The sequence below is a fragment of the Chaetodon trifascialis genome, chromosome 6, assembly GCF_039877785.1.
Source record: "Chaetodon trifascialis isolate fChaTrf1 chromosome 6, fChaTrf1.hap1, whole genome shotgun sequence".
NCBI lineage: Eukaryota > Metazoa > Chordata > Actinopteri > Chaetodontiformes > Chaetodontidae > Chaetodon > Chaetodon trifascialis.
This window is the reverse complement of record NC_092061.1, coordinates 3,286,614-3,426,923: the sequence shown is the minus strand read 5'-3', so window position 1 is coordinate 3,426,923 and position 140,310 is coordinate 3,286,614. Positions and strand designations below refer to the sequence as shown.

At 45.4% G+C, this 140,310-nt stretch overlaps 11 protein-coding genes and 1 pseudogene across 12 annotated transcripts; 5 read left to right on the top strand and 7 right to left on the bottom strand.

Annotated features, from left to right (window-relative positions):
- The first annotated feature begins 28,360 nt into the window (after nt 1–28,360).
- On the top strand, nt 28,361–47,840 carry rorb (RAR-related orphan receptor B). 2 transcript variants are annotated; one of them, XM_070963777.1, is made up of 10 exons: nt 28,361–28,681; nt 44,061–44,146; nt 44,243–44,384; nt 44,622–45,053; nt 45,534–45,655; nt 45,848–45,980; nt 46,079–46,186; nt 46,339–46,449; nt 46,693–46,805; nt 47,038–47,840. In XM_070963777.1, the coding sequence occupies exons 1-10, from the start codon at nt 28,675–28,677 to the stop codon at nt 47,200–47,202; spliced, it is 1,419 nt and encodes a 472-aa protein (XP_070819878.1). In that variant the 5' UTR covers nt 28,361–28,674; the 3' UTR covers nt 47,203–47,840. The 2 variants fall into 2 exon arrangements, with proteins under 2 accessions (XP_070819878.1, XP_070819877.1); XM_070963776.1 differs by lacking the exon at nt 28,361–28,681 and adding an exon at nt 43,283–43,483.
- Nucleotides 47,841–51,505: 3,665 nt separating this feature from the next.
- Nucleotides 51,506–67,430, bottom strand: trpm6 (transient receptor potential cation channel, subfamily M, member 6). Its single transcript, XM_070963778.1, has 40 exons — nt 67,384–67,430; nt 67,172–67,251; nt 66,906–66,944; nt 66,050–66,239; nt 65,683–65,896; nt 65,096–65,220; nt 64,844–65,015; nt 64,584–64,758; nt 64,355–64,478; nt 64,196–64,268; nt 64,000–64,100; nt 63,774–63,908; nt 63,179–63,232; nt 62,854–62,988; nt 62,641–62,766; nt 62,146–62,414; nt 61,608–61,836; nt 61,244–61,396; nt 60,972–61,127; nt 60,198–60,326; nt 59,851–60,102; nt 59,583–59,757; nt 58,847–58,961; nt 58,525–58,721; nt 58,280–58,412; nt 56,764–57,202; nt 55,947–56,577; nt 55,670–55,764; nt 55,443–55,533; nt 55,023–55,069; nt 54,835–54,899; nt 54,717–54,742; nt 54,552–54,602; nt 54,310–54,375; nt 53,918–54,216; nt 53,752–53,834; nt 53,469–53,674; nt 53,318–53,369; nt 53,072–53,184; nt 51,506–52,208 (listed from the first exon to the last, which is right to left on the bottom strand). The coding sequence occupies exons 1-40, from the start codon at nt 67,399–67,401 to the stop codon at nt 52,114–52,116; spliced, it is 5,928 nt and encodes a 1,975-aa protein (XP_070819879.1). The 5' UTR covers nt 67,402–67,430; the 3' UTR covers nt 51,506–52,113.
- A 1,863-nt stretch (nt 67,431–69,293) lies between these two features.
- LOC139332869 (uncharacterized) lies at nt 69,294–70,726 on the bottom strand. The gene is made up of 2 exons (XM_070965007.1): nt 70,204–70,726; nt 69,294–69,932 (listed from the first exon to the last, which is right to left on the bottom strand). Exons 1-2 carry the CDS (start codon nt 70,585–70,587, stop codon nt 69,777–69,779), a joined length of 540 nt encoding a protein of 179 aa, XP_070821108.1. The 5' UTR covers nt 70,588–70,726; the 3' UTR covers nt 69,294–69,776.
- Nucleotides 70,727–71,587: 861 nt separating this feature from the next.
- Nucleotides 71,588–76,475, bottom strand: carnmt1 (carnosine N-methyltransferase 1). Its single transcript, XM_070965430.1, has 8 exons — nt 76,328–76,475; nt 75,216–75,411; nt 74,912–75,078; nt 74,573–74,713; nt 74,200–74,378; nt 73,640–73,753; nt 72,620–72,723; nt 71,588–72,521 (listed from the first exon to the last, which is right to left on the bottom strand). The coding sequence occupies exons 1-8, from the start codon at nt 76,462–76,464 to the stop codon at nt 72,327–72,329; spliced, it is 1,233 nt and encodes a 410-aa protein (XP_070821531.1). The 5' UTR covers nt 76,465–76,475; the 3' UTR covers nt 71,588–72,326.
- Nucleotides 76,476–77,332: 857 nt separating this feature from the next.
- LOC139332843 (alpha-1-antitrypsin-like protein CM55-MS) lies at nt 77,333–79,123 on the bottom strand (annotated as a pseudogene).
- Nucleotides 79,124–84,573: 5,450 nt separating this feature from the next.
- On the bottom strand, nt 84,574–86,374 carry LOC139332847 (alpha-1-antitrypsin-like protein CM55-MS). Its single transcript, XM_070964977.1, has 5 exons — nt 85,735–86,374; nt 85,401–85,471; nt 85,116–85,309; nt 84,849–84,996; nt 84,574–84,768 (listed from the first exon to the last, which is right to left on the bottom strand). The coding sequence occupies exons 1-5, from the start codon at nt 86,372–86,374 to the stop codon at nt 84,574–84,576; spliced, it is 1,248 nt and encodes a 415-aa protein (XP_070821078.1).
- A 1,423-nt stretch (nt 86,375–87,797) lies between these two features.
- Nucleotides 87,798–88,891, bottom strand: LOC139332917 (dual specificity protein phosphatase 26-like). The gene is made up of 3 exons (XM_070965096.1): nt 88,713–88,891; nt 88,070–88,281; nt 87,798–87,991 (listed from the first exon to the last, which is right to left on the bottom strand). The coding sequence occupies exons 1-3, from the start codon at nt 88,889–88,891 to the stop codon at nt 87,798–87,800; spliced, it is 585 nt and encodes a 194-aa protein (XP_070821197.1).
- Nucleotides 88,892–89,437: 546 nt separating this feature from the next.
- On the bottom strand, nt 89,438–93,679 carry bag4 (BCL2 associated athanogene 4). The gene is made up of 5 exons (XM_070964848.1): nt 93,407–93,679; nt 92,712–92,831; nt 92,273–92,509; nt 91,905–92,174; nt 89,438–91,400 (listed from the first exon to the last, which is right to left on the bottom strand). Exons 1-5 carry the CDS (start codon nt 93,494–93,496, stop codon nt 90,918–90,920), a joined length of 1,200 nt encoding a protein of 399 aa, XP_070820949.1. The 5' UTR covers nt 93,497–93,679; the 3' UTR covers nt 89,438–90,917.
- A 197-nt stretch (nt 93,680–93,876) lies between these two features.
- lsm1 (LSM1, U6 small nuclear RNA associated) lies at nt 93,877–98,090 on the top strand. The gene is made up of 4 exons (XM_070964849.1): nt 93,877–94,353; nt 94,502–94,570; nt 94,768–94,883; nt 95,994–98,090. Exons 1-4 carry the CDS (start codon nt 94,308–94,310, stop codon nt 96,162–96,164), a joined length of 402 nt encoding a protein of 133 aa, XP_070820950.1. The 5' UTR covers nt 93,877–94,307; the 3' UTR covers nt 96,165–98,090.
- A 651-nt stretch (nt 98,091–98,741) lies between these two features.
- On the top strand, nt 98,742–121,024 carry grk5l (G protein-coupled receptor kinase 5 like). The gene is made up of 16 exons (XM_070964153.1): nt 98,742–99,211; nt 111,056–111,151; nt 111,237–111,349; nt 114,100–114,177; nt 114,551–114,648; nt 114,833–114,925; nt 115,896–115,959; nt 116,040–116,180; nt 116,269–116,459; nt 116,568–116,605; nt 116,698–116,787; nt 116,871–117,079; nt 117,154–117,291; nt 117,468–117,605; nt 118,725–118,856; nt 118,959–121,024. Exons 1-16 carry the CDS (start codon nt 99,160–99,162, stop codon nt 119,040–119,042), a joined length of 1,755 nt encoding a protein of 584 aa, XP_070820254.1. The 5' UTR covers nt 98,742–99,159; the 3' UTR covers nt 119,043–121,024.
- A 3,076-nt stretch (nt 121,025–124,100) lies between these two features.
- Nucleotides 124,101–125,863, top strand: star (steroidogenic acute regulatory protein). The gene is made up of 6 exons (XM_070964592.1): nt 124,101–124,181; nt 124,327–124,457; nt 124,629–124,787; nt 124,892–125,076; nt 125,483–125,576; nt 125,656–125,863. Exons 2-6 carry the CDS (start codon nt 124,368–124,370, stop codon nt 125,773–125,775), a joined length of 648 nt encoding a protein of 215 aa, XP_070820693.1. The 5' UTR covers nt 124,101–124,181; nt 124,327–124,367; the 3' UTR covers nt 125,776–125,863.
- Nucleotides 125,864–128,228: 2,365 nt separating this feature from the next.
- Nucleotides 128,229–138,802, top strand: elmod3 (ELMO/CED-12 domain containing 3). The gene is made up of 13 exons (XM_070964897.1): nt 128,229–128,305; nt 129,502–130,297; nt 131,239–131,310; nt 131,413–131,487; nt 131,578–131,647; nt 131,932–131,994; nt 132,084–132,172; nt 132,806–132,929; nt 133,022–133,144; nt 133,390–133,520; nt 133,793–133,869; nt 133,963–134,090; nt 135,103–138,802. The coding sequence occupies exons 2-13, from the start codon at nt 130,196–130,198 to the stop codon at nt 135,351–135,353; spliced, it is 1,305 nt and encodes a 434-aa protein (XP_070820998.1). The 5' UTR covers nt 128,229–128,305; nt 129,502–130,195; the 3' UTR covers nt 135,354–138,802.
- The last annotated feature ends 1,508 nt before the right edge of the window (nt 138,803–140,310 follow it).

Below are 140,310 nucleotides of genomic sequence, written 5' to 3'. Positions count from 1 at the left end.
GATCCTGGCCACGGAGGTCTTGGGAGAGTTTCATCCTGGGAGCAGCGGCTCTCGGGGGTTAAGGGTGGTGGGAGTGTTGGACGGACGCTGCAGAACAATATTGTCTGCTTCCCGACATTCCTCCTGCTCATCGTCACGCCGACACTGCCGCCGCCGCCCCTAACAGGGCAGCAATCTCAAACTGCGAAACTTCTCATTAGCGTGGCTGCAGTGTGTGTGTGTGCGTGTGTGTGCTCTGCACTGTTAGTTTAAGCATTATGAGAGTACTCAGCTGAGCCATTCTTATGGTAATTCAGGAGTGAGGTATTCATTCGGGTGGGCGGCTCTAATATTTGCTTAGCAGATAAAAAGGGGTCTTTAGTACCAGCTGAAGTTCACTTGTCAAGACTAATCTCATTTAAACAGCCCCTCTGCAGGGCAGGGAGGGCGAGCGGCAGCAGACACGAACTCCACGTTACTCAGCAAGTCAGTGGTAAGGAGCACGGCACTGTGTCCGCTGTGATTGGAGGACCACTCCTCCACAAGGCACAGAAAGTCTTCATCGCCTACATGATGTCGTTCTTTAAAACATGTCAACAAGCACGTTAAAGTAAATCAAAGTTGACTTGTGCTTTGGTTTGGTCCAGTGTTTGACTGTTGTGAGGTTTCTTGGAAATATGTAAAATGATGGCAGCTTTACATGTTGCTCACATGTCTGAATAAGCTCCCGAGACGACAATCTTACAAGGCCTAACCAAGAAAAATTTCAGTTTTCAGCGAGTCTGAACTGAACGCTGTCAGGTGCACACAAAGGCTGCAGCAGCACGAGCTTCAACACACAGAGGGAAACTAAAACGCCTCCAAAGATCACTGAGCCAGCTTCAGGTTGTGGATTCGTCTGATGTCAAATATCTAAAAAATTGTCTTTTTTATCTTTTGTGCAGGCCCAAAGGGGACGCTGACCCCCCAAGAGAAATGACAGCATCAATTGTTTCAGCAAATATAAACAACAGGTTCTGTCCAGTGGATGAAGTCCTCTGGCGTTCGCAGTAATTGTCTCTGTTGAAAGCAAAGCAGGAAGTCCGGAGACGTTACAGAACCACAAACTGGACGTGTGGATGAGGTCGGGGTGGAAGGATGGGCCAACGAATCAGTTAGCTTTCAACACGGGAGAATGGTGATGGCTTCCTGTTTCCTTCCTACAGCCAACGGTGGCAACTGTCACATGACCTCGGCAAGGTCGTTTTGACCCAAACAGTCATCTTTACATTGACTCAGAAAAACATCTGAATGAGAAAAAGCCATTATTTCAACAGACAGACGCTCAGCAGCGGCTCGCGGTCCACGTCCACTCTAACGCGTCAGTCCAGTTAAGCTCCTGCAGTTTGGATACCTCAGCTTGTTGTCCCCCACAGGAGCTGACCTGACATGAGGTCAATGATGTCAGTCTTGACCTGTGGTGACCCCTGTGGGGACCCGTGACCGCTGAGGGTTCAAACAATGGAGGGTCTCCCTGAGGGGTCAGGAAGGAGCGCAGGAGTGACAGCGATGAGTGAAACACTGACTGGCCGCCTCTTCTCTGCGATGGTTGTATTTCTGGTCAAACTGAGGTTGGATGAACGTGATGAAGTGGTGAATGCTGTCAGCTGTCTGTAGATATGAAAGGCCGTGAGCGCAGAGCGGCACACGCTGGCTGCAGGAACGTTACCTGCATTAAAGAAAGTGCTCTGTAGCATGTGATCACATTGCACCTCCCCATGTGATGAATATCTAATTAGACCTTTTTCAATACACGCTTTGAAATCCAATTAGTCCACACAAAAACGGAGCATTGCTCTCCCAAGGTGACAATAGATTAAAATAGATTGGCAATTTCAGCTGATCCTCTAAAAGATGCTTCATCTTTCTTTTTTTTCTCATTACTCTTTCGCTGTCAAATCAAGCTCTGGAACTGCAGGCAGGAAGATCACTATCACCGCCATCAGTCCTGATCACAACCATCTGCGTCTCACTCTGAAAACCATCCCTGCTCTTTAGCCGCACCTTCGAACTCTCAGTCATGTCGCTGTGACGTCAGTTCGGCGGCCTTCGCAGAGATCTGCTCCAGAAGAAACGCCAAGCTGCCCGCATGTGTTAACGCAGGACCGTCGACGGAGCAGAGGACTGAACGAACAGATCATTCCTCTGTGTGAGAAAGACACCGTGGATTTCTTTATTATTATAGGAATTAGAAAAAGCTCAACGGATACAAGCAAGTCAAGACTTTTGGGATGTTTCCTGTTTCAGATGAAGTCAACTGTCATACTTTTCATTATTTTGTAAAGTGAAATTCAGTGCAAATGCCTCCATTTGCGAAATAAGATATAGATATAGATATATTTCCTGGCTCTTTTTGTGAAGTGAAGCACAATGTGTTGTTTTGAAGCATACCAATATAGCTGGTGATAGAATTTAGCCAATTAAATTTTAAGATAAGATAAGATAAGATAACTATCACTCCCCTGCTGCGGAAATTAGGGTGTTAGCGACAGCAGCAAAAGTAGCAGGAATAAAAAATTACAAAATAAAAAACAGTTGTATAGAGTATAAGCACATTCTATATAAAAAGGGGGAAATAAAAAATATTATTGCTAATGGAAAAAGATGAAAATTGATAATTAAGTACAGTGTTTTGCATGTTTGCACAGTAGATAAATATGAACATACGTAACACAGTAGATAAATGTGAGCGTAACAGCACGATGTTGAAACATAAATCACATCGTCACTCAAACAGTTGGTGTGGAGCATTAAACGATGCTTGGGTGGTTTTGGCTCGTGCTCTGAGGCGGGACGTGTGTCCTGGACCGGAGACGAAACGGTCAGGTGTGTTTGTCATTGTGCAGAAGACTGAACTGTTTTACATCCAGACGGTTTAAAGGGTCTTTGAGAGAAACACACCAGAACAACAGTGTGTCGCCAAACGACCTTCTGGGATTTCCAAACACTGGTGGCTTTTTATTTAGCAGAAAAGTGGATGTTCAGCACCACAGACTGCAGCACTACATCACATCTGATGGAACAATCCTCATAAACGATCGGTGATATTGATTATCGTAGTACATGATGTGCAGCAGGTGATCAAACCCTCTGGTCCGGACGGTCAGTCCGCTGCTGCCTTCAAACACGGCGATCAGGTCTCATGCTGCACATCACCTTTGTTAGCCGCTATCAGCGTGTGACTGTGACCTGCTTACGGGGAGCTTGCAGAAGAGTTGCTTTGAGGTTGCATCACTCAGACCTGCAACTGTGTTTGCGTGTCTTCCTCACTTTGAGCTAATGCAACTATCAAAGACGCCGCCGGAGAGACATGCCCGTCCTGCAGCTCGCCGTGCGTGGATTCAATCAAACAATCGAGCGCGCCTTCAATCTTATCTGTCTCTCAGACAGCAAACACATGACGGGGCTTTTACAGGGAAGTCAATTCTTCTCTTCCCGTTACTTCCTCCTCGCCGCCTCGCCTCAAGGAAGCTGCTCGGTGCTTTGGCGGCTGTAAACTGCAGTATCACTGCGATAGAAAGGAGCGATTGTTTTTATCCTCTGAAGGCTTTGTGTCCTGCAGAGATGAGGTGTGTTCTCAGAGAAAGCTGTGTGCCAACGTGTGTGTGTGTGTGTGTGTGTGTGTGTGTGTGTGTGTGTGTGTGTGTGTGTGTGTGTGTGTGTTTTCTCAGCGATGCTTTTGTTGACTGTGTGAAATACACACTTTTTAAAGTTGCCCTTTGAAGTTGTGGATCCTCAGAGAGAGAGAGCGTTTGGAGGTAGTGACAAAGCAAAAAGTACGAGGTGTGTAACAGGACAGGACACACGAACGCACACCCGGACATGTGATCACTGACACACACGCACACACACGCACACACACGCACACACACGCACACACACACACGCACACTCAGCAGGCTGCCAGATTCCCTGCTGAACGAGCCAAGGATGAAACCCAAAGCTAACGTGTGTGTTCTCTCTGACCACAGCTGCTCCGCTCTCACGCTCCCTGAGGTGGGTCCCTCACACACACACACACACACACACACACACACACACACACACACACACACACACACACACACACACAAAGACAAGATAGCGACTGAAGATACAGAAACACACAGAACTGAATAAACACAGCGAGAGGATTTGTTGTCCTCTGCCAGCCTTCACACCGCTCTCACCATCGTGTCGTTCGGAGCCAGGTCACGACCAGAGAGGCATCCGAGATGAACTCCCGGTGAAGCCGCAGAGGAAGGCAGAGAGAGGGAGGGAGAGGTCATGACCACGGCGGCACAGAAATGAACCCTTGACTGCCATCAGGAGACCCAGCGAGAGGGAGAAGCGAGAGAGAGCGAGGTGGCGAGGTGCGGGATGTTATATTGCCAACAAATTAGTTTTGGCTCGTCTTTAGAGATTGGCCGTTTTGATTGGCTCCTCAGGTCTCTTTGGCGCACAGCAATTAGGAGCCACACAACCCCTGCTCTCCACGGAGACAAAAGCTGGAGACGTCGCTCCTGCTCTGCCACGCTGACTGCACCCTGGCTGGCTTCTGGTGAGGAGGAACGTGGAGGAGGAAGGATGGAGCACATGCACTTTCTCAGGTGGAGGAGCAAGAAACGGACGGAGGAACGCAAGGAGATTCCCTGATAGCACAGAGTGGGCCGGAAAGTGTTGAAGTACTTTGGTCCTGTTGGTTAACTGGGGGGATTTTTCACAAGAAAATCATTCATGTGTCCCCGGTAGAGCGTCTCCTCCAGAGCACCTCCAGTATACACTGAGATTATGTCCACAGAAAGGTGGCCACACCTGAAAATCTACACTTAACAAGAGGAAAACACCTGAATCTCATCAGATCAGCAAGAAAACAAACAGCGATTTGATGAGAGCTCATAAAAGCTCCCTTTTAACTCTAGATTAATCAAGTCACTGCTTCATGATGACACACATCATGAATGCACGTTACTGCAAACATGTCTGCTGCGCTGATATACAACTATTCAACACACACAAAACGTCTGGCTGGATTGTGTTTCCATCTCACAGAATGACGAAATGTTGCTCATTAACATATCTGGTACTGAATGTGTCAGCAAAACGTTCTCCGACAGCGTCTTTCATCTGTTTTCCACCAAGATGTCTGATCTGATCTCTGATCTCTGGACACCAGCAGCACTTGGTTAAGCTTGGAGAAAGATCTGGTCTGGTTTCATCTGCAGTGACTTCAAACACAACACGTTCAGGTACATTTCACTGAAACTGACCACAGACGGACTCTCTGCCTCAGCCTCCGGTGCGGTACTTCAATGTGAAGCTTCATTAAGTCAACAAAACGTCGGCTCTGAACGTTATTCTGGCAGCGACTGTGATCGCCACCACAGTGTTACTGTGAATACAATTCAACAGCATATAACACGCGTTTTCTTCTAATTGTCAAGTAAATTTGAAGTGGATATTTGAAGTGTTGCAAAAACTGAAAAAAGAAAGTGAATTAGGGACGTTTCCATCAGCTGATTTGGAGCGAACAAACTCACAGAGTAGAAGAAGAAGAGACTGAGAACCAGAAACAAAATCCAAAATGACCACGTGTTGGAAAGTGGAGGCAGTGTTTCTGACAGCTGTTCCTCTCTGTTAACCAGCGCTTCTGGCTGAAGACAAGGAGGAGGCCTGGTGAGATCCAGCCGTCCTGAAGGACGCTCAGAGCAACACCTCGTGTGTCATTCATGGCCTCTCGTGTCACACGTGTCCTCGCACATTTACCAATGTCACACCAACACGAAGGTGACAAATTCATCAAATGAACACTTAAACTTTCCCGCACTTCTCGTTTGATTCAGAGCGATGACGCTTCGCTTTAATGTGGCCGTGATGTGTCGGATGTGGAGCGCAGAGATTTGCAGGTGAGGTTTTCAGAATAATAAAAATGTTGGTCAGGACGACCACATTTCTGTGGCAGAGAGGGAGTGAAGCCAAACTGCAAATATAGACTGAAAGAGAGGAGGAGGAGGAGGAGGAGGAGGAAGAGGAGGGAGGAGTCAGAGGCAGGAGAGAGTCGAGAAAACACCTTTACTTTAGACTTTAGCCTCCGGGTTTGAGAAGCTGCTGGTGTGAGCTTTGTATTTTCAGTGTGAAACATATGCTGCTCTGTGCTGAAGGTGACTATGGCCTCTGCGTGTGTTTTTGTGTGTGTGCGTGTGTGTGTGCGTGTGTGTGTTGCAACTCTTGCTCATTTCCAGTCAGAGCAGCCGAAGGGCATCACTGTGTGGTCACTGCAGGGTGTCCTCCTGTCCTCCTCTCTTCAGCCACACCATCCTAACCCAATGTGACATATTCACTGTCCTGCTCCCATGGATGTATGTGACTGTGTGTGTGTGTGTGTGTGTGTGTGTGTGCGTGTGCGTGCGTGCGTGCGTGCGTGCTGTATGCGTGTCTTAGGTCTGGATTGTGGATTAATCAGATCTAGGTCTGCAATGATTTGATTAAAGAAGTGCATGTCTGTAAAACAGGCCTGTGTTTGTTTGCTGGGTGTGAATAAGACGCTGAGAAAAGACGAAACTTTGAGTTAATCAACAGAAAATTACTCTGCAGCTGTTTTGATAATCATTAATCATCATTTTCTAATCAAAAAAATGTCAAAATTTATCCAGTTCCAGCTCCTCAAATGTGCAGATTTGCAGCTTTTCTTTGTCTTATGTGACAGTAAAGTGCATATGGACTAAAGTAACGTGACTAAAGAGAAAAGTGAGTTCAACAAAATGAGAATTAATGAAGAATATAATGTGCAGACGAACTGAAAATATTGTTTATAGCTGCAGCCGTACGTCAGAGTCTGTCTCGTCTATGATCAGATGTATTGAACATGCATCCTGATGTTGTTGCTTCAATGCATTTTTCCAGCAGTCTCTTCCTGCACACACAGCGTGTTAAGAGCTTCGTGCTGAGATTCGTTAGTGAAGTTAGTAAAGTCAGAGCTGCAGCTGAATCTTCTCCTGGGAACACGAGTCGAACCGATAATCACCATCCTGGACGTGATTTGATCGTTAGCGTAAGTGATTACTTTATGACTGATGTGTCCCCTCCACATCTGATGGACGTCAAGCCTTTTCAGGCTGCAGGGGAAACAGAAATGTTCAATGTTAACCAGCTACTAAAAAGATTAAAACAAACCTATAAAAGAGGGAGAAGGTCAAACAAACAACTCTGAATCTAAAAACTGTTTTTAAGCAATTTGATGACATAATAAACGGCTTCTGTGGAGTGAGAATTAAACTGAGAAGTTATGAGCCCACAAGGAGAGAGGAGGTCACTCTGACCCTAAACTGTACAGTTTGTCTTTTGAAATGGCCAAAATAGCAAAATGCTGGGACGCGGCAGAGGACAGAGCGGACTGGTGTTAACCATTCAGACCCAGTGAAGCAGCTCACAGCATCAAACCCACGTCATGACTGCAGAGAGCAGAAATCATCAGACGTTCATGTGCAGTCCTCACTGCGGCACTAAAACTGATTCATGTGACGAGGTGTTTTCCCGTCACACAGTAATCTACAGAGCAGCTTAACACACAGGAAAAGGACATTTAGGAAGCACTTACAGTTGTTTTACGTCTAACTCTGATAATATGTCTGATAACACAGTTATAAACGACGTGGAGCCTCCATGGAAAACACGAAGCCTCACAATTCCATTAAACAGCTCACACCTTGTTGAGAAATGAGGCCGTTAATGTGAAAATGATGACGCCTCAGAGAAGAACCCGAATGAGATAAAAGGTCTAAAACTGAGGCCCGATGTGGCAAATATGCCAAAGGAGCGAGAGGAGAACTCCCTCAGCGTGGACGCAGCGTCTTACGGATGTGTAGAATAGATGGCGATCAGGAGGAAGAAGTTTCTCCTCTGAGCGATCCTGTGATGTGACCCAAGAGGTCTGAATGTTTCCCTCTGTTTCCTTCTGGATGTATTCATTTATTTGTTTATTTTTATTGGATTTATGTGTCTCTTCCATCACCATTGGTCAGGTGGTGATCTTCATGCATGTTTTTTAGGGGGGGGCGTTCATTTTTTTATGGAGGATTCACCAGGTGAACACGGGGAGAACATGCAAACTGCACACAGAAAGGCCCCTTTCCCCAAGATCAGGGGCAGCAGGCACTGAAGGCATGGTGGAGGACACGCCCTCAGCGCCCCAGGTGGGAATCGAACCCGGGACCTTCTAGCTGTGAGGCGACAGTGTTGCCACTGTCTCACCGTGCCACAATATATATGTGTGACATGTTTGAAGCCTTTAAAATATTCTAAAAATTAAAATTCAAAGCTTTCATTCACAGTTTTGTAAAGAGAGAGAGACTCTTCCTCTGTGGTTAATGAATGACCTGTGTGCTGCCGACCTGCCAGGTGTCAAGGTCACACACGCACGCACGCACGCACGCACGCACGCACGCACGCACGCACGCACGCACGCACGCATCCTTAACGCCGTCAACTTTATACCACTTTAGCATGAAGTTGAAGAGTTTTTTCAAGGTAAAAATAATCTGAATTAACTTATCAATCTGCGACTTTTTCTCACATTATTCCAGTTTCTTTCCTCCTAACTCCTCTTCCTCTCTGCTTCCCGCCGCCGCTCTCTTCCTCTCCACACACGAGGAAAGTTACAGAGGAAGTTCGCACAACTCTTGTGGCTTGGGTGGCTTTTTAAGTGTTCTTTATTCATGTGTTATTTGTTTATGTGGATTAATTATTCAAAATTTGGTGCATTTTACAAAGGTTCAAGTCTGCAGATAATGATTCCTCTCCATTCTCTCCCAATGGGTTGTGTTTGTAATTTTCTTGAATATAAAAGTTGCATAATTCATGTGTATCGGCGGGCCACATCTATTAATTATGTCAGTCTTTTAGGTGCTCGCGTCTTTACCACGTCTTCTTCCCTTTTATTCTTCCTCCTTCTCTTCCTCTCTCTCTTCTTCACTGAATCACAGCGGCAGTGAAGACGCTCTTCGCTGCGTTTTCCCCTCTGTTCTTCTCTCTTATCACTCAGTTCATGAGGGTCAAATGGACTGTGTCCAAGTTCCAACTAGAAAAAGATGAAAGGAAAGAGCGCAGAAAAGGAAAGTTTGCAGTTTGCAGTGGTGCTGTGATGTAAATGCCCTTATTTAGTAATTTATAGAAGAGGGAATTGAGCACAACTCTGTGGAGATTCATAAACTATTGATGTGTCTAATCTTTCAGATCCTGCCAACATGATGATCATGATCTGTGTTAGCGTGAGATGCTTCAGCCCCCCCACCATCCCTTCTCCTTCCTCCCCCGCCCCCCACCCCCCCACCCACTCTTGTTTCTGTCACTTTCCCCCCTGTTCTCGCTTCGACTCCACTTTCACGCAAAGTATTCAGCACTTTGTTCCTCATCACAGAACGTCTTGATCAGGTCTGCGGCGCCTTAGTGCAGCGCAGCGCTTGTCAAAGCTGGTAACGCTGGGAGCATTTGGCCGGAGTTAATGTGAAAAATTCTTGTGGTTGTGTTCGTCAAAGCTGCTGTGTAAACACGTTTCTCTTTGGCTTTAAAGGCTGATAGATGGCTGATTAAAGGTCAGTCCGTCGGTCCGTCCTCTCCTCGGCCTCCGCTGACTTCTCTCTCACACATCTGGGAAAATGTGGCCGGTAAACAAACCTCCCTTCCTCTTTGTGCAAAAGAAAGGAGGAAATGAAAAGAAAGACAGGCCGCTCCTCTCTGGGTGGAAACGTTTGAAAGGCAGCGATACTGTATGTCACCTCTCCTGAATGAGCTCTCTGACCTCTGACATTCAATTCACCACCTGCGGTCTTCTCTCACCCTACATTCAGCTTAAAGCCACAAACACGATCACACGGATGCTTTTAAACACTCTGACACTTTGCATATGTGAAGTGCGTGTCAACAGTCCACATGCAAGTCTTAAAATCACCTCTAGCCACGAAGCACGGCTCGACTTTCAATTATATTTCATGTTGTACAAAAATGTACAATAACTGAACACATGCCACAAAAAAAACGACTTGTTTTCGACATGTGTGCGTCTCAATAAGCTCCACTCCTCCCATAATAAACTCTCTCCCCTCCATCAGCTGAAATAATGTGCGGTATAATCAGACACTGTTAACAAAAGCAACAGCAGGAATAAGGATAGAAATCTATGCACATCTAAATAATAGAACCATCAGTATACGCCAAATCTCCCAGGCTACAATCTCCCCCCTAAGGGTGCGTGCCTGGGGCTGATTTGTATACAAAACAAATCTAATGTATGCTTTCAACACATATTTAACATATGCCACTCACTGATAAATTATTCAGGAAAAGGGGCTTAAATATTTTATTGTCAATGTTTCGTCTTCCCAGTAAGTAATGAGGAAATGGGAGGACAATGGGTCCAAAGAGGGAAATGAAAATATTTAGTTGACGTTAATTGAATGTAATATTCACGTTAACGTAAAGCGAGTTGACTAAGACTCACTGTGCTCTTCCTCTACATCTAAAGAATCACTCGTTTCACATTGTGACCCCTCTTTGGTTTCTCCCTCGGCCCGATGCTGCAGAAAACCACCACGGCAGTGCGAACACAGACGCACAGCAGAGCACCAACTGTTTCTACTCCACAAACGTACAGTACGCACATCAGCTATCGAACACATCTCCTGTGCACACATGTGGGGGGTCAGTAACCGACATCCTGCCGTTGACTAACGCATGAACTCACCCAGAAGTTCAACCATGAAGGTTAGATGCGTTCAGGAGCTGATTTGTAACACACAGATGATTCATGACGCAGCCATCCAAACTGCTGCTGAACGTACAGTAAGAAGCATTCAGACGCTCACCAATGGGACGCAACCACATGTGCACATTTCTGTGCATATGTACACACACAAAGGCAGATACACACTTATGGAAACACACCTGCCCCCTCGCAGTGAAAACGTTCTGTCAGTCCATCTTTCTTCCAGATGCTAACTGTGTGTGTTTTTAATGCCTTTGTCTTTGCCACAGGCGTGTTTACTCGCACATACACACAATAAAATGCTCACAAATGTCGCAGCGCACTCATGGATGCACACATGCGCCGTCTTTGCCTTCAGCGTCATGCCGCTGACAGGATTAAGGAGAGAACGCCTGACATGACGGCTGTCACAATAACAAGAGGGATCACGGGTAACATGAGTTTCTCTCAAACAAACAAACAAACAAACAAACAGGCGGATTTATGCTAAATAAGAAGTCGAGTAATAGGCGGGCGGATGAGGAGACAAACACTGGGACATTAAAATGAACAGGATTCAACTGATTCATTAGAAAAATCTCATCACAAAAATGTCAAATGACAACAAACATCTGCTTTTTAATGATAATTAAAAAAAAAAGGCAAATTAAAAAAAATATTATAACACCGCAAAACCTCAGGAGGTCAGGGTGGAGGGGTGGGCGCACAAAGGCTCTAATTTTGACACAAATTTCCAACCGACTGTCAATAAAGCGTCTGACCAGAGTTGACTTTTAATGGCATTCCATCAAATCAGCCTATGAGTCAGAAGCCTTTCGAGCTCCTTATTGAAGCTCAGTTAGGTTTAGCTTTCAATGCTCGCAAGTAACCAAAGTTATAAACAACCAAAACTCAAAAATTACAAAATGTCAGCGACGCAATAGTTAACTAACGCAGCCGCAACCTGAAATGAGCTCAGATCGAAAATGTCAATTTAATATATCAGTTATACTGTAAACACTCCAAATCCAGAGCTACTCAAAAATCAAATGAAATGCATAAAGCATAAAAGCTTCGGACTGATGTGACATCAGCGTCGTCGCTCAGGAGCAGAGCGGCCACGCTGCTGATCTCATTAACCTGCAGAAAGACGCTCACGGATGCAGAGTGGTGTTACAAAATGATGCTTTTGTTTCCCTTACAAATGACCTGTGATGAAACACCAGCTGAAGCTTGCTGGCTAAATGCTAAAGATGGGAGATAAAAGTTTGTCGGCATCAGAGCTGCATGTATTAAGGATGTGCTGAAGCATCCCATTTTCATTAAAGTCCCTTCTTGACCATGAAAACAGGCGTCACATAAGGAAGGCCAGGGGACGAGGCTGAAAGCTCAGGAAAAAGGTGATAAGTGACCTTTAAGTTGAGGTTTGTCAAAGTATTTTCATTGGCTAAACCTCCCCAAACCTGCACTGCAGCGACGGCAGATCAGATATAAAGAAAGACGCGTGGACGGAGAGACAACAAAAGGAGTGATAATGACCTTTTCTCCACTGTGACCTCTCCTCCTGCCTTTGTTCTTATCTCCCTCACTCCCTCCATCCCTTCAGAATTTTCTCTTTCACTAAATGCTTGTCAGGTCTCTCAATCCTTCCCTTGCTTTTCTGTCACTCCGTCTCTCTCTCTCTGGGTAAGAATAAGGAGCAGCAGTGCTATTCAGACCGGTAATTACATTTCTGTCCTTTGTTGCAGCCGAGTGTTATTTTCCATTAATGGCTGGACATATTATATAAGAGAGTCTTTATGGGAGTGATAATGGCCGAGGACAGAGGAGATGGCGAGCTGGCAAGTGTATCAGTGTTGCTCTTTTTCACAGAAGGGGCACGGTGGAGCTTTCATTAATCCTTGAAGAGTACACACCTAACCCTGCTGACACTGAGCACACATACAGCAAGACGCAAGACACACACACACGTGGTTACACCCCACACATGCCCAGTTCACACACACATCAGCCCCACTCGCCATTGAGAAAAGCAGAGAAATAGGCCATGGTGATATGCTGATGCAGAGGTTATGCCCACTTTCATGGTATAATTTATTCATCTGTTGTTTGCAAAATGATGTATGAAATATGGATGGTCTGAGTTTGTCTTTAATGTTTCATACGGCCGCGAGTGTGGGAGCAAGAAGGCGAGGAAACGTGGCCTCTGCCGCACACTCAGTTAAACCACGCTGGATGCATGGATGGATGGATGGATGGATGGATGGATGGATGGATGGATGCATGGATGGATGGATGGATGGATGGATGGATGGATGGATGGATGGATGGATGGATGGATGGATGCATGGATGATGAAAGGAGGAGGAGGTTAGTCAAATGTTCATTTTAGCATTAGCATTTTAGCATTGTGCACTTGTGTATGTTTACTGTAAGTGTATTTAGTTAAACTTAGACATACTGTAAAGGCAGTTATTGGAGAACGTACTTGTAGACAGGGGCTGGACAAAATAGTGGAAACAATACAGGACAAAGAATTCAAGTTAAAGAGTAAGTTGGGGCTTTATTGGACTCCAATTTGTGCATAAAAACAGGCAAAGCAGCTTCAGATGTCTGGGTTAGCCAAACTGATTGTATCTTACACTCTTTTTGGAAGCAAATGTCCTCGTTTGCTTCTACAAGCAGTATTTTTTGCTTGCTGAGCTCTGGAGGGTCACACGCACTGTTGGCTGCTCTAAAAAACCCTGCATGCTGGGACAAGGAAGCCCACTCCATGTGGCTAACTGAGGCAGCTGAAGCTGCACTGCTCGAGTGTCTCTGTGCGGTATGTGCATGAAATAAATATTAGGTTTTATTAAAGGAAAAGGCTTGGACGTGTGCTGCTCACGATCCACCACCTGGTCTCTAAGTTCTTACAGAGTCCCGCCCTCACACCCTGCAGGCTGTTATTGGCTGGGGGCCACACACCCACTGTCCGAGAGCACAGCAGAATAAGAAAATGCAGGCAGAGGCAGAAGTCTCTGCAGATACAAGCAGCGCTACACACTCCTAATGTTCATAATTAAAGACTTCAGTATGAGTCTCTGCTTCTGTGGGAGATTCTGGCGTCTATCTCAACAAAACCCAGACTGTTTACTCTCCAGGCTCCAGGATGGTGGAGCGAGCTCCCCGTCATATCTGGACAGCACAAACTCTTCCTTTGCACATCTGTTTATTCCAAGGAAAGGAAGAAAAACTCTTCCTCTATCTTATCTGATGAATTTGATGTGCTTGCTCTCACAGTTTCTGGGCTCTATCCGCGTGGTTGGATGCACTTATTGTAAGCCGCTAAATAAATGTAATGTAAAGTAAAAAGCAAAAGGCCTCATGAAACAGCACGTCGCCATAATTTGACGTATTTCTTCTTGAAACAGGAAGCCACATAACACATGAAATGACATATAATGAAGATAATGACACAACATGGTTCACACGATTACATCCCTTATTCCAGCAGCCTTATTTTATCCGCGCCCAAGTCGGTATATCTCAGCAACAACCAAAACCTCTGCCCATCATAACCATTGTCAGCCCCTCCGTCAGAATAAAGGCAGGATATTAAAAAAAAACATGACACATTTTGCAGTAAGTCAAAAAATAATTCTTCATAAAACAGGATTTTACTAGAAAATACACAACAAATACTTCACTGCGCACACTTTGCATGACGGCACCGAAAAACGAAAAGTGAAATGGTAATTGATGGTGTTTCTGATATTTTGTCCAGTCACAACATGCATTAATGCACACATTTTCCCCCGTGACTGCTGAGTGCATGTTTGCATGCACAGAACATAGTACACCATGTACCGGAGGGATGGATGGATGGATGGAGGGATGGATGGATGGATGGATGGATGGATGGATGGATGGATGGATGGATGGATGGATGGATGGATGGATGGATGGAGGGTGAGTTCAGCATTTTGTTTCAGTGTAATGCACAAGTGTAGATGCATAGACGGCGACGTATAGACGGGTGGAGCGTAGGACTGGATGTGGACTGTATGGGTGAATAGCTGGGATGTATGGTTGGCTTGTAAATTGAAGGCCATTGATTGTCTGCAGCTGTGGTTTTCCCATGAGGCCTGTACATGAGGGATCAATGCGCTTTGGTAAAAGGTAAAACGTAACGCTGCCGCCGCATCCTGTGATGTGGATTACATGCAGATCAGTTCACATGCAACAGCAGCTTGCTTCCTACATGAGGCAGATCACTGGGGGGGGGGGGGGGGGGGTAAAATGATAATAATGCACTCTGCCAGAAGCACCTTTTCACTTTCATTTCATAATAAAACACAATGTATAATTCAAAGAAACTATGAGAAGAGTCTGCAGCCTTGTCCAGGAAGGACAAACGTATATAACAACACAGCCACGAAGCGTCACTTTTACTGCTGGAGCAAAGCATGATGGGAAGTGACAGCGGTGCCTGGGGCAACATGGGTGAAAGAGAGGAGACAGAGATAGAAAAGGGGATGGGAAGCGGAGGACGGGGTGAACTGTACTGTTACATCAGTCTATATAAGGATGCACACGTATAAATCATGCTAGGACAGTAAATGAGGTTAAAAGGACAGAGGACCGGCCTCTGGATCTTCTCCTCCGATCTGCTTTTAGCGAGACGTGATGGCGATAAACATTTAGAAGCAGCATACAGGTGGCCCTGTGGGTTTTCAGGTTAAACAAAATAAAGGTGCTGGTATGTGAATTTGGTGACCTTTGGACAGATCTGCGCTCGCTGTTTCCCCATTTCCAGTGTTTGAGCTAAGCTAAGCTAAGCTAAGCTAAGCTAACCGGCTGCTGCCTCCATGTTTCCCTAACGGACATGAAAGTGGTATCAATCTTGTCTAATTTTACAAAATGTCAAATTATTCTTTTAAATTGGCAGTTTCAGTTCATTTGAATATTGTATGAAAACCGTCTTGTGAGACTTTGCCTGAGATAATTCAAAAATATTCAATTTACACTCATACAAACAAGAAGAGACAGACAGTTGTCACATATGAGAAGATATTTGACACCTGTGCTTGATAAAAGACAGAAACAATGAATTGATCATCAAAACCGCTGCCAACTTACTTTATATCAACTGACGAGCCCATTAATTGTCTTCATGTAAAATCATAGACAGAATAAACAGTGGATGGAGCTTTTGGGTCTGAAGCTTTAAACCTGCATTTCTTCTAATAGGTGACGACTCCACTGATGGCAAAAAGACGTCAAACTGTGTGTAATCTTATGAGAAAACAACCCTACCTGCCACTTAATTTATGTCACCATGATGTTAATTTAGTAAATCATGGTCCCACTCGTGAAGCAGAGGATGCTGCAGGGTGAGGCTTCTGGCTCAAAAAACCAAGATGGCAGCAAGCATAAAGCCAAACTGGAGGCTTGAGATCAGCAGTCCACAGACCAATGGGTGACGTCATGGAGCTGTTTATCATGCAGTTCATGTGTAAAATACTCAGTTTGTAAAGAGTGCACTGAAACATACGCAGCAAGGTCGCAGTGAGGAGACCAGGCTGCACAAACATCACACACGACTCAGACATCACCGACCTCACAACCTCGACTCCCGTTACGCACACGGCGTCACTCCAGCACAAACAGAACAACACGCGTCCCACAGCACACTCTGAAAGTCAAGTTGTTTGTTCTTGTACGAAGAGGGTGTGTGTGATTGATTGCATCGTGCTGAGAAGGATCTAACGCAGCGTCCTTCAGCTCCAGCGTTATTACATGTGCCGGAAAAGGTAACACTGCAGAGTAATCATAACAACAGATCTGCCTCATAATGCCTCGTAATGAGATTTCCAGCCACACGTCCACTGATTTCAGCCTGTCTGCTCCCTCTCAAACAGAAAGACGCCGAAATTGGTTCTGGCACCAAGAGGAGCCGGAAAAGACTCAGAGAGCGAGAAACTGTTGTTGTAAAAACATTTTCTCTGATGTTTTTTAGCATCGAGGTGATGGAGGATCATTGCTGGATGATACAACAGGGCCTGTGCGACACTGAGAAAATGTTTGTGTTTGCAAACCATGTTTAATATACGCATGAAAGGTAAACGCACAGCCGTCCATGCATGCGTGTCTGCCTGTGCATGCGTGCATGTGTTTACATTACGGGACAGAATACGTGTAAATCCACAGCTGAATGATTTCTGAGATCTAAAGACGTGTAATTAGCAAACACAATGAACCAATCGCTGCAGAAAGAGACAGATCTGCATGTGAATTTATGGTACAGGATTCCTTTCGGGGTGTTTGTACACATGTGTCTCCCTGTATTTGTCATGTTAGACGAGAGCTGAAGTTGCCAGCAGGTTTTCTCATTAGCAGAAAAAGAAAGCGTTTCATGCTTTTAACCCACGAGACTCCAAAGATAAAGGGAGAAAGACAGGATGACAGACAGGGGCTGGGAGGGGGATCGCAGAGAAAGAGGCTGTGATTGACTTAATACGTTTTTAAATGAGAGGAAGAAAGGAGGAGTGAGAGCAGAGGGTAAAACTAAGAAACAAAAGTGGCGAGGCCGACGATGGAGGAGGCAGACGGGGCAGACAGCAGACATAACATTATTTATGGGGTGGGAGTACGGTAACATGAAGCTACACCACAGATTGGATTTGTCTTCTAAAAGCCATGTGAAGACTTACTTTTCTCCCACTCTGCAGCTCACACACACACTGAAACACTCATACATGCTGACAAAACACACACACACACACACACACACACACATTAGCACAATAACACACTTCTAGCCCTATTCATCTATCAATATTTCACCACGGCAGAGTGAGGACACCGCTGTTACCAGGCAGACCACGAAACAATGATAATCATCATTAACACAAGAGATAGATAGATAGATAGATAGATAGATAGATAGATAGATAGATAGATAGATAGATAGATAGATAGATAGATAGATAGATAGATAGATAGATAGATAGATAGATAGATAGATAGATAGATAGATAGATAGTAAACTATTAGACAATGTCAGATAAAACCTAGCTAACAACAGCTAGATGGATAGTTAGCAAGCTACTGTATCTACAGGCTAATAGACTGATAGATAGATGGCTAATTATTAGATAGATAGATAGATAGATAGATAGATAGATAGATAGATAGATAGATAGATAGATAGATAGATAGATAGATAGATAGATAGATAGATAGATAGATAGATAGAGTTATGCTAACATGGTTTTAACAGGGTAACAGGGCTTCGAGCACTTGCTCAAACACCATGTACACTAAATGCAGGTCATTGCTAGTTTTGCAACATTTAGAGGCCTGATTATTAGAGGCTCTGCATGCCACATCTAACTAATGTGCACCCACTCCATGCTCCCCTCCTGCACCCATCAGCTCATTGGTCTGGCTGCAGAGACAGAGGGCTGGCAGGCTGGGTGGAGGGACTGAATCAGTATCCAGGGAGAAAGAAGGGGGATCACATCTGGACCACAGACTGAGCGAGAGGAAGAGCAGGAGGAGGAGGACGAGGAGGAGGAGGGGTGGAGCATAGACTCAGTTGAATGAATCATTGCCCTAACGCACACACACACATACACACACAGTCACCCCATCTACCCTTCCCCACAGCATGTTGCACCCTGCAGCACCCACTGCCATACAGCTGCTGACCCCCCTTTTAAAGCACTCCGACACAGACGTAGCTGCAGCGCATTCAGCTCACATAGAAGCTCAGACAGCCACACGCACGCACCATCCAATTTCATTTCCATTTCAGATTTCTGGGCTATAATATCCGTCTAACTCAACAAAGGAGCTTTACAGAACGCCACATTAACACTCCTTTCATCAGCACTGCATTTGCATCTATGCACGCTTGAAAATTTCAGATCAATTTAAAGGGGCGCCCCGTGGTCATGTTTGCCCTGTTGTAAATATCAACTCCCAACTAATGGCATTTACACTGACATTTCTACCACTCTGCGTTTCTTCACAGATGGCGTTAATGTTTTTGGTAATGCCCAGCGTGCTGCAAAGCCTCCTCATAAGAACTTTGCCCCTCAGCTTTTTTCCTCCATGTGTGCGTTTGTGTGTGTTTTGCACGGACACGCATAGACACAGCCAGGCAGTCAATGGAGCTCCAGTGTGGTGCGGTGATTGTGCTGGTCAATGTGCTCCGCTGTGTGACTGCATGCCCCCAAGACTGAGGCTGAGTCTAGACACGAGTCAGCCAAGCCGCCCTGCTGACCTATATCCTACAGTTACACTAAGTGAGAGACATAGAGAAACAGAGGGAGAGGGGAAGAGCAAGGGAATAGAGAGCGGGATGGGGGGGGCGAGAAGGGAGGATGCAGAAAGTGAAAGGCTGCCATAAAGTAAGAGAGCGAATTGAGAGAAGGGGGAACGAGAGACAGAGAGCGAGCGAGCGAACATGCAGGCAGGAAAGAGGGGGATGGAGAAGGGAGAAGAGGGAAAGTGAGGGAGCGATGCGGCTATGGATAATTCAGAACGAGTTAAAAGGGGGAAGGGATAGGAGGAGAGGAGAGATTGGAAGTGGCAGCCACTAAAGCAAAGAGAGACGATGGCTAAGTACAGTATGTAAAGCAGAAGAAACAGAGGAGAGAGCACTGAAAACATCCCAGGAGGAGGACGACAGACACATTAAATTATCACTTTAATATCAGACAACAGCACCGAGAGCAGGCATCAAAACCTGCATCGGGAAGCTGTCATCCATGTTTAATATGTCATTATTTTGAGGTATTTCTGGAATTTATAGAAACAACAATTTTGTTTGGAATTTGTGATTAAATTTTCAGTTCATTTCACTCACTAGTAAGGAGGGCAGTCATCAATTAACCATTTGTGAACTTTTACACTCAGCAGCAGGAGTGTATAACCTACTATTCTATTGTTTAGCAGCCGGTACACTGTGCATAAATCCCCTGATAATAATCGTTTGTTAACAGTGGACATTTGGTAGGCTGTCATGACCCATTAAGTTGAACCAGGTAGACTCTGAATCAGGCACTATTGATACAGTATGTGACACAAACTGTGCTCAGTTCTTAATAACATTCTGTATAATAAAGAATTCATGGTTGTTTTCCTGCTTGAATTTTGTCAGAAAAAGCTAAAGAACAGTAAAGTTTCCATAATAATGCCAAAGCAACAAAAACAAAACTATTTTCTGCAGTGTGAGGGATCAAGAAATGTGCATTAGTGCTGAGTTCAGTGCAGATTCTGACCAGTATTTTTAAGCTTTAGCGTCTCGGCTAGCATCATATTACTGTGAATGCATGATCAGTGATATTGTAAATACAAAACCTGATCATTTCAGGCACAGCGGCCATCGTTTTGTTAAGGTCTGTACACACCCAGACTCACTGAGGCCGCTCAGTAGTAACTTAGTGTTTACCATCTCAACCATAAACCTCAATGGACAAATCATCATCTCTGTCTTTCCAATTTTTCATTCTCTTTTCCCCATTACTCTTCCTCCCATGTATGGGAGAATGAATAGGCCCAGACAGAAGAGGACAAAGACTTAACATGTTTTTCTCTCTTTTCTTCTGCGCATTGAGAGGATGAGCTGGACTGTACTAATAGTCTTTGTGTGTGTGAATGGGACAGAGGGCTTTTTGTGTGTGTGTTCCAGACAGCGGCGCATAAGGCAGGACTTAAGTAGATGTTCGCCAAAGCGTACGTAATACCAGGGAAATATAAACTAATCCCTACACTCTTCTACCCCATACCCCTCCCTCAACATCCATTCTTCTCCTCCTCCTCCTCCTACTCATCATCACCACCATCATCATCATCATCATCATCATCATCATCATCACCATCATCCCACCATGTCAACACACTGAACTGTTAAACTAATATTTCTCTCAAGATTTCTAAATCTGGTGTAATTTTAAGGAAAGGAAGTGTCAAAATCAAAATTCAGACGTGCAATCACACCGTACTGTACTGCACTCTCTCTCTCTCACACACACACACTCACACACACACACACTCCATGGGGGATTGTTGTTGTTTCTTAATCCCGGTGGATTAACAGACTAACAGACTCATTTTACCTCAGCCCAAACAAAGAGAGATGTCAAATCATCCACCCAACGTTAAAGGTGATGATCGCATTAACATGATGAAGCTGCGTGTGTTTGTGTGTGAATGTGCGTCAGTGTGTTTGTGGGGGGTGGGGAGTGATCGGGCACCCACTGCACGCAGAAAAAAAAAAAAAAAAAAGGAAAAGGTTGAAATTCATAACACCTGTTGGGACAGACATGCATAATCTCACTCAGACACACACACTCTTTGCCCCACGCTACAACACACAGCAGGATGTGTTCTACAGTCATATATAATGTATCTGCATCAGACCGCAGCATTAAAGCATGCGCCAGCGCTCTGATTGCATTGGAAGTCATTAGCCTACGTGCTAACTCCAATATTCTCACAGAGCTGTGAGTGTAAACTGCTTAAAGACGTAATCTTATATGCTCCGTAGGAAACGCGTTCTGTCAAACAGTGGTGCTGCAGAGTGTCCACTAATCCACATGCTAGACTCCAGATTAACAAGAGGGGATGTGGGAGAGGGAGGGGTTAAAAACATGCCGCCCAGACCCACCCCCACCCCATCATCATCACACATACACACACACATGATCGCTCCCCCTCCCTTCAGATTATAGTGCTTAGTGCTGCCCCTGTGCGACAGACAGTAAGAGGATCTCTGGATGGCGTCCCCCAGGGCTCCGTTATTGGTCTTCCACAACAGCTCCCCCCCGGACAGGACACCTATAGATGGGGTGGGGGTCATAGGTCAACAGTTAGGCGTAGGAAGGGCTATGTGATGAGGTGGTTATAAAAGATACATCTGTTTGTTTTGATGAGAGGGATTACTGTGAATCAACCCAGCAGCGCCTCGAGAGAATAAGGAGGAATAAAGGCTTAAACTCACTAAAGCGTGACGTTTTACGGGAATGGAGATTGAAATCTGATTTACAGGAAACAATAGCCCAGATGTGACATAAAATGATTTCTAATTATTGTCAAAAGGCTGAGAATGCACACACACTCACATCAGACGCAGTTTCGGCGGTCCTCCTCACTAAAGACCAGCGTCAGGAAATGTCTCTCGGCAGGCCGAGCCCTCCTTCACGAACCATCAGCCAATATTAAATGAAGACGCTGATTTGCAAAGCTGTTGCTGTATCCTCCGTTGGTTTATATCATTACGAACCACTTCAGAAAATCAACATAACTATCAAGTAGCCCTGAACATGAAAGCCTCACGCAGTCCCAGTTTGCAATTTCCTCCTCATTTCAACGTCAACGTTTATTAAGCTCTCCCAAAGAAATCAACGACGACTAAATTATTTTGAGAGAGAGCCTCGGGCTACAGAGGCATATTCGATATGCCTACCAAAAAAAAAAAAATTATATACAGTATATATATTAAGAGGAACAAGGGGAGAGGAGAGAAGGGGAAAATGACTCACTCAGAGTAAAACTAGATTTAATATCTTAATGGCTTTGTGTGAAAAAAACAGATAATAGAGAAATCCAATTAAAATCTGATGATTGGCACTGTGAGGTAGAGACATGGAAGTGTTTGTCTGAACCTCTGGCTCTATATAAAGCTTTGATTAGATGATGCTCGTAATAGTAGCAGCCAGACTAATAGGTTGTATATTTTTAACTCTGATACTGATATACCACGGGCTCTGAGCACTTAACACAGATGTAGCATCGCAAAGAGCTCGGACAGAGTGAGCACAAATAATGGAATAAGTCATTACAGGACGACGTGAGGATAAAATTTTTGATTTACATGAACACATAAAATTGTACTGAGCCATATTCAGAGAGCATGTGTGCGGCGGGTAAGCGTTTCCCCTAATGCCTCTCAAGGTGACTTGGCCTTCCTCCTTCAGGGCTTTCCTTTCAATTCTTTTTGGGATTGAAATTATGATGAAGTAATTTTTCTACAGAAATTGCCTATGTCACTTGTGGTATCTCTCGGCAAATTTCTCAAGTGTATTTTCAATCTCTTCCTCTCTCTCTGTCCTCTTCTCTCCATCTCTCATCTCTCCCTCCTTTGCTTTCTTTCGCTTTCTCTGAGCTCTCACTTGACATGTCAATGTGTCAATGTCACATTACACGGAGGCAATATACGTGAAACAATTTGGCGCATGATAGGAAAAAAAGAGCAGCCTCTTTATTTCACACCAGCAAAACAGGCCGTCTTTGGGGTATACGTTCATGCTCACATGCACCCATATATATATATATATATATATAAAACACATAAAAAGACACATGCACAGACACGCAAATACACTCACAAAGTCGCAGACACGTGCGCACATGCCACACACACACACACACACACACACACACACATAGTTTCAGAGTGAAAAATCACCTGCTTGTTTGAGGGGAAAATAAGAGGCAGTGTGGAACATGTCGTCAGATTGGAGAGGGAGATTCCTCAGAGACCTGTGGCCTAATTTCTTATTTTCAAGAGGAAACTTATCTAATTATATATAAGTTAACTTCCTAGTGGTCGATTCAAGGGCAGCACTGACTGGTATGAATGAACAGCCTTAAAAGAAACAAGGCTATCACGTCCTGCTCTCCTCCGGTTAGCGGTTTCTTCTGGTGTTCACACACAGCAGCAGCTTGACCATAACGTCGTCTTTTTTTGCCTTTTTTTTTTTACCGTGTTTGTGTTTCCTCTGCTTTACGTCTAAAAACTCAAGATGAACAAATCCAAATTCTACTGCTTTCATGCTTTCAATCAAACTCAATCCACGTAGATTATGGATTAATAGCAAAATACTCATGTACGGGCGTTTGTCCTTGCATGATGCAGATTAATTCAGCAAGGTGCTTTGAGCTCTAATCAGATCACCTGCTGCATGGGGGGTAACTGAAGTGAAAGGATGAAAGAAAAACAGCATAATCTCTGGTGACTAAGCGCGCACATATTGATGAATACTGTTAGGACATGTTTCCTGTCTGCTCCTCCTTCTAAACAACACGTCTGTGCAGCAGGTAGATGCAGAGATCATACAACAACTGAGAGCGTTCAGCTGCACATGCAGGTGAGCGTTTATCTGGAAGCACGGCGCGACTGCGGTTGGCAAAACGTAGGGATTCGCCCAGCATCGATGCTAACTGTCATTAGCAAACTGCAGCGTAGCAAACGTTCAGGTGGCAGCGCGCCGCCAGGGTCGTATCAGCTGCCGTTAATAATGTCAGTTCAATGAGTGACTTGATGTCAGGCCAAATAAAACCAAGTCTCAAGTCTCCTTTTGGAATAATGAGGTTGGAAACAGGTACAGTCCATCGCGGTTATTTCAGGAACACACTTTCGATAATTTAGCCATTTCTGTTTAACACAATTATTTCACTTCTACGTGAAGGTGTTGATAAAGTCACTTTAAATTATCGCACTTGCTTGCTGTTGTGGGCTGAATCTGTTATCTTATGATATGAAGTCAACTTGCTTTGATATGAAGGACACTGCATGTGATTAGCAGCACGGGCTCCCAATATGGTGTGATTATTCCTAAAGCGTCGATGCACATAATCTTTAAATATAAAGAATGACTGTGGCAATAACAGCAGAGCACCACTGTTGGATGAAGTAGGATAAACCTACATATAGAGGGAGACGTCTGCGTCACTCGTAAAGCTCAACAGGACCATATCTGCTCTCTCCCTATGCTTCTCAGAATCACTGTTTCCTAAATAAATAAATAAATAACATCTGGTAGTTTTTTGGGGGGGGTTTTGGAGTAAAAGCCGAGATCAGTTTCAGCTGTGACTAACCTAACCCTAACCTGATTTAATGATTTCACCGTCAGCATCACTATAACAAACAGCAACCAGTGTGAATTAGAGAAAAGAAAGTGGCTAATTTCCATCAAAGGAAATTCATGCTCTGTGCAAGGAGAGGAAGGAAGGTGTAAACGGCAAACTGTCCCCAAATGTACAAAACTACACACAAACACAAACTAAACACACAGCCCTGCTTTGAGCTAAATGCTAACATGCACAATGTCAGTGTTGTTAGTGGGTATAATGTTCACCTTAGCATAGCATGTTAGCATGCAAATCTTTGCTAAGGGATACTGAGGAGAAAGTCCAGCTGAGGATGATGGGAATGTCCTTCGTGTCACATATTTTGTCATAAACCAAAAATTTGACCTCATGATAGAAAAATTAATGGATCAACTAAAGCCGCGGTTCCACCGCAGGAAGGCTCCCCAGGGACTGGGAAGCTTTGGAGCAGGGATCAGGGTCTAAATCAAGTCCAGGGGACATTAGTTTACCCCCTAAAAAAGCCCTGCTGAAGGGTAGCACTTGTACAAGTTTTAGAAATGTACGCCTGCAAACCCGTTTGTTCATTGTGCTTCCACACATAAGCAGAGTTTCAGAAGAAAGCATTTGACAGATGGACCGACAGCATCCGCTGCTGTATAGTCATGTGTAAAAATCAAGCTTTTTTTCATCAGTCAGTGGACTAATTTGCCTAATCTTCACAGGCCGTGGTGGAAACAACACGCTGAAGACATTTGGATTCGTCCTCTGGGGACCATGAGCGTCCAACATTTGTTGATATTTGTCACACTGGACCAAAGCGGTGGGCCGACCAACAGATCATCCCTAGAGCCACGCCACCAGCACGGCTAAAAAAAGCACGGAAGAAAGGCCGGAAGACAACAAAACAACAACAGATTCGCAGACCATCGGCTGATCGGTCGGCTTAGACGTGTCGACCTTCAAGGCGGGAGGGCTGTCAGTCAGACAGGTAGACAGCGCTGCAGCAGGTGATGGGGGGCCAATAGGAGCAGACAGTGAACATAAAGGCAGAAGGACTTCAGATCTCATCTCGGCGCAGAGTGCTGCTTTCTCCTTCTCCGAGTTCAGCCCTTAGGCATGGCCCGGGCTGCTTCTCCTGCTCCCTTCCTCCCTCTTACCACCATATGGACAGAGCAGCCTACACTCCACTATATCTCATCAAACTCAACCTCCACGCTCTTCTTTCTTTCTTTCTTTCTTTCTTTCTTTCTTTCTTTCTTTCTTTCTTTCTTTCTTTCTTTCTTTCTTTCTTTCTTTCTTTCTTTCCCACCCCCTCCCGGCAGACGACACACACATTCGGTCATGTTTAAAGTCATCTCTCTGCTATCTGCGTGGCTTTGGGAGAGGAGTGACTAGTTGGCAATGAGGGGTAATCCTCCTTAATGGAGTCCCCAGCCCTCAGATGGATTGAAGACCACGCAGCATCCAGAGCGCATAAGGACGCATTTTACTGCTTTGACAAAAAAAGGGACGAAACCTTTATTGTATTTTTAAGTGCTAACTACCCCCTCTTTCATTCCACCCCCCCTCCCTGTCTGTCTGTCCTTCCCCGTCTCTTCTTTTCTTTACCTCTTTCTTCTGTCTGCCTGTCTCCAGGAGCATTTCCTCCTGACCAGTCTGGGATTTTATCACGCTTGCTTTGGTCATTACATCACAATTATGGAGCTGTTGGTACAGGAGAAATAAGAGAAGAAGAAAAAAAAAAAAAAAAGCGGAAGAGTGGAAAAAAGCGACAGATGAAATGTAGGTCAGTGGAGATGTGCTTGGGGCAGTTTTTCTCTCTGCTCCTCTCTGCCTCTCTCTCCCTGGGCCACAGCTAAAGAGGCTAAAAGAGACCGGGGGTGAAAGTGCCTCTCACCCACACCTGCTTCTCCTCTACCTCGCACAGACGGACACAAGCTCCGGCGCCGTTATCTCCCCGAAAACCTCTCTAATGACAGACGCTGAACGCCGGGCGTGACGCTAAGCCTGTGTGACGGCGGAGGCTCTTTTCAGCACCGAGACGACACAAACTCACTTCTACACGTTCGTGACATGATCCCTTTTTGTTGACATCTCACTGAGCGTGACACCAAAGGTCACCAGGGGTCGGTCCAGGGTCGAAGAAGACCTGCTGGGGTTTCCTCTCTGGTGATCATTCTGCTAGCGTACTGCAAAGATAAGACGAGAAGACACAGTCTGAAGGCTGGGATGTCCCTGTTTAACCTTAAAAAAGACCACGCTTTAGAGGATGTGTAGCAAGTACTTCAAATGTTATCTCATATTTTGGTGCACATGTTTTATCATTTTCTACTATAATTACCCATCAGAAGGTGAAGCAAGTTATCGCAGTGGGTTTGTACAAGCGTGTTTGTGTTAGACCAGTTAACTGTGAGCCAAACTGCAAAACACCAAACCAGGAAGACTGCAGGATTTTGAGTTATAATTCACTGAAAAGGAGCTTTAAAGAGGCCGTCACCCATGCTCGTAGTTTACGTCACATGCATTTTGATGCCCCGCAGCCACACTGGGTCAGTCATTGTACAGTGCAGAGGTCGAACATGAACCTCCTCTTTCATTTTCCAGGTCAGTATTTCAGAGTTTCTCAGAGGAAGGAGAGGACCCCACCCTGAAAGCCATCCCGAGGACACCTGAGACGACTCGGGTCATCTGAGCTGCTGTGCTTTCTGTGACATAAGATCTACGAGCCTCTCTGTACATCGTAACATCTACAGGACAGAAGTCATGTTTTTATTGTGGTTTTACATATATATTATTTACAAGCTGAGCATCAGCATGAGGCCATCAGCTGCGGTGACGGTGAAATATCCATGCACGTTGAATCTGTATGCAATAAAGCTTCGTTAATTAAACAAGCAGATCTCTTTTTAATTTATGTTCAACACAAATTAAAATGTGTGAGGAGTCAAATTTTTTTATCTGTTTTTTATTATTTTAGAGAATGTGGTTCTCATCACTTTAAACCTGAGCCAGTGTTATTATGTTTCTGTCATCCTATCAGTCTAAAGTTTATGGATTAGCTCTTTCAACAGCGGCTTTTCATCATTTTTCTTATAAATCAGCAGTATTTTTTTAAAATCATGCTAATATATGAAGCACAAGCTGTCAAGCTTTGCACACTAAAAAAAGCTAATTTATCTAATAGAATCAAGAATAGGACAGTTTTTAAAGCTCGTCTTCACTCTTAAACTATTTGACTTCTGCTCATTGTAAATGAGTCTGGTTGGTTGTTGAGTCAAATGATCCGTTTTGTGCCTTTTTTCAACACACTGCCACGTGTTTATGTGAGAAATATCAAACAAATAAAGATGGAATGGGACCAAGAGGAAGGAATAATCTCTTCCCACCGGGCAGAAAGATGGATTTCAGCAGCCTCTGAGACACGACACCGGATTAAAGAAGGACTTTTTCCGTGCATGCATGAAAACAGCCTAAATTGCGCGGAGCTGACAAAATGTAGAAGGTGACATTAAAACTTTGCTGCCTGTGTGTGTTTGCTGCAGCGGCGGAGTGCGCTCAGACTGAGTGTGTGTGTATGTGTGTGTGTGTGTGTGTGTGTGTGTGTGTGTGTGTGTGTGTGTGCAGGCTCCGGGCTGGAGGCTGAGCAGGAGAGAGTGGGAGGAGCGGAAAGTGCTCCAGTCCAATCGGGGCCGCCGGGTAAAGCCTCTCCTATACGCTCTTCCCTCCCTCAGCCCGCAGAAAACAGTGAAACCCTCCCACAGAGGTGAGAGCGCAGATGTCATGAGAAAAGCGACCACAGGACCAGAGCGCACCGACCGACGCACCGACCGACCTCAGCCCGCCTCCCTGCGCCCCGCTCTGGGATGCTTTTAGCGCAGAGACGCCTCCACTCAGGGCAGCCAGTGGACGTCGACGCAGATCATCTACACTCTTTTCGTTGTTGTTGTTATTTTTAACCGAGGATCATTCCCCCCCGCAGCCCCCAGCCCCCATTTTAAGTGTTTATGTTTGTTTCTTCATGACTGCTGCTTTGGGAAGCGAGCCTCAGCACCAGCTCCAGCAACGCCAACACCATGCGAGGTAAGACCACCCCACGGCTCCAAACACCGCCGCACTTTCCCCAAGCTTCATCCCGCTGCACGCACGCACGCACGGCACGGCACGGCACGGCACGGCACGCTTTATCCCACGTTTGGCCTTCAAAGTTTATTCTGGGAGCTTTTAGCTGCAAAGCTGTTTCTGTCACTTTTGCACAGCCGGGCGGAGGGTGTGCGGTTGATCTCTCGGCACCTCGCGCTGTAATGCACGAAAGTTTATTTGGATCCGTGTGTGTGTTTTAAGTCTGAGTGTGTGTGTGTGTGTGTGTGTGTGTGTGTGTGTGTGTGTGTGTGTGTGTGTGTGTGTGTGTGTGTGTGTGTGTGTGTGACATAGGCCTCCGGTTTTGCAAATTCATGCGCAAAGCCAGTGGAGTGTGATTGGAAATTAAAAAGTGGCGCATGATGTTTGACTCCAGCTTAAATCATCTGAGCCGCGCTGCACGCGGCCGCGGCGCATCGGCTGGCCCCAGATCAGATCAGATGATGGGCGGAAAAAGGACTTTTGCTCAATTTACGTTCTGCTGATAAACTTCATTGAACGTTTCATCCACACTTTTCACGCGCTCCACTAACCCATTTCCGTCACGCGCCGCGCCGCGCATGTTGAAATCCAACGTCAATGTTGCCCTGCGCGCACACACAGATACACACACACACACAGGTTAACACAGCTTTCCACTCTCACTAAGCCTTTCCACGTATTGTTTAAATTCCCTTTGAATAAGAAAATGCGTTTTTTTCGTTTCTCTTCTATTTCTGCAGTTTTTCGAACATGAGCGCTTTAATATTTCACCTGATCAGCTTAGTGTTTCTTTTTTTATTTACTGATCTTCACGTTGTTCAGTTCACTGACGCAAAGTTGCGCCACTCGTTCAGCTGGATGATCCTGAAGCAGAATTTCTAAATCAATCATTTGTGAACCTGCTCGTGCGGCTGTCTGACATGTGAAACAAACAGCCGCTTTTCTGAATGTTCCGACATTCAGCTGGAGGAGAAACTGCCAGAGATATCTGAACCACCAAACCAACAACCAAACCACCAAGTTTGTCTCTGTCATGTGCAGAACAATGAACTGCAGCTCAGACACAAAGTAAAACACTCCGCACTGAGCTGTGGCCGCAGTGAGAGCAGATTAATAATATGATAAATGACTGGCTGGTGGTGTTACTGAACTGATTCCAATAAACACAATTATTAATTATTATGATTAACAATCATCATTTGGACCAACAACAGCTTATTTAATGGGTTAAAGGAACTTTATTTTAATCCAGTTTTTACTTAAAATGGGCCGAAATGTTCAAACATGGAGCTAAAACTGTGGATCTATCTATCTATCTATCTATCTATCTATCTATCTATCTATCTATCTATCTATCTATCTATCTATCTATCTATCTATCTATCTATCTATCTGTGTGTATTTCCTGTTATGCTTTTGAATGTCATGTAACGCTGCCTCAGCTTCAGGCCATCAAACCTCGGGCAGGAAAAAACATGAGAAGGCCAAACACCCCCCCCCCCCCCCCCATCCCATGGCAAACTCCTCTGTCATGCACCTTGTTTTTTATCCACATTTTAATGGGCCTCGCGACCACTCTCGTGCATGGGAGGCTTTGGGGGGTGTACCAAAAGCTCCTGCTTTCACTTTATAGCCGTGGTTGGCAGAAGAGGCCCCTGAAGCGTCTCTCTCACCCCTCTTTCTCCATGTCCCTCTCTCTCTCTCTCTCCATCTTCCTCTCTCCCTCTGCACGCCCCAAAGGGTTTTGTCAGATAGAATTAAATCAGTATGGGCCGTGCGGCCCCCACTCTCAACCTGTGTGTGTGTGTGTGTGTGTGTGTGGAGTCTCGGCTGCCCTTACACAGAAATGTGCTCACAAGCACAAGGTTATAAAAAATAGAGGCCCCTCATGAGCCGTGGTAATTATCATTTAACAATAGCCAACTCCTGAAGCCCTGACCGAAGATGATGTCACCCCATCGCGTGGCCGTGCCGGCCGCAGAAATAACAGACAGAATAATATCATCAGGCCTTTTCTCCAGCTCAGAAAATGGAGCTTTGTGTGTGTTTTCCAGTGTGGCTTCGTGCTGTGTAGGATGTTGTAAGCAGGATAATAATTTCTGTATTTTCTACGGCGACGTGATGATGGTGTGCTGTGAATGGTGCTCCTCTGAAATCAACAAAGAAGTTGCATAATGAAGTGACATCAGTAACACTGCCATTATATTATATTATATTATATTATATTATATTATATTATATTATATTATATTATATTATATTATATTATATTAGGCTGCACACAAAAGTTCTGCTGGCAGAGTTTTATTTTCAAGAAATGGCTCAAAATATTAACAAAATGAGAAATAATAAGACAAAAAATGTTTTCATTGTTCATTTTGATTTGATTATAATTTCAATCACTGCATTTAAATGTTAGATAAAGAGGAAATAAATCAGCCAATCATCAGCATCCACCCACCAAACTTTCAGCTGTGATCAACACTGAGACACACCTGGATGAAGACAAACATGAAGCGTCTGTGGATACTCTGCGTGTGCAGCAGCTTCCTGTTTCACTCTGATTCTTCTGTGTCCGTCTATCGGCCTGCGTGCGCAGACGCTTTGCGTCGCTGCAGCATGAGAGCTTTTACACCTCGTAGATGCGCTCAGGTCAGACAGGTCAGAGAGTTCAGCGATGGAGGGAGCAGCGCGGAGGAGGAGGGGCTCGCCGCGCCATTTGATCTCCTCTGTTAGCGATATGTGTCAATCACAATCTCCTCGGCTCGCTCTCCACGGGAAAAGATAGGATGGCAGAAACTGGTTTGGAGTGTGAAAGAGCAGCAAACCAGTGAGCGGTGTCAAAAGACAAAGAGACGAAGACGGGAACCAGTAAGAACTCGTGACTGGTTATTCAGATTCCAGTTCATTTATGCTACCTTACACAGTGAGCATGAGCTCACATACAAACGCAGAAAGCACTGAAAACACACACACACACACACACGCACACACACACACACACACGCACACACACACACACACACACACACACACACACACACACACACACACAGCTGCAACACTACGCATGACGGCCTCATGCCAATAGAATTAGTCCCATCCTGCTTTGCTTCGGAGGCTTGTGCGGGTATTGATCTGTCCGATTCTAAAGCATCCCGGGATCAATTTTCAGCCGAAGCCAACAGAAGCCGCCTGTTTAGATAAATCTGCGGCGCGTAACTTGGATGGCTTATCTTTACTTTAATGCTGTGATTCTGTATATTTATTGTTTCATTTATTTCCAGTCTGTTCCTCTAGTGTAATGTTTGCTCCTGTTATTTGTTATATGTACGAAACTGATCAATGTGTTTGATATTGATTACTGTACTCTTAAACCCACTAATAAGCAAACACTGAGCGTGCTATAATGTAGCTGTGAGCAGATTTAAGTGGCTATTAATGTATTTCTCATCAACTAGAACTCAATTTGTGGGCTGCTGGATGCACAAATAACAATATAGTAAAACACAGTTGTAATAGTCTGAAATATGAGAAGATATAATTGGTGTTCATTGATAAACTCTTACTGCAGCTTACAACTGCATTCTCATGTTTTCATCAGATATGCAGTGCTTCTGAATGCCACATGGAGGGAATTAAAGTGAGAAACAGTCTGTACCAAAAGATGATGGAAATCATTAACAGGCAGTCTGTATGAAGCACCTGCATTACAAAAGTTGGCTCTGAGCACCAGCAGCGAACAACTATGAGCGGACATGCTTCACGCTGACTGATGAGGAAGCGGTTTGGAAAGCGGCAGCAGCGTCGTGGGTCACAAACAGCAGGCGAACGCACAGGTTCTGCCACCAAATCACTGTTTTTCCACTGTTGCCATGAAATCAATTATTGCGCACAATGGTGGGCACCTGGCCGGGGCGAGTGTGCGGTTCGCGGTGCGATCGGGGTCCGTGTGCTCCGCCGAGCCGTCGTTGTTGATTGTGTTGTTTATTGTGTGTTTGTGCTGACTAATGGCCCAGTGTTATGTAAGAAGAGAGGAGAGATTACCCCAAGCCCATGCAGGCCACTCTGTTAATCCCTCAACACAGCCCTACTGACTGACTGAGGTACCGCCAGAGTGCTGTTGCAACACACACACACACGCACGCACACACGCACACACACGCAGCAGCTTACACTCAGGACTCCCTTCCCACAGTCTGTGCACCTGTCTTCAGACACCCACAGTCTACTCCTCGCCCAGCGCGGCCGCCTGACCTTTTTCCAGGCCGTCTGCTGAAAACATCCCAGCATGCTGAGCGTGTGTGGCCTGGATGGCACCTCTGCGGTCCCACTGAGCCGCTATCATAGCCGTGTTTGTTTAGCATGTGCTCAGCGTGCACTCCATGTTGGTTTTATCCCTCCGCGGCTGTCTGGGGGAGTCTAGGCGAGCAGTTTCTCTCCTCAGTTGATTCTCTCTCTCTCTTTTTTAATCTTTATACACACAAAGCGTGGGCTACGCGGCACGCTCCGGCTTGTGTCTCCACTTTATCTTAGCCAGGAGGGATTTCAGCCTGAACCACTCCTAAACTCTAAATCTGCCTTCAAGTCATAGAGTCCTCTGACAGCTCCTTCTGTTTTGTCAGTTTTACTCATCCATGAAGCCAGCATGTCTCAATGGAGGCACAATGACATTCAATATTCACATTTTCCTTCGATTTACATTGAAGTAAGAGCTGGGAAGAGGGTGACTGCGCTTGTTAAACGCAGAAACCGACTAATGCATGAACAGAGACCAGAGATAGCATTGGATGGGAGGCTTTTGCAAAGAAATCTGCGTTATGAGAGTCGTTTTGTGGAGAAAGATCCAGAGTGCGATGTTTGATTGTCCAAAGTCAGAGAGCACTTCTAAACTCTGCTTTCAAGACTCAGAGCAAGAGGCATTATGGACAGGAAATCAGACTGTGGCTTGCTAAAATAGAAATATCGTAGAGGGACGTGCTTTTGGCTTAATTTCCTTTTGTGGACTTTTCTGCATTGACGTTGAAAATGCTGTAAATTACTTGAGATTCTACGAAGTGAATAAAAGTTAAATTTATGTCAGAGTGTGAAAAAGCAGGAGATGAAAGGAAAGGAGAGGAGAGAAGAGGAGGGAGAGAGTGAATGAGTGAATGAGTGAATGAATGAGATAAGAAGAGAGCCAGCGAGTAAGAGTTTGACTGAGAGTTATATAATCTGTGTGCAGGAATAAGGGAGAACAGAGCAGAGTGGCTAAAACAGTGGATGGTGTTTGCTTGCATGCATGCTAACACACACACACACACACACACACACACACACACACACACACACACACACACACACACACACACACACACTATGCTCACATTACGGCCGCACACTGCAGCTGCCTTTAGCAATGAATAACGCCAGGGCCGTAATAGTAGTGTCCAAAGTCCACGCTTGCACACCAGCCATTAGACTTTAGCTAACGCTCAAAGCAGATTAGTCCATATAATGTAGGCTGGCATGAGTATAACATTCCAACAGCTTCATACACACACATATAGATGAACTGCTCCTCTGTGGGTTGTCACAAAGCTGAAAACAGGCCGTTTTTCTTAGGGTGACATTTTACAAAGGTCGACTTTAAAGAACCGTACGGTGGCTGCAGTGAACACACTCTGTATGTCCACATCAGCTGTTCGACATCTCAGACCGTGCTGCTAAACGTCTGCACTCGGTGAAGGTGTTCAGTGCTGGCAGGTGTACTAAACAATAAGCCTATAATATGACTTAGCCAACCGCGGCATCTTTTCTTAATGACAAAGATTAGCCTGTTTTAGTGCGTGTAATCTCATTGAAGAGACTCTTATTAGGTCTCTTTCTTTCTCTCTTTCTCTCTACATCCACTGTCACTGTTACTGTGACTGCATGTCTGTCTCTCTGTCTCTGTCTCTGTCTCTCTCTCTCTCTCTCTCTGACTGCTTTTCTGTCTGTCTGTCTGTCTGTCTGTCTGTCTGTCTGTCTGTCTGTCTGTCTGTCTGTCTGTCTGTCTGTCTGTCTGTCTGTCTGTCTGTCTGTCTGTCTGTCTGTCTGTCTCACTCTCTCTCTCTTGCTCTTCCTCTCTCACCCAACCGGTCGAGGCAGATGGCCGCCCACCCAGAGTCTGGTTCTGCTCGAGGTTTCTGCCTGTTAAAAGGAAGTTTTTCCTCGCCACTGTCGCCAAGTGCTTGCTCATGGGGGAATTGTTGGTTTCTTTGTAGATAAAAGAACTTGGTCTGTACCAGCTCTATATGGAAAGTGTCCTGAGACAACTTCTGTTGTGATTTGGCGCTATACAAATAAAATTGAATTGAATTGAATTGAATTGAATCCCTCTCTCTCTGTCCGTCTCTCTCTCTGGGTCCAAATCCTGAGTTACCTCTCCTAACCCGAGTGTGTGTGTGTGTGTGTGTGTGTGTGTGTGTGTGTGTGTGTGTGTGTGTGTGTGTGTGTGTGTGTGTGTGTGTGTGTGTGTGTGTGTGTGTGTGTGTGTGTGCTGAGCAGTGGCCGTCGGGTCTCCCGTCATTCACAAAGAGTACGCAATTACGAAAGCAAGACTGCTGCTTTTGCTCCTTCGCCTCAGATTTAATGTTCATAACGCATTCTATTAAATCATCCCACCAGAGAGAGAGAGGGGGAGAGAGATGGAGGGAGGAGAGAGAGAGAGAGAGAGAGAGAGAGAGAGAGAGAGAGAGAGAGAGAGAGAGGGAGAGCAGGTAAAGAGCAGGCCGAGCTGAGCCGAGCCGAGCCGAGCCGAGCCGAGCTGTGTGATAGTCTTTGTGATCAATCTGCCTCTGTGAGAGATGCCCCTGGGGCCACTTTGGGGAGAACCTTGTTAGGCTGAGTTAAATTGTTGCCTGAGGCGAGCTATTAGCGGCCATCCCTGAGAGAGGACACACACACACACACACACACACACACACGCACACACATACACACACACGCACGCACACACGCACACACACATATGCAAGCTCACACACTCGTACATTCAAACCTTTTTAAAACTCATTCATGTGTTCATGCCTGTGTCACTCGAAGTAAAGCAAGAAACTTTACCTAAGCAGCAGTAGTAGTAGTAGTAGTAATACCACAGTGTAAAAATACTACATTACAAGTAAAAGCTGGGTGTATTAGCTGAATATTTAATTTTGAAAAACTGGGGAGTAAAAGTACTACGGACACTAAAGTACTGCTGGGTGTTTCAGGAGACGTCCTCTAAAAAAACGTGCTAGAAGTAAAAGTACTCATAAAGCAGAAAGGTCCTCTCAGATTCTACTGATGTATTAATGAGTAAACCACTGGTTCCCAAGCTGGGGCCCTGGCCCCCACTAGGGGTCACCAGAACGTCACACGGGGGTCATTTAAATATATATACACAGTAGGCCTTAATTCATTTCTGTGAAAAACCAGAAATTTTTTTTATTTTTATTTTTAAAGTTATTTTGAAAGACAGGAACTTGTCACAGGATCAGATTAGGATATTAGATTTATGCTGATCAGGCAAATCTTAGCTGCTTTTTACTGATGGTCAGGTTTGATCATCTCTGCTCAGAGATCAAGTTCAGACGTGTGCTTGAGTAAATGTACTTCACTGTAGTGTATATATGTTTCCTCTGCGTGTCTGCCTTCTTATAATCACTCTGAAACAGACAGCTTCATCCTTCTCTCGTGGTTTCACACTGAGAGCTGCTCTCTTCATGAAAGCTCTGACACTCGTGTCGATGTTTTATCGGAGCGACCGCTCGTTGACGGCCACTCGCTGACGGCTGTCTGAGGGATGCGGCTCCAACTAAACTGGGGGGCAAATTTCTCTTATGTAAGAACGAAAGCAGTTTTCTGTTGGCCCTCCGTGGACGTCCCTCTCTTTCCACTTCTGTCTCTCTACAGTGGGACAGCCACCTTTCCTCTCCCTTCCCCCTCAAACACCAAACACACACACACACACACACACACACACACACACACACACGCGCTGTCATCTACAATTAGGCTCAAGAGAAAGACCACAGGAGGAGGAGCGTGAGGTTATGGGAGGATGAGGACATGACCAAAGCCAGCAAACGTTATTTTCTCACCTCAGGAATGAAACAACAGGATCTCAGTCGCTGTACGTGTGTGTAAACATTTCTCCTCTGCTTTGATTCCCGTCAGCTTTACCGAGCGGCGAATGTTCACACAGCTCAGCGTGCACGCAGGGGTGTGTGCTAACGTGAGGGTGAAGGTGTGACAGAGGAAATAAGAGATGGGAGAGAGAGCTTAAAGTGTGCGTGTGTGTGTGCGTGCGCTGATTTGAGGGCGGTAATGACCAGATGCAGACCTCTCACACTCGACTTCCACTCTGATGCACTCGCTCAGTCCTTAAGGAAAGGTCAAAGGCCGTCAGGGTCCTACAGGTCACCCAGGGGGCTGCAGTGTGAGGGTACGCCTGTGTGTGTGTGTGTGTGTGTGTGTGTGTTTACAGTGATGATGAGAGGCAGATTCGAGAGGGCAGATGGGCAGACTGCGTGTGTGTGTGTGTGTGTGTGTGTGCGCGTATGTATTCAGGCAGGGGTTGGGTTTACCCTGTGGATTTTTTCCCACGCCTCCATCTCCTCTTATCCATCTGAGGACACAAGCTGCACTGGGTGGGAGACTCTGTGTGTGTGTGTGTGTGTGTGTGTGTGTGTGTGTGTGTGTGTGTGTGTGTGTGTGTGTGTGTGTGTGTGTGCGTGTGTGCGCAGGGGGGAGAGGGGGCAAGCACAGAACTAATACTGTAAAGTCTGCTTTTTCAAAGGCAGTTTGCAGTAATGTATGCATTCGAGCATGTCTGAATGTGCCTCTGTCTGTCTGAACGTGTCTGTGCGAGTGTGTGTGTGTGTGTGTTTGTGTGTGTGTGTGTGTGTGTGTGTGCGCCTGTGCATGTGAATCGATGCACTGGATGACAGCCAGTGGCCCCCTTCTGTTCCCTCTCCGTGGCGTCCAATCACACAGCAGCACAATATTCTATGAGCAAACCGCAGCTGATCCCAGACCTGCTATCTGAGCAATTACCCAGAGTGCATCGGGGCCGCATGGCAAGCTGGACAAGCTCATGCCCTCTGACATACAGCATGGGGGGAGGGCGAGAGTTTTTCGGACTGTTTGTGCTTGTGTGTGTTGGCAAAGTGCGGGAGGGGGTCGATGACGATGGGCTGATGGGAATCGAGGAGGTTGGGGGTGGTAGCATGTATGCTCATGCAGCAACAGTGTGACTGTCTATATTACAGGGTGGACAAAGACATGCTCGGCGGCAAGGGATGGGGATGGGGGTGGGGGAGGGGAGATGGGCCTGCTGCATGGCATTATGGTTATTACTGTAACGCACAGAACAGCAGAGCACACTCACAAAGACAGAGCGACATCTCACATTAACACGAATGGCTCGTGTCGGTACGCCGGCGTTACGTTTATCTGTTGGATCAGGCTGGATGTCTGACTCAGAGCCAGCGTGGAGCTCGCTGCTGCTGTCCAGAGCTGCAGCTAACGGTTATTTACGTCGTTTAATCTACCAAGCATCTTCTCCGTTAATTAATTAAACGCCTGCTCTTTAAAACGTCAGGACATAGAGAAAAATGGCCGTCACATTTTCCCAGAGTCCATCTTCAGTTTGTCCCAAAGACTCTCCAAAGTGTCAAAGAAAATCAGTTTACAGTCAGAGAAAAGCTGGGACCAGGAGATGATTGACAGTTCTGCTTAAATTAATCGCCAATTAATTTTCTGTTAATCTGCTGGTGCTTCAAAACACGCTGAACGACGGCGACGGGTCAGGTAACAGATGCTATCAGCCAAACTGCACCATCAATAAACATTATTAACATTAGAGAGAATGATTATTAACTGATTACTGAACCAACAAACCAAAATTTGTCTGCAGCACTGAGTATTAAAACTGTCAACCAAAAGATGGACTCAAACAATCAGATTTGTACTTTTTCAGATATTTACTGCTTTAAATCATATTTTACTCGTCCTGTTACGGCTGTTTGTGTTTTGGCTTCAGGACTGAGACTCGTTCTTCATAGCACTGAAAAATTAGTGACGCGTAAACGAGGGGAGCGAGAGATGAGGGATGATTGGACGCTGACGGGGAACTTAAGGCCACCAGGGCTCCCAAACACCAGCATTCACAGCTGACACTGTTCACTGCAGCCACAAAGAGAAGTGAAGTGGACACACAGTACAGAAAGCAGATCAAAGTGAGGAAAAGTCGCTTCTTTTTAGGGAGAGCAGATAATCCGCCACTCATCAATCCATTTTTCTGACGGGAAAAACAGACAGGAGAGAGAGAAAAGTGCGACAGCACAGAGCACAAGTCCGTTTGAAAGCATATGCAGTGGCTGTGTTTCATTGATTTTAATGGGACAGTATGATGTGAAAACATGACAGGAGACACAGGGGAGATAACCCAAGCAGCACTGCTATTCGCTATTCCCAGCTGTGTGTGTTAATCCACTCAGCGATCACGCCACCAAAAGTTTTCTCAGTGTTTTCATCATCTGCAGGAGGGGGGAGAAAAAAAAAAAAAAAAGCCTGTTCCTCTCTAAGCTCTGCGAGACAGGGAAGACAGAGCTACGCCGAGAGATGGAAATAGATCATGAAATACAGAAACTGAAATGATTTCCCAGTCACACAGCCACTTACAGCGAGGAGGAGCGCTCAAATGAGAAAGTCAAACAGACTGAAGTGGAGTGGATGGCGAACAGTGATAGCACAATTCACAGCATACAGACATCTGAGACGAGCGCCGGGGCTGCTCAGATTTAACAAGGAGTGGAGGGGGGTAAAGTGCTGATCTCCTTCATTTTCCCAGAAGATATCTAGTTAGCTGGCAAGAAGCTATGCATATTTTTAATGAAGTGGAGATACCACCCACATTCATCCAACAAATCAACCCCTGGGAGTACAGTAGGAGTTGTGTCTGCATTTCTTAAGTGGCAAAAGTTATGGTAGAAAGTGATTTCAAGCGTTCCATGAGCTGAGACGCCACAGCACCAACCTCTAGCGGATAGGGCTGTGTTTCCTTACTGTGTGTGTGTGTGTGTGTGTGTGTGTGTGTGTGTGTGTGTGTGTGTGTGTGTGTGCGCTGCTCTGTTTCTGTTGCAAAGCCACCCTGCAGGCTGGGTGAATGAAACATGCATGTCCAGTCTGTCTACGCACACACATAGAAAATAAACATGTAGAGCAGCACCTAGTGGCCTCAGCGTGCTGCTACAGAGCGAGAACAGACGGGGGGAGCTGCCCTTTAAAACGGTCACGTCACTGTGTGTGTGCGTAACCCTCAACGGCGCTCCGTGTGTGTTTTAGATGAGGTATTGTTAAGATATTGGTGCTAGGCTGCTGCTTTTTTTTCTGCAGTGCAATGTAGATAATTAGGACTCTATTTAGAGAGAGGGCCAGCCCAGGAAATACACAGGAGATCCTCACCTCATTAAAAATCAATTATCATAACACACGTGCCGGCGCAACACAGCCCTCATGGCCATAATCAGCTACACACACACACGTGCGGCAGCTCTCACTGTGGCGCACACTACAACAATATCTTTGCCTTGTTCTTTGGGAAATTCGTCTGCAGTTACTTCTGTTTTTTCTCTCTCAAGAGATTGTGCAGGCCTGATCCTCCTCTTAGCTGAGGAATCGCCAGCGCTGCAGTCCCGCTCTTACATAATAACCTCAGGATAACGCTCGAGCTCCCGCTGGCTGAGGACGCTGTCAGTCACTCAGCTCGGAGTGGGTCAGCTCAGGCTGGAAAGAAGGCCCTCCCACCCCGGAGAAAGACATGCAGCTGAGAGCAAAATAATCTCCAAAAGCACCAAAATGAGGCTTTCTCGCACTCAGGTTTAGTTTGGAAATGGACGCCTGTCAAGCGAGGTTAGGGAATAACTGCATTAGACTCCTTCCTCTGCGGCTCTGCTCTATTTTAGAAATTCACTTCCACTGCAGCTTTGAAGCTACAAGTTTGCTTCTGTAATGTAAATCCATGAAATCAAACGCCCAAAACGCATTATTATACATCCTAACTTTGAAAACAATGAGAGCGCAGCCTCCTCTCAACACCCAACAGATAACAAGTCTTAAATCTGCCGTAATCCACCGTCGCCGCTCAAGTGCAGCACAGCAGCAGGCGTGTATTGTTGATGGATGTGGAAGTGGGAGTCCTTTGGTAAACAATTCACAAAGCCCCCGCTGCTGAGAGAGGGCCACAGGACGAACGGTGATGATACACCGAGTTGGCTGCATGCACCGATGACATCACTTCCTTTAAGAGTGTGACAGCTTAGCACATCATCGCTGTGACAGCCAGACGAGTGCAGCGAGTGGGTGGTCACCCTGGCAACAGCGATGCTGTCATGACCGTCTCCCTATATCCTACCTGACAGTCCCCGCCGGCGATGAGCACAACACACACTCGACAATGCGCACACCCACCCACACGCACACGTATTCACAAACACTTTGTCAACACGCAGACGTGTGCGCGTACTTTATCTTTCGCTGTGTCTTCTTTAGAAGTGAAACGCTCAGTCAAACCCGCTCTGAAACACACGCTGAAACAATGCACATGCCCACACGCCCATGCTCCTTTGGGCATAATTATGTGATACAAAGAGGAGTACAATCTCCCATGGGGCAAAAAGAAATACAGTGAAGATATAATGTAATCACTGGAGAGAAACCGTAAACACGCCGTCCTCTAAGGTGGAAAAATGCAAAAATCGACAGAAATAATAAGTATGTATATCCACATCGCAGCAGCAGCAGTGGGCTGAAGGCATTCAGCTTGTTTAAACCCACAGAGATTCACTTGTTTCGTGATTAACAATTTAATCAGAGAGTTTGGCTTAAAGTATGTGCAGAGAGAGAGGAAGAGGATTGTGAGAAGCAAAGAAGGAAGGTGATGAGCAGCACGGCTGATGCACCGCTGCCCTGTCTCCTGCTCACTGCTCACATGTGGTCTGTTGATAACTGACCTGCTTTGCACACTATAAATAGTGAGTTACAGGCCATGTTCATTGACAGCTCTGTGTACGTGGAGCCTGTGTGTCGACCCAGTCCGGGGCTCTGCTCTGACCCAGTTTGAAACCAGTTGGCTGGGAACTGGTGGAAATGGGTCACGTCTTGAGCTGCACCAGAACGAGCAGCGTGAGCTACGCCACCTGAAGCACACAAACAGCCTGCCGTGGCGTCTATAGGTCATTCATTCACAGACCGTACAATGGTCTATTGTTGAGTCCGAGGTACTAAATGTAAACTGTCATTTCACAAGAGAGAAATAAAGAGGCTGAAGGCCCATTTACACCTTGAATGAGAACTATAAAGATAACCGCAACAACACGTAACGCAACAAGCACGAAGGACGGTTCATAGTTCAGGGTCACGACAGACTGGAGGTCAGTTTTTATAGAGTTTTGCTGATTCAGACCTTCATTTGCTTTCGATTACGAGCTTGAACTTGAGCCTAGTCGTGCCTGAATGGACCATCTCCTGAGTGCGTCCGACCACCCGGAGCAGGTTACGGTGACGTCAGAGGGTAGGGTCAGAGATAGCTCATCGGTTTCAGCAGGTAACAGCACTAAAGAGGGAGAAACACTGTCATAATGGAGGTGCAGATGCCAGCTGCACTGAGCCGACACGCGAGTCAAACCGATCCAAACCGAGCCGACAGACGTGTATGAAGAGGAAGAGGTCGATTCGTCTGTAGACATTTTAAAGCATCCTAATGGCCATTAGTGGGCTGAGGGGCAAGTGGATGAATGAATGAATGACTGCATGAGCAAGTTACTTAGTGCCTCTATGAGTTTCTTTGTTTCTATAACTTCCATCGTTTATCTCCATATTCCCACTCTAAACCCGTGGTGTCCAACAGTGTCTCTGCGGGGTGTTCAGGTTTGAGAACACAGCGCTGGCATGAAGCTGAGTATCTGTGTGTATTCAGGTATGAATTGGTGATATTTTGGATTGTGAAGCGGTCAGACTCCCTGAGGTGAAGGAGAGTGTATAGACGGCACTGACTGTTCCTGCTCAGTCGCTTAGACAGACAGAACTGCCTCCATTGATCCTCATATGGGATTATCCAATTAAATATACTGCACACTCATTCCTCCACAAACATTTCGTCTACACACATACATATACAGCATATACCTGAACAGCACGTATATGCACACACAATTCACTCTGTCAAACCACAACGCATACACATACGCTCAGACTTGCACACATAGTGTTTCTGTGCACATGCACACCTCTGAAGCACCACTTCCAGTTGCACAGTACAAGTTCTGTATAGTTCTGAAGGGGAACCAGTTGAGCAGAATTCATGCAAACATGCAACATAAAACCGAACAACTGCACTTTCAGTTCTGCTCAGAACGTCCAGAAAACCTGCAGAATCTTCCTACAGGTGGGAATATGCAAGGAGATTACATGTGAATGGCTATTTCAGCTGTGGCTAAGCCAGTGCTCAGGGAAGTCGTGGAGAAATAATTTAGGATTAGATAGTCCGTCTAATCTCTTTATAGAGGGTGTGCCATCTCAGCAGACATACCTGCCTACCTCCACATCCACCTCATATCTCTTAACAGGCGCCGCGGCTTTCTCTGTCCATATATTATGGATAATACGTTCAGAGACACCGGCGACAGGTGCTGCTGTGTGTTAGACTGAAACACTTACTGTGCCTTTGGTTGTGACTGTACATGGAGCTGCCAATACACAGTGAGTAGAACTTTGACAGAAAAGTTAGTTAGTTCAGTTAGTGCAGGTGCAGATTAAGAAAAAGCTAAATACTTATAGCATTACCAAAAAGGTCTCTCTCAGTGTGTGTGTGTGTGTGTGTGTGTGTGTGTGTGTGTGTGTGTGTGTGAGAGAGAGAGGTGAAGAGTGGTCCTTCAGTGATGTAACCTGTTTTCTCATTATGAGCAACCTTTCTAACCTGCAGGGGTTTCTCCTTTATACGCAACACAAAGACGGCACACACTCACACGCTCCACTGTCATTTATGTGTGTGTGAATGAGCGCGCGTGCGTGCACGTATGCGGTCCTCGTCACGTCCCGGTCGTTAAAAAACTCCTACGAGGACGTACAGAAAGTCCAGATGTCATCGCGCCCTTGTGAAGCTGAAGACACATTCAGTCAGTCCTACGGACAAACAGGTTCTGTCCTGTTTTTGAACCTCAAATTGGACCACCAGCTGAGGAACAAAAGTCTGTGAGGTGACTGAAGCAGGTTGGAAACAAATGTCCAAAACGTCCTTTATAACGCACGTTTTTTTGTCTTCTCTCTTTCGTGACAGCCCAAATTGAAGTTATACCATGCAAAATCTGCGGAGACAAATCTTCAGGTATCCACTACGGAGTCATTACGTGTGAGGGATGTAAGGTGAGACTGAAGACACTGTTTCACCAATCACAGCCATTCCCTGCTCTACGCGTACCTTCAGGTCTGTAATCACGCTCTTTGTTGACGTGTGTCCAGGGTTTCTTCAGACGGAGTCAGCAGAACAATGCATCCTACTCCTGTCCCCGCCAGAGGAACTGCCTCATCGACAGAACAAACCGCAACCGCTGCCAACACTGCCGCCTGCAGAAATGTCTCGCCCTAGGAATGTCCAGAGATGGTGAGGGCCTGTAAATCAGTATCTATGTGCATATGCAACGATCATCACTGAATTATCATGAGTGGTGCATGAGTGTACAAACATGTGCAGCTCTCATTATAAACTGTACTTTAACATGCTGTTAATAAGCTTTCATTGTTTGTTTCTTACTGAATTGTCACCAGAAGAAGCTGAAAGGTGGTGGCACAGTTTTGTTTTAAACGTTAATTTCATCTTTCTCTTCTGTTTTGCCTCCAGCTGTAAAGTTTGGCCGCATGTCCAAGAAGCAACGTGACAGCCTGTACGCAGAAGTCCAGAAGCACCAGGCGCGCCTGCAGGAGCAGCGGCAGCAGCAGACGGGTGAAGCAGAGGCTCTGGCACGGGTTTACTCGTCCAGCTTAACCAATGGACTGTCCACCCTTAACCATGAGATTGGGGGCACCTACGCCAACGGTCACGTTATTGAGCTGCCCAAGGGTGGCCATGGTAACGGAGGCGGAGTCCCAGGGGGATACTATGGGATGGATTCCACACAGCCGTCTCCAGACCAGTCAGGTTTGGACATGTCGGGCATGAAGCACATTAAGCAGGAGCCGGTGTATGACCTGACGCCAGTACCCAACCTGTTCAGCTACGGAGGCTACCAGGACAGTCAGCTGGGACCCAACAACGTCAGCATGGGAGAGCTGGGTAAAGACCGCGTGACATTTTGCTCTGTTTTGCGACACCGACACAGTAGAACGGTTCATTATTTACAATCTACATGAATTATCTACATGGAAAAATTACCCACAAAGTAGTCCTGGTAGAGAGCGTGAGTCAGTGCTAATCTGAGAGCAGAACAGGAGATCAGACAGGCTTACACAACGAGCTGACAAGGTCTCATATGACTGTATGCACAGCCCAGGCTGTTAGCGCAAGTTAAGATGAAGTTAAAATGAAGGATTTTACACAAATCCAGCAGAATGTTAAATAAAGCAGTAAATGGTGGGAATGGAAAAAACGCTTGATGCCTCTTCCTCTGAAATTTCGACATATAAACATCATAGTAGCTGCAGCGTAACATGCAGAATACATGTCCATGTTAGTTTAGTACACTGCAGCCTGTTCGTACATTCTCGTGCTGTTCGGAAAGGAACAAATGAATAAACACACACTCATCTCTTCCAGACCGTATTGCTCAGAATATCATCAAGTCCCACTTGGAGACATGTCAATACACAACAGAGGAGCTGCAGCAGCTCGCCTGGCAGACGCACTCCTACGAGGAGGTCAAGATGTACCAGAGCAAGGTGAGGCTTGTTGTTCTGCCATACTAAGGTATAAAAGTGCTTTATTGTCCCTCATACCTCTGTGTTCAAGGAATTAAAGGCCATTTGTGAGCAAGTTACACAACAATGTTAGCCAGGAAGTTTCATTTACTGACGTGGTTATAACTACATAAGTACAGTTTATATGCCTAAAGTGGGTGTGTCTGGTTGTAGCCCCGCGACGTGCTGTGGCAGCAGTGTGCCATCCAGATTACCCATGCAATCCAGTACGTGGTGGAGTTCGCCAAGCGCATCTCAGGGTTCATGGAACTGTGCCAGAATGACCAGATCCTCCTGCTCAAGTCAGGTGAGTTGACTGGACCGCCAGCGCCGAGTCAGGGATATCGCTTTGTCTTGTTACGGGTCAGAAGATGGAGCTCAAAATCATCTTCATGGTTGTTCCAGGTTGTTTGGAGGTAGTCTTGGTGCGGATGTGCAGGGCGTTCAACCCTCTCAACAACACAGTGCTCTTTGAGGGGAAGTATGGAGGCATGCAGATGTTCAAAGCTTTAGGTGAGATGCGTTTCTTCTTGATATGAATGTGGGGAAAAGGGAAGGAAAAAGGGGAAAATGGAACCCTGTTCAGTGTTATATGCCCACAATAAGCATAACGAAAATCTCTTTTTTTCTGCCCCCCGCTGTCCTCTTCTCTGTTTCCCTCCAAGGTTGTGATGACTTAGTGAGTGCGGTGTTTGACTTTGCCAAGAGTTTGTGTTCACTGCAGCTGACAGAGGAGGAGATCGCCCTGTTCTCAGCAGCGGTACTAATTTCCACAGGTCAGTGCACATTCCCTAAAATTATTAGCTAAGAGGAAGCAACCTACGTGAACTCAGTGCCAGCACCCAATCAGGGTGCTTCAGCCACACATTTTTGTCAGTATCAAGCTGCAGAATCACAGTGGAAGTAAATCCACGTAGCTCCACTGTTTTGTACAGACGCCTCTACGCTGTGTCAACTTTGTGAACAGCTCTCCAACGACCACGTTTCAACTCAACACTTTTTTCCGCCTTTCTGCTCAGATCGGCCGTGGCTGATGGAGCCTCGGAAAGTTCAGAAGCTCCAGGAGAAAATCTACTTTGCTCTGCAGCACATAATGCAGAAGAACCACATGGATGAAGATGCGCTGGCTAAGGTAAGCCAAGCCTTTGTACTACAATAAGTCATATCAAGGTAGCACCCGAGGCGCTGCCCTCAGGCTAAAGGGAGAGACGAGGCAAACGCAGAAACAGCCCCTCAGGCCTCAAGGCACGAAACACAAGAAGCTCGACTCTCGTACAAAGAGCTCACTTCTAATCTTTTCTCCGTCTGTAGTTTGCCAGTCTAAATTCCTTTGTCCTTTACTGTCTCTCCCTCCTGTCTGGCAGCTTATCAGCCGAATCCCAACGTTGTCAGCCCTGTGCACGCTCCATACTGAGGAGCTCCAGGCCTTCCAGCAGCTCCACCCGGAAACAGTCAACGTCCTCTTCCCTCCGCTCTACAAAGAACTCTTCAACCCTGACCCCAACTCTGCCATGGCCATGCCCAAGTGACTGCCCGTGGTCTCGATGCAACAAACGGCGTCAGCGGAGGAACCAGAAAATAAGACGACGGCCACGTCCGACGAGATGACCGCGGCTGTGTCGACTATGTCATCAATGTGGCAATCACATATTCCCGTGCTCCCCCAGCCTCATTTCAGGTCGGAGGGTGAGGAGTCATCTGCCAGACAGTTACCGCCAACAATACTAGGAATGTCCAGCACTTATTCCATCCTGTTCACCGATACAGTCTGAAGAATGTATATATAAACGAAACGCGCCCCGAGCCACAACTGAAGCGGGGCTTCCTCCCGTCTCCTGAACTGAACTGACTGACCAGAAATGTACAGACTTTAAACCGTCTAGGAACAATTTTAAGCTGTCAATCTTTAAAAAAAAATGGGTAAGTTAATTTGTTTTAACTTTGGAAAAAAAAACTTTTTGTTTGTTAGATTTTTTTTTTTTTTTTTTTCACGTGAAGACATTGTGAGGTTGAAGAAGCTGGACGGGGGAGGGAACTGTGGATTTAGAGAAGCTATTGTAGATATTCTTCTAGTGCAGAGCGGATTCCAGTATTACTTCTTGTTCTGTTAAAATAAGTTAGTCCTAATTTAAATATACAGCAGCCCACCGTGGCTGACTATACCTTGTCTATGTGTTTTTATTTTATTTGATAGTTTCTTGTGTACAGAATTTGTAAAGTTGAGACTTGTAAAAGAGTATTGGGTAAAACCGGGAGTCGATTCGGGTTTTGTTGATATATAGAAGCCTTGTCTGGATTTTGTTCATATGTAAAGAAGGTACTGCAACCTTCTGACGAGAACTTATAGAATTGTAAAGAGAGCATATGAAGGATTTAAAAAGAAAATAATGGCTACTACTTTTCAAGGTGAAGATATATACAGAAATATTCTATTTTGCAAGTAAAAGAATCTGGCAGATTTGCCGTCCTATCAATCATTTTTTTCTCGCTGCAATAATTACGTCCAACAAAAGCTGGACTGCTTTCGAACAATCAACCAGAAACAACCAATCGGAAACTAGGACCTCACAATAAACCCCACCTCTGACAGAATTCCCCTCACCCCGTCCCTTATTCCTCACGTTTTAGGGCCTTGACATGAGATTTCGGCAAACAGACGTGGATAGAAACCACACTGAAGAAGTGGATGGAAATTCCACTAAAAAACAACAAAAGACGAACTTGAATTCAGCTAAACTTCAAAAGCCTGTATGAGTGCTGTATGCCCTCATCCCTCTCATCACTATTTGCACAATCCAGTATGGACGTCAATCACTCCAGGCTGTGAATATGAAGGACCCTTTTCTCTAAAGAGCAATAACTTTCACACTGCCTCTCTGATCGTACTCCCCCCCTTTCCATCTGTTCAGAACAGGGTAGCAGTTTTAACAAGAATGCACTATTTGACTCTGATCGTTCATTTCGTCGACCCGTCATCTCCATGCATGCTACTCGTTCCACAGCAGACTGCAGTGTTTCTAACGTGGCGCAGCATGATCTGGGGTTAGGACACAACACAGCACTGACTGAAAGATGGGAAGAAACGCAGGTTAGCCTTCACACAGAAAGCTGTGAGACAATCACTTTTTCGCTTTTTCTGAGTCATTCCATAAATATTAGCACTTACTGTCATTTTATGTAGCTTTTTCTACAATCATGTGATGTTGACAAGCATTTGGCCACTGTGCAGACTGCATTAACACTATCACTGCATAATTAACATGAGCTATGAAAAATTTCCAAATTTCTTCTGTTCAATATGACCAAAATGAGTGACCCACTGCACAATAATGGCACAAAATTAATCAGCAATGACACTTTTGCCAAGTGGAACTTTTTGATCTAAGACAGCACTTAAGATTTTTACCTCAACTTAAATTTTTTGGACTCTGATTGAGCGTTCTTTACGCACTAAAAGTGGAGATCTGTTTGCAAATGTTCATGGCACAGTGGTCAAATCTCCAACTTCAGCTAAACGCGTGTACACACCCAAACGAGCTGTACGTTCATTAACATTATAAACACTTTTCATCCTCTCATACTGTCAAACATCAGTGATCTGCTCACGTCCACGTGTTCCACGCTGCGTCTCCACGATCCATTCACAAGATCCTTCCTCAGACCCCCGACCCGACCCCAGATCAGAGGCCAGTGACTCTTATGACAATCACTTGCTCATTAAGGCTCGATGCATTACGCAGCATCTCTCAGGGAGCAGCTCTTTTTCTGACTTTGCATTAAAAGAGGGTTTAATATTTTTACAAATTTACAAAAATTTAATTATAAAAGAATAACTTTTTAGGATAAAAATGGCATACGCTGCCAAACGTATGCAGGCAATGGAATCTGCCCAGACAAGGCTTTGATAAGTGTGTGTCTGTGTGTGTGTGTACAGAGCATGAATTCACTGTCCAGATCTCTTCAGAGCCCAGAATACATGACGAGCATTGTTACGTAGCACGTGAAGAAAAAGAAAAAAAATATGTGCGTCAGTGCGCTCCTGCCACCGCCGTGCATTCATGTTTACTGCTTATTTTGCTGCTTTCGGGACAGCGAGGGAAGTCCACGCTGTAAAGCTGTGAATCGAGTACCATCGCGACCCCCCCGCCAGCCGTGGGACAGTGAATTGCATCTCTGAATCTGAAGTTTTTGTGTGTGATGTTTTTATTTTCCCTTGTTAGACTGTGAATCAGAGGGGTGGGATGGGGTTATGAGAGGGGATGTGCTGTCAAGAGCGAGTGGCAACACTGTAAGTAAGATACTGTAGCAATAAGACCTGGAGGCATTTACTACTGTCATGTTTGCATTGTAAGATTATTTTTTATTTTATTACTATTTACTATTATTATTGTTCTTATTATGACTACTATTCTTCTATTACTATTAGCCTATTGTTGTTCTGTTCTATTTGCATGACGTTTCATTGCAATGAAACATTTGGGGCTTATTTGTGTTTTCTCTTCTCATGATATTGTGAGTTTTGTGGGAGGGGTCATTGGCAGGGTGGGCGAAGGGTTTTGGGGGCAAATTCCACCTCAATTCAGTCAGTTCAAAGCAATTTTTTTTTTCACAAGCTGAAAGAATTTTTAAATAAAATGCTCTTATTTATACACAAGCAATTTAAAATTTGTTGTTGGATTTGAAATTATTTTTTTTCTCAACTTTTGAATGTGTGAGTCAGCGAACGGCCCTTTCTGAACTGGCCTTATTGAACCGGATCAGAGACCCTTAACCTGTGGCGGGAGGGATCCATGTGGGGAGGGTAACCTATTCTGAATGTTATGGAGTAGCCTGTTCAGTGTGAGCGGCTGAACGCATCACGCGCCTTTACCACTCCATCAACACAGACCGACATCGCAGAGCGCACAATAAAACTCGCCTCTCTACGCGGCGGCTCGGACGAACTGCGCAGACATTTTTAATACACATACATTTCCTACACTTCGTCAAATACACTCCACCCCAGACCTCCTCCTCCTCCTTTCCCTGAGAAAACCTGTGTGTGTGTGTGTGTGTGTGCGTGCGTGTGTGTGCGGACAGAGAAACAGACTGAATGAGATGATGCTTGCTCTACCAATGCTTTGTAAACTTTCTTGATGCATCACACGTGCGTGCAATTGGAGTAGTGTTGAAAATTGTTAATTTATTGTTTAGAATGTCTTTGCATCCCAGCAAAAGCAAATAAAACAAAATGTAGCAATCTGCGACCGAAACCTGAAAGGTGGTTGGGCTGCAGAACCTCTTTTACACAGGACTAACAAAACAAAACAAAAAATACAATAAAATGAGACTTTTTTGTTGTTGTTTTCAAAGTGCCATAGCTAGTGAGGAGAGGATTGGCAGAGTGGGGCGTAGATGCTTTACTGTGTGAGTTTACTTGAGAAACCAATCAAAAAAAAGGGGAACTCCAAGGAAAATGTGTATTTGATTACACTGGCAAAGCGTTTTTACATTTTATGCTGTTTTCGTTTGGTGAGCGGGGACTCTGCTGGACTCTGAACTCTGACTCTGCGAGAAATCCACGAGCTCGACTGCAGATTTTTTATTTTCACATGAGAGTGACAGAGCGTGTGTGCGTGTGCATGCGTTCATTTGCATTGAAGAGAGCCACAAACACCCACATTTGACGGATCAGAAAGGGTCGAAGTTCAGAGCTATGCAGGGCCCTTACTGAGTCCTCCTTTGAGATGTACATACAATGTGAAGGTCTGAAGTGATTTTTGTTAAATTCTATATTTTATCGCTTTTGTAGACATTTTGTTGTGGGAAGAAAAAAAATAAAAGAAATTTTATGGGTGCATTTCTGCCTCGTTTTTCTGTCACAAACATACACGTTTTTTTATTTTTGGAAAATATGGAACAATTTTATCCCTGATACATTAATCCATAATGTAGAAGTGTATGTTAATTATAACAGTAATTGTCATAGCAATTTCCCCAATATCAAAATATTTATCAATAAAGTACAAAAAATATTCATCTACATATAGTGAAGTCTTGAAAGTCTTGAAAAAAGCAATGTATTAGATATATATGTATATATATATGTTACTGTATTTCCAGCTATTCTTACACATTAGACTCAGTTTAATGATATAAAAGCTTTTTTATAAGCATAATCTGAAACACTTCTGACAGTACTTTCTTACTATTCTGAAGCAATATATTACCATCCTTTGTACAAGTTACAGAAATGAAGTCTCTAGTGTCCAGTCACAGACGGCTGCTGATAAAATACTTTCCTTCTCTGTGTGTGTCCACTACAAAGGAATCAGGGCTGTCGCTGGACACCAGGACCGTGTTTTGTGAGAAGACGTGTGTTTGGGCAGACGTGTCTCGGTACATTAGTTGGTAAAAGTGCAGATAAGTGCGTCTTTTTTCCCTACTTCCTGGGTCAGAGGTTACACCTCGGTTTCATCGTCCTCTTGTTCTTCTTTTCCCGACGTCGGCTCTGCCTTGCCGCCGCTCTCGCCGCTGTCTGGACACTTCCTTAAATCTGAACAACAGAAACATCAGTTAGCGACGTGTCGCTCCAATAACGCAGTCATTACCACAAGAAAGAGAATACTGACAGGCCTGGGAGGAAGTCCACGCATCCAGCATGAATAATTTGGTTTGATTTGTTGGAGAAATCTTGGAGAGGACACAAGAAGAGGAAGAGGAAACACAACGCACCTTTGAAATATCAAAACAACTGTGTCTGAATGTTTGTGTTTGTTTGCCGGGCTTGTTTGTTTTTGAGCACAGTTTCTTTCCGAGCAGTTATCCTCTAGATGCCGGTATCGTGCCTACCCAGAGACGTTAATTAATAGCTAATCAAAGCTAATGTCTCAGCAGCACATCGCCAGCACAAAGACATGATTAATACGTAATCAAAGGCCGTGGAGCACAACGCACAAAGCAGGGCCCACCCCCACGCCTCAAACACTACTGTTGTTATAGAAATAAACGAACACTCGCGGCTTAATTAGCTGGCTGTTGGTGTGTGTTGTCTTCATTTGAAGTTGTCGGGGATTTATCTCAGAGCCAACGTGGGCCTCCTGAGTGACGACACAGAGGTGACATACACACACACGCACATGTGCACAAGAAAACACACAACAGTGACAAAAAAAGCCCTCTGTATACGCGAAGGAATGCTAATCACATATTGGTTCAGACAAAATAACTGTATTCTTCAAGTATTTTAACAACATGTACACAGTCTGTCTCACCCCTCACACACACACACACACACACACACACACACACACACACACACACACACACACACACACACACACACACACACACACACACACACACACACACACACACACACACACACACACACACACACACACACTGAACATCTCTGACCTGCTAGGCCCAGTCTGCGGCAGCAGGCGCCACATGAGTGCTTCTGCAAGAAACCACTGATGGCAGCATCTCCAAGGTTATCAGGACCAAAGAGCATCTCACCCCTGCCACCGCTGCAAGAGTCAGAAAACAGGTTTTATCTGTGCCACCGATCTCTGAAATCTGCTTGAAGTTCTAAAATGAGAAAGTAAAGATTTCTGAAACCAGATGTTATCGATAACCTCGACGTGTTGCTGGTCACCCTACCTTTGATCGTCAGCCATAATCACTGTTGGATCCGTCAGCACGTCTCCGACTCCTGTCAGGACAAGAACAGAAATTAATTAAGAAAAAACACGTAGATACACACTCTTGCATACAGGCATGGTGCAAACACACACACAGTGAAGGAGTCGACCTTGTATATCGAGCACCAGGAGCTCTCTGCACGAGTACTCATATGTCCAGTGGGAGAACGCCAGCAGCATCTCTTCCAGTGAACAGCAAGGGGCGATCTCTTCTCCTGTGTTGTTGTTGTACTTCCTGAAGACACCACACATGTTCCTCTCAATAGTCAGCCACTGGCCATTTGAATGCCAGAGGACCAGCGAGACATCTAGAAACCTGGTGGAGGGCAAAGACAATTAGCACATGCACAGACGCACATGGACGCACGTGCAAGAGCAGACAGGTGCACACACCTTGGTGAGTGGTGCATGTCATCAGGTTTGACCTGGTTGAACACTTGCATCATCTTCTGGGCTGCTCTCTGCTGCTGGATCTCCTACAGGGACGTCAAATAGAGGTTGGTCTTACAGTTAAACCTATAGGAACAAGTCCTCAGTGTTCCCTGTCTACTTTACTTACCCTTAAGCAAAGCTGCAGCGCCGTGCTACCATGGAAGTACCTCTGCCAGGCGCGAATCACCTTCGGCCTGAAGGCTTTGACCACGTACACCAAACCGGGCTTGAGCACGTCCTGTTCTGCCCAGGTACACAGCACCCTGCAGCCCTGCCGGAGCCCCCCGTCCAGAGAGCCCTCCTCACTTGAGAGGGGCTGCAGCATGGCAGACAGGCCCCGCGACGACCAGGAGGAGACTGTGTTGGATTCAGGGTCTGCATCAGATGGCACTTCCTCCAGAGAGTAGATGCTCACCTCTTCACCTCCTGCAGGGAATGAAGAAAACAGTAAATGAGGTGCATGGAAAGATGGTAACAAACAAGAAATAAGGAGACTGTAAGAAAAACAAAAACAGTTACCAAGAATGGAAACAGGTGTGAAGGGAATGGTGTAAGCCAGCCTCATCAGGTTGTTTCTCTCCATCGCTGTTAACACAAACACAACGCAGTGAAAACTACACAGGAGATAAAATACAAGCATAATACCAAAAATAATAAGAAAGGAATCCCAGAAGAACAGACGCACAACACATGACTCCAGGCAGAAAAAGCTTTTGGGATCTAAAGCACCGAAAATGTTGATAGCCACAATTAACTAATACCTGAATAGTGCGGGTATAAACTGTCAGTGGACTGGAACGAGGAGCTCTTTGCTGCAGCAGGAAAAACAGAAGTATTACAATACAAAACCAGTGAATCTCACAATAAATCAACTGTATAAATTACATTTCATGGGAGATGCATCTGAACTGCATGATCAGAAATACCTTCAGGGGAAATCCCACTCTGCAAACTGCAACAGAGGAATGAAGAAAAGAAAATTAATTATTGTACAGCTGTTCTGGAATTCGTGGAAATTAAGGCAGAAAAAGAAAGGCTGACTACCAAGGCTTACGGCTCATGGATCTGGCCCAGCTGTTCCATGTGGAGTGAGTGGGGCTCCACACATCCTGAAGGCCGACGCAAAGACAATCAGACTGACCTCTCTGACATGTTTACACTCAGTATAAATTTCAATTCATCACGTTTACACAAGCACTGCAGAACATCTCCAAAGTGTGGCACAGATTTACCTGATGGGAAAACACTTGTTTCTGCAACAAATCCATTGGTTCAAAATCTGAAACAATATTGACATTTTCAGTACTCGAACTTATACTGTAAATCACTTATTTATTGCACATTAGCGATCACACATGTAAACACGCCTTTGCTGTTTCATCCCCAGCTCTCTGGAATCACCTTCCTCGATCTGTCAGATTAGCTGAATCTTGTTTGGCCTCTAAAACCACATTTTTATTTCTCTCATTGTGCTGTGTTTTATATTGTCTTGTATTTTTACCTTATTCGTGGATTCATTTGTATCCTTTCGTGTGTGTAAAGCACTTTGTAACTGTGTGTTTTAAACAGTTACTTCCACTTCATCATGTTTTGTTTACAGTATGACTAATTACTGATGTGTGCTTCAGTTAAAGAGGACTGCAGGTCCTTACTGAGCTGGCTGAGGCTGGCTGACGCAGACCAACATGTAGCTTCTCCTCTCAGTCTCCGGCACCTTCTCCAACAGGCATCAGACAAGTGGGACTTTTCCATAAGAAGCAAAGAGATGAAAGACATTCAGGAGAAGAGTCAAAGAATAAAAAACAAACAGTTTTATGATCCATGCAGTCCTGAGTGCATTAATAAATCAAGTCAATCTCGACATCTTGTGTCACATTACAGTGTCTGGACTGCTCTCTTGTATCTTCACTGTCTTCCTGTTCTGGTTTTTCCCTCTGCTGCCTGCATGGGTGAAGTCAGAGGACTTGGACCACTCTGCAGAAAAGCACACATGATCTGTTAGAGAGTGTGGTAACACTCACATGCTGGGGAGACATGGAGTAAAAGAATAATGATCAGTTATACTTTCTAGATTTATGAGCTAATGCCAATTCTTTTGTTTTAAATTTGCAATTAATGATTACGTTTTCTAACACCTGAATTATAAACTACATTACCTCTGTTCCTGCTGCACTGTAGCAATGTGTCGTCCCTAAAGCTCCTCCCACCAGACAAACGCTCTTTGCTCATTGGTTCATGGAGAGAAGGATACGATCCTCTCATTGGACTGCGGGCGGAGCCAGAGAAAGTCATATTCTCCACGCTGGATGACAGAGACCTGCAGTGGCTGTGGGGGCGGTCTCTGGACAGACACACCCACCTGGGGGACTTCACAGGTCTCCCCCATTGGCTGGAAGATCTGGAGGAAGAACCTGGTTGGCTATCATCCGGAGAAAAGGCAGGATTTACCAAACCCTCAGAGACATCTCGCGGGTCAGACAGAAGGACAGCTTCGCTAGAGGCCGTGGACGCTTCTGTATTAGACAGCTGTCCCTGTGTCCTCTCCACTTCTTGCTCTTCATCATCTTCTTCTTCCTCCTCCTCTTCCATTGAAGTTTCCTCCTGATTAGGATACAGGTACAGGTCACATGTCCAGAGTTTATGATGTAGTGGCTCCATGACTCTGGAACAAAGAGGAGACGCACAGCGGGACGGTCCACAGGACTCGCAGGGTGTCTGTCGGGACGCAGGTCTAGACACTCCCGGCCAGTTCTCGCTGGGATGGTCAACGGCAGCAGACTGTGAATCCTGGCGTGAAAAAAAAACACGTGTTAAACACATTATTTCACACTGTGGACGTTACTAGTTATTATGTGGTGGTCTTACTGTTTTAAAGCTGAGTCCCTGTAAGAAAAGTCTCAGGTTTGCTAAACTCTTCTTTCACTTCCTGCAGCAGCTGTTTTATGAAATGGCAGCATTAAAAGAAAGCAATACCTCCTGTGCGCCTTCCTCTCCCTCCTCAGCGCGTCCTTGTCTTCCTCCCCTGCTCCCCCTGGCTCCCACATGGCACTCCTGTGACGCCAGTCGACTCGCCGCCAGAGTGTGGCTCTTCAGCAAAGAAGGCGGGGTACTTTTACACGACTTGGCCATCATTCGCCGCACAGTAAGTACATCACAGTCTGCTCCACTTCTGTGCGGGAGGGTCCAGCTGTGAGGGAGGATGTGCCGGGACGCCATGACGGGCCGACACTGAGCCAGACGCGCCTCCTCCTGATGCAGGCTGTCAGACGCAGAGAGCAGAGTGAGGGTGTCCACGGCCAGCACTGAAAGGTCCTGGAGTTGACCCAGCTGAGCGTCCAGCTCTGACAGGCTGTCCTGAATGAAGTTGACCTTCTCTGAGACCTCCCCCACTATCGTGCACATCTCCACTGCTCTAGTGGAACAAGATTTAAAAAACTGTTCAAACACGTGTCTTTTCTCAGTCATGTCTGCTGCTCTTACACCAAGCTCACAGCTGACAGAGACAACCAACACAGACAGGACAGGAGTACATACTCAGGACATTGTGAATCAAATTTATATCTATTTACCAAAAAATCTTACAAAAGACCACTGGATGGTCAGATATGTTTCTTAAAAAGCGCATGTGTGTATGTGAGCAGTAATATTCACATTCATCTGAAGGGCCCTCTCTGTGCAGCAGTATGAGCTCGATGACAAGCAGCTGCATGAACTCAGGGGTCCAGCGTGTGGGACTTAGTGACATCTAGTGGTGAGGTTGCAGACTGCAACCAGCTGAAGACCTCACCTCACCCTTCCCTATGGTGACTACTAAAAACACACAAAAGGCGTTCTCTAGAGACAGTGTTTGGTTTGTCTGTTCCGGGCTACTGTACAAACATGGTGGAGTAACATGTGAGACTCTTTGGAAGACGACCTGCTCCCTCTGAGCTCATTCTAAGGTAACAGAAACACCAGAGGTCTTATTTTCAGGTGATTATACACTGACGGAAAACGACTTATATTTCACTTCTGTCTACAGATTTTCCAAAATGCCTCTTTATCTATTACTGTCATCAGATAATGAGGAGAAACACGATGACAGAAGGATCCATTGTTGGTGATAGAGTAGGAGGAATGTTTTGGTTTTGTCATCAGACGCAGATGCCAAAATACTGCACTACACTACAGCAAAGCCAGCTTCTGAGGGACTTCTCAGTTACATCACATAAAGCCCCCAGTAATTCATGTTTCTATCCATGCTCACTGTTTATGTAAGCATCAACTCTACAACGCTGTAATCATCTTGTGCAAGGACCCAAGTGAAATCTAAAAGGCCAGTCAGGAGCTGGCAATTGTGATTTTGCCGGAGAGGAAACAGGCTGTGGTGCGAGAGGAACACGGGAGCTGGAGGGTCATCCTCTAACTCCAACACGCATTGAGAAGCAACCCTCTAATTCCACATCCCACACTCCCATTTTACACAAATCAATGAGAATATCCATCCAACCTCTCAGCTGTGGCTCTAATCCTGTTAATTTGGTTGCCGTGGAGTCCGTCACTCCTCTCGTGGAAGTAGGCCTCCACACATCTCTCCTCGAACTCATGGAGCGTCTTATGATCCTCGTGGCCCAGAAGGAGCTCTGGTAGAGATGGGAGAGGGGGTTTATTACTGGACACATGCTGGGACTGACACTGTGCATAAATACCTGCTGAATTAGTTTTCCACCCACACACACAGACTACAGAACTCACTGAGCCCAGAGCCTCTCTCCTCCCGCTCAGCGTCTCCGCTGCACCTCCTGTAGATGGCTCTTACGGCTAAGGTCATGTGACTGAGGACGATAAGAGGTGGGGGCAGCCACGGCCTCTCCTGATAGGTCATTATGTAGCGGTAACGGTTGTACTTCCACAGCTTATTGGACGTTGATGCCATGTCAAAGTAGATGTTGCTGTTATTAAGACAACATTCATTTTAATAAAAGTGCTAAAGTAATAAAAGTAAAGCATAATAAAGTAACTAATAAAAGTGATGCACTGTAAAAAATTCATTTAGATTTTTTTTAGACATGCTTACTTAAAAAATGCAATGAGAATGTTGACCATGATGATATACTGGAAGAACATGTAGACGGCCTGGAGGAAGGGCGTAACGAAGGAAGCAGCAGGACACGGGACACCGTCGTCACATACTGTTGACGCACACAGACACACAGACAGACAGACAGACACACACACACACACACACACACACACACACACACACACACACACACACACACACACACACACACAGACTTGAATCTAGTGGTAATCATTCAGTAACAGTGGGGATACACTGTAAAATGTTACGGTCTTTAACATTTTGTAAATGAGTTAGTGATCAAAATATGTTTGTTAACTCATTTCCAATGTCTGTCAATAAAGAACATTTTTTTCTTAACATATCAGTCTAAATTTTTACCAACGTAGAAGAAGAAAAAGGATTAATTTGATCTGCTTTAATTGTTCATACTGAAACCTCTGCTTTACATTCATTGGTTTCTACAGTATGTTATACACATGCAGCATCAGGTGCTGCATGATGAGTCCTGAAACATCATCACCTCATTCACCTTCAGCCCGATAACACACACTGTAATAAAAAGGTGAGTCCATCACCTGATCTGTATGTGCATCTGCTTGTGTGGAAAAGTGGCAAATTGAGCGAGCAGCACTCTGACGTACCTCCACTAAACTCAAAGCAACACCGAAGTGATCGAGGTTAAAGTCTGCGGCTTTGAATCAACAGTGTTTTCTAATGAAGCACTCACCATCTATCTCCCCCGCGTAGACCTCTCCATAGATCATCCAGTAGGGTTGGAAGACTATGTCTCGAGCTAAGCTCCAGGACGGCTCCTCGTCCGGCGACAGGATGGCCTTCCTGGACACCCCGAAGCTCAGCAGCACTATCGCCATCATCACCACGATGAAGAACATGTTGCGGGTCTGAGCAGACACAGAGAGAGGAGAGAGGGGTGACTACAAAAACGCCTCTGCACGCTCTTCCTCTCCGACGGGTCGTGCACAGTCTCTACGCACCATCTTAGTGATCATGGTGAGGTAAGGTCCAGCGTGCTGATTGACAGCCAGCAGATCCATCACCCTGACGAACCAGAAGATGATGTCCAGACAGTAACTGATGCGTCCGGCCGTCCGGTAGGGATCAGCCTGCCAACGCATTGCCAGTCCAGCCAGGAAGAGGAGGATGGCGATGAAATCTGATATGTTCCAGTACTCTGAGAACCAAACCTTCAGCTTCTGGCTCAGCTTCCTCGGCTCAGACATGAGCACCTAATTAACAGGCAAACATTTGGATATTCTGCCGTTATGCAGCATTAAGCTACGATTCTCATGCATTGTTTTATATCGAGAACGAGCCTCTCCACCTCTCTGGTTTTCTCCACTGCAGTCGACAAGATGTAGGCGATGACCAGCCACTCCTGAACACTGGGCTGATCCCCCATCTTCACCAGGACCACGTAGGAGAATAACATCAGGAAGGCCAAGTAGGACATCTAAAGTGGAAACAGAGAAAAATAATAAAGTTCAGAGCGAGGCATGGAGCAATCAGAAAAATGTAAAAGTTTGGGATCACTTAAAAATGACAAAAGTGTCAATGAGCACCCTCTTTTATTCATCACATGAAGAGAGACAAGACACTGAATCCTCCATTTATCGAAGGTAATCTGCAGAAATGTCACCCCTGGCTTCATGTAGTATCTCCCATAATTTGGCTTGATGGTCACTGCATCCGAACCATCGATCAAGCTGCTCCCTTTCTTTATCAAAACAACTGATGGCCGAGTTTCTAAAGGAAGCTCTTTATTTCTGCTCATTCTGAGACCACAAACTGCAGATGCTGCTGCTTCAGATGCTCAAGTTGACTAAAGAAGGCCAGGTGTGGTTTTATGGTTTACTTGAACAGTGAAATTGCTCTCAGCTGTGCTAACATGATTCCACAAGGGCTTTCGAATGATTAATTAGTCTTTTAAGAGCCATTTAGCGATGTCTATAGACTTTATTTCTGATTAAGTCTAAACTATATCACCTTATTTCCATTAAAAAAAAATGAATTTCCCTCAAAAACTGTGAACTTCCTCAGTGATTATAAACCTCTCGACAGCAGTGCACATAAGTACAACGACATGCACACCACCTACCGTGTGAAACCAGAACTTGACAACAGGCGCTGTGTAGAATTCATAGAGTCTTGTGATCCAGGAAAGACAATGCACAGTCACAGAGGACACGGGAAATGACAAAGGGCGGACACATCTGTCGTGGGAAGACGGGCCTCGCTCTGCATCCTGACTGATCTGAGACAGCAGAGCAGGACAGGAGGACAGAATGGAAGACGAGACAAGAGGAGAATGACATTAAGGCTATCAGGACTCCAGCTCCAGCTGAAGACAGTGCACGACTGGCTCTTTACCGGGGGATCAGTTCCCTTGTGGGCTGGTTCTGACTTCATAGAGTCGCGTCCAAACCGCATCGCCTCGTGTGACTGTGGTACATGGCACATCTCAGCTTTGCTTTTAAACTCCAGCAGCAAGATGGCAGGCGGCAGAAGAAGGCTCAAAATAATCTGAAAGAGGGGACAACAAGAGTGTCAGTACAACTACCCAGAAACAAACATGAGTTTAATTAAGCAGTATGTTTTTAATCAATATTGAATCAAATGTGAGAGGGATGCTGGGAGTCCTGAACCCACACAGAACTCTGCTCACGTAGTTCACATTCATTTTTCTTTTTATCACCATACAAACACACTAAGACAAGAATGTCTCGTCTTGAACCTTCAAATAGGAGTTTTTTCTCATGTTGAGCGGACCGGTCCAGAGGTCTGTGAGGAGGGTCTGTGTGCAGGAGTGTGAGACGAATGGTCTGTGACATGAGGAGACAGCCATCTGCAGACAGGTGAAGTGGCTCCAAGCCTCCATCTCTGAAGTCAGCAGCTTCATGGCCATCTGCTCGTTCTGACGAAACGCACAGTCTAACACATCCACCGCCAGCTGACCAAACTCCCTGTGACAGAGACGGGACAGACATGCGACCACACTGTGCGCAGGTTTTCATAGGAGCGAGTGCATGACGTGCATAATAATTAAAATATACATATAAACATACAAAACAACAACCCACAGCACCGCCAAAAATTCAAAACACAGACCAAACCTGCTGTTACTCTCCAGCTGATTTATGGACCTTTTAATGCACAGATTCACAAGACCACACTAGACTGTAATTGTGAACAGATTCGGTCTTTAATCACGCAACTAGAACCCTTGATAAGGTTCTAGTGGTCCACATGTTGACTCACACACGCTCACTCACAGTGAATACGTCTTGAATCGCTCCGCGATGTTGTCGTCCATGCTGCTCTGCCGTGCCTCACAGGCCATGGAGCGGTAAAGCTTACAGGCCACTGTGGCCCGTGCCAGCGCCTCCTCGCCGTGCTGCCACAGGAACAGCGCCATCTGCTGCCGCTGATGAAGCACAGCCCACACGAACAGGTCGTTGAAGTTGAATTGAACCATCTGAGGCTTATCGACGTCAGGGCTCGCCGTGATCTCTTGGCTGCTCCTGGCTGGGACATCCTGCTCCTGGATGGAAAAGATGGAGGTGTGGACAAAAGAATTGACAAGGGAATGGAAATAAAGACGGAGAGATGCCACAAGGGAAAAAATGCTTGTATTTCTTATATTGGAAAGATGCCTTAGAGATCCAAAAGGTGCCTATTAGAAACAATATCAGGCTTTAGCTTTGAATGACTGAAGGAGACTTTTTGTTGAACAGTATTTAACCTGTGGTGGAAAAAAACCCACCAACCTTGGGTTTGTGGGGCTGGGCAGTCCTGAAGAACTGCAGGTCCTGGAGACTCCTGCTCCTGCTGGAGTTCAGTATTAATCCCCGTCTCTGTTTGGACAAGGAGCTGGAGCTGTCCCGTCGACCCTCCTACAGAGCACAATTACAATAAACACAACAAAATAACCAAGTACACAGCAGACAAAAGAAGAGCTCTAACTACTGATCACTGCTCACTTGGTCCTGCAGGCGGCTGTAGGCAGCTCTGAAGTGTTTCCGGGTGTAAGTACTGCGGTACGCTCCACCTATGAGGTACTCGATCACCATGCCCATGTCAATGAGAGAGAGCCGGTAACCTATGGGAAGAGATGTCTACACACACACACAGACAGAGTAAATACACATGGTAAATATGGTAAATAATAAAAAATCAGTATCTATATATACCTATAGCATCTTATGTCCTGTGGAAAGGCAATAATATCTGATTGACTGTGCTGTCTGCAGTGTAGCTAGTATATAATTAAACATATGATTCTGTGTTCTCATCCTCACTCATCACCTGTTTCACATCTTCAACCAGGTGTTGGAGGAAACGGTCTGTCTGTCCCTGTGGCTGTGGAGAGAAATTTGTATTATTCAGACAAAACAGTCAAGTAAACAGAAAACAACAACAACCAAATCAGAGCAAAAACAAAACCTACTCCTTTTTAACACAGTTGCATATTGTATTTACAGCAGCAGCTCTGGGAGCAGCTCGTTTCTTAGAGGGACTTATTATCCCAGAGTTATGAATAAGTAAACAGGCTTTAATACACAAAAGATAAAGGCAGTGTGGAGAGAGCCAAGAGTGAGCGTACTGATGATAAAGAGTCTTGTGATCTCCAAAGCATCCCAACAAAACAACTGGGAAAATACCCTGACTGGGACTGACCAGGAAGCACAGAGATGATCAGTGCAAAACACTTACAGAGCATTACTGTGATTTCAGTCAAAGCCACAGTTCTGTGCTTCAAGAGTCACAAACAAAACGACTGAAGTTTTCTGTTGGTGTGGCAAAGGGCGAGCCGAGGGGAAACAAAAGGGGAAACAGCACCGCAAGACAAGGAAAAGAACTGCACAAACAACAGAAGCAGATATGAATATGTTAAACTGACCGTGTTGTAGAGCTCCTCCAGGCGATCCACAGTGAGGAAGCGGCTCATCGTCATGCCGTTGTCAATCAGCAGTTTGACAAAACTGACCCGGTCCATCACCAGAGCATCCACCATGGCCTGCTCCAAGGACCCCACCTACCCAAAACACACACGTAAAACATTCCTAGTGTGTGATAATGTCATATAATCACACCACAGCTTTCAGCAGTGATTCACTCACTCTCACCTTCCAGTCCTGTCTGTGCAGCAGGACATCTTTCTGAGCAATGTCAGCCCTGTCCCAGGCTAGAGCCATGCTCAGCTGCTCCAACGGACTGGCCTTGGTGCCTGTACGTCACACAGAACGCAAACACACAACAGAACTTAAACCTCTGACATACCTGTGTCTCATTCAACACCAGCAAGAGGAGAAAATGAAGTACCCTTCAGAGTAGCGGTCAAAATAGCTGCATCGGGCGCCGTTTGGTCCTCTGACTCTGAGTCAAAGATGGTAATCTGTCGTTCAGAGACATATTGAAGTAGTGTGAGTAGTCCACGTGTGGAGTCACAACACACACATTCCCAAACGGTGTCTTACTTACAGACTGGCTGTGGTCCATACACTGCAGGAGGAGACTGTAGAGCTGAGAGGACTCTGCTCTCTCTGCTCCAAACACCTCTTCAATCCTCACAAGGAAGTCCTCTTTAATGTCAGCAGCCAACTGTCTATAACATGCAGAGATTTCAACTCATTAAATAAACTAAAGATGGCGTTTCATTTTATACAACTGGGCTGATCTTGTTGATTTTCTGCTGTGTAAGAGTGCATACCTGTCGATAGCAGTCTGCTTGTGTAAGAAGGCGAGCAGGTCAGCCGCTCCGCCCGATCCCTCAAACACAAACACTGGCACGGGGGGGACGCTGCTAACATAGTCCAACACTGTGGACACCATGGATGGACCTCCCTCCACCACCACACACACCACCGGCACTCCCTGGTTCAGGCCTACAGAGAAGGGGGCAGACGCATCAAAACCCTCTGCTTCTCGCACTTCCTGTGTGTATTGCACAAAACACACACGCTGACTCACGAGGGTGTATCTTCTGAAGTTGGATGTGTTTCTCCAGCTTCCTCCTTAGGCCTTGCTGGCAGCCATGTTTTCCCAGCGTTCCATCATCCACCAGCAGAAAGTGGGAGTGGAAACGATTAAGACAGGCCCTCTTGCTCAGAGGGTTCCCCAGCGGCTGGTAGGGCCTGAACACCTGAACCATCAACCAGGAGTCAATCACAGTAAAACAGCGTTGTGTGACCAACTGACGTCATCTCATTCAACAGTACTCACATCTCTGCCTATAAGATCTGTGTTGTTGTCAATGACTCCCCACGGCGTGATGCCGACCGTGTTTCTCTTCCTCAGGTCGTGGCCCCCGAATGCTTTCACTGCCTCGCCCACATACTTGGACACACCTCGAGAGCATGTAAACAGCAGCTGAATGCACAGCAAATATACAATTCAACAGTATAAATAAAGAACTCAGCTCGCTTAAGACAGGCATCAAACACACCACAGTGCTGCGTAACGACCAACATCTTCTTTGTGCGACTGTTAACAAATGGACATAGCACGTGGCTACGCCCCACAGGGACACTGAGAATGAACGGACTGAAAACTCTGCAAATGAAAAGACCTACTGGAGTTCACACAGCCTGAGGAAATGAACCAGAGGTACCTTTACAGCAGCATGGATGACACAAATGTACATGCTATTCAAAACCTGGACACGCCTGCCAGAACACGGGCTTCTTTAGATGTTTCACACCAGGACCAACACTGATTAAACTGAGTGTCGTCGTGCCATTAAACCAACTCGCTGTAACATAGAGCAATAAGGAATACTGACCCACACACAAGCAGGTCTTCTAACCTACCTGTATTAATGCCATCAGTGAGTATCCACGCCCCCGTGCTGAGGGCAGCAGTGATTAGCCCTTTGCTGAAGGCCTGCTCGACTTTAGGGGGCAGGGTGAAGTTTTCTGAGCCTCCCTGGACGGTCAGCAATAGCTTGGGTCGCTCCATCTGCCATTCCCTCAGCATGAGCTGGAGCAGCAGCTCTGGCTTTGAGTCCACGTTCACACGGACATACTGGACAGGAAACACAGGGAGCTGCTGAGGGCTGAGAGGCTCTTTGTGGACAAGCATTTACCTTCATGTTTGGAGTAACCCCTTATAGAATATCATTTTTTTCCTTTGGTCTACAGACACATATCCTGTACAGTAGCCAGCAGACTCACTGACCTTTGCCCGGCAGACACGTGTGGCGGTGTCCTCAAAGTCTACGGTCCCATAGGCATTGGTGGGACTGGCTTTGGTGTGGAGCTCTATGGACCAGTCCTCGTCCACATCCTGTCCAGGACCAGGATAGAGGGACAAGGGGGAGAGGGAGTCTTCCCAAGAGTGATCCCCCATCAGGCGGCCGCAGCAGCATCTGGCCAATGGAAAGATTATGTAACTGAGTTTAGCAGGTGCAGATCTGTGTTCACGCAGAAACATTTTTCACTTGTATTTTATTACTCTGAGCTTAAAAAAGGAAGCATTTGTTTATAAAGCACTGCAAAATCAAGGTAAGGTTGTTGGGTATGATTCATGGGCACCTGACAGGCCTCCACCTGGCCTATGTTAGCCAGGCTGCTAAGACTTCTTCCCCTTTCCTGTCTCCTTCCCTTCCTCTTCACCTCCCTTTGTCCTTGGGTCTACATCTCCATGTTTGGTTGTGTTTATCATTTTACAGCCTACAAAATCCACACACATCACTCATTCACTCATAAACCTCCTACACTGCTGATGCCACCACGTTCCATATCATATGTTTATTCTTTTATATAGGAGAGCAACAAAATGTGACCTTGATGTTATTACTTTCCTTAAACCAGGCAAACAACTGTTTGTAAATATTGTGTGAAATGGCATTCAAGCTAACAAGATGAGAGTGAAAGTACAAGAGAGAAAGAATAAAGGGAGAGGATAAAGTTACAGAGAAATCCACGTAATGAAAACACATCTGATTCACTGGAAAGGGGGCGGGATGTCGGGGAACGTACCGAGTTTGAGGATGGCATTAAGATACACACAAACACAGAGTTCAGATTTATACCTGATCAAGTTCTGGCATACTTGACATACTGGGATACATCTGCAAGAAACAGGAAATAACACATTATCAAAGAATCTACATGCTCGCTATTCCTGGAAGGAAGGGCTGAGTGCCAAATAGTTCTGCTCTCAGAAAAATGTTGTTTCCAACCACTGCTGTTAATATCATACTGTGTCTGACTAAACAAGCCACCCTGCATTTCTTCTGAGAATCATAAAAAAAATAGTTTCTTGGCAGCTCATCAGTGCAAACAGATCCCAGTTTACCTGTGAACGTCTCGAGAGGACGGGATAAACTTCACACACTCTCTCTTCAAGAAGGTTTCCTCAATCCAAGACTTTCGTGACTGAAATTAGAGGAAATATTTACTCACAGTAAACAGATCCTGGAGCAGCTACGCACTATATTCTCAACTGTATTGTTAAACTCATCCTCAAGCAAGAAAACACACTAATCCTGAAAAACCGTAATCAGTGACCTTCTCAGTGAAGCTCATCGCAGTGCCGACAGCAGCCTACATGCCGGGGAACTGACAGTAGGTCCCTCCCCTTGATAGAAACCTGAACTGCACCCTTAAAAACACTGACAGGATGTGAGGTAAAACCGTCAACCTCTCATTCGGCTTCACAGCGGTGGTTTCTTCATGCCTCCCCTGGTCTTTCAAGGTCCGTCCTGCTCCTGCGCTCCGTTTCCCAGACACGTTGAACAATGGCCTTACTGAGCGCAGCATTGTTGGTAGGAAACATACACACATCCCCTTCCTGTGATTAGTGCCCACGGCTGGGAGCTGGTGCCTCCCTCCCCGGGTCACACTGTGTAAACACTAAACAGGGTTCTGAAGTGGAGCTGATGCAGCTCACAGTGTTTTTACAATAAATATATTTCTTTATAGACTTTATAAACCTCACTGGTGAAGCATGTGCTGCAGCAGCAGTTTTATAATGACCACATGGATAAACATAAGTCTCTGTAAAAACCCGGTGCTCAACATGGGAATTTATACATATATTCATACATTTAGTAGATGTTTATAGTACTTCATAATGAAAGAGTTGGGCGAACATGTGAGGCACTTCTGCATGAGACATCGCTTATCATTAACCTTGATTTCTATCACGACATTCACAAGAAATAAACTTTAATAGCTTCACACCAGTAACGTTTTTGATAAGAAACCCAAATGCAATGTGATTATTTTTAGCTTGTAAAAGCATTATCTGGTAGTTATTTCCATCAGATAAGAGTTGAATACCTGGTATAAAACATGCATTTTTCTTTTAAAGGAACTGCAAAGTTGCAGGAGTTGTAAATACAGATTAAACGTACCAGTAGCCTAGCTTAAAAGTTTAAGTTAGCCAGAAACGTTAAGGCTAATTAAGTTAACGTTAATAACATAAGTTACGGAAGTCACCAGAAAGTCTGTAATTACCTCCAATTAAATTCCAAATACTTTACAAATATAAACAGGTGTAAAAACAATACAATTCATCTCATACCGAAAACAATATTTATATATAAAGCGGAGTAAAGTGCTTTTACTAACCTAGCATAAATGTCGGATGACCGTTAGCTCGGTTAACTACATGTTTATGTCGCTAACACTGAAATCACATTGAAACTTAGCTAACATTAGCTACCTGCTAACGACAGCTAATAAGTAAAATAGCCGTTTCCGTACACAAGCTGGCTTCTTCAGGAGATTACCTGACTATTTTATTATTTACACATAGCGTTAACTTACCATGGCTAAACCCCTGAGTTAAAGACGTGTAACACGTATCCTCAGTCATATCCCACCACTTCATCATTACTCCCCTGACAAGGACTGAGCGCCCTGCTATCAGCCCTGGGTCCAAAGGGCAGCGAGAGCCTCTCCAAGAAGCCTTGAGGAGTTCATGACCTCCTCCTTCAAACACACTCTGTACTGTTTCACCTCCTGAGCCTTCAACAAACAGAGGAGGTCTCACTGTCCCCCCCAGTCCTGGTCCCGGTCCACGAGCAGGGAGGCGCAGACATGGTTTTGGTTAAAGGACGCAAGAAGGATGATGGAAACTGATAGTCAACCTTTCTCAGGTGTGTTCACACACACACACACACACACACACACACACACACACACACACACACACACACACACACACACACACACACACACCTGAGAAGATTTGTATTTACTGCATATTATCATGTTATTTACTACTTTTTGGTAGCTTCTGGTGGCAGAATACATTCGAGGATGCTTTAAAAACACCTGACCTCCCCGTTCATTCAGGAGAAGGAGGAAATCTGCTCCATTATCAATGAAAACAAGTGGCTGTGCTGTGACTGGCAGTGAGGTCTTGTCAGTAAAATGAGGTAAAACCCAGAATACACTAAAGACTTTAATTTGGTGTTTTTAAAAACTTGTATTTGTAACTTGTGTAACATCTACACCTCAGTCATACACGCTACATGCTGTGAACAACATTACAGTGTTTAATTTATGAGCACACCTAAATCAACATGACATAACTTGCGATATGAAACACTGGTCTGGTAGGGACCCTACACACACACACAAAGACATTTGAAATGAAACCTATGTACAATTTGAGGCTGGATGAGCGACCATTCACCAAGGTTTACAAAAAGTCTTTGGTCCAGTGTGTGAACAGCACAGGTTTCACGGTCACTCCCTCCAGGATCACTTTCTACAGCCTGTATCGCTATGACGGGGCTACCGTGGCAGTCTGCAGCATCGGGCAGTTGCATCTCACCTGGATGCACTTTCAAGCGACCCTAACGTGCTTCTGATGTGTCTATCTGCTGCACAGCATCACATTTTCATCAGTTTGCCTGCTGACGTCAGGACAGAGTAAACGCCCATCACCTTCAGGTTTCCATGGCGTCAGAAGAGGACTCTTTGTCTTTTTTGGGGGGGTGGTCATTGGCATCTTCTAGCAGTGAAAGGTCAAGTTCAGGTAAGGGGGCCCTCCAGTACTGGAAGGAGTTGTAGGTGCAGTCTTCAGCGTTGGTGTCTTCATCAGCCTGAGTGAAAGAGAGAAAGACTGAGCTCAAGAGGAAAGTGTCCCAAACAGCTAATGGAAACATTTTAGGCTGGCTGTACCAGATGAACCTAATCTGAGCTAAATCAAAGCCACATTGTCCCTCTGACAGCTGGGAGTGCAGCGTGCTGTACAATGGCTAAAGGGTGACATCTAGTGGACACTTACTGCCACTGCACCAACTTTCTCTGGGTAGCTTCACAACGTGCGCACAGTGGAAACAGAAGACTTCTACTGTATTATCAATAGCTTACTTTATCCTTAGCTGTAGGGGTGACGGTCTCTGAACCCGCGCAGTCCTCTCTTGGTCGTTTCTTGCAGCTTGTTATCGCGCTGGAGCCGCGAAGCTCCTGGAAACTTCCAGACGTCTGCACCGTCAAAACACTCGCTGCAAGCTTCCTGGTGTCGCAGTGTGTGGCCTTGCGATAAGCAGCCGTTTCTTCTTGTTTCTCTGGGTCCTCGAAGAAGTACGGCCTCTTTCTGGAGCGGCTGCCCAGCAGAGCTAGCAGGGACGGCGGACTCACACCCCCGGCCGCGGCCATGCTTCCCAGCTGCATGTCAACACTGCAGAGCGAGCGGCAGCATCGTTTGGAGGGAGAGTCGTGCAGCAAGGGGTCCTCGGCTCGTCTCTTTGCCATGAATGTCAGCTGTGTCGGTGCGCTGGTGTACAGCAGGAATTCAACGAACACCCGGTGCTTTCACTCTGGCTCTAGCGGTGTTTCGCCGTCTGTGTTTGCCGCGGAGGTGTTCGGGTTCAGCCTCAAAACACTCATTAGTGATGTGTCGTCCGTGAAGGATTCGGCTCTACGAGTCGATTCCTTTAAGTGAGCGATTAGAGCCAGTGCGCTTCTTGTACTGCATTGAGTAAGTGGTTAATAAGAACACATAGTAATAACAGGTCCAGACATCACTAAATTCGGCTGAATTATAAAAGCCAAAAGTACTAAATTAAGACTCGTCTGGGAGCTGATAGAGCCGACTCTTCTTTGCTGAGCTGAGCCAAATGATTTGGCTCACGAAAAGGACCCGGAGTTCCCATCACAATTCACCACCGGAAGTAGAATTATTGCGAGACAATGCTGATACCCAATCAGATGAGAGCACTGCTGTGTATCCCCGCCCAGAGCCTGCTCTCTTCCTGTGGCGGGTAGGTTCAGAAAAGATGCTCTGGTGGTTCCTGAACCCCCGACAGACCAGATTTATGTTGTAACCAGGGCCTGAACCGAGATTTAAAACCCACCATTTACTTTATTATTAATATTATTATATTCAGGATGCATCTACTATTGCAGCATTTGCACAGTTTGTGTTGTCATGCAAATATTCATGTGTATTTAATCCAACTACATAGTTTCAGTGGATGTGCTACATCCTTACTGGCTTCTCCTGGTCAAAATCGAGTGAAATATATTCCGATTTAGTACAAACTAACATGCATGTATCCTGTTTATCACACCCTTAACCTGCCTCCTAACTGATGAGCCTGATGGAGCACGCAAAGGACACAGTATTTCAATACTTGGAAAGAAAAACCTTAAATTTGGCCTTGAGCTGCATTTTCACGCTGTTATGTTGGTGTTAAAATCACATCAAGCTGAAAATAGTATAGTAAAACTCTAGAGATTAAAGCTTTTTTTTTAAATGTTTGGCTTTATTCCAAAGAAACCCCAAAAAGTCGATGAAAGTCGTCTCCAACTTTAAACAAATTTTTCCGGAAAACTAAAAAACTGTAAAACACAGTCGATTATAGTTTCAACGTTGACTGCTGAAAAATGCACGAGGAGACCTGAATGGCACATATCTGAAAAAATAAATAAGATTTCAAAAGCACACACACACACGCACACACACGCACGCGCACACACACACACACACACACACACACACACACACACACACACACACACACACACACACACACACACACACACACACACACACACACACACACACACACACACACAGGCAGTTAAAGTCAATGGAGATGGGAATTAGTAAGACTGCAGTTAAAAGAAATCTACCCTTCACGGCTTGCAGCTGACACACAAACCACTAAAACACAGAAGCATCCGAGGGTCTCTGACTCATCCGACACGCAGGTATGAGGAGATGCAGAGTGTTCAGATGTTTTTCAGGTGTTACTCACTACATATTTCTGCAATGTTTCATGTAACATTCGACGATTTGAGCCATGTTCCCAGAGAAAGTGAACCGGGCCTGCAGGGTCGGCATATTTCTCCAGCAGATGCGTCATAAAAAATATATATGGCAAAAAAGAAAACTTGTGTCCACTGTTTTTTTCTTTTGTGTCCATTTTCTTGTCAGTCGAATCTTCACTTAGTCCTCCATGTGAACTGTTCGTGTCAGAGATTTCCTGTCACGTCGGGCTGTCGGCATCTTCTCGCCGCGGTGACTTGGCGGCCGGTGGAGAAATCGGTTGCTGGTCGTCCTCTTGACTGTTACAGTAAAGGTCTGCGGGTTTTCGTGCCACAAAGAAGACACAGTCGTAAATGTACCTCAACATAGAGCGGTCGTTCTCTGTGTAGGTGGTCTGAACAGACTCTTTCTCCACCTGCAGGAGGAATATGACAACGGTTTGACGAATGAAAACGAGGTTTCCGACGGCGAACACGATGCTAAGCTGTGAATATAAAGCAGAGTTCGGCTTACCTCCATGTGGAAGCCAAAGCTAACGATCGCTGTCCTAATGTCTTCGTAGCTAAGTTCGACTGAGAGCTCATTGGCCATGTTCTCAAAGTGGTACAGCAGTGGACCTGAGGAAACACGGAAGTTTGATTTTACCAAAAAGATCACTTTTAAACCTCCATTCATCTACTCGACCTTCACACTGAGCGTTACTGCTGGTGTCTGCTGAAATGCAGCACATCAGTTGTCTTGTGACTTTTTGTTGTCTGTGGCTGAGATGTGGTCACTCCACAGATCACTGGACGTTAGAGATGGTACCCTGTAGGGGTCCATGGTGTGTTGTGTCAGAGGCAGCTCGCTGTTGTCGGTCTTGGTGTGTGGATGTTCATACTGCAGCCACTCTGTCGCTGGTCTGCTGGGTTTGACCCTTTTGGTTTGTGGCTGCTGCACTGCTGTTACTGTGTTTGTGTTGGAATATGCGGTGAGATTCAGCGCTGGCAGGTAGCACTTGTTCCCATTTCAATGAATAAATAGTACGGTGATAGTTTGACCAGTGGTGTGTTATATTTGTGCCACCTTGGCTAAATATATTTGTGCTTGTGACAAACAATTCATTTGTTTTGAAGCTGGAGGTGTTCCGGCTGTGTGCTGTTTGTCCCTTCTCCTCTACTGTCCTCTCTAGCTCTGCCCAGGTGTGCATCTGAGCTGGGACTGAAGGAGGCCTCTGGCTTTGGGCCTGCTGGTCTGGATCAGCCTGGGATGTTGTGTTGTGCTTTGACTTCATGTCTTTTGTTAGCTGTGATTTATTGTTGTGGTTGTTTATGTCTTTATGTTAATAAGTCCCATTGATTTGGTAGATTTAAATGTTTTTGGGGGGGAGTCAGTGGTGCAGCTGGCAGCTAGATAATTCCAAAAATACATGAAACAGTGTTGAGAGTATGAGTGAAAATGTTTAAATATTTTTGATATATTGCTGTGGAAAAGAGCATATTTTGGTACATTCCTCCTGTCTACGGGTGGTGTTTTGACTTTTTTTTTACTCACCCAAGTTGATCCACACTCCTCCAGGCTTCAGAATCTTCCAGATGGTCTCCACATACTCGATGACATTATGGGCTGTATCGATAAAGAAGCAGGTCGCCACGCAGTCCCACGAATCTGAACAAAAGAGCCGATACATTACAACATGCACAACTTAACATTGATCAATTATTCATCAGTTACACTTCATTCACATCAAAATGATCCATTTTGTTTTTGGTCTCTTTAGAGAAAATGTGATGATGTACACCTTTCACCACATGGAGATCAGCTGTATCTGAATACAGTGTATGATCTGTGACCCGTTCTGGAAGCCTGGAGAATCGACTCCGCAGCCCAAACATAATCTCAGAGGTGTTCTGTGATTGTTTGAGCCAGAATTTACTACATTTGCAGGAGCTTCTATAAATAGTTTTAGTACTTTTTTGGCATTGAACGCTGCAAGGCTGCTGGAACAAGTGCAGTTGTTTCATGGAGCCTGCTGAGAGCAATTTACAGTGTGTGAGTGAGGACATTTTAGGTTTTGTGAGGTGAAAGGAGAAAGATTGACAGTTTGTACTGACCTGTTTCACTGTAGACTTCCACAAAGTCCCCTGCTACCATGGAGAAGTCTGCCTTTAGTGGTAAGCTCTGAGGGTTGACATCAGGGAATCTGACTGGTCGCGTCTGGTCAGAGGATTTCTTGTTGTTGCTGAACTGGTGGATCCAGGGGTACACGGTCAGAGAGTTCACCTGGTCACACCTGAATGGAGCAAAGGTCCAGAGGTCAGAATTCTACTGCCAAACAACTGAATGATCTGTAAGTGATCGCTGACACACTAGAAAATTAAATGTGATTGACGGACAGTTCCGCCTAAAGCAAGCAGAGATATCCTGCATGCATGTACACGTAAGAAGGTGTAGGCCCGAGGTGTTGTGTGAGGCAGCGTGCTGTACCTATTGAGAACAAAGTTTGAAGAGAAGAGCATGAAGAAGCTCCACTCGTTGCCCTGGCAAGTGTAGCCCAGCCGAGCGATCTCCCAGGCTAGACGGCCAAGCCCAGCACCCGGAACCAGCACGCTCACCTTAGACACATCACTGACATAATAAAATGCACAAAATACACATTTCACATAGAAAACATGTAGGAAGGCACATTTTCAGAATTACGACGATCTGATTCCACATGTCATAACACATAAACGTATGTATCATGTCTGAGCGTCGCTGGCCGTAGCTTTCTTGGCATGCATGCAGGTGTTTATGTGGCAGTCTGTGTGAGCGCATGTTTCCTACTACTGGTCACTTGGGAAGAGCCTCTGGATCTCTTCGATGATGGGCCGGTAGCAGGACTCCCTCTCGGCCCGGCCCACCTCGCTCCAGTCCCTGACAAACTGCTTTATGGTGGACTTAAGCTTGTCCATGTCAAACGTGGTGGACGGGCGCACCTTCCGCGGATCCTCCTGGGAGTTGAATGAAGACAACATCTTAACGTAAATTCCTTGAATAAACAGTAAATAACAAAAAATAAATAAAAAAATACAACCTGTGTGTATTCTGCACACAAGCAGCAGACTTCCCGGTGTAAGCCGAGCCTTACCCTCTCGCCGTACTCGATGTTCTCAAACATGTGGAGGCTGTTGTGAATGATGGCCTGCAGCAGCTCCTGGTTGTGGTCGGCACACTGGCTGATCTGGGCCAGGTTGGACAAAACATCTGGCAGCAAATTCTGGTGGTGCTGCGGCAAGCTCCGAAACTGACGCTCAGCACGTTTGACCTGCTCCTCGACATGGACCCTGATGTACCGAAGTATTAACATCACAAATACACTTAAATGACTGAAAGTACTAATTATACAGAATGACATATTATGGGATCAGAACTATTCATGTATTCAACACTTTAATGATGAAGCTGCTGAAGGTGCTTTAACTACTTTCCAGAGTTTATCTGCTGGGCAGCTTGTGAGTTTCTCCCTGAGGATCAATAAAGTTTATCTTGAACTACAACATTAAATCATTATTTATTTGTTGATGTCATCTTGTATTAGTAAACAAAATTAGCAAAGTAACAAGTAACTGAACTGTTAAATAAATGTAGTGGAGTAGGCTGCAATGATGATTTTCATTATCAATGAATGAAATCACAATCGGTGGAAATTCATTTTCTTTCAACCAACTAACTACAGAAATTGAAAATACTCAAGTCAAGTACCTCAAAACTGTACTCAAGTACATAAGTTGAGTAAATGCATTTAGTTACTGTCCTTCCCTGAGCATAAGTCAGGTGTCCCCACAGGGATAACACAAGTTACTCACCTGAGGACTAACGTTCATTTGTAGGTCCAAATAGTTCCTATATTAAATACTCTCTTTTTATCTTCAAGTGAGATTACTACATCTCAGTAATCCGCTCTTCAGTGTTGGACAAAGGTTGGATCATAGAGTAAAAGTGCTGCCATGATGAGTAGAGCTAAAACCAGATGCTTACTTCATTAATGTGACAAGAAGCTAATTAAACACAACACGACGAAACTCTGGGAAGCATTAAACCAATGTTGGAATCAAGATCAACGAGCTCGGTCAACAGTTTTCCCTCCAAACCGAGTTATCCGTCCTTCGTTACCATTAACGTTATTTGCTAATACCATCGTCTATCGACACAAACTGACGTTTCCTGGCTCGTACTTTATTTTAAGCATCGATATTATACCTGTAAAATCTAAAAGCATCCACTATTCTCCAGAAATGTTGCCTCTCCAGCCTGGCCTCCTCCTCGGGGCTGCATTTTATTCTCTCTTTGTGATAATATGGTCCTTCTTCTGCTGAGTCTCCTGTTGTATCGGCCATGTTTGAAACAAAATTACAGCCAACCAATCAAAACGCGACAAATTTCTTCTTCATGGACTCATTAATTCCAGCGGACCAGAGTCCGCGAGGCGCGTTGCTGCCTCCCACAGTTGGATGATTGTACTTCGCTTAGCTGAAAGTAAACAAGGGTTAGTGGGCTGAAAAACTGCATGCCCTTTCAATCGTTCTGAAAAAGCATAGAAAAAGGTCATTTGGAGCATTTATTGAGATAAACAAAATAATTCTTATTCAAAGAAATTTCATTGAGTTGGGCTGTCTCATTTAAAACTAATCAGTGACTAATGCTTTCTCTGACATGGTGAAAGACTATCCAGTCACTGTTTGGTTTAAGCATTGATTAAGCAGCTGGTAATGCGTTACACATTATATTGTTTTGTATTTTGGCTGCCATAACATTAGAATTTCCTCATGAAACCCCCATCTTCATATATGGCCAATATTCACAAATATTACACAACATCTCACAGTAAAGAGTTTGTACACAAAACAGCTGAGTCACATTTAATGAAAGAGATATATCAACGTCTGGCTGGGACGTATTTATATTTCTGTCTTAGTGACTGAGGAAATGACACAATGCTCAGTCAAATGCTGAAGGAGAGACTGATAAAAATGTTATAGGATGCGTCAAAAATACTTCATAGTCCCTGAATTTATTGTATTCTTTCTAAAATATTATCTTTGTTAAAGTCATTGATGTCTGTTGATAATATTTTATCATTGTATTTGTGTGGGTTTGCTACACACTCAATCATTAAGCAAGAGACCACAAGACAAATTTCAGTTTTTCAGTATTTTATATGTGATGCAACAGCAGTGCTTCTGCAAGCACAAAGTGTTTATTCCATCAGATGGTTGGGTTGATAATTTTGCCCATGAAGAGCATTTTTTCTGTGCTGGGCTCAGTGATGATGACCATGAATGGACGATTGAACTTCAAAGCAGGGACGTGGTAGGGGGACATAAGCGTGATGCCGATGCCTGTAGCAGCTGCAGCGGTGGCTCCGGCCTCGTCCACATCCAGGGTGGCTTGGTGAACGACCTTCAGAGCAATGGAGGCAGAGTTAGGTGGAGGGAACACACTGAAGTAAATGTGCGTGCAGTAACATATGCTGTCTTTACCTCTGAGACGGCCAGTTTTTGACCCTCTGCAATGCCACTCAAATCTGCACGATCACCAAACATGTCTGACATTCCCATTTCAGACAACATGTTAGCCAGAGAGTAGGAACTCTTGATGGAGAACTTTGGAATGTACACATCATAAGTCCTGAGAGGAAAATGAGAAACACAGTGATTGATCTGACAGGTCAAAGCAGAGTTCTTTATAGTATCAAGACTTCCTTTACAGAAACCAAGAATTTAAGGATGACTTTAGACACTCCCAACCTGGACTTCATCCACTTGAGCCATTTGGTGACATGACCTGGAGAGATGTCATTCTCCAGCGTTGCCATATCATCAGGCAACAGCAGCAGCATGGAGTAGGAGCTGTTGAAGGGGAGGTGGAGGACTGAGGTGTTCATGGCCTGGTCGTAATAGGTATCAAATCGCCTCTCCTCATTCATCATCTGTACTGGAACCTGGGAAATTACAGTCAAAACATGAAGTCCCTTGATTGGAAAAGACAGACAGTATGGAGGACGCACAATAATCCAGTCTGAATATATGAACCTTGGTGCTCTCATCCACCATGAATATGTCCTCCTTGGTGAGTTTAGTGTCAAATGGAGTCTCCCACTTTCCTGTTTGACGGGGATGAGCAGGATCAGAACACGACTCATGGTTGATAGATGAAACTTAAAAAGTAATTCTGGTATTTTTAAACCTGGGCCATATTTTAACAGGCACCCATCAGAGTATATCCAGTGAAACGTGGCTGCTGGCTGTGATGCTTTACTGGTCCAAATCCCAAACTTTTTGTACCTGTTGGTCATTTAGACCCCAAATATGTCAAATAGGGCCCAGGTTTAACAATGAATAAGCAGCAAACCTAAGAGCCTTTTACCTTTGAAGTAGATGTAGCTGATGAGATACATGACCGTGCTTGGATCCAGGTCGCTGACCAGCTTGTCTATCTTCCCGCTGGTCTTCTCTGACACATACTGATTGATGACATCGGTAGTCTCTTTGGTTTGGGTGAAGTCAACGTTGAACCCTTCTGCTGAGTAGGACTGCTTCAGGGTCTCCAGGAACTCAGGCCGTGGCTTGAAGCGGTTGTCTACGTACACAGCGGTCCCTTCACTGGTGTCTTCATTGCTGTTTGACCTTGTGAGGAGCGTCTGAAAGGCCTGATCGACATCCGCCTGCGTCAGGAGGGTGTTGTTGAAACCCAGACCACTGAAAAGCTGCTGGTGGGTCTCCCCCCGCGCTCCCACGGACAAGGCGGCCAAGGCAACAGACAAGCTAACTGGGGAGAAGAAGATATTCTTGTCTTGTGAGCCGCTAACTTCCTGTACAGACGGAAGGCAAACTCTGTGTTTGCCGAAGTGACCCGTGAGACGCTGCTGGCGCTGCCGTCGAGTGCAGTGTCTTGGTCGGGCTCATCGTTGTTGGTGGTGTGACCAAAGTGGTGATGTCCTCTTCCCACACAGATCACTGCTGACAGGATCCAGATACTCAGGGCTGCATGCATCATTGTGAACTAAGACAAGAGTTCATTTAGGTCACACAATGTTTGCCATTACAAATGTTGATTTTCCTCAAAGTCAATTTAAAGAGCTTAAAAAACACGTTTTGCAGTCGGCTTCCTGCTGTGACTGATTCTTTCCCACATGAACAAACACAGATTCTTTATTTCTTTTTGTCTGTGCTCACCAGTTTGAAGACGGTGAAGAACATTTAAATAAAACTCGAAATAAAAAATACTTAAAGATCTTTTTGTCCTACTTGACCATTGCGTTATTAGTCATAAATATTTAATGTTATAGAAAAATGTGTAAAGATTTCAGTTTTTCATTTCAAATTCCGGAAATTATGACAACAAATCCGTTGAACCTCCAAAAGGAGGACAAGAAGAGTAAATATAATCTAAAGAATTGGCATTTGCAGTTCTAACAGTCCACAGACGGTAAAGGTTTTCCCATTCCAGCTTCACCTCAAACTCCAGATGTTTTTAACTGCTGGCAGAGGAGCTGAACTTGTACCAAACACATAATACTAAAACAACTCACCTGACTTCTTAAATCTTTCTCTTACCTTCTTCTCCTTCAGCGTATGTCCAGCGAAGCACAGGCGGGACAGAGGGAGATGTCCTTTATAAGACCCATCAGAGCAACTGAACTTTGGCTTTGTTTATTCTCTAGTATCTCAACCTTTTACTTGTTCTGTCACTGCATTTGTTCTGTGTAATGATTACTGTCCAACCATGCCATCAGCCTGAGGCTGCTACTGCTTGCTTCATATTTACTGTCTCTAGCCTACACTCTGTTATCTACTTGAGCCATCTTTATCCTCTTTTTCCTCATAACAGCAGTGGGGAACCACTCTCAAGGATGTATTAGTCTACAATTTTATACTATTTTCTTTTATGCCTGAAGAAAGCCATTACCGTTTAGTATTTGATTCTTTGTCTGTATGAATTGGTTCAGGGGCTGGATCATAAAGATGGACTGATATTTAGAAGACATTTCAGACATGTGAGTTGGAGCGCATCGAGACACCTGAGACACGCTTTCATGCCCTCCCCTCAGTGGAAACTCTCACATTGCGGAGCTGTAGTTTACGCAAGTTCCCAATGTGGAACGCAACGTGTCGGATCTTGAGTTACTGTTCTGATTTATGATCTGCTTCTCTTCCACGTACAGTGTGTGGACTCAATACAAACCTAGAATTGAGCAATATTTGTAAAAAGGGCTCAGTGCACTCTCAGTCACAAGAATATTTGGAAAGTAGTACTGTAAGTAGTAGTAGTACTTACTGTAACGACTAAATTCCCTCAGTGTGGGATCAATAAAGTCCTATATTATCTTATCTCACAGCAAAGAGCTTCAAGGCCACGACTCAATCCTGTCAACTCATGAGTCTCTGCCAAAGAAAGAAGTGGGGTCTACTTCCTGGTAGGGCTGGGCGATAAAAACGATAGCAATATATCTCGCGATAGACACGTCATCAATATCAATAAAAAATGCGTTCGACACAAACATTCGATAATTTTTTTTCTTCGTCGGAAGAAACGTGAAGTTGCGAAGCGAGGTTGGTTGCATGAACAAAGGCTCTCGCTCTCAGGTAACCGAGCAACGTAGGGAGTAATCGCTGATCAGTGAGAGAGACACGCTAACACGCCAGTCATGTAACAGTATGCCATCTCGTTGTCTCGTGTTTGATGCTTCGCGAGGAGTGAGATGAGAAATAGAAAGTGAGCGCTGCAGTGAGCGAGTTTTTTTTTTATTTATTTTATAAGTCGGACCGTAGTCAGACCAATATGGTCTGTAACTTATGCAAGTCTGTCGTCCCCACCAAGACCAGTAACACCACAAACTTATTTAACCACCTTAGCCGCGCTCACTCTTTGGAGCGCAGCCGTATTCGCCAACGTCCAACAACCGCAGCACCACCGCACGAGCAGCTGACCACCGTGCAGAGGTATCTGCTTCAGTGCCTGATGACTATAGCTAAAGACACGCTTCCGCTGAGCACTGAGGAGAAGCCAGGTTACAAACATCTCTTACACGTGCTTAAAAAAACAAAAACAAAAAAACCACTGGCAATAAAAATATAATTGAATAGTTCATGTATGTTTAGAGGAAGAGTGACTGAAGTTGTTCATATGTCGAGGCTGATTTTATAGTTCAGTCAGTGTTACTGTACTGTCTATCATGTTTGTTTGTTTGTTTGTATGTTACAGATGTCAAGTCCACCTCAGTTTCTGCTATGTTTACAAAACACTGCACATATCTGAAAACATTTTACTCACCAGAAGGTGAATCAGCTTCTGAACTTTCTGCACTAAACCTGCAGAAAAAAAGTTCTCAGGTTTCTCTGTTTACATTTTTACATTTATTTACATTTATTATTTGAGTGTTTTCCATGGTTGTGTTGACATTTCCTTTCTGCCTTGATAGCTGAGGGGATTATAATCAGAGGAAGGTTAAATTTAAAATAAAAATGTTTAAATTGAATGTATTTTTCTCCGGGTCCTTATTTTAAATAGGTCTTTAAAAATATCAATAATTATTGATATCGACCAATATAAAACACTTATATCGCAATAGAGTTTTCAGCCATATCGCCCAGCCCTACTTCCTGGTCACCAATATAAAACCCCGGCCACACCTCGTCTGCATGGCTGATGATGGCTTTTCCTGTAAACAGGAGCCTTTCCAGCTCTAACACCGCTAAACCAAATGAAACCTAGCCGCTGCGCCTCGAGCCTCCGGGGCTCTGCGTTATGCTCTTGCATTAAAATAACCATCTATTTAAAGATCTGAATGTTGGACAGGTGTTTTTACTGTTTTTAAGAATTAACCGTTCTTATTTATCTGTAGCCACGATCCAGATTGAGCTGAATATTTCACCTCAGATAAATGTGCTGTTATAACTCTGCTTTTGACAGTGAGAGAAAAAACTCAGTTGATCAGACAAGACACAAGCAGAGGAGGAAGAAGTACTCAGACCTGGTACTTACACAAACAGCAATACTACAGTGTAGAAATACTCTGTTGCAAGTCATGTTTTTAAAGTTTTAATTCAGTAAAAGCACAAATACATTAACATCATAAATACACTTAAATGACTGAAAGTACTAATTATACAGAACGACATATTATGGGATCAGAACTATTCATGTATTCAACACTTTAATGATGAAGCTGCTGAATGTGCTTTAACTACTTTCCAGAGTTTATCTGCTGGGCAGCTTGTGAGTTTCTCCCTGAGGATCAATAAAGTTTATCTTGAACTACAACATTAAATCATTATTTATTTGTTGATGTCATCTTGTATTAGTAAACAAAATTAGCAAAGTAACAAGTAACTGAACTGTTAAATAAATGTAGTGGAGTAGGCTGCAATGATGATTTTCATTATCAATTAATCTACAGATATGATTAATCAATTATCACAATAGGTGGAAATTCATTTTCTTTCAACCAACTAACTGAAGCAGAAATTGAAAATTCTCAAGTCAAGTACCTCAAAACTGTACTCAAGTACATAAATTGAGTAAATGCATTTAGTTACTGTCCTTCCCTGAGCATAAGTCAGGTGTCCCCACAGGGATAACACAAGTTACTCACCTGAGGACTAACGTTCATTTGTAGGTCCAAATAGTTCCTATATTAAATACTCTCTTTTTATCTTCAAGTGAGATTACTACATCTCAGTAATCCGCTCTTCAGTGTTGGACAAAGGTTGGATCATGGAGTAAAAGTGCTGCCATGATGAGTAGAGCTAAAACCAGATGCTTACTTCATTAATGTGACAAGAAGCTAATTAAACACAACACGACGAAACTGCGAAACTGTGGGAAGCATTAAACCAATGTTGGAATCAAGATCAACGAGTTCGGTCAACAGTTTTCCTTCCAAACCGAGTTATCCGTCCTTCACTACCGTTAACGTTATTTGCTAACACCATCGTCTATCGACACAAACTGACGTTTCCTGGCTCGTACTTTATTTTAAGCATCGATATTATACCTGTAAAATCTAAAAGCATCCACTATTCTCCAGAAATGTTGCCTCTCCAGCCTGGCCTCCTCCTCGGGGCTGCATTTTATTCTCTCTTTGTGATAATATGGTCCTTCTTCTGCTGAGTCTCCTGATGTCTCGGCCATGTTTGAAACAAAATTACAGCCAACCAATCAAAACGCGACAAATTTCTTCTTCATGGACTCATTAATTCCAGCGTCCGCGAGGCGCGTTGCTGCCTCCTACAGTTGGATGATTGTACTTCGCTTAGCTGAAAGCAAACAAAACAAATAGAACAAAATAATAGTAACTACTAACGCCAGATTATACAAATACTATGCTTGAATAGAAAGTATACACTGTAGTAATATATAATATACAGTATTTGCAGTAAATGGGCCAAAAAACTGCATGCCGTGTCAATTGTTCTGAAAAGGCATAGAAAAAGGTCATTTGGAGCTTTTATTGAGATAAACAATTTTTTTTTTATTTTTTAAATTTTTTTTCATAAACATTTGATTGTGTTGGGCTTATTTATTCACCTATTCATTTACTGAATTGGGACAGTGCACATTAATAAACATATCAGCACTAGTCATCAATGTTAATGTGCCAGAATTATCAAATGTGCTGGAATTAGCACAGTAGCTAGCACAATTTACAATTCAGCCCATGTCATACTGCACATACTGCACACTGCACATATCACTTTATATTTTATATTTTCTGTAAACTATATACCTAACCTGTTCATTGTACTTTTTACTTTTTTTACTGCACTGTCACTTACTACCTGTTGCACATGTAACTTGTTTACATATCATGTTTTATGGTTTCATAGGAATTACTTGCACTACCTGCACATACCTCATAAAGTTCATACCTCATGCCAACTGCACCACTTGCATGTATTTATATTTTTTGGAAATTGTGACTATTAGCATTTCTGGTTAGATGCTAAACAGCATTTCGTTGTCTCTGTGTTGCACTCTGACAATGACAATAAAGTTAAATCTAATCTTATCTAATCTAAAATAGCTAATTCATTTTAAACTAATCAGTGACTAATGCTTTCTCTGACATGGTGAAAGACCACCCAGTCACTGTTTGGTTTAAGCAATGAATAAGGAGCTGGTAGTGCTGTACCCATTATATTGCCTTATATTTCGGCTGGCGTGACATTAAAATTTCCTCATGAAACCCCCAGAGGAGACTGATAAAAATGTTATAGGATGCGTCAAAAATACTTCATAGTCCCTGAATTTATTGTATTCTTTCTAAAATATTATCTTTGTTAAAGTCATTGATGTCTGTTGATAATATTTTATCATTGTATTTGTGTGTGTTTGCTACACACTCAATCATTAAGCAAGAGACCACAAGACAAATTTCAGTTTTTCTGAGTATTTTATATGTGATGCAACAGCAGTGCTTCTGCAAACACAAAGTGTTTATTCCATCAGATGGTTGGGTTGATAATTTTGCCCATGAAGAGCATTTTTTCTGTGCTGGGCTCAGTGATGATGACCATGAATGGACGATCGAACTTCAAAACAGGGACGTGGCGGAAGGACAGAAGCGTGATGCCGATGCCTGTAGCAGCTGCAGCGGTGGCTCCGGCCTCGTCCACATCCAGGGTGGCTTGGTGAACGACCTTCAGAGCAATGGAGGCAGAGTTAGGTGGAGGGAACACACTGAAGTAAATGTGCGTGCAGTAACATATGCTGTCTTTACCTCTGAGACGGCCAGTTTTTGACCCTCTGCAATGCCACTCAAATCTGCACGATCACCAAACATGTCTGACATTCCCATTTCAGACAGCATGTTAGCCAGAGAGTAGGAACTCTTGATGGAGAACTTTGGAATGTACACATCATAAGTCCTGAGAGGAAAATGAGAAACACAGTGATTGATCTGACAGGTCAAAGCAGAGTTCTTTATAGTATCAAGACTTCCTTTACAGAAACCAAGAATTTAAGGATGACTTTAGACACTCCCAACCTGGACTTCATCCACTTGAGCCATTTGGTGACATGACCTGGAGAGATGTCATTCTCCAGCGTTGCCATATCATCAGGCAACAGCAGCAGCATGGAGTAGGAGCTGTTGAAGGGGAGGTGGAGGACTGAGGTGTTCATGGCCTGGTCGTAATAGGTATCAAATCGCCTCTCCTCATTCATCATCTGTACTGGAACCTGGGAAATTACAGTCAAAACATGAAGTCCCTTGATTGGAAAAGACAGACAGTATGGAGGACGCACAATAATCCAGTCTGAATATATGAACCTTGGTGCTCTCATCCACCATGAATATGTCCTCCTTGGTGAGTTTAGGGTCAAATGGAGTCTCCCACTTTCCTGTTTGACGGGGATGAGCAGGATCAGAACACGACTCATGGTTGATAGATGAAACTTAAAAAGTAATTCTGGTATTTTTAAACCTGGGCCATATTTTAACAGGCACCCATCAGAGTATATCCAGTGAAACGTGGCTGCTGGCTGTGATGCTTTACTGGTCCAAATCCCAAACTTTTTGTACCTGTTGGTCATTTAGACCCCAAATATGTCAAATAGGGCCCAGGTTTAACAATGAATAAGCAGCAAACCTAAGAGCCTTTTACCTTTGAAGTAGATGTAGCTGATGAGATACATGACCGTGCTTGGATCCAGGTCGCTGACCAGCTTGTCTATCTTCCCGCTGGTCTTCTCTGACACATACTGATTGATGACATCGGTAGTCTCTTTGGTTTGGGTGAAGTCAACGTTGAACCCTTCTGCTGAGTAGGACTGCTTCAGGGTCTCCAGGAACTCAGGCCGTGGCTTGAAGCGGTTGTCTACGTACACAGCGGTCCCTTCACTGGTGTCTTCATTGCTGTTTGACCTTGTGAGGAGCGTCTGAAAGGCCTGATCGACATCCGCCTGCGTCAGGAGGGTGTTGTTGAAACCCAGACCACTGAAAAGCTGCTGGTGGGTCTCCCCCCGCGCTCCCACGGACAAGGCGGCCAAGGCAACAGACAAGCTAACTGGGGAGAAGAAGATATTCTTGTCTTGTGAGTCAGCATGAGCCGCTAACTTCCTGTACAGACGGAAGGCAAACTCTGTGTTTGCCGAAGTGACCCGTGAGACGCTGCTGGCGCTGCCGTCGAGTGCAGTGTCTTGGTCGGGCTCATCGTTGTTGGTGGTGTGACCAAAGTGGTGATGTCCTCTTCCCACACAGATCACTGCTGACAGGATCCAGATACTCAGGGCTGCATGCATCATTGTGAACTAAGACAAGAGTTCATTTAGGTCACACAATGTTTGCCATTACAAATGTTGATTTTCCTCAAAGTCAATTTAAAGAGCTTAAAAAACACGTTTTGCAGTCGGCTTCCTGCTGTGACTGATGCTTTCCCACATGAACAAACACAGATTCTTTATTTCTTTTTGTCTGGTTTGAAGTCGGCGGGAACATTGAGAGAAAGGGATGTCACATACATCTGTGCACCAATCAGAGTTTAGTAACATGTGACTCAGAATCTGATGGCCGCTGGTGGGCTGTTTGCTTACTGTCAATAAAATCTAATCAAACTACACCCACACTGTCCTCATGAAGCAGATTAGCTGAATTGTTTCGAGTTAAACTCGAATTAAAAAAGTACTTAAAGATCTTTTTGTCCCATTTGACCATTTTCAGTTTTTCATTTCAAATTCCGGAAATTATGACAACAAATCCGTTGAACCTCCAAGAGGGGGACAAGAAGAGTAAATATAATCTAAAGAATTTGCATTTGCAGTTCTAACAGTCCACAGACGGTAAAGGTTTTCCCATTCCAGCTTCACCTCAAACTCCAGATGTTTTTAACTGCTGGCAGAGGAGCTGAACTTGTACCAAACACATAATTCTAAAACAACTCACCTGACTTCTTAAATCTTTCTCTTACCTTCTTCTCCTTCAGCGTATGTCCAACGAAGCACAGGCGGGACAGAGGGAGATGTCCTTTATAAGACCCATCAGAGCAACTGAACTTTGGCTTTGTTTATTCTCTAGTATCTCAACCTCGTATTTGTTCTGTCACTGCATTTGTTCTGTGTAATGATTACTGTCCAACCATGCCATCAGCCTGAGGCTGCTACTGTTTGCTTCATGATATTTAGCCTACACTCTGTGTTTTTCTGGACCAGACAGCAGAAACCTGATTCATGTTTCTGTATGCAGGTGGCACTGATGTGTGAACTGACTGCCAGACATTCACCAAAACATCTTTAATGTCAACTTTCAATCCATTTAACATGTATACATCCACACAATAGAAACAGTTTCACGTTCATGGCAATTAAAAATGATGCAGCAGTAAGCAGATGCTGTAAGTCCTGTTTCTAAAAAAACATCAGTAGTACTTAAAGTAGAAAAGATGCAAATATATCATGAAATCAGTCTGTGTGTTTAACATTGAGGAGCATACTTGAGCCATCTTTATCCTGTTTTTCCTCACACCAGCAGTGGGGAACCACTCTCATGGATGTATTAGTCTACAATCTTATATTATGTGTTAAAGAAGTAATTGCCATTTAGAGAATTCGCAGATTTTTTGTATGTATGAGTTGGTTTGTGGGCCGGATCAAACAGTCTGGTGGGCTGCGACCCGGAGGTCAGAGGTTTCCCACCGCCGTCCTGTCAGCTGAGCAGTGATGCAGGTTGGGCTCAGTGTCTGCCAAAGAGCTGGCCGTCCAGTTTGATGAGCTGCCGGAGGAAACCTCGATTGGGGATGACGCCTCGGTTTTCTTTCACAGCACAGATGGCCTCCACGAGGGTCAGGTTCTGCTTCAGCATCAAGTAAGCCAGGACCAGGGTGGCCGAACGGCTCACTCCTACGTGACAGTGCACCAGCACTTTGCCTGAGAGTCACAGAAGCACATCATCAGTTTCTGAACGGACACCAAATCGAACTGCCTTGAAATGATGGTTCCTCTCACCTCCCCTGCTCAGAGCCCTGTGGATGAAGTCCGCTGCTGCCTGGAAGTTGACGCTCATGTCAAACTCACAGCAGTCACGAGCTTCTATGCCCATGTAGGTGATCTTCATGCCCTCGTAGATCCCCGGCTGTCCTCTGCGGTTACTGTGAGCGGCGTTCAGGATGTGGGTGACTCGATGCAGGGATAGATCGGCCTGGTTCTCTGCGCTCTCTCTGAAAAACACCACTCCTCTGTGTGTCCCCACGAACCATTTGCATGCAACGTATTTCATGGTGATGGACTGATATTTAGAAGACATTTCAGACATGTGAGTTGGAGCGCATCGAGACACCTGAGACACGCTTTCATGCCCTCCCCTCAGTGGAAACTCTCACATTGCGGAGCTGTAGTTTACGCAAGTTCCCAATGTGGAACGCAACGTGTCGGATCTTGAGTTACTGATTCTGATTTATGATCTGCTTCTCTTCCAAGTACAGTGTGTGGACTCAATACAAACCTAGAATTGAGCAATATTTGTAAAAAAAAACCCTCAGTCACAACAATATTTGGGAAGTAAGATGCATAGCAAAGAGCTTCAAGGCCACGACTCAATCCTGTCAACTCATCTGAGTCTCTGCTGAGGAAAGAAGTGGGGTCTACTTACTGGTCACCGATATAAAGCCCCGGCCACACCTCGTCTGCATGGCTGATGATGGCTTTTCCTGTAAACAGGAGCCTTTCCAGCTCTAACACCGCTAAACCAGGTGAGCTCAGGTCAATCTCCACTTTCCGAGGAGGAGGTTTATCGTTCCAGGACGCAGGAAGTTTGGACGTGTAGGACATGGCTTTGTCAGGGGTCTCAGCAGCTTTCCTGACTCATGAGGCAACTTCTAGTCCTGCAGTCTGGAGCCACTTAGTTTACCGAAAGATGTTTGTCATCCAGGAGAACGCTGTAATAAATGATTTGCTGGCCAGCTGTCGAGCCGGGCAGCATGAATGACGGAGGCTCAGGCTGCTTCACCTCAGGTTTGCTCACCACAGGGTGTCCTCACTGCTGTCCACCCTCAGGTTAAACCCAGCCGCTGCGCCTCGAGCCTCCGGGGCTCTGCGTTATGCTTTTGCATTAAAATAGCCATCTATTTAAAGATCTGAATGTTGGCGAGCAGAAGTTGGAGGCATGGGCTCAGGCAGGAGCTTCAACTTGACAGTAAAAAAAAACTCTTTGTTATTCTGGAGTTTTTCTAACAGGTGTTTCTACTGTTTTTAAGATTAAATATCCTGATTTATCCGCAGCCACGATCCAGATCGAGCTGAATATTTCGCCTCGGATAAACGTGCTCTGCTGTAACTGCTTTTGACAGTGAGAGAAAAAACTCAGCTGATCACAGGTTAAAAAATATACTGACATTTAATTATTTCTCTGCTATTTTCTCACTCGTAATAATTTCAATATGTATCAGGCAAAGATTCCCATCGTGTGTTAGAAACATGCATAACATCTGAAACTGTACAGTTGTGCTTCATTGTAACAGAAACTTACCAGCACAGGGAAATGAACACATATGACAGATGTTTTCTTTTTCCATGCAAAGCTTGTGATCTCATTTTTATTTTTTTTTCTTCCTAATCATATAAAACCATCCCCTGAAATATGGCACTCTTTTTTTCCTAAATCAAACACATAAAGAACCACTGAAAAACAAAGACTTCCTCTACAAAAGAACATGGACCGTGGTGCAAATCTGGATTTGATATAACAAGAATGTTAGCGCTAAAGAAAACAAACAAGGTCCAAATCAAACAAAGTGCTGTGACTAACAACGTCCTTCAGAGCAAAACATTACTGAAAATGTCGAAGCACATCTTTTCTGTGATCCTTCACAGCAACTGAGCGTTTCATTTAGAAAATACATCTCACTTCTTATTCCTATGTGTATATATATTTATACTAATTGTTCAAAAAGGGATAGAAAGAACAAAAAGTCATTCTTAAACTTCTTCTTATATAATATCTGTAATAACAGCAGTTCCTGGAGTGAAATACATGGCATTCATATGTAGGTCTGATTCTAGGTCCGCAATTTCATCCCAAAGATGGAATAATTGGGACAGCAATCTTTGGGGGGTTTTCACTAATCTGCTACGCTCTAGGCCCATTTTTCAGCTCGGAGATGTCGTGACTGTATTGAGGGCTTGTCTGACATTATGCATGCAGGGATGGAGCACAGTTGGAGAGGGAAAGCGTTGCACTTGTTCCTGCGTACACATGGACAAAGAAGTGACTGTGGGCAGCTAAATGTATGGCCTCTACTGGGGATGAGGACGACATGATGATCATGCAAATGGGCTGTGAAATGTTTAAGTAAACAGTTAACGAAGTGCACGTGTTGCTAGATGAAGGGTCAGACTGAGACTGAGCCACGGTCCTGAGGGACAGCATGATGTTTATCTGAATCACAGGTTGTGATGTGGCGTTAAATTCATTCCCCTTCCAGTGACTCCGCCCCGTGCTAAGCTGGCAGAAAGAGAAGCTGAGCCAGAGTGTCGGGTCGTGTCGTCAGCACAGTCACTCACTGAGGCTGGAAGTCACTTATGATATGTACAACCATCAGTCTGCACTTCCAACACCACCGGATCACTTAAACCAGCATAACGAGGCTCTGAGAGGTTGATTCCATGTGACGGTGGTCGCTCTGGCTCGTTCTTGGGTCCGTGCCACTTCAGGCATTTTCTGCCATCGTGTTGGGGAAAAAACCTTAAGATGAGACAGGTCCGAGGACCGAGACTAGACCCTCACTGTGTCAATGGAAGATCTGGAAGAAGAAAACAGCAAGACTTAGTGACCCATGAACCAACAGGTGAGTTCAGTTCAGAAGGCTTTCTTCTCCAGCTGGTCCAGGATGGCCTGGATCCTCTGTACGGCCTCCTTTCGGGCTTGCCGGACGCTCTCCTGTCCCTGAGTCTCCACAGAGTCCAGCACCAGCAGCTCTTTGGTCAGCAGTTCCTCCAGACACCGGTAACTCTTGTCTGTCTTTTTGCCAACAAACTCATCGACATCTTCCTGAAGCAGCAGCACTCTGGCCATGACCTGCTGCACCCTGGCCAGGCCGGGGTTATGGCTCAGGGGCTGAGGTCCAGCCTGGCCTGGAGCCGGAGCAGGAGCTGGAGCTTGGGCCGGGGCCGGGGCTGAGGGCGGGGGCTCACCTTGCGAAGGATTCGGCTCACCTCTCCCGGTTTTGTTGTACATTTGGGGAGGTGAACTTATTTCAGCAGGCTTTCCATTGGGGGGGTTCGGGGAGGGGCTCGGCCTGGGTTTAGGTCCCACTTGTGGAGCCCGTTGGTGCTGTTGGTCCTACAGTCACACAAAAACAAAAGAGTGTACGGTATCAATCTTAACATAGTCGATAATCCTCAGTCTGCACAACACACAAGCGCCTTGTCTGTAAGTTGTATTTACTCAAATAATCTCAGCCTGGACTGAGCTGAAACTTCAGTGTTTGGGATCAAATTCTAATTCTCCAAATGTAATTTCATGAAGCCACGTTACTGCATTTTACTACTATTACTGCTTGTATACTCACTGTACAACATAAAAAATTCAGATTTGAAATACTGCAAACATCATTTTATCTTAAACATTTGATAGCACCACCACCAAGAAAGGACAGGTTTCCTGACACTTCGACATCATAACGTTTAGATCAAAACAAGTGACGCTGCACCTTTTCTGATATTAAAGCTCATCATCTCCGGAGAACGCAGTTCATTTGACTGTTTATTTAGGTCATTTCAGCTCCACTTTCTAAGAAATCTTTCGGAAAATGAAAATCACGTTGAAGTAGCCGCAGATTCGTACCTTGGGTTGGTAAGGCGGTGGGGCGCCGGTTCCGGTCCCCGGCCATGCTGGAGGGTGTGCAGGACGGACAGGATTTCCGTAGTGGTTTTGTGGAGGCTGCTGGCCTGGCTGCCACTGCTGCTGTGAGGGGGCATACGGCCCTGAGTGCGCCCACGCATCGGTCTGGGGGCTCGGGTGGAGAGGCTGGCCAGAGGGGTACGGGGGGTTTGGAGGCATTGCATGACCACTTTCACTGTAGTGAGGGTACGGTCCAGCAGGATATCCAGGACCCTGAGAGCAGAAGCGGGGCAGACATATTTTATTTGGATGACCGAGTGAATTATTTTAATTCTAATGTCACTCTGCATCGTGTGCTTTCGTGAACTCACCCCCTGACAGTGTGGGCCAGGATAGTGATGATGCTGGTGTTGGTGCTGAGAGTGTGGCTGCCCAGACGGCCCGCTGCTCTGCTCCGCTGGACAGCCCTGGTTAGGATAAGGACCTGGAGCCGGTCTCTGGGGGTCAGCGCAGTAGAAAGGGTTGGATGGGTGGAAGCCACTTGTTGAATATTGACCCTGCGCTGGGCTGTAGACACCGTGGCCATTCGGATAACCACCAGGCATTACCTAGATGGAAAACACAAGAGGGGGGATTCATTATGAGAAATGCCATCGACTGTGCATAAGTACCTAAACCACAGTGATGTAACCGTTTCGACACAGTGGGAAAGGTGAAAGCACTTAAGAGACTTAAGATAATGAGTAGACTTACACCTAATGTACGCCCTGGGACTTACAGAGCCACGTTATGTTGCATCATAAGCCGTACCTGTGGATTGTACTGCGGCTGAACATCTGATCCAGAAGGATAAGTATTTGCATAGTGTCCTGTGGAATGAGACTGAGGATACCAGTAGTGTGAAGGGTAGCCCGGATACTGAGGAGCATCCTGTGGACACAGAATCACACATGAGAGTTATTTAAGGAGGAAAGCTTTGCCCACGCGCAGCAGGAGTGGTACTGTTTATAACCTGAGCTGTCCATAGTACAAGAAAACAGGAAAAACTGCAAACTACATGTCTTTGAACGTGCACGTCTATGTGAGAACATACAATCTCTGACTAAACAATGACACTGACTCATTCACTGCTGGTTGAACCAGTTGTGACTAAAGCAGTTAAACGCTGTTTAGCTAACCGGAACCAGGCCAAGCTGATTGTTTGAGAAAATGTACTTTAAGGCTATAAAATGTGTGTATTCTGCAAAATTATTAGCAGTGCTGTTAGGTGAAGATGAAAGGTCACAAACTCGGGGAACAGCTGAACTAGCAGTGTAGCGGTTACTATTACATAATGCCAGCTAGCTCCGCGCCGCTTAGCTAGCATAGACGGAGCTTTAACGTTACGCAAGCTAGCTGGGTAACTGTTTGTCTGCCCAAACTCCGGCTGTTCTCCTAAGATTAAACACCCTCAAAGACAGCAGACAAACCCCGGGGATTTGTCCCAGCCGTATCCACTGACTCACCATACTGTTATTCCAGTTCTCGTTATTTCCCGAGTTGCAAGTCGAGGGCCAGGCAGGTTTCAGATTTGACTGCATTTGATGATGATGCATCAGCTAAGCGCGTCGCCCGCCAACCGTCCTGCCTTCCGCCATTGTTAAAAAAAATGAAACGTTTAACAAGCCTTTAACAAGTCCCCTGTCCGAGCCGCCTGTTAGTCTACTGTTAACGACGGGGCTGCCGTTTTTCTACACAAGCGGCGATCGCTTGATTGGACTCAGGAAATGATTGAATGACAACGAGCTCCGGTAATTCTGTCATGTCTCTTTAATCAAGAGCAGGAGAAAAACACAGAGGTCTCACCCCGACTCCATTTTCTGGCACCGCGAAAGGCGGTAGACTCTGCTGTCATTTTTACTCATATCGAGTAAAGACGTGAGATTTTGCGGTCTATTAAGGTCCACTTTAGTGTTTGGTTGTGTTTTAATGAAAAATGTAGTTGAATTTAGATAAAAGAATAGCTGCAGGAGTAAAAGTGTTGTGTTCCGAATCTGTCACAGTCGTTTACGTATAGACGATCTTCGGTGTCACACGTACGTCGGCAGACGCTATTGGCCAATAGGAAAAAGGTCATAAAAATTTGTTATTTTTTCATTATTAATTACTATTTTAGTCTTCAAAAACAATCAGACTTTAGCGTTACGTTTATTTAAAGGTGGATTCTTAAAGCACGGGTACTTAAAAAATTCACGAAGAGAATTTTAATTGGTCGGCAGCACTCAAAGGGTTAAACGTCTACAGGAAGTTTATCCCGAGCGTGCATAAAGACGCTTCCTGTGCTCCTCTGAAAAGAAACATATTTTGAAACATTCATGGCTTGACGTTTACATAAAGACACACGAAGCAAATAAACAGCAGCCCAAGATGAACTACGTACCAGGGACGGCGAGCCTCATTGACGACATCGACAGTAAGTCCGAGGAGGATCCGAGGTGTGGTGGAGGTGGTTCGGTGAAAAATGGTTTCAAGATGTGGCATCGTGTGTCAGACACAAACTGGGTGTCCTGTAACCGTTTCATGTTGTGACTAAACGCGTTTGTGTCGGTTGTGTCCTGCAGAAAAGCACCTGGTGCTGCTCCGGGATGGCAGGACGCTGATCGGTTACCTCAGAAGCATTGATCAGTTCGGTAAACTTCATCTCATTATCTCCACTTGTTTTACTCACACGGGATGCAAAACACGAACCAGAGCATTTCAGCCAGTTCCTTAAAGCCTCAATCCAAACATCCACACGATTCCCACCATCTGATGTTTGCGGTTTCACTCTGGAAAGTGTTGTCCTCTATGCTTTGTTTCTCTAACCTGCTCCTCTCGTCCCCCCCAGCCAATTTAGTTTTTCATCAGACAGTTGAACGCATCCACGTGGGGAAAAAATTTGGTGACATCCCCAGAGGAATCTTCATCGTGAGGGGAGAGAATGTGGTGCTGCTTGGAGAGATCGTAAGTGTCCTTTATTTCTGCGTGTTGGACGTTAGAAGCGGCTAAAATGATTAAAAAACTGGAGTTATACAACAGTGGGAGGTTGATCATTTACTGTTATAATATTAACTGGGCCTCAGTCAAGGCTCATTGTTTTTGTGTGATGGCTTTGCTGTATCATCACCTGTGCTGCTGGAGGATGCAGACAGGCAGGACGGGATGCTGACGTGTGTTTTCCTGCAATGTGTTCATCCATCAGATTCAGACAAACTTTATTGATCCCTGCAGGGAAATTGCTTTGTTGCAGTTGCTCCACACGCTGTTGGAAAGAGGGATAAAATACTTAAAAATGTAAAAAAACAAACAAACAAACAAACAGTACAATGAGCTTTAGCCAGACTTAAATGGAAGAATTACAGTAGCAGAAACATCCATCATCATGCCCTTCTGTGATTGGGTGGAGGAACATCGCAGTGACAGTGTCAGACCCTCTAGGCCTGCACACAGTGCTAACACGACTTCATGAACGCGGACTCCATATCTCACTCTCTAAAAAGGCATCGTGCATTCAGCCGCAGCCTGCGTTTGGACAGCAGCACAGCCTGCACTGCTGCAGAGGATGCACCTCATGCAGTCAGTGAGGACGAGTTCAGAGCTCCAGGAGAGGTCAGCATCGTCTCTGGTCGGAGAGATTTGCAGCAACCTGAGCTGCCACTTCAGTTTCATTTCATTAATTATTTATTACTCATTATTCGTTTATTGATATTCTGATTGCTGGTGTGCAGGCAGGGTAGGTTTGCGGTTGGGTAGGACTGGTGCCTTTTCAGACATGTAGTGGGATACTGGGTGATCACGGTCAGCCAGCAGTAGTCAAATCAGACAACATCCACATGTAATATATTTGCATACTTAACGTTATGACGATTCTTATGTTAAGCCCTAATCTGCAGTTGTCATGTGAGGTGAGAGCGAACAGTCTGCACTTTAAACATCCTTTTGAGTGGCTGAACCAGTCACAGCAAAGCACAGAGCAGCTCATGTTCAAGCTGGTTTGAACTGTGTATTAAAACACACAGTATGTGAAGAGTTTGTTACGAGCCGCTGACAGACGAAATGTCCCTGTCTCCGCAGGACGTGGATAAGCCCTGCGACACACTCCTGCAGCAGGTGTCCATCGAAGAGATCCTGGAGGAGCAGCGGTTGCAGCAGCAAGCCAAACAGGAGACGGAGAAGGTCAAAATGCAGGTCCTGAAGGACCGAGGACTGTCCATCCCCAAAGCTGATAACTTAGATGAATACTGACGCCGCCTTGATTCCACGAGTGAACTTAATATGTTGAATTTGAGTTGGAGAGAGCATGAGAGTGTGTTTTCTTTTCCTGGGCGCAGGGCTGCATCATGCCGGGCCTGTGTACTGTAGTATACTGTATGAATTTGAGTTATTTGGAGAAAAAAGATGTGGTGGCTGCTCTCAGTTGTGCACATTGTGACAGAAAAATGAAAAAAGAAATCACGTGTTTGTCTAAGCAGCACTCAGTTTAGCAATTATTTTCCAGCAGCACTTTGTATTTTGTCACTGCTCTGAGTCCTTTCATTTGGAGATCAGTGGGCCTGCTATCAACAGAAAGTACTTGCTATGCTCCATTAAAGAGTTTAGTTTTTCATTATGGAAGGCGTGCATGCAAAGATTTCTCATCACACCATCTGATCGTTCTGCTTTACTGTCTCTGCTGTATGTAGTGCATCACTGAAGCCTGAAAGGCTGAAGTCTTGGGGTAAATCTGGGAGGCAGGGTCTTTCTGGGCCTGTGATGGTGCCACCGCCTCAACGTGCGTGTTCCATTCGTGAGGAAATATGAAGATGGGGCATAATTCATTTGGTTAATCCAGTTAAAGCAGGCGGCCTGTCAGAGCATCAGACGACCTCCTGTCCTGTTTATAAAGATCAGAGTGCGTCCGGACGGAGAAATCGATCCTATCTGCCTTCACCAGCCATTACCAAGCTTGTTAATCATCTGACGGATCCAGTGAGTTAATATTAAACGATCGATCAGCAGGACCCCTGTGACCGCTGCAGTGCGCCCTTTACACCGGCTGCCACAGCAGGCAGGGCGGCGGTGCTCAGGTCCGCCGCCCGGTATGAACGAGTCATGACGGAACCGCACGAAGGAGCTGAAAGTCAGGATTCAACGTGTGTTCAGGGCTTTACTGCGAGGCTGCCTGCATGCAAAAAAAAAAAAAAAAAAGAAAAAGAAAAAGAAAAGTTTGAAGAGAGATGTCCACAGGGCTGCGAACAGTTACAAAAGTACGACTTCCGGTCAAATTTCACAATAAAACTCCTTAACGCACAGCAGGGCAAAGTTTGAGCAGGGGAGCGGACTGAGGGGCCGACAGGAGGAGGGAGTAATAATATTCATGGAGTTATAATCCAAAGGTTACATCATGTAGATCACAAGATAGACAGCGTTTCACTTCGATTTATTTAGAATAGTTATTCAGTAACTTCTGAGTTTTGTCATTCGTGTTTAGCTGAGCAGAAAATATAAGATGTACTTTGTAACAAAATACTTTATTATCTTGTATTTAGAATACTTAAAACACTTAGTTTGATGTCAGTTTATTATCAAGTAAAATACACACACACGCACAAAAACTGCAGCAGTGGGCCTATTCACACTCTTTGGCCAAACGCAAGTGAGGAAAGATGCTGCTTTGGTGTTTGATGCAAATTTCTCCCAAAATAAAGGTATGAAATTTAGATATGATGAGATATTTACTGCGGAGGCAAGATTACTGGATGACCCAGAGATACATCAGAAGAAAACAGCAACTATCAAACATGCAAGTCTGTTATAGCAGCAGTGTAACTGTGGACTTAGTGTTGATCACAGGGAAATTACATTTTGTGTCTTTTGCTTTGGTTTCTTCTAAAACTGGAGATATTAGAAGTTTACTAACTCCTCTGAACTTCTAGTTGTAAAAAGCATCTGCTGAAGCTCTTATTGTCTTAGTGTCATCTGAATGAACTGGTGCATCACTGTGGCCTGAGTGAACAGTGACAGAAACCGCCTGACATGCACCCAAATTCACAGCATCCCACCTCCAAGATGCGTCCTGATTGGCCACTTCAAACCTATGATGTGGGAAATTAGTGGAGTTCATCTTCTCAGTGTAGGCCGGTTAAGGTCAGACCTATACTGAGGCTATTAAAATGACTTGTTTTAATTGTGTCCATGACGTTTTATTATGAAGAGATTTGACCACCAGATGGCGACTTTACCATTTCCTCACTCCATATTCACAACAGCAAGTTTCTAATTTTACCCTCATTTGTGTTAATACAGCAGAGACAAAGTCAAGTTTTAGGCAAGAGAAAGGAGAGAGCGAGTGTTTGGGTGGCTTTACAACAAGCCTGGAAGCAGTAATATAACACGTGACACCTGTGAAACCCCGCACAGGTGTTCTCAATCATTCTAGCTGATTAGTCCTCTGCTCTGGTTGGAAATGAATGAATCCAAGATGGAGTTTGTTTATGTAACCTCATCATAAAGTTGAGTCAGGGGAAAGAGACAGCCGGGGGCGGGGGTTGAGGGGGAGGCCTAATCAGGTAACAAGTGGAAACACCTGTGCAGGAGGGAACCACGGCTGCTTCGCTGAGATGGAAAGAGAACAAGTTTTTGGCTTTGTTTCAGATCCCTCAGCATCACGGGGCACTGCCATACATTAAAAAACAACAACAACAACTGGCAATGTGCTTTTATTTTTCTGAGGAATTCGCGTAACTTCTGGTGGTGCTGTTCCTTCCACCGGCTTGACGCAGCGGTGACAGAGAGGCCCAGCCCTCTTTGATTACGCACCAGCCGGGGAGGGGGCGCGCTGATGTCCTCTCTGGTGCGCTCAGCCAACCTCTGCTGTTGTAATGTAAAGCTGGTAGTATCCTGGTGTACCGCTGGACAGAATCCACTGGACGGACCCGGTTCGCTCACATCGGCGCCTCCAACTTGAAGATTTCCTGCATCGGAGAGATTCAGCAGACAAATTACGCATGGAATGGTTTTGGGGGGATTGGAGTAGAAATGCAGCGCCGCACTTCCAGTCCACAACAAGAACCATGCCCAGCTTACATTGCAAGCAAATCTATGACATCCTGTTTTATCCCCTACGACTTTGATATGAGTGAAATGTTCTCGGATACCAACGTGGAGTGAAGAAAAGCATCAGAGCAGACGAGCCGAAGGACGTTGCTTCCGCCGCAGACGCTTGTGTACCGAAAACCTCTGCATTTAGGATTTTTCTTTGATGGAGCTGGAGAACATAGTAGCCAACACTGTACTGCTAAAAGCGAGAGAGGGTGAGTTGACACATGAAGGAGCTCAGTGCAAACAGTAAGTAGGCCTGGCTGTGGCACATTTTGCGCTCAGTATGCAGAAAAGGTGGGAACGATCCCACTGATGACGGCGCGAGGTGTTCCTGCGGCTCAGTCCGGCAGGTAAATCCTTCAGATGCACCAGAAAACCAGTCTTATGCAGTATTACAGAGCGCACGAGCGCATCTCAGTGAAAATGACCCACCTGGTGATCGGTTTCCACCTGAAATCAAACTGTTGGATCGTTTTAGCCTCACAGATTTTGACAGATCGTATGCGTTTTCCCACATATGTTAAGGGGGGGTCTGCCTCCCACATCCGCTTTCGCTGTCTGTGCAAATGAATGCGCTCTTTCGCAACAGCACGCATGCTGAGGCACACTGAAGCAGGGAATAACTCTCACAGAGGGGACAGATGAATGCAGGCTGCCTGGCATTTCAACGGTGATGTGATGACGTGCCTGCTGTTGAAATGTATGTACGGGGCCTGCACAGAGACGGACTGGGCATCAGTGCATAAACGGTCCAGTGTCTGGGAGGGCCACATGCAGTCTCACCGTGCAGGCTGAAATATGAAGGTGTATGCTGCCGTTAAGGGCTCTTTTTGAGGAAGACAGGGTCGTACTGAGGGCAGGAGGAAGGCCTGCAGGTAAACATCCAGCAGTCAGACGCCATGATTGTTTCCCTGAAAGTCCTCTGGAGGGTCCTGAATCTGTTCTGGAGTCCGTTGAGTTAAAAAAACAAAACAAAAAACACTCCAGCATCACCATCACACTTACTGGGAACTGTGCATCTGTGTCATACTTCACTCTTTCCCAGAGTGCCTGATGTAATCTTTTCCTAGCAGTGCTCTTAAAATCTAAATAACTGCTCTGCCAAACATGCACACACTCGCACAAGTGCGTACAGGAGTTTGGTTGCAGGCAGCACGTGGTTTCATGAGTCTCTGTGGAGTTGCAGGGTGACACGGGAGAAGACTAACTCCTTCCTTTTATCTCACAGCGATGACATACTTAAGGGTAAAAAAAAGGGCTGGTCTGCAGAGACGACAGGGAGAGTTTCATGGGAATTAATGACATAACAAAGTGGAACAGGAAGCTGACATGCTGTCAGAACCTTTCGAAGGATGCCTTCGCCCGCGGGTCGATCTGGACGCTTGGTTTATGGGAGCAGAGCACGACTGTGCCGGCTGAATTAAGCTTCATGAATTAATAAGAGCAGTTAATGACCCATGACAGATCTTGCTTGTCCCAGCTGCTCCATTGGTGCTCATCCAGCCTCTGCCCCGACTGTGAGTGGGAGAGAAAAGGCCTTTTACAAGTTCACATCAAGGGACGAGATGGTTCTTTGACTTAATGGCTGAAGCACGACTTTCACAGCAGCTTGATCAGCGGTCCTACAAATGCCGCCATGGGAGAGTAGATGAGCAGTAGAGCTGCTTGCAGGATGTTGGGAGGGTTATTGGTTGTCCTTAAACTGTCTGAATCATTAGTGGTTTTGTGTTACAGGGCCCAGACTCCTGCTCGCTCACACGTATGGCAGAATTCAGCGTGCACAGAGGCTCGTTTTGGTCACGTACCAGCAGCAGTGAGAGAATGTGAATGGAGCGAATAAAGAGTGTTTATTCCTGTTTGTTTATGGGAGCGCATCTCCAGCTCAGAGCTGCAGCGAGAGGCATGCACCCCCCATCCAAACGCTCTCAGGGACGCACAACAGGAAGGCCCAGTTTACACGTCGTGTGTTCTGCCGGCCCCCTCACACCTCCCCGATCAGTTAAACAGGGGGAAGCGTACAAATGAAAAGCTATTGATATCTCCAGGCCAGGAGGCGAAACAGGCCCGGTGCCAACCATCGCTCCTGTGTCCCACCCATCTGACAGCGTCGGTCTGGGTTTTACCGCCAAGACCTTGTTGTGACAAGTCAGTGCAAGAAGCTAGAGATGGGACAGTTAGATTAGATGAGTTGGACATTTCTGATCCAAAAGAATTGACGATACACGTCGCTCATTTTGGTCTGAAGCAGCTCTGATCATGTTGAACCACATCCTGAAGTGACCACTATCTTACATAAAGCCAAATGGTATTATACACTATCAGTCTGATGCAGCCCATAAGCTGTTTAATCAAATTGATCGTTACATAACAAACTGAGTGGGCTACTGCCATCCGAGCTCCATCTTCCTGTGGAGCTGCTCTCCGGTCTCTGCGGAAGATGCTTTATGGATGATGAGTATGCGGTGAAACGAAACACTCTCCATCTCCCATCTCCAGCACGATCATCTGAGTATCATCTGACAGCCGCAGCGCCGTTAGCCGTGATGGAGCAGCGGGAAGCGCTGGCCTGCCGACGCTTAAAAGCTCTGCTGGGTGTGTGATCAGCTGTGGAAACTGGGGGGGTCAGATCAAAAAGTTCCAAGTGGTTAAAGCCCGACGAGGCTGATTGTTTCAGTGGGACCTGCTTGGATTTGCCTTTTTAATGTTAGCTGAGATGTAAGTGGGCTGAGTGAGCGTCTGTGTGTGAGCAGATGAGGGGTGTGGGGGTGAATTCCTTTGTCTAAATGTAACCTGAACCCAGCTGCTCTGACGAGAGCAACATCAGCACAGTAGACCCTGAGCTTATTAAGTGTGTGTGTGTGTGTGTGTGTGTGTGTGTGTGTGTGTGTGTGTGTGTGTGTGTGTGTGTGTGTGTGTGTGTGTGTGTGTGTGTGTGCGTGCGTGCGTGCGTGCGTGCGTGCGTGCGTGCGTGCGTGCGTGTGTGTGTGTGCGTGTGTGTGCGTGTGTGTATGCGTGCGCGTGCCTCCGCCTGCCTCCCCATTCACAACTCTGGCTGGCAGCAGTCGCAGATTCCAGGCCAGGCGAGCGAACGTCATCGGCTGTCGAAGTGAATGAGAGTAAGGGGGAAAAACTGCAACGCTGCCTCCAGATGCCTTTCTTGAATTGCGGTAACAGAGCCGGGGTATTTAGCTCGCGCTACGAGGCTGAATTCCACTCCGAGGCCCGCTGGCTTTTGCATGCGGCCCATCGTGTTTTTGCAGGTTGTAGTTGCGCAAGTAACAATTCAAGCAGAGCTCACTTCTGTCACATTTGACATTTAATTCAGCGCAGGAAGGAGCTTCAGTCAGTGGCTGCACGGATCTCTGTATGGTACAATGACTTGAGTCGTGAGGATTAGTTTATTTCCAGGTAACTAAGGTGAGACATGATCCCTATCCCTCCATCATTTTCACAAGAAAAAGACTTGGAAGAGTTTGATGCTCAGCAGTGACTCATTTGTCTGTGTTCAGCCTATAGAGGAGTCTCTTCAGTGAGTTAAGGACCTTGTCTGACGGCCCAGATAAGTATGTGTGTGCTTTAGACGAGAAATTATAATTTAGAGCTGCAGCAAGTCGAGAAAAGAAAACTAATCTGCAGCTACTTTAGTAATTATTTAATAATTTGCATCAGTTTTCCAAGTGCAGTAGGGCTGTCAGAGTCCTGGATTTTAACAAGATTGGATTTCCTTGTTTGAAACCGATCATCATGTTTTGTTTTTTCTCTGTTTGGCCTCGATGCACTTCACACTAACAGATCAGTGACTACAAGAATCTATGCAAGATCACATCAGATAGCAGGTATGAGGCGTTTGTCTGTACAAGCGATTTCGCTGATGTTCACAGTGTCGTGGAGCTCCTGCTGCAGACGGGTGGGGGGGTTACAGGGTGGTGTTGCTTCATCATGTGATGCCACAGCAAGTCTCAGCAAGTTGGGGGAGCTGCCGTCATCGGGACTAAGAGAGTTCAGGTGAAAAGAGCTGGGCAACCTGTTCAAATGTGCAGACAGCACAGGGCTTTGTTGTCCCTGATGGTTATGTCAGCATGGATAATCTACAGCAGACTCGCAAACTTTCTCTCCCACTTCCACACAAACAAAAACCCTCCTCCCTCCGGACCCCTCTGAAAGGACGCGGCCATGACATAATGCCGATGACTTTCCCTGGTTAGGGAGCTTTAATGGAGGGGAGAGTGAAATACAGGAGAGGGAAGCGAGTCTGGGCTGTCCTGACGCGACAGAAGCGACAGGAAAAGAAAGTCTGTGAGGAGAGTTCATCGCAAAAAGCCGCCGGCTGTTCGTGACCCATTCTCACACATCTTATATTTATCACGTCTCTCAGAGGGGATCCACTCCGATTCTTACATTTTTCATGTTTTAACTTCCCAGCATGCATCCTCAGGAGCGCTCAGCCTCCAACATTAGACCCTCAAGACACCATGATTACAGGCAGTGATGTTACTGGTAACACTGGTAACACTGAAATTTAACGCTGTGTCCCAGAGAGAAAAGTTTTGTCCAACTTCCTGATTTATTTATTTTTTTAGTTAACAGAAGTTGTTCATTTCATTTTTCAGTTAATTTTTGTTAAAAGTATAGTGTAATGCAACTAGCAGATGTTAGCATGCTAACAAGCTAAACTAATGTGTTAATTAGCATCTTGGTTTAGCTTGTTAGCATGCTAATGTTAGCGTGTACAGCCTCACAGAGCCGCTAGCTTGGCTGTAGACTCTTCATCATGTTAAGACTCGTTTGGCACTGATATATTTATGATGTATGAATATGTCAGCACAGTTTTTTTTATAGAAAATTCCAGACTGAATGTTTTTTGGATTGCACATTTTATTTTTACCATTCAGAAGCTTTTACACAGAATATTCCACCAAATTAAACAATGATAATGAAATAATCCCCCTTTTCAACATCAAGACTGAAATGCAGCTGTAGTATCTTATTTAATTTTGATTTCTATCATTATTTTCTCACCCTGCATGTAACTGCAGTGAGTGAATACTCTGTTTTCTTTGGTCTGAATTCTCCATCTTCTGCCAGCAGTAAAACATGGAGAAATAAACCAAAGGAGAAGCAGAGATGCCCGTTTCTCCATCGACAGCGCGCCACAAGGCTCGCTGTGTTTTGAGTAGGAGTGTGACTCATTTTTTCTTGAGTGGAAAAATTCAGCTCTCTGGCTCTTACTATCTCTATTGTTATTGCTGCCTCTACCCACACATACAGTATACATAACTCAGCTGGATGCAACAAGTTCACGCCTGTTCTCCGGGGGTTGTCGAGTGGGATTGTGGGAAATATAGGAGATAATTATCTAGTAGAAGTAGAGGAGGTGGGCTGAAGGAAAGTGGACGTAGAAAAAAATGTGAAATTTAGCAGCTCGTCATTGAAGTACTCCAGGAATTGACAGAGCAGCCAGTCTGATGATATCTGTGTTTCCATGTCGGACATGCAGGTGATTACTTACGCAGCACTTCGTCATCTCCCTGTGCCGCCTCAGAAATGCTTCCTGTGCTTTGCATTGCTGCCATATCTCTTAAATGGAACATCCAATGAATATTTGATATGCATTTATCAGGAAGTAATCAGTCCTGTATATTATCAGGCTTCCTCCCTAACCTGCTGTCTGAGGACAGGGCACCTTTCCAACAGATATCAGTCAGTCAGATATCATCCAGGCTTTATGATCCTTCCACCTTTATGTCTGGAGGATGTGTATGAGACTATAGTCCCACATGGGCTGCCGTAGGTTATTTATGGGAACCTATGACCTGCAGATTTTTAAAAAATGCAAACATGGGTTCATCACATCTAATATTCTAAAATCGAATTAATTCCAAGCAGCATTAACTCTTCCTTGATGCCCAGTAAAACCAGAAAAATGGAGTAAAAGCTGAAACAGCAGCTTTCTCTCAGCAGCTCCGCTCAGTTAAGGCCACAGTCTCCACTAACTTTTTTTTTTTTCTTTCAAGGGATGTTGCCATAACAGGGACAAAAGGACATGGAATGTCAACATAAGAGCAAGACGTGGAACAAACGTCTTCGTGAAGAGAGTGTTTGTGTGTTCGAGGACACAAAGGAAATGGAGAAAGGCTAGAGAGAGTAGAGACAGCTCGAGGACGACAATGTAATCACTTTAACCCTATTTCCGGGATGGGTTTTTGTGCTGTGTGTGTGTCCATGCACACACACACACACACCCCTACGTTCAGTAATATCTATCTGCATACAGCGCACCATGTGCTCCATCAGTTTGATAAGTCGGAGCTCTTGTTTTCATTGGAAGCACTTTCCTCCGTGTTTGCTCACTTGTGATGTAACTGCAGAGTTTCACTCCGAGCGAGATGAAATAAGAGATTTAGGATTACATTGCCGTAGTGTTCGCCCTATCAAAACATTTATGGAGGTGAGCAAACACACTAGTGCCGCGTCAGAGCGTAGGAGCGCCCTGTTATGGCGAGCTGCATGTGGACTATGCTCTGTCCTTCTGGATCTTTATGGATGAGCAAACAGCATGTATTACCCTGCCCTGAGCCCTGCGCTGTGTGTGTGCTGCTTTGATCCGACAGCCTGGTGGGTTATATAATTTCAGTCTATTGAATGTTTTTCCCCCCCTCACATTCCATATTTTATGTATTTATAGAACAGGAAACGTGTGGCACATGACTCTTCCCTGACAGGAAGTGTACCCTGCCTTCTGCTGCTTTTGTGAGATTTCTGCCCTTGCATGCAAGTTTTCACACCGAGGATCTTCCTGCTCATGGCTGTTACGAACACACACACACACACACACACACACACACACACACACACACACACACACACACACACACACACACACAGTTACTCTAGTGACAATTGTCACAGCTCACCAGCTCTGAGGTCATGGACCGGTTTGACCACCTCAGTTTGTATCAACACATTGCTCTTGCCCTTGGGCTGGTTGCTATTTATAGCAGTCATTTTTACAAGGACATAAAGACAGGAAAAAAGTCACACTTGTGTGTTTTTTCTTAAAACTGCAGCAGTGATCAACATGTCACAGCCTGGATTTATCTGTGAGGCTTAAACACATGTAGCTGTCACGCTAAATACGGCTACATTGTTAAGGTCGAGTTGGTTTTGGGTGTTATTGTCAATGCAGGTGTGTTTGGACGCAGCTGTAAGCTAGCATCAATACTGCTGATAACATCTTTCTTTTATTGTCTATGACTGATTTTGAGTTTATGACCCCTCATTAAGTGATTTAACATGTGACCCCCAAAGCAGCCGAAAGAATAGTCGAGTGCCGCCAGGTAAACGTTGTACGTCACAGATGTTTGCTGTGAGCACGTTAGCAGATGTTAGCGCCAGATTATCTCGTTATTATTGGGATAATGAGGGAGACGTGGACAGAGAGGCTCGTTCAGGATGGTAATAAGGCGGCTGGACAGAGGGACCGACATGACATCATGGTGGAACAGGGCAACAAAGAGCTTCTTCCTGCTATAGTCCTCCCCTCCTGCTCAGGTCTGGGCAGCGTTTCCATCGGCTTCCTGTGGCACTCAGACCACACACACAAACACACACTTGATGCAGTTAAACTAAACCTCAGGCCTAAATGTCACGCTTTCAATAACATGTTTCATGTTTCAAATTTTACTATAGGTTTAAGTCAATGAAAAGCATTAACAATTGCTTTTACTGGACTTATTGGCTGAACTTCTTTAGTTTGTACAGGTATATCTATTAAAGAGGCAGAATAATATGTTGGTGTAAATTATCCTCCGTCTTCCACATCCCTGCTCATACTGCACACATACTAACATGAAAAGACGTTCTTGTGACTTGCTGCATGACACACAAAAAGCACAATCTGGAAAGATGTGATTTATTTCCAAGCAACCCCTTCGCTGTTTGGCAAGAGATGGATATCTAGTCTAGATGTTTGTTTCGATAAAGCGAAGCTGCACGCCAATGAGTCACCGCAGAGAAGCAGGAAGAAGTCGTTTCAGAGAGAGGGCCAATGCAAACTTGTCGTCTTTGCTTTATAATATGCTTGTTTTGTATTTACCACTCATATTTTGCATATGTAAGGACACTGGCCCTTACCTGCAGCTCGGATGCAAATAAATTCCACTGATCGAACAGTTGGACATTGTCTAAGAGAAGGAAGAGGGAGAACAAAGGCGTTGTGTGATCGTCTGGTGCTGGTTGGCTTCACTGTGCTGGTACCTCACTGACCACCACGGTATGACTCAACCGCGAGGCCGACATTTAACAGATCAGACAAAGGAGGTGATGTGAGAATGAGTTGGATAATCAGTTGTTTGTGAACAAGAATTAAATTTTCAGCCGGTGCAGGGAGGAGATGAGTGCGAAGAGTCACAGAAACCTACCAAAATCTCACTTTTTGCACAGTGTAGGTGGAGACAATAGCACGCATTCACAGCGCTCCTCTCTGCCAGAGCTCTCGCATCACACGCTGATGCAGATGTTGTTGTTACATATATGCCAGATGCACAGCACAAGATTCAGGATGTGGTTTCGGCTGGTTGTCCACAGCAGATCTGAGTGCACGTCTGGAGTGACAGAGCGAGTGGAGGTGTTTGCAGCCTCAGAAAGCGTGTTTGTGTTTGTGCGAGCTGCAAGCTGGTTATTGGCTTGAATTCTCATGAATGTAACCTCACGGCGTTTTCCAGCGTGTGGATGGATGAGGCCTGCAGAGCTGCCCGAGTCGGTTAAATTGGGCATGAGGACCTTACTACAGAGAGGTCACCGTAGAAACACACACACACACACACACACACACACACACACACACACACACACACACACAGACACACACAGATGTTTGGGATGCCGGTAACCCCCTGGTGCCGAGCCAGACGGATGTCGTTCCCTCTCTGACCTTATTTTTGCTTCACTTGACATGCCTTCATGATGTCAGGGCTGCTAAGCAGAAACACAAATAAAGGGCGGCGACCACACTACCCTCATGGAACAAATTAGGCCGACAAGTTCCTGTGTGCAGCGGTGCAGCGTACCCACGGCACAGCGCATGTTTCTGCTCGTGGAAGTGACAGACCACGAGAGAGTGAGGTAGAGAAATAAGAACAAGAAGGTTTATGGACGACATTTATGAGCGTATTCATGCGTCTGACGGCCCACTTTTGTTAAACAGGAACACACAGTTCTGCACAGAACACATGTAAATGGAAGTTTTTTTTTCATACCACCATTTTGAAATCTCTGCTTCCTTTTATGTTGATATTTACAATCCTTCTGTAAACTTCCCTCCAGACCCAGTTTGGTAAATCCCGCCAGAATATTTCCCATCAGCGAGCAGACACACAACAGCCGACGGCCACCAACAATGCCGCGCAGAGTGCGAGCGGCGACTGAGGCTTGTGTTTGTTTAAGGCCGCAGACATCAGACATGTCAAAAGACTTGTCTGTGGCCAGACAGGAAATGACTTGTTATGTCCAGATGGATGAGTCTTGTATGGAGATGAATAATTTATGTGTAATATTTGCATGTTTGTGGGAGCGGTTTGGTGTGCTCACATATGGACGCTCAGATCTTTTCACCCGACAGGCCTCGGCTCATATTTCTTACTGGAAGTCCTAATGTAGTTTGTTACAGCTGGACAAGTTAAAGACGCTGACAGCGGTTTGGACCTTTTCATCTCCGCTAACGTTCCCAAACCCTTACCCTCGTTGTGTTCGTGCAGTTAACAATGATCTATGAGCTTTTATTTGCAGTGACAAATATGCTATATTTGGCTGAATGACGTCACTGACTGTGCAGACCATCTGACCACGTAGAGCAGTGGTTCCCGGCCTGGGGGTCGAGATGTGTATGTATACTGTATGCAACCTTTAGAGACCATAGACTTTGTTTCGGTGGTCAAAAAGCCCACAAGTGAGGAAACCGCTGACCTGTAGAGATGTTCTGTTTGTATGCTCGTCGCCCATTAAGCTGCAAACAAAGGCGACCAACAGGCCTGAAGCTGCGAATGAGGTCAGTCATTGGCTGGCAGCAACTGATGCAGAGGTGATGGTGACAGAAAATCCTCAACAGAATCCGAAAAGAAAGAAGACGATGGATTACGGGAAGCAGAAAGAGTAAGGCGATGGCAGCACGGACGAGTCACAAAGAGCAGGAAGGGGGAGGATGAGGAGGGAGAGAAGATGAAAAATAAATAGGTTTGGAGAGCGGCGAGAAGGAAAGAAAACAGGACACAGAAAGAAGAAGGAGGAACTACATTATTTGTGGTTGTCTCAGCATTGTGTAGAAGTTGAATGCCTGGGTGGAGCGTAGATGTTCGGTACAATTATCTGACACGCCGTTGACCCTTCGCAGGAAATCTATGCCATTTGGTGGGCGCTTTCATCCACAAACGCCTTACAGTAGCATTTGTTTTTAGCATGGCGGCCCCCCCGGGGGATGACCTTCTCCACTCGCTGCGCTGTGCAGCCTTTTGGCCGACGTCATGTTTTTATTAAAAGAGATTTGAAGTGTTGGAGTGCACAGCGGACTGTGTTACTTTTGCATATTAACTGTTTTCAGAGAACAACTGGTGCTTAAATAAGGAAGTGTGCCTGTTTATAGCTTGTTTGGTCTACAGTAATGTTGATGAGGAGCAGGTGCTGGGAGTTAATGATTCTCTGAGGGGATACTTTGACTTGAGTTATTAATACATTCATGCTTCGTGCTTGCCTCTGCCGACATGGCCAGCATTCGCGTGTCAGCTGTGGTGACGCAGGGACCTTTTTCTAACAATGTGCCCCACCTGGCAGTATAATAACGTTCCTATAAGCTGTTTCTTGAGTGGATTTTGTGGATCTGAAGTGTAAGGAACGGATTAAAAAGTGTAGAAATACGCTGCAGTCATTAGCATGAGGTGTGACGTCTAATATTCCACCAAAACATGCTGATTTCAGTTTTTAATTTTCACATTATTGAGGTTTTTTGAGAGTGTATCATTTAATAATGCAAATGCGTCGGAGTGTGTTTGAGATCACAGCAGAGGAGGGAAGGATGAGGCAGTAATGATGGATTGATGGGAAAACTGCTAAAGCTTTCACTCGCAGGCTCCAGCATGACGTAGTGCCTCTTGCATTCCTGGGTTATTACTTAAAGATGTCTGCCTGTCACTGCTTCTCCTGCTCTCAGCGTTGCCTCTCGCAGCCGCTTGCAGCCAATTTCCACTGCAGAGAGCGGTTAAAGGAAATCCCTGTCAGTCCATTAGAACAGCCTTTAGAAAAAAATACAACAGGCGAGCATGACGCAGGGCACAGCAGGCTGGAAAACAGCGAAATAAGTTCTCACAGTTGTTGTTTAATCACATCTGGTGGGCAGCACGCGAGAGGGAAAGGGGAATTTAACACGGTTTGGATGGGAAATCTGCAGGCGGTCAAACGTGAAAGGAAGGTTTGAGGGAAGATAAACTGGATTCACGGATGATTTCACCGTGAGTTTCCTTTCGAGATCGAAGGAGACGACGTCGATGGATGTGACTTTTGTTCGTGATGGCGTTTCTCTGCTGCAGGAAGCTGATGCATGATTATTCAGAGCGGTGGAATCCAGTCTGGCAAAGTCCCGGGTTCTGATGGGAACTGAGCCGGTCAGAATAGGCTTTCTGTCTGTGTGGACACAAACACACACACGCACACACACACACACACACACACACACACACACACACACACACACACACACACACACACACACACACACACACACACACACACACACTGTTCCACTTTCAGAAAAGCTACTGAGCGAGGAAGAAAGTCGGGAGAGAGGAGAGATTTACGGAGGAAGTGAGACGTAATCTATGAATTATATATACACTGTGAGACTATGATTTCATTCAGGGGAGAGCCCACACACCCCCTCCCCTCTTTCTGCCACTCCCTTTAGCCATTAGGCCTTCATTTGCTCCTCTCTGATGGAAATAAACTTTGACAGCTTGGTGAAGTTCTCTCATTAGAACATTTTCACCTCTTGTGTTTCTCTGTGGCCACAGGTGGAGGAGGAAAGCGGAAAGGGAGGAGCAAAAAATGGAAGGAGATCCTTCGCTTCCCCCACATAAGCCAGTGCACTGAGCTGGGAAACAGCATCGGTACGTGTTTGTGTTCTCACCTGTTCGCCTGCTGGTGCCTCACAAAGGCTTCGGCTTGAAGTGTGTGTGCTCTTTATTTCTGCAGAGAGGGACTATGTCAGCATCTGTGAGAAGCAGCCAATCGGATGGCTCCTCTTCCGTCTTTACTGTGAGACCAGAATTAATCTGCAGCGATGCATCCAGCTGCTGGACGCCATGGTACGTGCACGCACACACACACACACACACACACACACACACACACACACACACACACACCTCCAGCGTTAGCTAATGCGAGCTACATCCTCTCTTGAGCCACATTTGTTGGCTACAAATGAAAAGCCAACTTTTGTCTGTGAAGTTTGAGAAGTCTCCATCATGTAAACTACATTTTTCAAGGTAAAGCCTGCAGGTGTAGTAACAGCTAACGGCTGTTCCTCCAGTGTTCCCAGGTGTGACTGTGGTAAGAGCGGCGGGAAAAGCAGCCGTGTTTCCTGGATGAAGGCCGGTCTAGAAAACACACTTTCATCCTCTTTTTCAGGCACTCACTTTCATTACAGCGTGGCCCGTAGCCGGCGCTGGGTCATGCAGCCAGAGGAGACAATTAAACTGAGTAGTGATTATTCAACCAGCCGGACCCCCCCCTCCGCCCGGCTTGTTTCCCCCTCCAATCTCTCCCCGTGTCTAGACGGAATACCTCCCACATGACACATTTAAGTCTTTATCTATGCCCAGAATATCTTTGCGGGCATTTGACAGGACAGAAAGGACAGCATTGTTTCCCACAGCACCCCTTCCAGTCCCAACACCCCCATCCCTCCCCTTCTCTGCCCCCTTCCACCACCAAGCCCTAAAAGTGACCGCTGCGAGGGGGGGGAAACCGCGAGCGCACACTCATCCCAAACACATGTTGTGCAGTCCATGTGACGGACTCTGAGGCCGCGCTCACTGCTGGGCTTTATGCTCTCCACTTAACTGACACTAAACCAGGCCTGAGGGCGATTACAACCAGGCCGCCGCTTGTTTTCAGCTGATTAAATAACATGCGAGTCCTGAGCACCTCGGCTGCTGAGAGCTTCACTAGAACCACTTCCATTATGTAATCCAGTCCCCAACTTTCCAGAAAACGTAAAAGTACCAAAAAAGAAGGGCGTGTTCGTTTGTGGAGCAGATCAAGGAAGCCGGTGTGACTTCAGTGAAATCAGTTTATCGTGCGCGTCTCTAAAAATCTGTGTGTAAGCCACCAGAAAGCATGAACACGACCCACTGGGAGGAAGCGGGAGTGTGTGTGTGTGTGTGTGTGCGTGCAGGCTTGTGTGTTTCGGTGTGTGCAGCAGAGGAAGGAATGTGCTTAGGGGTTCCACTGGTTCCTCTTACATCATGAGAAGGTGTGTGTGTGTGTGTGTGTGTGTGTGTGTGTGTGTGTGTGTGTGTGTGTGTGTGTGTGTGTGTGTGTGTGTGTGTGTGTGTGTGTGTGTGTGTGTTGGATCCCCTCTGCTTCCAAAAGGCTAAAGGGCCGTCTTCTTTTCCCTTTGGCTGACCCCCCACCGGCAAAGGGTGGGATTCAGTCAGCTCATTTACTCTGTGTGTGTGTGTGTGTGTGTGTGTGTGCGTGTGTGTGCGTGTGTGTGATTTCTCTGGAGCCTCTGATAACAAAGCCTCAGTTAATCAACACTTGGCAGGAACCACAGTTCTCTCTCCCTCTCGGTCTTTCAGTCTCATCTTATATGTTTTTAACTCTCTTTGGCTTTTAAAGCTCCTGCTTTATGTGTGAATGTACTGTGTATATACGTGTGTGTGTGTGTATGTGTGTGTGTGTGTGTGTGTGTGTGTGTTTTGTAGTGGAAAGCGGTGACGCCGGCGTGACACACTGTGACACTCCAGGACCTCAAGGAATCCCGTCGTGTTTACTGTGTGGTTGCCAGGCAACGCAAGGCCATGTTGGAAAAAAGCCGCTGATAGAAAGAGTAGCGCCAGCGTGCGGCGCGGGCGCCATGTTGCTTCCCTCCCTTTGGAGAAGTTAAAAGTGCTGGCGATGAAATGCGTCAGAGCGCTTTTCATGTCGTCGCCTCGGCCAAATGTCCAGTATGTCCAGCGTGTGACAGCATATGTTGGTGTGAGAGTGACAGCGACACGCTGACATGCAGAGGGATGTGTGGCCTCGACGCCGCTGAACGGCAGCGACGCCGAATACAAATGAAACTACAAATCAAGTGTTTTCTCTTCTAATTGATCATCATCGGTCTCATTTAAGAGGATGTAAACCTTTAATCCCAGCGGACTTCATCTGGTCGGATTATTTTAAAACACTCGAGTCTGTTAAATGTGTTTTTGGGGGTTTCCTGTATGCACATCGATTTGTTGCTGTGCAGATTATAAAGGCACATTTAGGATTTTGAGCTCCACAGATAAAACAGACTTGGAAGGGAAGGAAGGAAACATCAAGAGTATCTGGTTCCTCTTTAAGTGCATCTGAATGATGCATATGACACTTTCTAATAAGTCAGCTATTATAAAAGGTTTGCAAGTGGAAACTAATGAGTAACTAATTCTTAATACATCAGTTTGCCAAGGAAAAATCCTCTCAGCTGATCCTCCTCTTTCTCATTGATAAAGGTCATTAATAAGTCATCAATTCTGCAGTTTGTACATAAGTAAAATTAATAAATTCATTTTGGTCCAGATGCACTGCAGCTCTCCTCCAGGAGGTCAGAGGTCAATCAGTGCATCAGAGGAGACTTCCTGATGAATTAAACCTGAAAAGCTTCAGTGTCACAGTGGAGGGGGATAAACAGAGAGGTCATTCACAACCTGGCAACCCAGAAGCTGTTTTTAATGTCTTACGTCTGATCTATAAGTATTAGTAAAGGATTTATTACGCTCCATGTAAAACTCTTTGATTCTTCGCTTTGATTCGTCCCTTCGGTTGGTCGTTAATGATGTGACGACGTTATTTTATTGTTTAGGAGGATTATGAGGTGACACCTGATGAGAAAAGAAAAAGCCACGGGGAGAAGATCATCAAGACTTTTCTCTCCAAACAAGTAAGTTTCTTCATCTGAACCCTCAGTTTTACGTCTCACGTGTTGAAGTAAAAGTTAATTTAATGACCTTTTACAGTGTTTGATGTTTGAAACCTGTGGGGGGGAAAAGTCTTAGCAGACAATAATGTTGAGTTACAGCTGAATGAGCCTCCCACAGCTCTCACAGGGGTGCTTAGAAGAGCGCAGTACTTCAGTGTACACATTAAATGTAGGAGAAACTAAACAGTGTAGAGTGCCCAGCGTTTATGTGCACGATGGCCTCATTTTCTGTTCTGCATGTTCCCCCTCAGTCTGAGGCAGGTGTGCAATAAAGAGCCATGTATCTGTGCACGTGTGCGAATGTGTCACTGTGTGTTTACATGTGTTGATGTAGTCACCTCAGCGTGTAGACATAGCCGAGGTTTTTGCAGACCAGTGCAGAGAGAACCTGGAGCTGAGTCCATGTAAGGAGATCTTCAGCAACTGCCGCAAGTGAGTGTCCCCTCCGCCGTCCTCCCCCTCACCTGTCTGCCAGACTCACCTGTTTTCTCTCTGCCTCGACACTCTCTCTTTACCTCACGCACACAAACAAACCGCACAGACATTGCTTACTGAACGACAGTATTCTCAGTTGTAACTGTGCCCGCTGAGCTCGTCGTGTTGTGTGTCCGATCAGGGCCGTCCACGACTACCTGAGCGGCGCTCCGTTCACAGACTACCAGAACAGCATGTACTTTGACCGCTTCCTGCAGTGGAAGGTGCTGGAGAGGTATGAAAATAAGTTTCTGTAAGTCGTTTGCTATGTTAGTCAAGTCATTTAACAAGTTTATGTCCATAGTTCTTCTGTTAGAATTGAAATTATGTAATCTGTTGTAATCCCAGTCAGCGCTGACCAACAGTGAGAGCTTTTCAGTCTAATACAGCTTTTAGATCCTCTCTCCTTTTCAGTGGAGCACAAATAAAATCTGATGCAAATGAAAAGCAGTATGCGGCCACATTATTAGGCACACCTGTACGATCAAATACAATTCAATTTTTATGGCTCTTAAAACAGAACAGAACATCCTGCAACCTGTTATACACTTTAAAGCTCTTTAAAATCCTGCTTTCATACTGTTACTCAAATAAAAGTACAGAAATATTTTAATCTGAATGTGTTGAAAGTATTCCGTCATATATTATTACATATCTTATTGTCTGTTAATTGTTAGTAATGTTTAATCTGTAAAGATGCATCATATGTTAAAAGTAAGTAAATAGTAGCATCTGTCAAATACATGCAATGGAGTAAAAAGTACAGTGTTTTCCTGTGAAGTAGAAGTACAAGTACAACAAAGCGAACCTCTGATTCAAACACATGTAATAACTCTGTCAGCTGGGATTTTCCACATTAGTAAGTGGCAGGTGAAAACTTCACTTCAGGGACTCCTCGGAGGAGGAGGATGAGGATGAGGATGAGGAGGAGGAGGAGGAGGAGGAGGAGGAGGAGCGCGATGACTCCAGACGGACACATATTTAATGCAGAGTGCTTATCAAAGGCAGTGTGGAGTGAGCAGCAGGCTCTCAGAGCAGCCTCCATCGTATCCGAGTCTGGAAAGTGAAATTGCGAAACAGGAGGCCCCACCCTCTGCACAGGAAGCGACTCGGGATGGTATCGAGTTCCTCAGATGATATCTCCGTCCTAATCAATGCTACATGAGCGTCTATTAATGGCCTGTGCTGTGTCTGTGTTCTGTCAGGCAACCAATCACGAAAGACACGTTCAGGCAGTACCGCGTGCTGGGGAAGGGGGGATTCGGAGAGGTAAGACATTGACATCGACGACAGCGATGACGGCGACGCTCAAAGAAATGTGTGTGATGCTACTGTGGGTTTCTCCTCAGGTGTGCGCCTGCCAGGTGAGAGCTACAGGGAAGATGTACGCCTGCAAGAAGCTGGAGAAGAAGAGGATAAAGAAGAGGAAAGGGGAGTCCATGGCGCTCAACGAGAAGCAGATTTTAGAGAAAGTCAACAGTAGATTTGTTGTGAGTGAACACAAACATGGCGCTCTCTTTGGCGTGCACGTCTGCTCACCTGTCTAACGCCATTCAGCACGTCCTCCTCTTCCTCCAGGTGAGCTTAGCGTACGCATACGAGACCAAAGACGCTCTGTGTCTGGTGCTGACCATCATGAACGGTGGAGACCTGAAGTTTCACATCTACAACATGGGCACGCCGGGCTTCGACAAGGACAGGGTCCAGTTTTACGCCGCTCAGATCTGCTGCGGACTCGAGCATTTGCACAGGGAATCCATCGTCTACAGGTCTGACAGCCGGCTCGGCTCAGTCCACTGAGCGTCAATGCTTTCTGAGTCTGTGAGTTATGAAGTGTGAATCCATGCTTTTGTTCTTTGTTGCTGTGTTTCTTGTAGGGATTTGAAACCAGAGAATATTCTGTTAGATGACAATGGTGAGTTCTGAAACTTCCTGGTTTTTGCATTGCAGGTTATTTATACATTAATGCTCCATAATCCACTGAACTTTGCTGCTGTTGTGCTGCAGGACACATCCGTATTTCTGACCTGGGGCTGGCCATCAAAGTGCCTGAAGGAGAGCTCATCAGAGGCAGGGTGGGGACTGTGGGCTACATGGGTAAGAACGACTCTTCCGCGGCTGAATTCACCCGATGAATTAGCAGCTTTCATCCGTAACAACCCGCTTCCCTCCCGCTGCAGCTCCAGAGGTGATAAACAACGAAAAGTACGGCATGAGTCCTGATTGGTGGGGGCTGGGCTGCCTCGTCTACGAGATGACCGCCGGGCGATCGCCGTTCCGCGCCCGCAAAGAGCGAGTGAAGCGGGAGGAGGTGGAGAGGAGGGTGCAGGAGGAGGAGGAGGAGTACAACGACAAGTTTACAGAGGACACCAAGGCCATCTGTAGAATGGTGAGCATGGGTGGGAGAAATGTTTGCATGGAGAGACGGATGAGCTGATGCATAATTCGGTGATTCATCTCCAGCTGCTGACCAAAGACCCGAAGCAGAGGCTGGGGTGCCTGGCGGACGGAGCGGCGGGCGTCAAGGCCCACCCGTTCTTCAAAAACATCAACTTCAAGAGGCTGGAGGCCGGAATAGTGGAGCCTCCCTTCGTGCCCGATGTGAGTAATTTACACGACGCGCTTGAATCGACTCCACTGTTAAAACTCATAGTCCAAAATGGCCGCTGTGGCTCTTGAAGAGCAGCAGCTGAATCTCACTGATGATCGATGATGTGTTAAGATAAACTTTCCTCCTGCTTTTCCTCGTCTCTTCCGTGGTCTTCGCCCTCTCCCAGCCTCGGGCAGTGTACTGTAAGGACGTGTTGGACATAGAGCAGTTCTCCACAGTCAAGGGAGTCAATTTGGACCAAACTGACAATGACTTCTACTCCAAATTTGCTACAGGCAGTGTTTCCATCCCCTGGCAGAATGAGGTAAGTGTGTGCACTTAATATGACATTTTTAAATGCTCGCTGCAGTTTGTACAACTGCTGGAAGAACTCGTTTAAAAAAGGTCACCAGATCTCTTTTCTTCTCCCCTTCTCCTCTCCTCTCTCATCATCTTCTCTTTCCTTTCCTCCTCTCCTCTGCTCTCATTTTCTTTCCTTCCCTCTCACACTGTCTCCTCTCCTCTCCTCTCCTCTCCTCTCCTCTCCTCTCCTCTCCTCTCATCTTTCCTTTCCTGTCCCCTTTCCTTTCCTCCTCTCCTCTCCTCTCCTCTCCTCTCCTCTCCTCTCCTCTCCTCTCCTCTCCTCTCCTCTCCTCTCCCCTTTCCTTTCCTTTCCTTTCCTTTCACATCATCTCCTCTCCTTCGTTTCTTCTCCTCTTGTCTTTCCTTTCCCCCTCTCCTCTCCTCTCCTCTCCTCTCCTCTCCTCTCCTCTCCTCTCCTCTCCTCTCCTCTCCTCTCCTCTTTCCTTTCCTTTCCTTTCCTTTCCTTTCCTTTCCTTTCCTTTCCTTTCCTTTCCTTTCCTTTCCTTTAACATCATCTCCTCTCCTTTGTTTCTTCTCCTCTTGTCTTTCCTTCCCCCCTCTCCTCTCCTCTCCTCTCCTCTCCTCTCCTCTCCTCTTTCCTTTCCTTTCCTTTCCTTTCCTTTCCTTTCACATCATCTCCTCTCCTTCGTTTCTTCTCCTCTTGTCTTTCCTTTCCCCCTCTCCTCTCCTCTCCTCTCCTCTCCTCTCCTCTCCTCTCCTCTCCTCTCCTCTCCTCTCCTCTCCTCTCCTCTCCTCTTTCCTTTCCTTTCCTTTCCTTTCCTTTCCTTTCCTTTCCTTTCCTTTCCTTTCCTTTCCTTTCCTTTCCTTTCACATCATCTCCTCTCCTTCATTTCTTCTCCTCTTGTCTTTCCTTCCCCCCTCTCCTCTCCTCTCCTCTCCTCTCCTCTCCTCTCCTCTCCTCTCCTCTCCTCTCCTCTCCTCTCCTCTTTCCTTTCCTTTCCTTTCCTTTCCTTTCCTTTCCTTTCCTTTCCTTTCCTTTCACATCATCTCCTCTCCTTCGTTTCTTCTCCTCTTGTCTTTCCTTTCCTCCTCTCCTCTCCTCTCCTCTCCTCTCACTCAGATGATTGAAACTGAGTGTTTCAGAGATTTGAATGTGTTTGGGCCTCAAGGGACGAGACCCCCAGATCTGGACTGGAATCAGCCACCAGAGCCGCCCAGACGCAGCCTGCTGGACAGGATCTTCAGGAGGCATGTGAGGGAGCACACGCGCGCGCACGCACGCACGCACACACACACAGATGAAGGCATACAACACTAACTCACACAAATCTGTGTCTCTGCTTCTCTGCTGCAGCACCCAGAGGTGTCTATTTCCCACAGCCGTGTGCAGTCTTCCAGCGTAAACTCTGTGGACTCCATGTCCAACTCTGCCCCCTAGTGGCACAGTGGCAGTGTGAGCGCCACATACACACAAAGGGAAGGAGCTCCAAGGGGCTTTCCCGTTGCTGATTGGTCCACGGCCGGGGCCTGAGCAGCAGCCGGAGACAGCCTGTCTAAAAGCCTAAATGGTCAGCCCATTGGGGAAGGGGGGGGGTTGACCAGGCCCTGAGACCCCGGGCATTTATAGTGGGATGGTCAACGTTCCAGAGACGTTTGGAAATATTCGGACAAACCTTACTTACCCTCAGGATTGTCGGACCGTAGAGCAGAGCCACTGACGCTGATGAAAAGGATAGAAAACAAGCTAATATTCAGGGGATCCACTGTATAATAAAGACCACCACAGGGAATAGAAGATGGGGTCTTGGTGAAGTTTTGTTTTTCCAGAAAAGGAATTTCTTTCTTTTTCACTCATTCTCACTCCTTTACTTCCTGGCCTGTGTCCTGTACCCGTATCCATCTCCGCCCCTCCGAGCGTCACCACCTCTTCAGCTCTAACTTATTCTTTCTCTGTGTTTCCGTCTCCCATACCTCAGATCACTCCTAAACATTCAGAACGCATCACCTCAGCAACCTCAACACATAATGTACATTGCCTTGCGTACACTCAGGCCAAAGATTACAGTTTAGTTTTGTGATTTTTGTCGTCATGTTATTGGTTTTTGAAGGTCTTCAGCCGTCGCTTAGAACCACAGGAGGATCAGAGCGTGATCCATTTCCTACACTCTCTCTAAATATGAGCCTGCAGACATATCATAACGCTTAAAGCACACATGCGTACATGCTTACACACACAGATAGACCTACACAGGCAGAGTTGTGAGAATCGTGTTGTGTTTTCATTGCATGGACAAGTGTAAGTATGGACAGCCGTATCCCTTTCGCTTCAGCATACCTCATTCCATAGTATACCGTACAACACGCAGACGTCTCCCTCGGTTTACAGTGTCACTTTATATTTGACATTAATGTGGAGTTTGAAAATCGAGTTAATTATGCTGTACAGAAACAGAAATCTCTTGTTTTTTTTGCTCAATTTTCCGCACAGTCCCCGACGAGTGGAGAGGAACACATGCACTCAGCCTGACGTACAAGTTGCACAATTTAAAATACTGTCATGCTGTTTCTCCACCAAATGACAATGTTTTTACCTCTGATCATTAAGGCACATCATTGTATTGATATTGTCACACGCCGCTTGTTTTCTAAAAAATGAAGTGTTCTTGTTCTCCCTTTGCCTTTTCCGTGTAAAGATACTGCTGCATAGCCGTTGCTGTCACATGTACAGGTTTTTGTACAAATGCCTCACAAATCTAAAGGGTCTTCCTCTTGTTTTGTGTCCAGCCATAATCAAAGACACAGGGTATCCGCAGCTACGTGAGAGCTTAATGTAATCTGAATTTTATTTCACTGGTCCAGTTCATTCAGGTCAAAGCAGAGCAGAGCAGAGGAGGAGAGAAAGATCCTGCAAACACCACATGAAGAAGTGGCCTTCTCACAGCAGCACAGCCATTTAAAACAGAGGAAGAGCTCAGTCTCTTCTTCTGCTGGTTTTTAAGAATGTGGTTCTCCCCTGTTTGAGGCGGTGAAAGCTGGTCCATGCAGTAATTTGAATCGTCCTTACAAATCTCACACGAGCCTGTTGTTTTTTTTTCTTTTCTCTGCATACTTGATATGAAAAGAAAAAAAATCTGAATCAGACTGAAGTGCCTCCTTGTTAGCATGATCTCCCAGACAAATCCCACACAGACATCAGCACTTTGTGTAATCTCTGACTGTCATGCTCTGTTTGTTTCGCTGGGGAACGCGTCAACACACAAATACTCGCACGAAGGAAAGGCGGAGGAGAGGATGGAGAGGATGGAGCTGCTGAGTTAACCTCCTCCTTCACGTGATGTACAGCAGAGTGCTGAGTGCATGTGAAAGCCAAACCCACTGTGTCCTTCAAGTCCCAATAAACTCTGTGCTATAGTTTGAGTACTCCGCAGCGCGCCTGTCTCTTTATTTCCTCGTCTCGTCTGTTCATGTGACCGCAGAACGTTTCCTCGTTCATATTCAAATACATTTTCATGATCAGAGATTTTCTGACTCTCTGTTTTCTTACATCAAACAGTAGTCAGCAGTGCTTTTATACTACAGCTTCGCAGTTCTACTGCTTTGCAACAGTAATAACACGATCATTTAACAAGATCGTTATGAACCAGGACTACAACATGTCCTCACAGGGTCATGTCTCATGTATCATATAAGTACTACAGCAAGAAAACACAACACGGAAAGAGGGAATTTCAAAGTAAATTTGCTTTAACTTAAGAAGATTTGAATCACTTGATCACAGCTAAATGTCACACATTACCTACACTGACATTCTTTTTTGGCCAGTGTGGGCAGATGGAACAGCCGCAGCAATGATAAACTCTGACTGCATCCATGAGCATGTTTTACAGAACTGTCCTTCAAGGACAACTACGAGGGGAGTCACTGTCTTCAGGTAAATTTATTGAGCCAAAAACTGCACAGCTGGTGCAAGAAGAGGAAATCTTTGCATCAGCTCAAGCACCATGCATCTAAAAACAGCCACCATTAAGAAGCTGCAAGTATGAGCCATGACCCTTTTGAAAGTCCATCATAGGGCAGATGAAAGGACAGGACACAGGACAGAGGCTCGTTACAAGCTGTCAGAAACGAGCACATGACCCTTTGGCTTCTGATTCATGAGAAAAATAGAGCTTTACAATACAAGAGACATGCATGCCTGGTCTGTCCACGGCAGATGAGTGATGGCTCTGCCGGTTCTAGGCCTCTGTGTTCCCGTGTTAAATGAGAGGACTCACCCTGCAGAGAGGTGAGGGACTGGTGGAGGATTCCTGCCACGCAGCCAGAGGGACGCGAGGTTGCAGGTTAAGGCGACTTCAGTCTGGCTTTGGGATTTATTAATCTGTTCCTGTTTTCTCTGCTCGCTAATCAGATGGCCTGCTGCTCTCTTGACAGGTTTCCACTCCTGTGGTCATGTGCATTGTTGACTCTGAGCGCACGTCTGACGTGCAGCTCGCTGAGGCAATATTGCTGTTAGATAGTTTGGATTTTGCTTGGACAGAGTAAGCAAGGTTGTCAAAACATGTGAGCGGCTTGATAAAACATGTTATTAACAGAGCGTGGTGTGCCGCTCGCCTTCTGGAGAAACTTCCAGAGTGTGATTCAGTCTCACTGCCCAGGCAGAGTCGTGAGGCTGCTGCTCGATGCTGCTATCATGAAATGTGTGTGAAAAGCTGACAGGGCTGATGTTGAACAATATGAAACCCTGACTGTTGATCAAACTGCACGTGATGTTTACTGCACTGCTCTGTTGTCTCTATCATCTGCTGGATTTCTCTAAATAAGAAAACATCATGTATCCAAATATGTAACACAAAAATAGATCTAAAAATAATAAATTTAAGGCTTCTTAACTTAAAATTAAAGGCTTAATTCTTCATCCGTCAACACTCATGTTTCCACTCTAAACGGCCTTGAACAAAATGTGCCCCCCCACCCCCCCACCCCCCTTCACAATAAACTGCACTGTAACCTCAAGGTCATATTTTACTGTAACTCAGTTTCTGGATTCACGTTTAACCCCTTTGCTTCATTGAAGTTAGCTTCATGTTTGGGGTCCCGCAGACCCTGCGTGGCAGTAATTACATCATTAACACACCATTTATGTCACATATTATATGTTATGTGGGTGAGGCAAGAACAAATATTCCTTTTGTTTGCTAAAAAGTGATTCACTGACAAAGAGAAGTGCAGCATGTTAGCCTACATAGTGATGAACAAACTCTTATGAAACTCCAATAACAGAAACCCAGATGGACTAAAAGTCCTGTAGGCTGATATAGATCTTATGAAAATACATCATATTTACCGTGTCTTTAAGTCTCTGAGACTGAGTCTCTGAGAGGAGCAATGTTTCCCTTTTTATAGTAGATGTCAGCTCAAAATCACATTTCTGAGTGATTATCATGGAATTAACAGGAATCGCTGAGTTTTAAGGTGATAAAACAAAGTTAAGTGTGTTTCTTGAGCTGATAAAGAGGGTCTAGATCCTCAGGAGGCCAGACAGAATATTAGGGTTAATGACACCAGATATATGCTTCTAGCTCCCACCAACATATGAATCCTGACGGGGAGGAAAGAAGCCAAACTGAATGGAAACTCTTTGCCCTCAAATTCCAGTCGGTGTTTAGGCTGTAATGGACCATGAAGGGATGGATGAGTCACTCAGGGTCTCCCCCTCTGACCTCTCCTCTGGGCGCTCTCATCACCGAAGAGATGCTGCTCTCTCCTATGTCACCCACTGGTATGCGATGGATCGTGTGTGTGTGTGTGTGTGTGTGTGTGTGTGTGTGTGTGTGTGTGTGTGTGTGTGTGTGTGTGTGTGTGTGTGTGTGTGTGTGTGTGTGTGTGGGCCTAGGCACTGGACGTTATCTCACACAGTGTTTGTGAGAGTCTGAGACATGCTCGTCGTGTCCGCCAGGCAACCTTGGTGACATGGCCACTGGAACAGTGAGGTGTGTGTGTGTGTGTGTGTGTGTGTGTGTGTGTGTGTGTGTGTGTGTGTGTGTGTGTGTGTTTATCTACGTGCTGATAGCTCTGCGGCCTTGTGGGCATCGCTCTTATATATAGAGCACTTTCAAAGGTCTACAGACAGAAATCTGAGTACTCTCTGGAGCCTTTCGTCCACTTCTTTGCGATCCACTCACTTTTGCAGTTTTCCAGCTCTCTAAAAGCACAAAATGCTGCCTGCAACCTTCAAACTGTGTGCTGGCATCTCCTACAGGCACATGAGGAACATGACAGGTGAGTGAGAGGACCCTGTTTAGACCGGCATTCAGCCTCTCGACCTATTTTCTACCTGTATGCTCAAAAGCATAGATTTTCTCAGTGGAGTCAGTGAAAGACTTTTCTTATTATTTCCTTTCTTTTGATATACTGTGATTAATGGGTTTAGCATTGCAGTAACTGTGTGCTTTTTGTGTCTATCTCCCAGGTTTGAGGAAGAATGCAATGGTGGCCATTCACCATGAGCTAAACAGACTGGCAGGTCCAGGTCCCAGTAACTGGATCAGCCAGGTCCGCCGGCGGAGCTCCCTCCTCAGTGAGTCGCTGCATGTGATCATTTGAGTCGGTGTCAGACCACACAGACAGAAAAATGACAGGCTGGATGTATTACTGCTGGTGAAGAAAGACACAGACATGTCAGCATCTAATTTGACTGACTTGGCTGTGCTTCTGTTGTGTAGGTTCCCGGATTAAAGAGGAGGAGAGGTACAGCGAGGAGGAGATGTCTTATGTGAAACAAGGCGAGGATGCACTGCAGAAGGCCATCAGCATCCTCAGTGAACAGGACGGCTGGACCATTGAAACTGTGGCTGTGAGTACAGAGACAGGACACACAGAGTAGGGCCACCACCTCAGACAGGTGTTTAAAGGTGCGGCTGTCATGATTTCCAGCTCTGATGAGATCATGTGAAATCATCCACTGTGTATTTTACCAAACGTGAAGACTTACTGTACCTGTTTAACTCCTCCTCCTCCTCCTCAGGCAAACGGAGACAAAGTCCTGAGTAAGATGCTCCCCGACATCGGGAAGGTGTTCAAGCTGGAGGTGATGTTAGAGCAACATCCTGACAATCTTTACGAGGAGCTGGTGGGAAATATGGAGCGAATGGGGGAGTGGAACCCCAACGTCAAACAGGTCAAGGTAAGAGAGGGAGGCAGCTACTAATATTCACATTTCAGAAAGACGCAAATAACAAGCACATCTGTGCACGAACACTGACGGACGTCCACAATGCTGTCCCACAGATCCTTCAAAAGATCGGCGACGAGACAATGGTGACCCACGAGGTGTCTGCAGAGACACCCGGCAACGTGGTGGGACCGAGGGACTTTGTCAGCGTCCGCTGTGCCAAGCGTCGGGGCTCCACCTGCTTCCTGGCTGGAATGTCCACCCAGCACCCGAAAATGCCCGAGCAGAGGGGGGTGGTCAGGTGAGCCCAGGGGAAGTAGTTCACAGTAGTGATACTTGCTTGGGTTTATATTAAGATACACATATTCAACATTAACTAGCTGCTTATTAGTCACTTATTAATGCATTATTCTGCATGACAATATCCTACAACTACCAGGCCGTTAGTTTTCCCTCAGTAACCTCCTAATCACTGCTTAATGCTTAATAATCTAACCTTTGATAGCCCTCTAACCCCCAAAATAGACTAATAATGAGCCAATATGCTACTGATATGCATGCTGAGCAGCCAGTCAGTGGTGAATGTGTGTACTTTGAAATAAAGTGTGACCAGCGGAGGGATTCAGAGTGACTGTGTGTGTGTGCAGTGGATGGATGGGAACGCCTGATGCCATTTAAACTGATATACTGATCATTACATGTTTCAGAGCGGAGAACGGGCCGACCTGCATCGTTATGAAACCCTGTGCCGAAAACCCAAATAAGACAAAGTTCACCTGGTTACTAAATATAGACCTAAAGGTAAATGACTGTGTTGTCTCTTCCACAGTGAACCACATTGATTTGAGTCTAACGTTGTCTTCGTCTCTGTCCTCTGCAGGGCTGGATCCCGAAGACGATCATAAACAAAGTGCTCTCCCAGACGCAGGTGGACTTTGCCAACCACCTCAGGCAGAGGATGGCTAACAACGTTTCTCTGGAGATGGCTCATGCCTGCTGACACACGACGCCTTTTGAGCTTTGGCGCCGTGCTCTCGACAGCGCGAGGAGAGCAACCCCTGCTCGTTAAGAAATCGTAGAAATCTGCTTAGAGCTGCTGAAGAAATCTGAAAATCCAGAGAGTGTTAAGTGGTTCAGATGATGCTTGTGTGAGCTCAGACGTTGTTTTCAGTTGGAAAATGTAGGTTTTCTTGTCCCTCTTTGTAAAAACTGTCATGATATTTTGCATCTTGTGCACTTTGTGCTTTGATTGTTTCTGACACATTCATCCACATTAGTCAGTGTGAGCAGTAAAACATCTAACAAGCTGCACATTGTTTCCTTCTGATAACACCCCACTTATTGCCCCCCTCCCAGCTGTGAAACTGCACTTTTATTTCAGTGTTTTATTTATTGATTTATGGATTACACTGCAGCAACTGCCAAGTGAATAAACCATTGTCATTGATATTTATGTCTCCGTGCTTTTATTGTGCTGTTGGGAAAGAAGAGAAGTTTGGATAATGATTACGCTGTCTTTTCCTGATGCATGAGAAGCTAAATAAAAGCTCGTAAAACATTTCAACAGTCACGGTCAACTTAAAACACAAAGACTGAAAATCAGAGTGGGGAATAAGTCGCACATGTGCAAAACACAAGTGAGTCCTGAGGCTCGAGCTAGTCCAAGTTTACTGTGGTGAAAAGAAAGGAAGTGCTAGTCACAAGCCAAAATTAAAACAGCAGAGGAAGAGGTGCAAAGGCTCCTGTAGCACCTGTTAGCATTTCACCATGAGCACACAGCTGTGTTAGCATTTAGCTAACTGGTTATATGACCCTGAATCAGTCCCCTGATAGAGTTCAAGCCAAAGTTAGCTGAGAAGACGCATTCGCACATTTCTTTGTGGGTTTTGTAGCGATGGATGAACTTGTGGCAGTCGGGTCACTGATTTCTGCCGTCATCGACATCATAATCCAACAATCTAAATTTTATTTTTGGACTGGCCTCCCCATGATGGCTGCCTCGTGCTTTGGCCTCTGCTGGGTCTAGCAGGTTGCCAGGTTTGCACACTTTGCAGTAGAATCATGTTTTACAAAAATAATGTAGCTTCTAAATATCTAAGAAAATGCAAACATCTTTTGTCAGCGTTAGTCAAGCAAGTCTCCAGCCCTCAAATTTACGACTTGAGCCGTCATGTCTGACTTTAAAACTGAGCAGAAAACCCAAAACTCATCCTGGAAGCTCCACAAACTGCACCATCATCCCTCTTTGACAGCGAGGAGACGGATGAATTTAAAGCTTCTCTTTCAAACCATGAAATATGCAGCTCATGAAAAACATCCTCCTCTTTCCTGATGAGCCTTCAGGCCGACGGTTTGCCAGAACAAGCAGGTGTTTGGCCATTCAGATGTGCGATGAGCCCAGCAAGCAGCGAGCGGCTCGCCGTGAGCCAGCACCACATTCCCCAAGATCAAGTAACGGTGGATTTCATCCCAAACAGGAAATCTGTCCTCCATTATTGCCAGTTGTGTAACATTTTTCCTATTTTGTGTAGTTTCAATCGATCCAAAATGTTTTGTAACAGCTCATTTTCTTGGATGTAGTGCAGATGGCAGGGGCCAGGATTCTCTCTCTGTCTCACATGATTAAGCTGGCTGCAAGATGCTCATCGGCACGACTTCAGCATTATGTTATGATGACCGAAAAGGCCTGAGGGATGTTTCTGATGTGAGATGGGAAGTGAGCTGAGTGTAACCTGTGAACTGTGGAAGCTGTTTTTCACTTTTTCCACCGACTTTTTGGAGAATTTAGGCCTCAGACGAACGCCTGGGCGATGCAGTTTACTCTAAATAAAACAAACCTCAGCAGAACAGCTCCAAGCGCTGCCTCGTGTGATGCAAAACAAACATTTCTTTCCTTGGAAGAATGTTCCAGAGGGGTAATAACTGACATCTGCTCGAAATGCCTCAAAATGTGAGCATGAGCAGATGCGAGGAGAGCTGCAGCCACTCGGAGATCTTGTTCCAAAATTTGTTTAATGAAAGAAATTCTGAGGAAGGAAAAGGAAATTTATCTAGTGCAGATAAGTTGTGCAATCAGACCGGGAAGACAAAACAAGCTGTCTGTCAGTCGGGCTGAATCCCTCGCTCTGATGACAGCCTTGATTACATCTTTTATTTTTATTTTTGTCATCCAATGTCCATCTACGTGTCCTTGATTGAAATCCAAACATCAGCTTTTGTTTCTGTCAGGGACAGAATGAAGGCTAATTCAAACGCTATCAACTCTTTATATTGCAGCGTTTTCATAATTATCACATTAATTATTAGAATGATAATTTGGCTTTTTTTTCTGTGTTCAGAAGAGTATCTGTGCTGATGGGAGGTGGAAAAGGAGGTCACAGGCTCCCTGCTCTGTGTGAGAGAGAGCGATGACGTAATGAAGCGAGAGTCCGACACAGGAAACCACAATTCCCAAGATGCACTTGAAATTACCGTGGCCACTGGACGGGGGAAGGGAAGCTGAGATTGGAGGGAGAAAGTCAGAAACTGAGGTACTTTTGAAATGCTTCATATTGCATAATATAGTCGGACAGGCCACAGCACGCAGTGTTTTGAAGCGTTTTTAATAAACCTTGACGGCTAAAGCAGATTAATCCGTGCGGTGGTGTCGGATTTGGGCACAGACTCCATCCCCGTTACAGTTCAATAGAGCTACAGCTAGCCCGTTAGTTAGCCTGACAGCTGGCTTTTCTTATGTTAGGTCTCAACTACTTCACCCCGCTTCATTTTCCTGACTTAAATCGTTCAGCTGTTTGCAGTCAATTTTGGCCGGTTTGCATGCGGTGTGTTCAGGCGTTGCGCTGTCGGTGTGAGAAGAAGCTGTGGCTGCGTCTTTGTGCCTGCGGGGTTGCTAGCTGACATATTGCTAGCTTGTTGGTTGCTACAGATAATGTTGGCTAGCTGACGTTAGCCGCTGCTGTCAGAGCGGCGCTGACAGCGGACAACTGTCAGAGGACAAAGATGCACTCATGCGATAAGTTTTGACATTTTTCTCATGATACTGTGATTATTCTTTGATTTAATATTCAAGTGTAACGGATTTTTAGTGTTTTTATTATCTTCCTGTGAGTCAGACAGTGGTGGAGCTGGTATTCATATACTTTATTTGAGTAAAACCACTTTTTAAAATTACTTCTTATAATTAAAAGTCATGCATGAAAATATTACTTAAATATCTAATTAGCATTTTATTGTTGGAGCTATAACAATGCATGAAGCTACATAAGCTATGAACATGTAATGTGTGTAAATCCCAGCTGCCAAATGGCCTGAAAAGTGAATTGTAGTTCAGGGGAAGTATAAAAGTACTACCTGAAATCACCATACTTGAGTAAATCTTAATTTTACATCACTAAATTTAGGTTGCTCTGTCAAAGAATAGCACACAAAGTACGGCTGCAACTAATTATTATTTTCATTGTCGATTAATGTTGTTGTTTGGTCTATAAAATGACAGAAATCAAGATTATGTCCTCAGATGTCTTGTTTTTGTCCACAACCTAAAGATACTCAGTTTATTGTCACAGAGGAGTAAAGAACAAGAAGTATTAACATTTAAGATGCTGGAATCAGAGAATTGTGACTTTTTTTCCTTAAAAATTTAAGCTATATGCATCATCAGGTGAGTAATATTTAATTTGTGAGTTACTCATTGACAGACATGTGTTAACTGCTCTTTTTGTTCTAGTTTTCAGACATTGTGTACCTATGACAGCCCCTCCTCAGGACCAGACAAGGACTCTATCCATGACCCACATCTCTCTGGACACCTGCACGTCTTATTCTGGACATGTGCTGCTGTTTCATGTGAGGCTGAAGACATAACACAGCTGTGGTGCAAATAAATTCAGCGACAACCGTTGTGGTGCCTCGAGGTGCGTGCTGGCTTTGTCTTTGGGGCCAAAGCGATGAAGCGTCTCGGACAAGGAGAGCCCAGCCCTGAAAAGCAATGTCATCATCCAGCCCGTGTGCACCTCTGATGGGGCTGAGGAGTGAACCCACTGGCCAAGCAGATCTGTGGAGGAGAGGAAGGAGGCAGGTTTCCAGGAAACTTGTATATTGATGGATAGCCATTTCCTCCTGTCAGCTCTCGTAGACTGATACCTGCACATTCCTCTCAGTGTGCACACTCAAGGCTAGACTTTGGAGTAGCTAATAAAACACCACCATCACGAGTACACCGACAAAGAGAACATGATGTGCACAACACGGATTTCTGTTGCCAGTGACACTTTATGAAATCAGACTGGTGACTGTGGACACTGAGTTCTCTGTTTATATGAGGAGAAAAGGAGGAAATCATAGATACTTGCCGTCACGACAAATGTGCACTACAGAAACCATGGTGGTCCTCGCGTCAGCTCCTCAGCCCATCTCGGTCCATGACTTCAGAAGCCTTTAGAGGCCAGGATCAGGAACACGCTCGCCAGCCAACTCACTCATATGCAATGGAAGAAGACACTGATGTCACATCCCACACTGAGGTAATATTATTTCACCTTTGGCCCTTTAAGATTTTAAACATTTAATCGCCTTCCAGTGTTTGGCTTCACAGCAACTTAACACCATTAAAGCAGAACGCTACACCTGCTTTGTTTGGCAACAAAATGGAAGTAGTGCCTTTCCGCTGTTGCCGTGTTGATGTTTTCACCCTCTGAGAGAAGTGTTCCCGTCCTCTTCCGCGCTGATGTATAATGTTAAACAATTAAGAGCTCATTTGTTTAAGCAGTTCTGTCACATGTGTTTAACTTAACCGAAGGTCAACAGTTCTCCCTCTGCTTTAGCTGTAATCTCTGGTCTGACTCGCCTGGCATGTTGGCACGGCGGCAGCTGACAGGGCATTTCCCTTATCCCCGGCTTGCTTTTCTAGCCGTAACATCGCTTCTTGCTCCCTGGCCTCCAGCCTTGTGCATTGCTTCTTTTGTAAACAGTCGGATAAGTATGTCCCCTGCCTCGCTGGATGCAGCCCAACAGGGCAGGGACAGCTATCCTCAAAGGAAGTGCACCCTTAAATTACCTAATTCTTCATGAGTAAGGAGTGTTTACAACTCCTGAGACATGTCTGAGATTGTGTTTGGCTTGTTGAACTTCATGCAACCCCAATTCCAAAAAAAGTTTGGACGCTGTGTAAAACATAAATAAAACACTGAGATCATTTGCTCTTATCTCTTTTGACATACACTCAGCTGAAAACAGTGCAAAGACAGTATAGTAAATGTTTACCTCATCAACAGAAATGCCTGTTTTGTCCTAACTTTTTGGAATCTGCATCGTATTTTAAGTTAGTTTTATATTTCCAGGATTGGAGCATAACGCAGCATGCAGTGATAATGAGTTACCAGTCTTAAAAGCAGTGAGAGCTGCACTGTTTTTGCTTTGTGAACATGTCTGAAGCATCTGCTCTGTGCTGCTGCCGTCCTCTTAGGGCCTGAATGGTTTGTCCCGCGAATGTAAACCATTAGAGGAAATCACCAATGGACACTCCAACCATAAGCCTGTGAGTACGGCTTAAATCACGTCTCCTCGAGCTGCTGTCATTTGTTCCTCTGAGCAAGTCTGTTATTTAGAAATTGCCCTTTTTTTAAACTTGTCCTCTCAGGTCATGAACGGACTGATAATGAGTCATAATGTCAGAGACCACACCAACGGCAGCGCACCACTCAGATCCCTGCCGGTAATTACGTTTTATTCTTAGCATCTGACTTCAACCAAAAGGCCCTGCTTGAATGAATGTACGGTAATCCATTATTTGATGATTATCCAGATTTCAGCGCTGAAGCAGAACGGTCTTCTGCAGACCCTGGCAGCTGGAGGGGACCAGCCGAAGCCTGCAGGTAATGCGCTCATACTCTCACATGACCTCTCTTTTGTCTCACATCCTCTTCCCTCAGGAATTTGTGAGTGTTTCCTAGATACCAGGCAGTTGTTGCAGGTAAAACCTCCCTCAGGAGAGCAGACTGGCTGCTTGGAAGAAGCACAGGCTCTCACCGGCAGTCTGAGTGATTTGCACCACAGCACATAGGCCAAGTAGATGCTCACCCCCTGTCAGTGCTTCTGGCAAAGCTTGTTGGGCCTGTTCGTTTGTTTTCTTACCTTATTTTGTAAATTGTCTCCACAGACGAAAATGTGGAGTTGGAAAAGGCCAGACAGGAGTGGGAGGCTCTGGAGAACGTCCAACCAGGTCAGATGCTTCTCGCTGTTTCACCTGTTTGCATCGAGATCATGATGACTTTCTTTCCAAAAGAATACATTTTTTCTAACATCCACCAGCTCTCACTGAGGACTCGAACCCGACCCCGATCATCTCCTTCAACGAAGCCCTGCAGTACTTCCAGACCACAGACCTCGGGGACTTGCTGGTAAGGAATGCTGCCCACCAAAACGTCTCCAATAAAAGCTGATATTTTAATAATGGCCAACCCTGAAATGGTAGCAGGGGGAGCTGTTTGTTGGAAAAGAGAAAGGCTCGTCCAAAATAAAGGCTGGGAAACAAATCTACCTACACTTTAATGGCTCATGTGCTAAATTCATCAAACCGTCCATTTCCACAGCATCAGTGAAACAATATTGTCACGCTATACCTAAAAAATGAGTTTGATGATTTCACCGTAAAAGCTCCCCAGGGATGAGAAGGGAACATTTTATTTAGAAACGGATGGAGGAAGTTTGGAATGGGAGCAGACTCCAGCAACAGCAAATCATCGCAGCAAAGAGGAAACAACGGAAATTTGAAATAAAGGCCTGTCTCAAAAAAAGGCCTGTGTTACTCGTCTGTGACGTGAAACAGAATTTAAAGAATGTGGGTGAGACGGGGACAAACTTAGCATCCTTAAACAGTGAAGCGTAAATAAGGTGAAAGAGCGTCATTGAATTATTAGTTTTCCTTCTCATTGTGGTAAAAATCTTCAAATAATGATAAAGAGTTTTAGCGATAATGCCAATAACTGTAATTTTTAAAGTGATATTGTATTTTGTCCCCACCCCACCTGCAGAAGAACATCCAGCCAACCATTCGCAGGACAGGTCTGGCCGCGATCACACACTTCCTCTTCGGACCTCCACGGCTGCACAGGGAGCTCCTGGAGGAGAGGGATCTGGTCTTTGCCATCGCACAGTGTGAGTGTGTTTGCTGGGCCTGTTTTTTGTGATCGTCCCACCCGGTGTGACGCTCATGAGTGTTAATAAACCACTGTCTGCGTTTTCTGCAGGCCATGTGGACAACAGCCAAACAGTCCACATGCGTGTCCTCCAGACCATCTATAAGAGGCTGATTGGCAGCAGGCTGGACTGTCCTCGCTTTGGGGCCCACTGGGAAAACATCGGCTTTCAGGGTGAGACACCTTTACGTTCCTTCGCTATAAATACAAAGGCTCAGTCCTGGGGATGCTCTTATTTAAGTCATTGTGCTAATGAACTATAGCTCCTTAATTTCATGAAGTAATGGCTTTGGAGGAAATGGGTCTGAAGCATCTGTGGGACAGTCAGACGTTGTTTCAGAAAAGAAAATCTGTATCTGTAATTCTCAACAGTGTTCACACCAAACTGGGAAGCACTGAAATGTGTCTCTGCTGTGCAGGTACAGACCCAGCCACTGACCTACGTGGCACTGGTTTCCTGGGACTGATGCACACTCTCTACTTCGTGATGGACCCAGAGACTCTGCCATTGGCTAGAGACATCTACAAGTTATCGCAGCACCCGACGCAGGTATCAGCAGGCAGATGTGTTTATTGACTGGAGGTCTGTTTTATGTTCGTTTCTGACAACTGATTCAGGAATCAGGTTTCACTAATCCTCCAGAGAGGCACTGAGACCTCTCCCATGGCAGGCGTGCTGCCCTGACCTTTGCCCTCCCTGCAGAGTGAAAAAGAGAATTTCCCCTCAGGGATCAATGAAGATGAGCTCGTTTCAGGACTCGTGCTTGCAGCCCTTGTGTTCCTCGCGGACCTAAATTTCCTGGTGTGTTTTCTCTGCTGTAGAACTTTCCATTCAGTGTGATGTCAATCAACATGACCCGCATCGCTCTGCAAGTGCTCAGAGAGGAAGCCTTGTCCAAGTGAGTCAGTCTTTTGTCTACTGCATCCTCTGTAGTGTGCATGTGGCTGTCTGTCACTGTATCTCCTCGCACCAATGCTCCTCTTCGTACCAGGGAGTGCAATCGTCGTCAGCAGGTGGTTGGTGTGCTGAATGAGTTCTACGTTGCCACGTACCTGCACCTGTACCAACTGTGGAAGACCCAGCAGAAGACCATCGCTGACTCTGGCTTCGTACTAAAAGGTAAAGAACAGGGCGTTTCGTTTCGGCTGTTACTGAAATCAGGCTGGTTCATTCGTTCGAGACGAGGATAGAGGTCAACGTGTCGCGAGTTTATTCAGATATTTCTATATGATAATGCATCAGTCAAGGGGAACCAATTTTACACATGTGAGTGTGTTTACAGGTCTTGGGGAGTACTGCCACATATGTGAAAAAGTCATTTAAAGCCTTTGTGGCTCCAGAGGGAGCTTCCTGGAATCTCATAAAGTGACTCATGGGAGCGAGATCGAGAGAAAATAAATGTCAGCGAGGAGTTAGAAAGAAGTGAGTTTACCAGACCTCTGCAGCCAGCTCCTCATCTCTGTTTGAGGCGAGCAGGTTGAGTCTGAATTAGCCGCTATTAGCTTAACGCAGCAGAATCTCCCACTGATGTGTCAGCGGCCACATAGACGCCAGGTTTAGACTATTTAGATGAGAGCGTGGATACCACTCTAGCAAAGCTACAGCTAGCACCTGGTTAGCTTAGCTTAGCTTAGCTTAGCACAAAGACTGGAGAGAGGGGGAAACTGTTAGCATGGCCCTGTCCAAAAGTGACAAAGTCTGCCAATAAAAGCAACAGAAACTGAAGCGTGACAGCGACTGTTCAAGTCACAGAGAGTCCTGAACACACTCTGTCACTGTTTTCTGTTTCTGCTTTTGTTCTGATGAACAGACAAGATGTAATGTGACAGTTAATTAGCTGTGGAGGTGCTGAAAGGTGGATTCTGTTACCAAATAGCTGTTTCCTCCCATTGCTAGTCTTTGTGCTAAGCTAAGCTAACCAGCTGCTGGCTTTGGCCTCATATTTAACAGACAGACATGTGTCCATTCTCATTTAACGCTAAGCAACAAAGCATATAAGTGTATTTTCCCAAACGTGGAACTCCTCCTTTAAATCCTGAGTTGCGGGTTAGTACGTTGAACTCACACTGCAGAAACACAGATTGTCGTCTCGGCGTGAGTCCCACGGTCTCTGTGTTTTCTAACCCATCAGAAGTGGAGCTGTTTGCCAAAAAGAACCCCAAGCAGATGCTGCGCCGACTAGAGGTCTTCCTGAAAGAGAGGCGGGCAGGTGGAATCCCCCGTGGGACGTCGCCAGACCCTCAGGCCCAGCAGCCGTCTCCCAGCCTGGGGGAGCGAGGGGCCAGAGCCGGGACGGGACAGGGAGGCAAGGGAAAGGAGATGCACTTCACAGGAGTGTGTGATCTACCGCCAGACATGGAGGGGGAGGCCAGACTCATCTAAGCTAGACTCTGTGTGTGTGCGTGCGCGTGTGCGTGTCACAGTCCTGTTTGTGAGTATGTGTGAGTGGCTTACTCTCAGAGAGCTAGAACCCCACCAGACCCTGATCTAGGACCTGCTATCTGAACCCATTCTAACACTTCCACTCCTTCCACTGATGCTGGGGTGCTGCACTTTGATCAGATTAAGCCTGGGGGGGGGGCTTCAGAGTTATGTTTTTTTTTTTTTTTTTTTTTTTAAATAAATGATTAATTTATTTTTTTTAAAACAGAATATAGAACAGTCAAATATAAAGAGCTGATGCAGGTCAGAAACACAAGATGTCACAAAAACAACAAGAAAGTGAATGTGTGCACCTTTCTGTGGATTTAGTAGCCAAATCGATAGCTGCCAAATTCTCGTGGTTGAACGCGACTTGCGTAGACGTCCAGACGCTGCACACGTCTCTCAGTCAGGGTATGTTAGCGTTGCAGAGGGGGGAGCACGGCACGGCTCGGCTCGGCTCGGCTCGGCTCGGCTCGGCTCGGCTCGGCTGAGGGCAGCATCGGCGGGCGTGCTGTTAAACGCTCCGTTAACTTTACGTTGATCAGAGAGAAATGAATGGGATTCTGCTGCAGAGCGGACAGAAGCAGGTTTCAGGTCTCAGCGGCGGATTGGAAACCTGGCTGCTGAGCGGGACGCAGAAAGTTCTTAAACATCGCATACAGCAGACTTGTGCAGACGTCATGTGAAAGGATGGATACTGAGTCCAGATGTGTGGAGGTTTAGCCAGTTGTTGGTGTCCTCATGGTGTCTTCTGCCAGAGGTCTGATAGACTAGGTCCAGAGCTCCCACTTAATACGGGGGATATATTTTAAAATAATATAAAAACAAACTATTTTAGTCCTTTTTGAAAGGACAGCTGTCATGACTTTACAGTTATGTCTAAAAGCACTTCAGATCTTTGTTATGAACACCTGAAAACCTCCTGACGGTCGAAGCCGAGGAGACACTTTCTGACAGAGTGAGTGTGTTCGGCCGAGTGGAAGGTCTGCTTTGAGCTTTCTCTACATTCCGTTATAAAGCATGTGATTGTAATTTTTTTTGACCGGTTCAGAATCTATTCCTGTGTGTGTGTGCGTGTGTGTGTGTAATGAAATGAATGAGCTGATATTGATGAAGGGTGCCTCTCCTCGGAGACGTATGGTACAGTATGCAATCCCAGCTCTCACTCAATGATAATCAAAACGATAGTGCTGTGACGATAGAAATCGTTCCTAACTTCAGGGTTTGTGCGCTTGTGCAAGCGAGTGTGTGTGTGTGTGTGTGTGTGTGTGTGTGTGTGTGTGTGTGTGTGTGTGTGTGTGTGTGTGTGTGTGTGTGTGTGTGTGTCGTATGACAGGAACTGACTACAGATGGGGTGCTTTCCTCTGCACACAATAAGCCAGCTTTACTAAGTACTTGATCCATCAAGCTGCAAAGACGGTACTTTTGTCATTTTAGAAATGGTACATCACATTTCCGAGGACGGCGTTGATCCTGAGAGAACACACTCTTCGGTTTGCTTTTTTAGAAACAAACCCTCACGTTGGGGTCTGGACGCAGCTGGTTTCAGCGGCTCTGTGGCCTGGAATGGGTAGAGCTCCTCAGCAAAGCTGGTTCCTGCTTTGTGCTAATGTGAAACAGTCTCCCATCGTTGTAGTCTCAATCTGTAGCATGTTCAGGTAGCACTAGTACTGTAGCATCCTATAGCCTCCTCCTCTTCGTAAAGCTTGTTGATGTCATGTCTCAGTTACAGTCCGTAGTGTCGATGAGTGCGCAAACTGTTACTACTATAGCACATTTATTTTGTATTTGCATTAAGTCTCCTTCAGTGGACACACGTTAAGGTGGCGCAGAGATGTGGGATAGACTTGACAGGTTATCGAGCTCAACCTCGTCCTCTAAGAAGGTAACAGTAAAAACGGTGCCTACATCCAGTGGAGCCATGCGGGGTGGAGTGCTGCTCGGTCCTCTCCTCGCGCCCTTCTTTTTCTTTTCTTTCATTTGAGCCACCGTGCCACAGTAGACTTCCTCCATTCATGTAACTGAACAGAGACGACCCCTTAGCAGATGAACGCATTCACACACACAGGCGTGTAAATCTTCAACATCTGCTCAGCTGCTCGCTCTCCGCCATCTCCACCGTGTGACTCCAAAAACGAGCTGACGTGGTTTAGCCAATTGTTTGCGAGTGTTTTGATCGAGCAGGAAAATTTGCACTGTTGTAGATATTTGATAGTGTGTGTGACGTATGCAAGAGGAAACAGGCCATCTTCAATAGCCATAACACTCATCGCCGCCCGCCTCATGACACGGCCGAGTCCGATCCCCTTCCTCGCTCCACAAATTGCACCACGGATATGATCTCACATCTAGTTTTATTAAATTTTAAACTGAGGAGCAGTACAGTGTATGTAAATCAGGAAGTTTGTACATAGAGAATTAATGATTGTAACTGTATGATTGTCTGTAGGGCATTATACTGAAACACATTGCTTACCTCAAGACTTGAGACAAATCTCTCCTTTCTCTCTCCTGATGTTTGTTTGGCCTCTCAGTCAGACTCTTTTTACGTTTCCTTGTACCTAGGCCTTCTCTCATACCAATTGGACGTGTTATATAATGTATATTCAACACCTAAAGCACTACATAATAGCAAACTAACACAACAGCTGGTCGATGTTACGTGTATTCTATTTAAAGACACATTTATAGACTCTATATAGGCCCACACGCGCTCTGATGCACATCTGCAGACGAGAAGTCCTTTTTTTAAAACGACCTAGAATTGGCTGATGTTTACCATGTTTGAAATAAGCTGGTTTTCTCGTGGCTTCAGTGATAGTACGGTATACTTTTGCTGTGTTTAAGTGTTTGATGTCCTGAAAACACTCAGAAACAATCCAGTCGTTACAGCCGCAGTCACAAACCAACAGTTCAGTATATGATTGTAAAGATATAGGCTTGATTAGCAGTCATAACACGGTGTATGCTTTGACCTTGCTATATATTCAGTATCCAAACAAGGCCTGATTTATCCTCTCATATTACCAAAAGTTATATTTTCGGCAGTTGTAATAGATCATATTCTTATGCGTTGATCATCGTTTGGAATCTCCTCAGTTGTGAAACCAGAACCAAGAGAAAAAAACGGGTTCTTGCAGGATGTCGGATGCTCTGAGAGGTGCGGTGTGAGGTTCTGCTTCGTGCAGCAGCAGCTCGGCAAATACAATCACTCCTCTCGAGGTCCCGCGCTTTATATGAAGGTGTTTTACTGTCGCCGTCGTCGTCACGTCCCTCAGAGCATTTTATGACTGTACCTTGATTGTAGAAGCCCTATTTTATACTGAGAGTTATTTCAGAATACAGTATGTGCTGTTGTACATTAAATGTATTGTATGGAGAAAGCTAAATAAATGCTGTTTAAAAACATGGATTTTCTCTGTGGAATCACTCGTCACTCGTTTTCCACTTTCAGGAAATGATGCAAACGTTGTGCCACTGGACGTCAATCAAGCTGCGGCTCCATAACGTCACCGCCAATTAAACTTTCCAAAGAGGAAGCAAAAGGATTTGATTTATTACGAGCAGTCATGTTGATTTTCTTTCACTAAAATGATTCATTTACACTGAAAGCTCAGTCACATCCAGAGAAAAGCAGCAGATTTTGAGATTTGAGAAGCTGAAACCAGCAGTTATTTTCCATTTCTGCTTGATTAATCAACTAAACTCTTCATAAAATTGTTGCAGATATATTTTCTTTCATCAACAAAGCATACTGACATTTGTGAGTAGTAAAAAAATGTGTAGAATTACTGTAGTTCAGATTTGGGACAGCATGGCTTGTAAAGCGCCTTCAGCCTTTCTATAAATCGGCCACTAGAGGGCACACTTTAACAGATCTGCAGCTAAAAGGAGCAAAGCTGTGAAATAACAGTGTAATCTACAGGTGCTACCTTATCCACAGGCTGTTTCATGTACTGCAGCTCTGCAAAACACCCTCATGTGTACAAAAACTCTTCACCAGCAGAAGCCAAAGTTTACATACGCTTCCCACTCTGTGTTGGTGCTTTAGCCTTCAGATCAGGGTCAGTTAACGCCTGTGACATTTGAACCTAATCCGTGTTTAGACTCCTTTTGGCTGTTTAGTTTTAAGTGAACCTCATAAGTTCCTGTGGTGCTTCATCATTAGGGTGGAGCTCCAGCATTGGCCGGCTGTGCTGCAGTCCAGTGTTTTCAGTCTGGGCTTCATCTCATCAGGGAAACAAATTACTGAGACATCACCAAAGTCCTGTTAAACAGCAGTTTTAGTGAATTTGCTTCCCTTGTGTTGCTGTAACGCAGCGATGCTTCAGGACAATGTTGAAATATTTGCATGTGATCAGGGAGAAGATTTCGGTCCTGGGTCAATAACGCTGGGATCCCTCCAAAGGAATCTTGGTGCTGCGTGTTTCTACATCTGTGCTCAATCAGAGCCGTGGCTCCAGTCCCACAGTGCCAGATGACTGGGCTGTGGTGGACCTGCTGAATCACAGCTCGCACAAGATGGAAAAATGTTCCAGCCAACTTTTTAGCACTAATCTGAGCTGAAAATCACACTCCTCGAGGCATTTTTCATATCTGCTAACAGCGTGCCGTGCTGTCTGTGGCTGTACGAGCTTTTTTTAACGTGCACGTGGTTTCTGTGGAGAGCAGAGGACGAACAGGAGACGCAGCTTCAGCTATACCACTCAGGAGCCCAGTAAGGGGTTAATAATCTAATATACAGACATCCGCTCTGCGTCAGACATCCAGATGGAGCCTTTAGGTGTCCAGTGAAGAGAAAATGATGGAGTTTTATGAATCTCTTTCCATTTGTACCTAGTGAGCCTGCTGGAATACAGCATTTTTCTCTCTCGCCTTCCCTCCCCCAGCTCTCTCTCTCTCTCTCTCTCTCCCT

Coding starts and splice junctions, on each gene's coding strand:
- carnmt1 (XM_070965430.1), bottom strand. CDS start 76,464: ATGGCCGATACAACAGGAGACTCAGCAGAAGAAGGACCATATTATCAC. Junction 75,412..76,327: donor GATGCTTTTAGATTTTACAG/GTATAATATCGA, acceptor TCGGTACATCAG/GGTCCATGTCGAGGAGCAGG. Junction 74,714..74,911: donor CTCTTCCCAAGTGACCAGTA/GTAGGAAACATG, acceptor TTATTATGTCAG/TGATGTGTCTAAGGTGAGCG.
- star (XM_070964592.1), top strand. CDS start 124,368: ATGTCTTATGTGAAACAAGGCGAGGATGCACTGCAGAAGGCCATCAGC. Junction 124,458..124,628: donor GGACCATTGAAACTGTGGCT/GTGAGTACAGAG, acceptor CCTCCTCCTCAG/GCAAACGGAGACAAAGTCCT. Junction 125,577..125,655: donor TACTAAATATAGACCTAAAG/GTAAATGACTGT, acceptor TGTCCTCTGCAG/GGCTGGATCCCGAAGACGAT.
- grk5l (XM_070964153.1), top strand. CDS start 99,160: ATGGAGCTGGAGAACATAGTAGCCAACACTGTACTGCTAAAAGCGAGA. Junction 114,926..115,895: donor CAGTGGAAGGTGCTGGAGAG/GTATGAAAATAA, acceptor GTGTTCTGTCAG/GCAACCAATCACGAAAGACA. Junction 118,857..118,958: donor ACAGGATCTTCAGGAGGCAT/GTGAGGGAGCAC, acceptor TCTCTGCTGCAG/CACCCAGAGGTGTCTATTTC.
- LOC139332917 (XM_070965096.1), bottom strand. CDS start 88,891: ATGTCCTACACGTCCAAACTTCCTGCGTCCTGGAACGATAAACCTCCT. Junction 88,282..88,712: donor GGGCTTTATATCGGTGACCA/GTAAGTAGACCC, acceptor GGTGTTTTTCAG/AGAGAGCGCAGAGAACCAGG. Junction 87,992..88,069: donor CAGGGCTCTGAGCAGGGGAG/GTGAGAGGAACC, acceptor TGTGACTCTCAG/GCAAAGTGCTGGTGCACTGT.
- trpm6 (XM_070963778.1), bottom strand. Junction 66,240..66,905: donor GTATGCCAGAACTTGATCAG/GTATAAATCTGA, acceptor TCCATTGGCCAG/ATGCTGCTGCGGCCGCCTGA. Junction 62,767..62,853: donor ACAGCCGCCTGCAGGACCAA/GTGAGCAGTGAT, acceptor TGTGCTCTGTAG/GAGGGTCGACGGGACAGCTC.
- LOC139332847 (XM_070964977.1), bottom strand. CDS start 86,374: ATGATGCATGCAGCCCTGAGTATCTGGATCCTGTCAGCAGTGATCTGT. Junction 85,472..85,734: donor CAGCTACATCTACTTCAAAG/GTAAAAGGCTCT, acceptor CCCGTCAAACAG/GAAAGTGGGAGACTCCATTT. Junction 84,769..84,848: donor AAAAACTGGCCGTCTCAGAG/GTAAAGACAGCA, acceptor ATTGCTCTGAAG/GTCGTTCACCAAGCCACCCT.
- bag4 (XM_070964848.1), bottom strand. CDS start 93,496: ATGCATCATCATCAAATGCAGTCAAATCTGAAACCTGCCTGGCCCTCG. Junction 92,832..93,406: donor AGAACTGGAATAACAGTATG/GTGAGTCAGTGG, acceptor CTGTGTCCACAG/GATGCTCCTCAGTATCCGGG. Junction 92,510..92,711: donor AGCCGCAGTACAATCCACAG/GTACGGCTTATG, acceptor TTTTCCATCTAG/GTAATGCCTGGTGGTTATCC.
- elmod3 (XM_070964897.1), top strand. CDS start 130,196: ATGACTTCAGAAGCCTTTAGAGGCCAGGATCAGGAACACGCTCGCCAG. Junction 131,488..131,577: donor CACCACTCAGATCCCTGCCG/GTAATTACGTTT, acceptor ATGATTATCCAG/ATTTCAGCGCTGAAGCAGAA. Junction 133,521..133,792: donor TATCGCAGCACCCGACGCAG/GTATCAGCAGGC, acceptor TCTCTGCTGTAG/AACTTTCCATTCAGTGTGAT.
- LOC139332869 (XM_070965007.1), bottom strand. CDS start 70,587: ATGGCAAAGAGACGAGCCGAGGACCCCTTGCTGCACGACTCTCCCTCC. Junction 69,933..70,203: donor CCCCTACAGCTAAGGATAAA/GTAAGCTATTGA, acceptor TCTTTCACTCAG/GCTGATGAAGACACCAACGC.
- lsm1 (XM_070964849.1), top strand. CDS start 94,308: ATGAACTACGTACCAGGGACGGCGAGCCTCATTGACGACATCGACA. Junction 94,571..94,767: donor CAGAAGCATTGATCAGTTCG/GTAAACTTCATC, acceptor CGTCCCCCCCAG/CCAATTTAGTTTTTCATCAG. Junction 94,884..95,993: donor TGGTGCTGCTTGGAGAGATC/GTAAGTGTCCTT, acceptor CTGTCTCCGCAG/GACGTGGATAAGCCCTGCGA.
- rorb (XM_070963776.1), top strand. Junction 45,981..46,078: donor GATCCTCCTGCTCAAGTCAG/GTGAGTTGACTG, acceptor TGGTTGTTCCAG/GTTGTTTGGAGGTAGTCTTG. Junction 46,187..46,338: donor GCAGATGTTCAAAGCTTTAG/GTGAGATGCGTT, acceptor TTTCCCTCCAAG/GTTGTGATGACTTAGTGAGT.